This window comes from Ornithodoros turicata, unplaced genomic scaffold (genome assembly GCF_037126465.1).
Source record: "Ornithodoros turicata isolate Travis unplaced genomic scaffold, ASM3712646v1 ctg00000783.1, whole genome shotgun sequence".
NCBI classification, from domain to species: domain Eukaryota; kingdom Metazoa; phylum Arthropoda; class Arachnida; order Ixodida; family Argasidae; genus Ornithodoros; species Ornithodoros turicata.
This window is the reverse complement of record NW_026999401.1, coordinates 61,992-205,871: the sequence shown is the minus strand read 5'-3', so window position 1 is coordinate 205,871 and position 143,880 is coordinate 61,992. Positions and strand designations below refer to the sequence as shown.

At 45.4% G+C, this 143,880-nt stretch overlaps 7 protein-coding genes, 1 non-coding gene and 1 pseudogene across 8 annotated transcripts; all 9 read left to right on the top strand.

Annotated features, from left to right (window-relative positions):
* The first annotated feature begins 40,393 nt into the window (after positions 1 to 40,393).
* On the top strand, positions 40,394 to 60,877 carry LOC135374848 (zinc finger protein 585A-like). Its single transcript, XM_064607775.1, has 3 exons — positions 40,394 to 40,447; positions 40,519 to 40,889; positions 59,105 to 60,877. The coding sequence occupies exons 1-3, from the start codon at positions 40,394 to 40,396 to the stop codon at positions 59,697 to 59,699; spliced, it is 1,020 nt and encodes a 339-aa protein (XP_064463845.1). The 3' UTR covers positions 59,700 to 60,877.
* An 8,837-nt stretch (positions 60,878 to 69,714) lies between these two features.
* On the top strand, positions 69,715 to 77,435 carry LOC135374871 (oocyte zinc finger protein XlCOF6.1-like). The gene is made up of 2 exons (XM_064607794.1): positions 69,715 to 70,170; positions 74,367 to 77,435. The coding sequence occupies exons 1-2, from the start codon at positions 70,083 to 70,085 to the stop codon at positions 74,573 to 74,575; spliced, it is 297 nt and encodes a 98-aa protein (XP_064463864.1). The 5' UTR covers positions 69,715 to 70,082; the 3' UTR covers positions 74,576 to 77,435.
* A 263-nt stretch (positions 77,436 to 77,698) lies between these two features.
* LOC135374847 (zinc finger protein 596-like) lies at positions 77,699 to 89,662 on the top strand. The gene is made up of 6 exons (XM_064607774.1): positions 77,699 to 77,771; positions 79,867 to 80,117; positions 80,554 to 80,695; positions 85,157 to 85,406; positions 88,756 to 88,838; positions 89,340 to 89,662. The coding sequence occupies exons 1-6, from the start codon at positions 77,699 to 77,701 to the stop codon at positions 89,660 to 89,662; spliced, it is 1,122 nt and encodes a 373-aa protein (XP_064463844.1).
* Positions 89,663 to 92,247: 2,585 nt separating this feature from the next.
* On the top strand, positions 92,248 to 101,798 carry LOC135374846 (zinc finger protein 260-like). The gene is given in 5 exon segments (XM_064607773.1): positions 92,248 to 92,272; positions 93,224 to 93,600; positions 98,128 to 98,179; positions 98,556 to 98,792; positions 100,647 to 101,798. Coding segments are annotated over 5 exon segments (990 nt in total). The 3' UTR covers positions 100,946 to 101,798.
* A 47-nt stretch (positions 101,799 to 101,845) lies between these two features.
* On the top strand, positions 101,846 to 109,595 carry LOC135374844 (zinc finger protein 70-like). Its single transcript, XM_064607772.1, has 3 exons — positions 101,846 to 101,894; positions 102,937 to 103,173; positions 109,261 to 109,595. The coding sequence occupies exons 1-3, from the start codon at positions 101,846 to 101,848 to the stop codon at positions 109,593 to 109,595; spliced, it is 621 nt and encodes a 206-aa protein (XP_064463842.1).
* A 362-nt stretch (positions 109,596 to 109,957) lies between these two features.
* Positions 109,958 to 113,145, top strand: LOC135374843 (zinc finger protein 596-like). The gene is made up of 2 exons (XM_064607771.1): positions 109,958 to 109,961; positions 112,811 to 113,145. The coding sequence occupies exons 1-2, from the start codon at positions 109,958 to 109,960 to the stop codon at positions 113,143 to 113,145; spliced, it is 339 nt and encodes a 112-aa protein (XP_064463841.1).
* A 993-nt stretch (positions 113,146 to 114,138) lies between these two features.
* Positions 114,139 to 123,549, top strand: LOC135374842 (zinc finger protein 596-like). The gene is made up of 6 exons (XM_064607770.1): positions 114,139 to 114,418; positions 116,058 to 116,368; positions 116,877 to 116,940; positions 119,076 to 119,407; positions 121,627 to 121,866; positions 123,461 to 123,549. Exons 1-4 carry the CDS (start codon positions 114,283 to 114,285, stop codon positions 119,375 to 119,377), a joined length of 813 nt encoding a protein of 270 aa, XP_064463840.1. The 5' UTR covers positions 114,139 to 114,282; the 3' UTR covers positions 119,378 to 119,407; positions 121,627 to 121,866; positions 123,461 to 123,549.
* Positions 123,550 to 134,424: 10,875 nt separating this feature from the next.
* Positions 134,425 to 134,527, top strand: LOC135374905 (U6 spliceosomal RNA). Its single transcript, XR_010417147.1, has one exon. It is a non-coding gene; the product is annotated as a U6 spliceosomal RNA (small nuclear RNA).
* Positions 134,528 to 143,044: 8,517 nt separating this feature from the next.
* LOC135374883 (U6 spliceosomal RNA) lies at positions 143,045 to 143,155 on the top strand (annotated as a pseudogene).
* Positions 143,156 to 143,880: the final 725 nt, after the last annotated feature.

Here is a 143,880-nt window from a genome sequence, read left to right as displayed (position 1 = left end):
AAGAAAAGAAGAAAAAAAATAAATGACTTGAATTGAAAACGAGAAAAGAGCACACGCACATTGTAATGCGAGAAACACATGCAATCGCGCTGCGACAAAATGGAAATTATCTGAAAAAGTCAAAGAAAAGAAATCTCCGAAAAATGAGAAGAGATATGACACCTAAATGATGTACATGATGCTGAAAAAAATATCAAGAGATGAAGGGAGCGAATTAAACAAGGTTTGGCATCGTGTAAGGGGGTCATTAGGACAGCAGTGGTTGACACAGAGCGTTGGGGGGGGGGGGGGGGGGGGTTCCGCAGAGTATAGCACGCGGGAGACAAAAATTTAGGCGGCCTAACAGAAAAGGGGAAGCAAATACAGTCAACCCTCGATTTATGAACACCCTCAGTTCCCCGAAAAATCGTTCATAAATCAAAAATTCAGTTAACTGAGTACTATCGAGCAAATGGAACAGTATTTCCGAGTTGGGATTGTGTTTATAATGCCACATATTGTGTAATTTTGCTTTTGACCATGCCTTCTGCTGTATCAATCTCACAAAGAACAGACGTTAGCGCATTCATACTCTGTTTATTATGCAATACTAAATTGTGTAATTTTGCTTTGGACCATGCCTTCCGCCATGTCAATCTTCGAAAGAAGAGATGTCACCACATTCGCACTGGACTGGTCTCGGATTTCCTCCGGGATTTCTAACCTGCGTTTATTAATCTCCGGGTGACAGTGACCACCTTATTCATCAACTGAGGTCAGGAACACTTGGTCGTACCTTGTGCGACCCCGGAAAACCCGTTTGTTGTTCCGATTTCGAGGCGCTAAGAACCGAGGGTGCAATCCTGGAAAACGTTTTGTCCATTCAGGTGTCATTCATAAGACCACGGAATTATCCCTTTGAAGGTTTCTGTTGACCTCGGAACGATCCGTTCATAAATTGAGGGCAAAAACGCTGGGTTAACTCCTAGTTGGTTCCCAGAAATTCTGTTCATTATTCGAATGTCGAGGTACATAAAACGAGGGAAAAATTAATGGAAAAAGGTTGGTTCCCCGTGCTCGTGTTCATAAAACGAGGGAATTCATAAATCGAAAGTTCATAAATTGAGGGTTGACTGTATTGAGTGCACACATTTATGAAGAAACATCACGTCATGAATGTGGCGGTGGTTAACAAGAGGAAGCGAGTGCGGGTAATTTGAAAGCTTGTCATAGCGATACGATAAAAATGCGGGGACATTCCGCAAGAAACGTGAATGAATAATATGAAGTGCCCTCTTTTGCACAGCTTCAAGACGTTTGATATGGGTGGCACATAAAGGCATTCCGTACTACTGACCTTTTAGTTTTCCGCCCTCGAAGATCTTGAAAGGGCCCAGAGTGGCCAGACTTTTGGATCAAACGTGTGCAAAAAAAGGAACAAAAAGGCGCAGACACGCAGTAACGAAAAGCAAAAACTGCGGTACTCGGCACGAGCCTTAAAGCCGCACTTACACCTATAAACAAAAACTTACACCTACAAAAAAAAAAGGCTTTTATGGCGTCTAAAAATGTTAAAGGTACTGTAAAGCAGTAGACAAGCATATTATATGCCGGTGATGTGAGTAGAAACTTTGTTGCTTCTAAATGCCATATGCGGAACCATACGACCGACAACGCGCTATAAATATATTTTTAATTTGCCACGAAAAATGCGGCGTAGTGGAGCGGTGCGACGCCTGGTGTCAAACAACCCCCTGTACAGCGGGCAACACTGAAAATTGGTATTACACACTATTGCATCCGAACTTCGTTATTTTAGTAACCATATTATTACCGTATTTTCACGCGTATTAGCCGCGGCTTATGCGCGAATTTTTTTTTTCGCGGACGCTCTGCGGCTTATTCACGGGTGCGGCTTATCTGATGGCTATTTTTCCCTGGTATTTTCCCCATACCCCGGATTACACGAAAGGGCCGACAGTGCCTCATGTTTTTTCGGAACAGTACCGCCCTGCTAGTGCACGAACAATACCGAACAGGGGCGGGTCCACATTCGAGTGGTCTGACCTTCCGAATACATTCCCCCACGCAGCTTTAACAAAAGGGGTAACAGTGATTAATGTCTCCTGGAACACCACTAATTCATCAATCGGCAAAAAACACGCAACAAGGGCACCATCCGATCTTAGTAGAACACTATAGAACTGACCTCGTTTGTTATACATCATGCCGACTCCGGAATGTGGACCACAGGGTTTATGGCCTTCCCTACGGTCTCCTTTGTCGGCAGGAAGGGTTCAATACACCTGACATCGGGATAAAACGTGGTCAGCTAAGCGTCAGTTCTCATTTGACCTGAGCAGCAGCATTCGTGGACATGGGCACGGCAGTTAGAGGTAAGGCATGGCTCCAACGCGGAGGCACAGCTACGACAGCGGCTTCAAACTAAAAGTCGTCGACGTCGCAGGACCAGTACGGGAACAGGGCAGCTGGCAGGGAGTACGCCGTCGACGAGCGTTGAGAGTCTCTATTGATTTTGTTTGTGCATCACTGGTTTAGCGCACAAAGCAGTCGCGTCGTATTACCCGCGGTTTATCTGCGAGTGCGGCTTATCTGCAAAAACATTTTCAAAATGTATCCAAAAACGAGTCCTGCGGCTTATCTGCGGTGCGGCTAATACGCGTGAAAATACGGTAGTTTCCCTGTTTACCTAGCATTCTGAAATCCCTGTTAACAGTGTTTTTTGCGAAGTAGTGCCCAGTGTTATACGCATACAATGTGGTTGCTGCCGTATGTGGCAGGAGTACGGATTCATTTCGAATACCTAGTACAGTGTTGCCCGTAATCTTTAATTGTAATTTTCTAATTAATTGCATCGTCGATTGGAATGAAACTTGCGCACTTTTTGTCCAGGTGACTGGACTATCGAATAGCCACAGTAAATGACATTTGATCGGTGCTGCTTTGCAGTACCTTTAAAAATGACTACAATTCAACAGAGTCGATAAAAAAAGGCAGGCAACCCAGAAAATGTCGCACTTAGGCGTTTATAGGCATTCCCTAGGCAAATGCCTCAATATCCGGGCCCTCTAGTTGTCACCTTCGTCCAGTTGAGCCTGACGTAGACCGACGCGGAGTAGTAGCCGAGGACTGGCACTGTGGACGTTTAGTCGCTCGCAGGCTTCAAACGCTTTATGTAGGGATCAGAATTTTTGAGGTTTTCATTTCACAAAGCTGAGGGCAGTAACTTGCTAGAGTTCGATTTCCTGAAAATTTTGACTTTTTCACGCTCTCGATTCTTTGAAACCTCGGGGAAATGCCAAGTTCTCCAGAAATTTCGAACTCTGGTGAACAGCCCTCGAGTTTTGCCAAATCAAAAACTCTGAAATGTCAGATCCCTGTGCATGTGTAAGCTTCGATCTCTAGTGCCGCACGCGGTCTTCACGTGTGTGCTGCGGCGGAATGTCCGGGTGTAACTTAAACGACGCAGCGAATGCATGGAAACGCAAACAAATCACCTGTCCCGATAGCTCTTTGCGGATTTCTCCGCGTCTGATCAGATACCTACGTGCTGTGTTGGTATGCGCTGCCCACACCCAATCCGCATATTGCAAGAATTCGTCATATTTAGGCTTCCGACTTTTCGGATTTATCCGATAAACTCCCTCAGATGTTTTATTATTTTTTTATTTTTGAAAAATCGGATTTATCGGATAAACGTGTTGCGAATGTTGCTTACACTGCGCATACAGAACCACTTTATAATGAATTCAGAGTAGTACATGTTCGCGACCTTTATAATTTTCTTCTCACTGAAAAAAAAATCGCTTCTCGGCCGATGTATTTATTTCCTCTGTCAATAGGTTAGCAGATGTACGAGAAACATCTACAACATATAACAATGCGACAAGAATGCAGGTGGACCATCCCAACAGTCAGAACGGAATACGGGAAAACAGATGTTACTTTACAATATTCCACGCGTATTAAATACATACCTTTACGCCAGGTCAGCCACATCTGTAATGCCACAGAGAGAACTAAAGAAATACTTTGCCACAGGGATAAAGTAGGTCAGGATGTTACGCTTAAACATTTCTCTTTTTTTTTTCCCTACAGATGCAGTTCTGTTTCAATAGGACAGTGTGCAAAATGTGCATGTGCAGCGTGTGGTTGCATTGCCATTATATTTTTAATGCGTGTTGCGTAGATTGATATGTTCTTGGATTGTAGGGAGTGTTTTCTGTTGCTGTTACCGTGGTATCTGGGGGTACAGTTGCCGTCAAGCTGCCTCTGCAGCTTTTTTTTTGCTGTACCTCCCTTTTCCCTTGGAAATAAATACGAAAGTGAAAAAAAAAAACTCAGATTTTTCCAAGGCTCCGGTGGCGGCCTTACATTTTTCCCGTTTCCTTCTTCCTTTGTTCCCCTTCTTCCACACCTACTTTTCAAATTCAGACTGATCCACAACCAAAAAAAAGAAAAAAACAAACAGGAAAGATCAGAAGTGGTAGCCTCCTTCAGGGTCTCGGAACGCATGAATGGCCCAAAAAGGAGGATAGTAAACGCAGTTGTCCCATCCGGGGTCGCGGAATGGGGTCAGGCATTCCATTCCGAGGAATGGACACTTGTGATAATTCCATTCCTTTCAATTCCTCCGAATGAAAAGATGTGGTCAGTTCCCACTCCTTTAATGGCTTGGCAACCCTATTCCATTCCTTTAATTCCATTAATAAAAGAAAAAAGGACCGGTGACCGTGCTGGAGGAGACTGACATTTACCCAGCATGGAAAAAGCACGAAGACGGGGTTATTTCTGGGCAGAAGGGGGACAGAAACAACCGGGTTGCAACCAAAAACTACCACCTGGGCACCCAGACCATTCCGTCCCAATTCCGTTCCCGCTAAAAAAAAAAAAAATGCCTAATTCTATTCCCATTCCATCCCTACGACAGTTTCCCCCATTCCATTCCAGCTCCATTCCAGGATTCGATAAGTCTGGAATGATTCCGGAATCATTCCAACTCCGGAGTGGCAACCCTGGTCCCGTCTGTTCTATGTATCCTCGACCCGTGTGACTCTACTTGGCCCCGGGCACTGGGCTTAGTTTGGCACGGAAGAGTTCTGTGTGTTCGTCACAGCTGCTGCTCATTTAGCACCTGGTAAGCACGAGTAAGCGTATTTGCACAAGTTGTGAATGGTGCATTCACAATCTGTGCAAATACGCTTACTCGTACTTCAATGGCTCTGGGCAGTAAAACATCTGTGCGCTTATATCGTGTGGTCTCACTCACCTTTGCACTTCTTTCCTTGCATTGTCTCTGCGATGGCTACTCCGAAATATACTTACTCCAAAATCTGCGCCGTGCATTTTTCAGACTTTCTATTTCTCCGAGAAACTCAGAATTTCGGAAAAGCTGAAAGCTCCGATAAACAGCCTCCGAATTTTCCGAAATGAAAACTCCGAAAACTCGGAAACCTAGTCATATTCCGTCAGGATTCACAGGTACCTTTACGATAGTGCTAGGCACTATTCTAGTTTGGATTTGGTAACTCTGTGAATATGCAAGTATTCTTTGGGACACGCTTTACTGAACACTGCAGGCAGAGATGGGCATTTTTTTTTCATATTTAACTATGAATGCAAGATACTTTGTTAAAAGGGGTATTTAAGTACTCTTCATAAATACCTTTCAATATGAGTATTTAAATACAATATATAAACAGACTGTCACTACTACCATAAATACTGTGAGGAAGATGTCATCTGGAATTACTGACATACCGATGATCATAACGACAGATCAGCAATCAACAATGACATTTATTTGTTAGGTTATCATGGCGATCTTAATATTAGGAGGTTTTCGAAGAGTGCATCTTTTCGGTATCTTCTGTTAGGTCGAAACTTGCTGGTGAAAAAAAAGGTTGGGTGAAGAATTCACCATCTAAAATGGTTTGTCTTCCCGAAAGGTCAAATGCTGGGTAGGAGTATTTACAATATATTACAATTATGTTATATTATAATTATTAATATATAAATTATATTATTATATTAAATATATTTATTTATTTATTTCAGAATACCTCCAAAGGTCCCTTGGGGACATATTAAATAGCATCACGAGTATATGTAAATCACATTTAGTGCAGAAAAATAGTGAAAATACAACGCCGTGATAATGTGAGATAATAATATGACATACAAAGAAGTTTATGCATGAAGAACATGTATAACAATATACGTTAATGTAATGATAATATTTACACGAATAAATACTGGAAGTTTTGTATTTAAATATAATAATGCATTATTTATATTTCAAATAATATTTTAATTACATAGATTTAATCTTGTGACATAGACACACATATTTGTCACATATTTCAATTACTATAGATTTAAATACCACCCACCCCTGACTGCAGGTACACGAGCTATGGCCTTCGGAATTAATGAGCTGGCAGGTTAAACCAAATTGTGATCGATGTAACAGTGTGTTTCAATACGATCACCAAGGATTCGAATTGTACTCCTGAAATGTGACAATGACAAACCTAGGACTCGACATAACATTGATCACCTCGACGTAATATTGGTAACATTTATGTATACGTGGGAGCTTTGTCTTTTTGACCATTTAGTATCAGTTCGGTATCGTGTGTGTGTGTATCGGTACCGGGTGTAGTACGCAAGGCACCGTGTAGGCACTTCTTTCTTCTGAGTGTCAGTGAGTGAAATAGAGAGCCGTGGAGCAAGCTCAGGGATGCTCAGGATGAAAAATAGGAAGTACTTATATTCTTCAGTGACCTGACTGTCAGTCGGCGGAGTGGTCTAGACTGGTCCAGAGAAATGTTGTCTGCTACTCCGCTGTCGTCTGCTAGTCATCTGTTCGGGATCCTGAAAAAGCCTTGCTCCTTGCTCGGTCGTTATGGCTACAGTGGCTGTATTATGGCCTTCGTTGCTTATGCGCCATGAAAACCCGAATATATCATCATCATCATCATCATCATCATCATTGCTCGCTCGTGATTCGTCCGCTCTTTCTATCCCCAATAAACCATACCTGGGTAAAGTACTCCTAAAATGTAATTAAATTACATTACTCATTACTCCAGTTAGAATTTAATTAAATTACATTACTCATTACTGCAACTGAAATGTAATGAAATTACATTACAATTACTACGAAAAAGTAATGACATTACAAAGTCATTACTTTGCCATTATTGGCATACATGTTCGCGAGTTTTGTGGAAGGCACGAGGGACAAAAGCACAAAAATTGACGAAACTTTCCTTCCCTGAAATTCGGGGAAATGTATGCGGACAATGTAACAACAGTTAGCTTGTACTCTTCTCTTTGTCTCTTCTACATGTCAGGCTAGTGTGCCACGTATGATGTATCGTTCCACAATGTAGAGACGAAGGTGACACAAAGTATCACGACAACAGGAAGATTGTCTGGAGGATGGGGCCCGCAAACAATGATTCTTCAAGGCTACAAACCGTTGACCTGAAGAACGTTCGTTTGTGGGTGCCCTAACTAAGGCAACTGGGTCGTCAAAGGGAACTTCATAGTGGGCGTTGGAATTATTTTAACTCGCCGGTCCCCAACTCTCTGCCAAGTGCAAACACAGAACAGACACTCGATTCTTTTGTGAAAAGTAATGAGGAATGTCATTAAAATTACTGCTCAAAATGTAATTAAATTACATTACAAATTACATAATGTAAAAAGTAATGCATTACATTACAAATTACCAGGAAAAGTAATTCATTACAATAATTTCATTACTGTAATGACATTACTACCCAGGTATGCAATAAACCTCTACCCGAGAAACCAAATGGCGCACATCAAAACCTTTCGCGCTATTCGGTATAATGACACACACACTTTTATCAGACGCCTTAATCTGATTTTTCTGGATGGCCCTGTGTACTCCTTTAAAACCGCGGGGATGAAACGGGTGTCTTCTGCTGTTGTTCAACCTTTAATCTAGCTAAGCTACTTCATTATTTGTCTGCCAGTGTGAACTTTTAACTCTTTTTTTTTTTTCTTGAGCCCCCCTTAGGTCACTTGGGTCTTCCCACACAATGCAACAATCAACAGGAAAACACCTGTGGCCTGCTTACTCGGAAAAGGTTAATTGGCGGAAGCCAATGGACCTTTTCCGAGTATACTGTGGAAAGCGTTGACTTGTCGTGGAACTTATTTTCGCGTCTTTGCGGAGGCCATTTGTTGACGTGGGAACTTAAATTCCCACGCAACTTAAATTCCCAAAACGCAAGCTTATATGTTTCTCGGTGACGTCAGTGGATCTACTTCGCGGGTACTTAAATTCGCGGATGCTTGGCGCTCGCGAAAAACGCGAAAAATCGTTCCGCGCGAAAAACACTTTTACCGTGTATTCACGCGAGCGACATTTCCCGCAGAAGCGGAAGACGCGAAAAACGTCATAGCTTTCTGGGGCGGGAAGTTCACGTCTCTCCCGTGTCGTCTTTCGTCTTGGTCGTCATGACAACGGGGTGGTCACGCGGTACGCGTCGTCTCCCGCGCCGAAAGTTGGGTTTTTCGCGACTTTACGACAGTCTTTTCGTAACCGTGTGGCCGTCGCGAGGGAGAGACGCAAGAATTGTCGTCTTTCGGCTCCCGCTTGGTCACTGTCATACCTGGATTAATTACTTCTAAAATGTAATTGAATTACATTACTCGTTACTCCAGTTAAAATTTAACTAAATTATATTACATGAAAAACGGTTAGGAGCAACTAAAATTTATTTGAACAAGAACTTTCGTGCAAGAGACTGCACTTCATCAGGTTCTTCAGGCACTTCTTCCACCTGAAGAAGTGCAGTCTCTTGCACGAAAGTTCTTGTTCAAATAAATCTTAGTTGCTCCTAACCGTTTTTCATGTTACGTATGTGATTCCCTCTTCGCGGGCTCCTTGACAGTGTTTCTCTTTTTTTTTTGTTCCCTTTTCCGACGTATAAATTACATTACTCATTATTGCAATTGAAATGTAATGAAATTACATTACTCATTATTGCAATTGAAATGTAATGAAATTACATTACAATTACTGCGAAAAAGTAATGGCATTACAAAGTCATTGCCGCGAGTTTAATCGTAACGATATTGAGGATGTGGAACTTCAATGTCACTACGTTGTAAAAACAGGACATAGTTTATTCTTTGCGGATTGCGTTCGTCACCGTTCATAGCGGGCGTTGGGATTCTTTTAACTCGCCAGTCGGCAACTCTCTTTTTGCCAAGTGCTAACAGAGAACACACACTCGATTCTTTTGTAAAAAGTAACGAATAATGCCATTAAAATTACTGCCCAGATGTAATTAAATTGCGTTACAAATTACATAATGTCAAAAGCAATGCATTACATCACAGATTATCAGAAAAAGTAATTCATTACTGGAATTTCATTACAGTAATGACACGCAATGACAGTAACGCTGCGGAGCTCCGAGCCGCTGTGCCCGCGGAGGCTCTGAAAAGCGCGCGAACTTCCACAGGCTAGCAGACGACAACGGGGGAGGCGATCTGAACAACAATTATGAAACACACAACAGCCTCTGTAACTGATGATATTCATTATTTTCTATTACGCAACTTTCAGAACGCACTAATACACCAGATAAAATACGTTTTTTATCGCGATATTATGAGGAATATATGCGCGTGCACCAAGCGGCTGCTGCCGAGAATATCGTCTCAGAGTCACGGTGCGGGGAGAAGGAAAACCACCATGCGGTTAGAAAGTCGTTGTTGGTTACCCCTCGTCTTTCGTCGGACGGAACAGGCGAGGACGACGAATACTAAAGACGACACCGGAGGGGCGTGAACAACGCGCCCGTGAGCGCGAGCGCTCAACGTCCACAGTGCCAACAGCACCTAGATACAGTCAACCCTCGATTTATGAACCTTCGATTTATGAATTCCCTCGTTTTATGAACACTAGCACGAGGAACCAAACTTTTTACATGCATTTTTCCCTCGTTTTATGAACCTCGATATTCGAATAATGAATGGAATTTCTGGGAACCAACTAGGAGTTGCCCAGCGTTTTTGACCTCAATTTATGAAAGGATCGTTCCGAGGCCAACAAAAACCTTCAAAGGGATTATTCCGTGGTCTTATGAATGACGCCTGAACGGACAAAACGTTTTCGAGGTATTGCACCCTCGGTTCTTAACCCCTCGAAATCCGAACAACAAACGGGTTTTCGCAGAAGTGTTCCTGACCTCAATAGACGAGTTCAGAAAATCCCAGTGCTCTTTGCGCACGCATTGCATCCTGGGCGCTTGCTGAGCGCGGGAACGCAGAATAACCCTTCACGTTTCGCTTCCTCTGGCCTTGACACGTCGTGGACAATGGACCGGGAGGGGAGACATCGAAACAGCTAGAAGGCCACCCGTTTCTTCCGTATTAGTAAACTCCCACAATTCAAAGCGGCGCTAGGGACTCTGGGATTTTCTGAACTCGTCTATTGACACAGCGGAAGGCATGGTCCAAAGCAAAATTAAACTATTTAGTATTGCATAATAAACAGAGTGTGAATGCGCTAACATCTGTGTTTTGTGAGACTGATACAGCAGAAGGCATGGTCCAAAGCAAAATTACACAATATACTGCATTATAAACACAATATCAACTCGGAAATACTGTTCCATTTGCTCGACAGTACTCACTTAACGGAACTTTCGATTTATGAATCCCTCGATTTATGAACGATTTTTCGGGGAACCGAGGGTGTTCATAAATCGAGGGTTGACTGTATAATGAAAGCCTCCTGTCCCTCATTCGCTACGTGCACACACATAGTCAGAGTTGGTCTGCTGCTGCGGTTCACCGCTCTGCGAATAGACGAGTTCAGAAAATCCCAGTGCTCTTTGCGCGCGCATTGCATCCTGGGCGCTTGCTGAGTGGGGGAACGCAGAATGATCCTACACGTTTCGCTTTCGCTGACCTTGACGCGTGGTGGACAATGGACCGGTAGGGGAGAAATCGAAACAGTTTGGGGGCCACCCGTTCCTCCTTTCGCAATTATCGCAGAAATTGAATTTAAAATACGCCGCAAAAAGCGACCGTGCGCAACGGTGGTGAAGAGCAGTACCAGCCTGTGATCTGCCTGGAACCTCGCGCTGACGCTATAAGGAGAACGCACGCTGATTGGCCTAGAGAAATGTCGTCTGCCACTCCGCTGTCGTCTGCTACTCGGCTGTTCGGGGTTCCAAAAAAGCCTTTCTCCTTGCTCGGTAATGCTTCGGCCGCTCCTTCTCTCCCCAATTCTCCGGGAAAACTGGCAAAACAGGTTTACCGCGGCAAAGGGACAAGGCGCTGACCCCCACTGACCGGCAAACCAGAACGAGTCTCCTTATGCCGTCATCGGTGACGTGGCATCATACTTCCTCATCCTCGTTATAGCTGGAGTGGCGAGTTAAGGGTGAAGGCGCGGAGCTATGTTTATGTGAGTTTTTTTCTGGGAAACAAATTGCACACATCAAAACCTTTCGCGCTATTCGGTATAATATGACACATACACTTTCATCAGATGTCTTAATCTGAAATTTTTTTGGATGGCCCTCTGTACTCCTTTAATTCGGCGCACACTGGGATTTTCTGAACTGGTCTATTCACACGAACCGTTTGTCGTTCGCAGTCTCTTCATCGTTCCCACACTGGACCTTGAAGCCCTTGGATAACCGTGAGTTTGTAAACGCTGTTTTCAAGGCATGGAAAACCTTAAATAGACCTTTTCCGAGTAAGAATATATGCACATGCACAGCCACCTGCCATGCTTTGGGGGCACGTAATCAGTGTCGACGTTGCGCTGCGCACACGTTCGAGGTCGACACATGACGACGCTATGAAAGTAGGAGCGGGTCCCTGGCAGCCCGTGAGCACCGTAACATCGTATGTCGCTCATTGCAAAAGCACACGCCCTGCCAGGAACCCATCCTAGGTCAGCCTTTCGCAAAGTCCACACTCTAAGAAAAAAAAGGAGTAAAACGGGGAGTAATTGCAGCTTCTACTCCTCTAGTCTGCCAATTACTCCCCATTTTAGTCCCCTAACCCAACATTTAGTCCCGACGTTTACTCCTCAGGACTGCAAATTGTCACTAAACTTCGCGAATGGTCTCCTGAATGCAAAAGTCTACGTAAATATGTGCCATTGGTCAATTTGAACGACATAAGGCTGTATAACTCGCACAACGTAGCAATTTTCCAGCCACACAGAGTAAGAAACAGTTAGCGCATCTTTCTTCGCAAATTGTGCCCTATAGTATGGCGCAAGATTTTATATCACTCGATATATCACGGTTGACGGTTTGCTTCAGAGTATCTTCATGCATGCGCACCAATTATGTACCTGGGACTCTTACAACAGCGCGTGAAATGCGGTCTTCACTCTGTGACATTCATTTACTCCCGAAAGGGACTATTTTTTCTGGCAATGCAATTACTCCCCAAAACTCCTTTTTTTTTCTTCTTAGAGTGCACAGGGGTGACACAAACCCGTCATTGTTGTAACTGCCCTCAGGCGGGTGCCTTTGGCAAAACTGCCATCTTGTCCTGGTCGCACGTCATAGGAAACGTCATTTTGAGGTCATGTGACTTTGTTTACACGCCGTTTTGCCGCTTACCGAGACATTTCCGTCGTCATAAAGCCAAGAGATGAACGTATTTTGCCAGCGTAAGTTACGCGGTGCTTCTTGCGCACCGGCTCAGTGAGTCTTATCGCGCGTCGTCAGCGCATCTTTGGAAGTCGTCAACAATAAGAGGCCTTATGTGCAAAACTGCGCGTTCTACTGCGAGATTATCGGATAAAAATAATTACCGTGATCGAAAGACATCCGAAACGTCGCGCAGAAACGACAACTGCATTGTTCACAAACGGTTTGGCCGCCGATCACGGGCGCCGCCATCTTTAAGGTCACGTGTGCCCTGACGTTTCCTGTGACGTGCGCACAGGACCTGCCCAGTAACCCTTGGGGTGTCAGGAACATACATACGAAATATCGCGTTCCCAAAGTGCGCAGATTTTATTCGCACGAATTATTACGACGTGAGCGCTTCGCCTGTGTGAAGCAAGAGGGCGCTGGAAGCAACACTGCTGACGTCATCTGGCATGGAAGAATGGGCGCGTTAAGCAGGCTCCCGAGCGCCATAACCCGGGTTTTCAGAGGAACGTACCCTTGGTGTGTCTACTTAATGGTGTTTGTGAGCTTATCCGGAAGCCGAGCGTCAGAGCCGCTGAGCGCGCGCCGCCTATCGAGCTTTCATTTGTCGTCTGCTTTTAAGTAAACATAGCAGTAGACCATAGCAGTCTTCTATAATATTATAACTATTTGCCACCGACATCCAATGATTCCGGAAACACAAAGAGCATGGGCGATTGCAACGTGTTGCAACGGTTGCGCCATTTCGAAAGGTAGTACACTACACCGGAACATGCGTCACGCTCCGGAACTGGCCCCGCTCCGGAACTGGCCCCGCTCTTCTTCAGCGTTCGCCGGCTCTCCAGCTCCGAAGAAGAGTTGCGCCGGGTGCACCCGGGAACGTGCACCGGAAGTGACTTTGGAGGTGTTAAGTAATCCCCCGAAAGAGGGAATGTTCCCGGAGCACGAACCTAGCGCGCCCAATGCAAGCTTCGTAGCAGACGACAATGCTGGGTGACGTCACAGTGTCTTGTTCCGGGCGAACCGCTGTGCGCTTTGCATTTTGGTTTCGGTTTGGTATTGTTTATCGTTTACGAATTAATTACTCGCACAAAATGAACGCGAGTGTTGTATTCGGTATCAAAGGAGCGGTCCGTGTTCGGTATGATGCTCAGCAAATTTTTTTCGAATCCTTGCGAAGTCTAAGTGATCCCATGAAAGAGCTAGGGAACGTTCCCGGAGCACGAACCTAACGCACCCATTGGGTCGCTCTCAAATAATGGCGAATTCTGGTGGTCATTTTCCGGCAACACGGCTTAGCGCTCGGAAATTGCTAGGTTGCGGCCGAGCTGGATCACGTGACCGTTGTCACCCGAACACATGAGTGCTAGGAATGTAGCAGTTTCAGTTATACTTGAATCCCGCTAGGGGCATCGCGGTCGTCCGTCTTCGAGTTCTGTCGTCTGCTAAAGCACGTGACTTCAACGTGCGAGCCAATGCGGGCACTCGCCACCGTTGCAGTGCGGATGTGACGACACCGGATATAGTTGAGCAATCCGCTGCTCGATCGTCTTGAGACCGGGCAAAAAAAAAAAAAAATAAAGTGCTAGCTGGCAAATTCCGAGCGCTCGGAAAACGCCACGCGAACATGCGAGATTGCTTCGTTTTGATCAAGCGAACATGACTGTTCGGGATCTGTCAAAAAAAAGTTGCTACGAAATGACCACCCGTAAGGTACCACACCAACCCATAAGGTACCACAACAACTGCACGTGTGCTCCACATGGCTTCGTCTTTTTCACCATAGCGTCGTGGCCCGTCTACGAAAGCCCCCTTGCTGCTTTCTGAGTGGACAGACGCCCTGTCACGTGCTTTCTCCAACCTGTTCTTTCTCTCCGTGCGCAGAGACGTACTCTCGTAGCGTATACAAGGTGTCCTAGAAAACGTGCCATTGAATTTTAATTAAAAAAAAAAAGGACTACGCCACATAGAATCATGCGGTCAAACAACGGCATTTGTTCCTACTAGGTTTTTGCCACCTCCTGGTGTGCATGTCATGTAACCTAAGTTTCATTATGTAAGTTTTTGAGTTTTTTTGTGTGTTTTGTAATTTTTGAGCGTTTATGAATTATGCCCCCCCCCCCCGGGCGTTGTCCCTGCCTGTGCAGTGGAAGACAAGTTACACTGGGAGGCAGGACTGGCGAAAGGGGGGGTGGGGGCAACCAGGGATAAATCCCAGGGCTCGGGCCTCTTCAGGGGTTCAGGGGCCCGCCCGACCCAATGCCCGACAGTTGCCAATACCAGAAACGACTACGAACTCATAAGCAGGGCCGGTGCTAGGGGTGTACGGGGCCTGAGGCAAAGGCACATCGTGGGGCCTCTTTCACACCCGCAGTAATGAAAAGATAAGAAACGATAAGATTTTCGTAGTGAGCGGTTTTAGCGGTACGGGAAATGGCTGCAGCGACGAAACGCTGCAGCGTCTCTGCTTGCAAACGCGGTCAACCCGACTCAAAGTTGCCAACCCGAACAGGGCCCTGTCTCCTTTTTGAACCTCGAGGAAATTCGCGTCATCCGTGTGTTCTTTGTTGTTGCAATATGTGGTTTCTCGGTTGCTATATAACATCAACCTCCCGTTGCACCGATGACGCTCAACAGAGAATGGAGTTCACAGAGCTCGTGGTTCCGGTTTGCGAGCGTTCACCTCCATTCGGCAGAACCGTTCTTGTATAGGCAGGCTTGCAGAACGCAGAGCACTCATAATGTTGTCAGCTGTTTGTTCGGCTATTTATTGAAATAAGTCGTGCGGAGCCCATGCACACCGAATGGGTGATAGTCGTAAGAGGAAGAATGGGGTGGGCAGTTCTTCTGCGGATTTTTCTTAAAAGTGGGATTTTTCTCTCCCGGACTTCAATGCGTTGGGATTCGGCAGATTGGGAATACACGGCTATAGTGCAAATTCCACATATCCGGAGTCAGAACTATAGTTCAGAAACCCCCAAGAGTAAACACTCGTTATGATAGGGACCAGCAGCAAGAAATATCGCAGACAAAGTGACAGCTGAGGCTTAAGAGGTCTTTGAAAGACCATCGAATTTTTGTTCAAATATCACTGGCTATGCGAGTTTTCTTCTTCTGGCTTTTTTTTTTTTTTTCGCTGTCTAGGAAACACCAAACGTGAGGAAACGCAGATGCACAACTTTGTCGTGCGCGGCGCCATCCCGCGGAGTCCTTGCGCACTTCCGTGTGGTTCCGTGCTGCCGAGTGAGCTCAAGGCCGTCGACTGCTGCTTGCAAACGAAAGGAACATTAGTTAGTTAGTTCCAGTACCTAAGCCCTTTTAAGACAGGGTGGGCGCTTGTATCAAGCGCCTCAGGAGTAGCTTGGCTGTCACCGTAAAGTCAACTACACTACTGCAGGCAGGTTGTCCTTCGCTGCCTGTGTTCTTCGCTCCCATTCTCGTAGGTGGCGCTTGGTGCTTGCGCTGGGTGGGAGAGACCGCCGTTCGCATGGCCGCTCGGTTCCGGTCCGTCTGCGTGCACTTTCTGGTGGGTAGTCCTCGAAGCCCAGGACCACCTTCCTATTCTCCTCGTGCTTTACCAGTTCCTCTCGGGAGGTGAGGTCCCTAAGCGCTTCGCACCTAAACAAGATGTGGTCTAGACCTTCATCTTCCTTCCCGCAGAGCAAGCAATAGGGGTCTCCGTCTTCAAAGAGCTCATGAGTTCTTTTTTGAGTGAGGAGACACCCTGTTCTGGCCTGAAATAGAAGGGCGCTGTCTCTGTCTCTTCTATACTCTGTTACAGGTGCTGGTGTTTGCTTGTAGGCCGCGTACGTCTCTAGGCTCCTCTTTTTTGACATTGCCTCATTCCAGCGGTGTTCCTCCTTAGCTGCTATCTCTTTTCGGACTGTTCGGGCCCACTCCCTTTCCGACTTTGCCACGTGTCGTGTGGTCCCCTCGCTGTATGTTCTATCCAGGGTTGAAACTCTTCGGACCCAGTTAGTTTTTAAGCCTCGATACCTTATGTAACGATAGATCCTCCTTGCATAACATTGGTCTGGGAGGTGTACAAGCCGTCCGAGGTAGGTGAGTTTCGCTAGGGCGTCCCGTTCCAGGTACGTGGACCATCCCATTTCACCAGTCACTGCCAAGTTAGCCGTCGCGCAATTGCCCCCCAGCAGCCATCGCCCCAATTCGTACAGGTGTCTGTCCAGTATCTTTAGAGTTTGAGGGTTGTATACGATGGCATCATCTGCATGTGTAGCTGCTGGTACCGCCATGGTCTTCCACAGCGTACGACCTACTGTATATGGGTTATAGGAATTCTTCGCAAGGTTCCACATATGCCCCTTCAGACGGTTGGACTTTGTGATGACGAGCCTCTCGTGCAGACCTAGGTACTGTGCATCAGCGTTGATAGTGACGCCTAAATACTTGTATGAGCTGCACCTTGTTAGACAGCTTTCTTGTAGGACTAGTGTGGGAGGATTGTGCACATTGAATCCCATCCACTCCGACTTTTCGGTGCTAAACTTAAGGCCGTCCTCTCTGGCCACATTCCCGCAAATATCTAGGAGCTCCTGCATATTTTTTTTGCGAGTCAGAGAGGAGGACGACGTCGTCGGCGAAGGCTAGACATGTGATCTTTGTTGTCTCTAACCTAGCCTCTGTTGTGACTGTCGAGAACAGGAGTCCTGGGCCTGTATTTTCCAACGTCTGTAGTAGGTCATTTATGTATAGATTGAAAAGTGTTGGCGAGAGGGGGCAGCCCTGCCTCAGTCCTGTCGAAATCGGTATTTCTTCGGTTTGATAGTTCCCTAGCGAGTAGATACCTATGCAGTTGGAGTAGGCATTCTGAAGGAAATCAGCGATTTCGTCGTCCATCCCAATCTTCCGGAGCTTGCTCCAGAGCCTCTTGTGCGGGATACGGTCATAGGCCTTTTCTAAGTCCAGAAATACAAGATGTAGTTCGGCATTGTCCGCCATAGAAGCCTCAATCACCTGCGTCAGGGTAAAAATGTTATCGCTCCCTCGGCGCCCCCTTCGAAAGCCGTTTTGAGCTTCACTGAACATGGTCTTTTTCTCACACCAGTCCCTGATTCGATCGTTTAGGATAGACATCAGGAGTTTATAGACGTTGCTTAGTATGGTGATTGGTCTGTAGGAGTCTAGGTGCTTACTGTCTTTTCCTTTTCCTTTGTGTAATAGCTGTATCTTTGCCTTTTTCCATTCAGTGGGGAATTGCTTTGTGTGTAGGATGTTATTTAGAAGTTCCCTGAGGGCATTTCTTGCTAACGGTTTCAGGGCCTTTAGGAACTCATTGGGTACCTCGTCGATACCCATGGCCTTCCTGTTGGCCAGATTTGCCACGTGCCGTTTCCATTCCCCCTCATGAGATTAGTTTTTTCGTTCCTGTTTGTAGGTTGTGGGAGGGCTGCAACATTTACTGTTAGGCTCTTTTGGAGTTCTCGAAAGTGTTCCGTCATATACGTCTCTGTCTTTTTCGGTTTCCAATTCACCGTTGGTGCCCATTATGGTTGTTGTTCTGTTTTCGTCCTCCTCTTGCATTGATCGAATATAGTTCCAGAAATAGCTTCCTGCCTTTCTTCCTGCCTTTAGTATTTCCTCTTCCTGAGCACGGTGCGTGCTATCTATTTTATGACCAACAAGTTGGTGTACCTTCTGCTTCTGTCCTCTGTACGCCTCCCAGAGCTCCTGAACTCTTGTTGCGTCCAAGCCTCGCTTTTTTGCCCTCCTGTGTTCTCTACTGAGTTGTTTCCGCTTTCTGATTTCGTCTTTTAGTTCCGTGTCGTACCAATGATTTACGTTTCTTCTATTCCTTCCTTTACTTCTTCCAAGTGTCTCTTCTGCAGTTTCCATCATTGTTGTGTGGAAATCGTCGTACGTTAGTACTGGTTGGTCTTCAATTTTCTTCTCCAGTTCATGTGCGAAGCTTTCTATATCTTCCTCATTTCTGATCTTCCACAGTCCGACCTTTTGCTTACTGTGTGGCATTATGATTTTCTTAGGCTTTGCTTTCCATTGAAGGTTAATTTTAATACGGTTGTGGTCGCTGCCACAGCTTTTCACCCCATCTTCGTCGATGTGCATCGCCAAGGAGACGGGCACAGAGGACTTACGGTTTGTTTTGGTGAGAACGTAGTCTATGGTCGAGTTATGGGTTCCATTGTTCCATGTTATCTGCCCAGTGCAGCTATCGCTCGTATTTAATATATGCAGGTTGTGTTGCTCTACCATGTCCCTAAAATTGTCTGCTCGCTGATCTTCTCCATCCAGTTCCATGAGGTAGCAGTTAAAGTCTCCCACTATTACCACTGTGCCCTGTTTCTCCCTGACCAAGATGTCTCTGTGGAGACACCCGAAGATCTCCTCGTTCCACTCTTTGATTTCATTGCCCGTGGCCATGTATACTACTGCTATGTAGATTCGTTGTCCACCTACGTCGGTGATGGTGAGCCATAGGTGTTCTGCGCTGGCTGACGGACAATGTTCTGTGTATACGCGTTCGCACATGTCCCTATTTACAAGGAAGCCAACTCCCCCGCCTCTCTTGTTGCCTGTTTGCCTGTTGGCTCCAAACCATGCCCACTCGCGTTCTAGCAGCGGTGACCCCGCATTTCGCATGTGGGTCTCGGTGACTGCGTACACTTTAATGTCCTCTCTAGTCGCATTTTCCTGGAGCTCCTTCCACTTCAATTTGCTTCCCCCTTGCATGTTTAAGAGGCCTATGTTCAATTCCGATCCTTTTATGGGTTTTCTCCGCCTTCTTTTTCTAGTCCACTTATTCCAGTCGTGGCCTCTTTCTTCGAAAGGCTCATTTGGGGCCTCCTGGGGTGACTGGACATCGTCATCGTGATTGTCTCCATCTCTTCTTAGTGACGCCCTATCCAGGGCGTTCTCCTTCCGCTGTCCAACTTGTTGTGGACTAGCACTTCTAGGATGTTCCAGAGCTGGTCTTCTGCTCCAGGGCCTCTGTCCCCCCAGTGTCGCCTTGCCTCTCCGGAGTGCTTTCGGAGTTCGTTGCTTCGGCGATCCCCAGGGTTTTCGGTGGTCCACCTGATGTCTCGACCGCTCCCTCGCTAGCTTTTTGGCTAAAAAATGGCATACTACGCGGGCAAGGCGATACGCTGTTCGCGCAGCTGAAGCACCTTCATAGTGTATGCCGTCCCGCGTCCACCCTGGCTCTCTCGTAATGTAACTCAGATCTATAAATTCCAGTTTCATTTCCCTGCATAGTGAGCGCAGTCGTTCATTAAGTACTTTAGTTTCGGCCGCCTTAAGTCTTCCTCTGGTCGTTGCCTCAGGTATAGAACATATGGCTACCGGGTCTTCAAAGTCTTGTAGTTTTCGTCTTACGAGGTCCACCACGTCGTCTCCGCTGTTCTTTAATATGTCGTTGAGGCCAGCGTGGATTACGAATTTTCTGCGTCCAGGCTGTTGGTTCTACACGTACTCTTCTATGCTCTCCAGGGCGTCCAGCATGAAGCCGCCAGGTTTATATAACAACTCAAGTTGTTGTTCCGCACCCACAAAGTTGTGCAGTTCGTGGGCTATTCTGCCAACGTTGCTATCGCCCACTATCAGTACTTCGGCCTCTATTGATCTGGGCGATGGCACTGGGAGCGTTGCACTGACTACTTTCGGGTCGCAAAGGCCTCCTTCGCGCATCGTCTCATCCGTTCGTACCGGTGATGCTAGGGTGTCTGCTTCGAGGTTTGGCGGAGCTTCGGCCGACCTGCGCTGCGAGTCTGAGGCTGGGGTCGCAGCGTGTGTTTCGGCTGGAAAGTCTTCCTGGGTTTCATTGCCCGTGACGGTATTCATGGCACACGGGACTTGGTTCCCTGGCTCATGTTTTGTTGGGCTCCCCTGGGTTTCCAACAATCGTGCTAGTTCCCCCTTCAGTTCCTCCACTTCGCGCTGTGCCATCTCCAGACGACCCGATAGCACCTCGTTTTCAACAATTCGTGCCTCTCTCTCTTCCTTCAGCTTCAGCTCCCACATACCCCTAAGTGCGTCTATGTGAACGCAAGTTGTGCAGGTGAATGTGCCGCTGTTGGCTTCCTCTAAGTTCTCGAATGGGGTTTCATCCAAAAAGCACCATCGCTTGCACGACCCGCATTGCACCATATGCTCCTGTTCCGATCGGTTGTCGTCGGTACGTTTAAGCACCGCTACTGGATTCAACAACAACAACAACTTTATTTTGACCTTGGAGAGTGGGGAGTTTCATCGCCACAGGCGATACTCTACCCCATTGCTGGTTGGAATGGGGGGAATAAAATAACGAGCCCCTTCACAATAACGATCGAAGCAGGAGGTATGATGCCACGTCACCGACGTCACCGATGACGTTATAGGGAGAACTCGTTCTGGTTCGCCGATCAGTGGGGGGTCAGCGCTTTGTCCCTTTGCCGCCACGCACCAGTTTTGTCAGTTCTCCCGGAGAATAGATGACTTCCGAAAACCCCAGAGAGCTCGGCGCCGCTTTGAACTGTGGGAACTTGCTGGTAACAAAGGAGGAGAAGGTCTCCAAGATGTTTCGGTTTCTTCTCTCTCGGCCGATTGTTCACGAGAAGCCGAGGTCAGCAAAACAAAATGTGAAGGACAGTTAATTCCAGTAATCACACAGGATGTTATGCGTGCCCGTAAGGAGCATTGGGATTTTCTGAAGTCGTCTGTTGGGGATAGAAGCTGCCGAATCAAGACCGAGCCAGGAACAAGGATTTTTAGAGACTCCGAACAGCCAGGTAGCAGGCAACATTTCTCTGGACCAATCAACGAGCGTGATCCTTGCAGCGTCAGCGCGAGGTCCCAGGCAGATCACAGGCTGGTACCGCTCTTCACCACCGTTGCGCACTGTCGTTTTTTTGCGGCTTACTTTAAATTCAATTTCCGCGATAATTATGAGTCTGCAGTGTAAATTACTTCGCATAGTGCATCTTACTGGCAAACTTAACAGTTTTATAGGAAGAAAACTGGGTGTTAAAAATGACTTCTGTGCTACTTTAAACGTGCATTCTTCGTTTTCTGGTTAAACCCGACTTTTCACGATAGTGGCCCCCCCGAACAAATGTTCAAGAATTCGGGTAAAACGCCATATCTATACCCGAAATCGTTACGGTCCTTCAACTTGTCGTTCTGGGTAAACCGTCGGGAAAAGTGAATCATAATATCAGCAAAGTGAGCTATTTGTGACAACCTATTTGTCCACCGTTTATGATCCCCTCCTGCAGGAGTCAAAAGACGAGCTTTTGTGAATCTCGGGCAAGTGTTTGAATACTGCGGTCACTCACTATCCCAGTTCCGAGCGGAAATATAAAGTTTCTTGTTTCTCGTCCCAGTGTCACAGCTGTGCCTTGTTTCATACGCCTAGGGTTGCCACCAGGCCGGTATTATACCGGCACGGCCGGTTATTTTCTCGCTCTGCCGGTTGCCGGTAGGAAGGTGATACCGGCAGCCAGGTCCCCCAAACTCACCTCGGAAAAGCGTGCAACGAAGAAGGCCGCCACTAGATACCCCACTGTTGCCGTTCTGGATCACTTCAGCGCGCTAAGTTTAGCGGCAAAATGTTTTTGTTGTTTCTGCGAATGAATCTAGCCTTTATATGTCCAAATAAAACGCGTATAACAACTTTCTCTGTCGTGTTTCACTTTTTTGTCCCGTTTTTAAACGTGTTGAGCGATCGGAAGGATCTAGTGCACGGCTGCGTGCATCACATAGCGTACCTGTCGTACCAGGCGCCGCCACTGGCGCCGCAGGCGCAGTCGTCCATTTCTCCTTCGGTGACTTGGCCTGGCTTGGACTGTGCTTCAACTGGATCTTTAGCGCGCTACAATCAAACGCAAGCCAACGTCTGGTAACAATGGGGTATCTAAGGGCGGCCTCCGGCATTGCACGCATCGGGATAGGAACAAATACATGGGAAAATGGCGACCTTGGGGGACCTGCCGGCAGCCTTTTGCCGGTATTTGTGGCTCAAGACCTTTCATAAGGGCTTTTACGGGGCTTTTCCTTCAACATTCCACTACAGCTTGAATAAATCTGGAGCACAGACCAAACTCCGCAGTCACCGGTCGTTTTCTTAGTTATTCATTATTATTATTATTATTCATTATTATTATTATTATCATTGTTATTCATTACGTCTTGTGTTCGGAGGGTACAAGAGCAGTGGTTGTGCAAAGCTGTTGGTGGTTGTGTCGAGCCGGCTAGAACGTTCCTCACCCACTTTCCCTTTCCCGCGAGCCTTTCCTCATTTCCCTCTATTCCACCTCCTCTCCCTCAGCCGGTATTTTTCACTCCGAAAGGTGGCAACCATACATACGCCTCTCGTTCCGGTAGCACCCCGATTCGTCCAAATGTTTATTTCGTCCAATTATTCACAACGTCCAAGTACTCAACACGTCCGAAAAAAATTGGACATAGTGGGCATTGGACGAACTGAACCAAAGGGGGGGGGGGGAAACTTGCCCAACTCGTCCAAATAAGCGTACCGTCCAAACGCTTGTTTCGTCCGAAAAGGGAGGGGGATCTCCGAATGCGAGTGAACAATTGCTTCGTTTACGATTGAAGGTAGGATTTAAACATTCACACCGAAAGATGCCATACCATACACCAAGTAAAACGAAAAACAAATGCTCAGCCTGCTCTGTTTATTTATTTTTCTTTCTTTTTTTTTTCATTCCAACAACTGACTTATTAGTTGAAGGTAAGATTTAAACATTCCCACTGAAAGATGTTATACACCGAGTAAAACGAGAAACAAATGCTCAGCCTGCTCTGTTTAGTTGTTCTTTTTTTTCATTTGAACAACTAACTTATTAGTTAGCATGGCCCAGCAAGTGGGACATGCGCTGCAGGTATGCCTTGAAATGACATGAGCAAACTGCTCTGTTACGTCTGTGAAGGGTGCTTCGTTTCCCAGCATCATTTCCCCTGAGCTGTATTTTCCGCACGCCCATGAGAAGGAAGAGCGAGCCTCTTGTATCGTCTCCTGCTTGGCGAAGCACCGTTCAACAGCAGCCGAATGCGTACCTGCAAATGGCGGTAAGAGGCATGAATACAAAGAGAGCAAGCGAGGAGGTATATATGCTATATTCTATTAATTATCATGATGGTGTTCCCTGATTATGCGAATTTGTTGCTTACCTGGTTGTGCTTACATTGTGTACGGTTGACTCAAATTCAACGAGGAACTTCGAAAACGTCATGTGGGGTTGGCTCTTGAATTTCATGCGCAGCGAATTATGCCACCCTTCGGCGTGATTGTTTGCGCGGAGATCGTCCTCATCCGCAAACTAATTCCAGAGATGAACGTTGGTAAGCCACTGCCGCTCGAAGTAGTCTACGTAAAGGCAAAGGGCCGCAAGTTTCCTTTCAGATCCCTAGATGTTTCCAAGAAAGATCACTGACATTGGGAAACGCGGTACGTAGCGAGAACACAGTTATAGAAAACAACACATCGTTAACTGGACGGTCACTGTAGGTCAGCGGTTCTGTGAACGGGTTTGTGTTTTCTGTGATTCCCCGTTTGATAGATAATCCATTTGCTTTCATGAATACAGTCACCTGCCATTCACCCAGTGTCAAAATGGCCTGTGCTTTCATGACTGCAGCCAGGCAGTTGCCTGCCGAAAGGAGCAGATCCTTAGGCAGTCGTCTGCCGAAAGGAGCAGAGCCTTTGGGAATTCCCCCATTTGGACGAAACGGGCTATTGGACGGTACGGGTATTGGACGCGCTGGGCAAGTTTCTCCTCGCCTGTTCATTTCGTCCAAGTGTTCAGTACGTCCGATCTTTTTCGGACGAATTAAATATTTGGACGTTGTGAGCACTTGGACGAAATAAACGTTTGGACGAAATGGGGCGTAACCCTCGTCCCACCCGATAATTCCCCAGTAACGGGTCTAGGACATTTCGGTGCAGGACATTTCTGTGCAGGACATTTCGGTGCAGGACGTTTCGATGCAGGACGTTTCGATGCAGGACGTTTCGATGCAGGACGTTTCGATGCAGGACGTTTCGGTGCGGACGTTTCGGTGTACGGACGTTTCGGTGTACGGACGTTTCGGTGGAAAGCGTTACAGCGGCGGGGGATCACTGCAACATGGGTTCCGAGAAAAATAGTCCCGGGAATGGCTGTCCGGATGTCGACATATCGTAATAAAACAACGGGAAGCGCTTGGCATCAAGTAGTGTTGTCAAGGAATTTGGTTTACGTAGAGAAGAACGTGCTTTATGTATTTTTTTGTGCACTAATTATAGATTTAAGACATGATCTGCATGTGTTCATGGTCTGTCGGTGGCTTTTAAACTTTTGGGCAATTTTCTTTTTTAATATTTTGCGCCCCATGTTCTAGTCGGTGCTGTACAGATATGTACACACCACTTCCAGCAACGTTTTGCACCGAAATGTCCGTGCACCGAAATGTCCGGATCCCCCCGGTAACATATCAAACACAGATCGTAGCACCCGATTTCTCCCGAATTCTCGTACATAAATAACACCCGATTTTTCCTTCCCGAATTTGAATAATCATAAAACCCAAGAACGAAGAGCCCTACCTATAATCTGGCTAAGCTACTTCATTATTTGTCTGCCAGTGTGAACTTTTAACTCAATTTTTTGTTTTCTTGAGCCCCCCCCCTAAGGTCACTTGGGTCTTCCCACACAATGCAACAAACAATCAACAGGAAAACACCTGTGCCCTGCTTTCTCGGAAAAAGTTAATTGGCCGAAGCTGACAACAATGGACCTTTTCCGTTCCGAGTACTGTAAAAGTCGTTGTCTTCTCGTGTAACATATTTTCGCGTTTTTGCGGAGGCCATTTGTTGACGTGGGAACTTAAATTTGCGGAAAATGCAAGCGTATATATGTTTCTCGGTGACGTCAGTGGATCGACTTCGATCGACGGGTACTTAAAGTCGCGAATACTTTGGCGCTCGCGAAAAACGCCAAAAATCGTTCCCCGCGAAAAACACTTTTACCGTGTATTCACATGGGCAACATTCCCCGCAGAAGCGGAAGACGCGAAAAACTCCATAGCTTTCTGAGCGCGAGCGCTCAACGTCCAGTGCTCACGTACACTACTAACCGTGGGGATTATCCTGCGACACAGCCACAAGATATTCCGTAGCAGACGACAGGAAAGCACGCTGACGGTGTCGTCTGCTAAGTGTCGTCTGCTAAGCGCGCAGTCCGCCACTCCCGATATTCCGCATCGTGTGAATGCTCAGCATAACACGGGACGGAACTTGGTCTCTGCGAGCAGTGTTTTCGCCTTTCTCTTCCACTAGAATCTTCCGTGACGATGTCGCTCGTGTGAATACACAGTTAGTAAGCGTATGCGCATGCTTAGCCACGGCTGCCATGTTTAGGGTAGGTAATCGTTGTCAAGGACACGACCTACTAGATTATAACGACCACGTCATAATCAGCAACCCCTATGAGTAGCCCTTCCGCACTATCCGCTAGGGGCGCTACTCATGGGCACGCGAGATCTGCATCACGATTGGACGATGGAAATTTGAATTCTGAACGCGCAGAAGCGTATGTAGCCGTGTTTACATGAATACGACACAAGCGTATCGAATCGAGTCGAAACCGGAGAGAAGACGATACGCCACCGTTTACATGAATGCGCATCGAGCCCAGACCGGAGGTGGCGCCACGCCGTGTCATATCGGAAAGTTAGAGGCGCACTTCCGCAAATACTGCCGTTTCCGGTGTCCCGCTACCTTCGCACCGAACGCTGAAACGTCAAAAACGTATCATCTACGCCCCATTTTCAAGCGTACTTAAGAATAAAATCTGCTCTACGGCTGCAAGCCCTGCTGCTTCTGTTAGTGTAGACTAACCTACATATCCAAAACGGAGCGTGGCTGCGAACTCCCTAATATCATCATTTTGTGATCCCGACTAGGAGTAGCAGACGACGCAACTAGCCCGCAGCCGAACGCCGCTTCCCATAATTCTCTCTTCTTGCCTTGATGCGCATCGTCTGTTTACATGCACAGTCTGAATGCGCATCCACCGTCTCGATCCACCTCTGTTTAGCGAATTGAATACGATATGCTCTCCTAGCGAATTGACGCGTTTACATGGGTGGATTCGATTCGACAACTGGATACGATACGCTAGTGTCGTATTCATGTAAACGCGGCTTGTGTGACTGCCGTAGCAGACGACAGCAATAGCTCCTATGAAAACGCGTAGAATGATGATGATAATCAACCTCAGAATGAAACATCTGTGGAATATCCACCGCTTGTACAGAAATACTAAGGTAAGCTGAAGTACAAAGTATTGTAGAAGTTGAGGAAGCAATAACTGGGACGATGAGTAGCGTCACCGCTACCTTCCAAAAATGCGGCGCTGGGAAGGGGTGCCTCGAAAAAAACACGCTTACCTTATACGAACTCAAGCAGAACTTCGGACCGGAAGCGTAAAGCCATGTGACATTGCAACTTCCCTTACGTCATTTTGACAGGAAGTTACGACCCACCCATTGCAGTGCGAACCACGACCTACTAGATTATAACGACCATGTCAAACAGACCCCTTCCCAGCGCCGCATCTTTGAAAGGTAGCGGTGGCGCTACTCATCGTCCCAGTTATTGCTTCGTCAACTTCTACAATACTTTGTACTTCAGCTTACCTTAGTATTTCTGTACAAGCGGTGGATATTCCGCAGATGTTTCATTCTGAGGTTGATTATCATCATCATTCTACTCGTTTTCATAGGAGCTATTGCTGTCGTCTGCTACGGTATTCGTACATACGCTTCTGCGCGTTCAGAATTCAAATTTCCATCGTCCAATCGTGATGCAGATCTCGCGTGCCGATGAGTAGCGCCCCTAGCGGATCGTGCGGACGGTTTCCCCATAGGGGTTGCTGATTATGACATGGCCGTTATAATCTAGCAGGTCGTGGCTTTTCCACGTGTGGAAGACCATGCAGGTGCGTCCGGCGCAATAGTGTTCAATCCCATGCAAGTCGCTTCCGCTGGGCTCCGTGTGCCATGCCATGTGCGAAGTGTGTTTGTTTTGTCTGCCATCAGCTGTGCGCTTGGATTCCCTATAGGGAATGAGTATCGTACGGTTGAAACCTTGTGCTGCGCGCGACGTGAAACAACGGCGCACGGAATCGTAGCAGACACCGTTCGCAACATGCTAGGCCTACCGTATCGATCACGGCGGCTCACATGCTGAGATGCTCCTCTTCGCTGGCTTGGTTACTAGTTATTATGAGTTCTGTGGCGAAGAATACCTCCTCATTGCAGCTTTTTGAGTGGACAGACGCTCTGTCACGTGTTTTCGCCAACCTTTGCTTTCTCTCCATGCACAGAGACGTAACTGTCGTACTACGTCTTCCAGCCAGCCTCGCACCAAGAGATGCGAAGGCCCGAAAAAAAAAAGAAACGGAAATCTTTGGGAAAAAAGTTTTTTCGTTTTTTTCCCTGGTCTCCGGAAAAATTGCCCAAAATATCCAGGCGACAAAATTCAGAAATGTAAATTTTCGTGCCTTCGATGCGTTCCAACCCGCCAACAGTGCCTTAGGTGCCCCTAATCCGCCAACAAGCACCAACTTAGAGCTCCGTCTGGCTGCTCCAAGCGATCGCCATCGCGTTCACATAATGTCGGAGTTCTGCTTGGAGTGGACGGGTTGTTCTAATTACCTATAGCTGAGTAGACAGCAGTCTCAGGGAATGCTCTGCTCTGCATTTATGCCTAGAGGATGAACACTGTCTAAAGCTTTTAGCTCATTGTATGCTGTGGTTTGGCCGGCAATGCTTCGACGCAGCAGTAACCACGTTTGTTTCCATTTCTTCCAATTTTTCGAAAAAAAAAAAAAAAAAAACACGAAAGAAACCGTTTTCTTTCGGTTTTTTTTTTCGAGCGATTCAAAATTTCTGGAAATTTTGCATCTCCAATCTAGAGTCGTATCGCATTCCTTTTCCGCGCCGGAGCCGCCATTCGGTGTCCTCGATTGGGCCAATCGTGTCACGTGGTTTCTCCTCCCAAGAACGCACCGTCCATATTGAGTCCCCTCCATCCAAAAACCGGTTTCCTCGGTTGCGAGCTGGCTTGACTGCGCGCAGTTCTCCAGCGAAGAAGGGGGAGATGGGCGTCCCGTTGCTAGGCGACGCAGCCGCGCCGGACTCAAGATGGCGGCCTCGCTTGCCGGCGTTGCTCAATGTCGCTACTCTGTGGCATCAGAGTATGCGAAGAGGAGACGCCTGTAAGGTGAGTCATCGAATTCGAGCGCACTTTTACCCCTGTCAGACGGGCACATATACGGCCTTAACGGTCACGGCCGTAAATGCATACTGTCATTAACTTCCTGCCAGACGGTCAGCGATAAGGCCTTTGTGACAAAACTGAGGTAGGAGGGCAACGGCGTTCCCGCAAGACAGTCTACGGCATTCCATCGAAACTGCCCAAGCCTCGTTACCAAGCACACCATAAACAGGATTTAGTACATTTAATTCAATTCGAAATAAAATGCTTTTTACCCGACGTAATGTTGTAATTTTTTTCGTGTTTTTCTGGCGTTTTTGCACTTTGCTTCGCTTTTTATCCCATCTGTACATGTGTTACGCTTGTAGTCACACCCTCTCGAACCACTGCACGCGGCATCGCACGGTGTCGTCTGCATCCAAAAAGTCGGACGCCACTCAAAAAAATATCCAAAGCACTTAAAAGCAAATATAGTTTGCTGTTGTATTTTGTAAATACCAACAAAACGTTGTTTTCGTGTACTTTCAGTAAGGAAAAGCGTGATTTCGCTACATTACATTCAACGTTCACAGACTCGTTTATCGACGTGGACATCACCGACAAAATGCCTTCACGGATACCGTCTGGCAGCTCCCCAGAGCTTAGGGCCGTATGTGACTTAGGGCCATTTCGCAATGCCGTAACTTTAAGATCCGTATATGTGCTCGTCTGTCAGAGGTATTAATTGAACCTCCGTATGCAATAAGGAGATAAGTCGATTTAGCCCCTTTTTGCTATTTTTGCTGCAATGACATCTACACACCAGTATGTACCTGCCAAAGAAAGTTTAAGACCTTATTGCAATTCATTGGCCCGCTACAGGAAGGTAAGAAACGGGAAATGCATGTATGTCAATGGGACGGGCAATCAGATCAGGCCCCTTTTCTCGGTTTGGGATTTTTTTACTTAACCCCTTATTGCATACAGAGGTTCAATTGTTAGCAACAGGTCGTGGTATTTTACGGACAACTGTCTGGTTAGGAGCTCCTTTGAGTTTCTGATTACCGAGCCTGCAGATTTGCGAAAGAGTACAGTGGTTGTGCAAGTTGTTGTTACGAAAGCGTTAAAATCGCGGTGGATGTTGATATACAGGGTGTCCACAGTAACTATAGAAGTAATTTTCGAAAATAGAAAAATCACTTTTTCTCAGTTTTAACCAATGGCAATGTACTCTACGACATCTGTAACGATGCATTAACTTTCGTTAATTAACTTTTTTAATTATCAACGATAGAAGATTGACCCAATGAGAACATCGGATCCCTTGGGGGTCACTGGTAACGTTGCCGTTTTCAGAACAAAAATTGAGACAGTTATAGCGCGAGGAAAAGGCCTGGAAATAAGGTGCTCTGGTGGTCATTTTTCGACGCTCAAGTAAAAGCGCTCCCGTTTTCACTTCCTTCCCGGGGGTAAGAAATAACTGTCGCTCCAATCTGTCCCGATGCAATCGGTTCCCCCTGCAACAGCGTTTTCCCTCCCCCGCATACAGAGGAAAGGAATACGGGAGCGCTTCTACTTGAGCGTCGAAAAACGACCACTAGATCGCCTTATTTCCAGGCCCTTTCCTCGCGCTATAACTGTCTCTATTTTTGTTCTGAAAACGGCATTGTTACCTGTGACTCCAAGGGATTCGATGTTCTCCGATTGGGTCAATCTTCTATAATTGGTAATTAAAAAAGTTAATTGACGGAAGTTAGTTAATGCGTCGAGAGAGAAGCTTAATTGCCTGAGCCATCTTAAGGTGGGCCTTTAGGCGTAGAGTACAATGCCATTGGTTAAAACTGGGAAAAAGTGATTTTTCTATTTTTAAAAAATTACTTCCATAGTTACGGTGGACACACTGTATAAACACTGAAGTCGGTACATGAAACTTTAAAAATCGTGCAGTTGGGCTCTTGGCAGTTCGTCCTCTCTCTGTGCGTGCCGGTTTTGTCTGTAACAGCGCCCTTGTAAAACGCAAAATGCAAAAGCGTTTGTATGTTATTGGAAATGGAAGAGAAAAATATGGAGATGTTAGTCGCGACCCAGTCAGGACTGGCTACTGCAAAACGCGTTTGTGGACGGAAAAAAATAGAGCCAGAACACCGAGCATATACGTTTAAGCACCGCTACTGGATTCCACGCTATTAAAGAAGCAGGGAAAGGTAACAGAAACGGAAATGGGGGTATTATACCGGAAATATTGCAGGTAACGGTAACAGAAACGGAAATGGATATCGCACAGTTAGAATACCTGAAACAGGAGGGGAAACGACAATAATTTACGGTAATAATTCGGGTACCGCAGGACCCGAATTATTGCAATTCTTCACCGTATCATGCGGATAAATTTATGAAATAACCTCAACGAAGCAAACTAAAATGAACTATCAACTGGAGCATATAAGTAAGTAGTATACAGTAAATAGAAGCAGCATATAGTTCTTATGCGCTTATGGTGACCTGCAAGTTGCAAGCGTGAGTAACATTCCTGGAAACCATGTTCATATTAGCTGTTCACAGAAATCACGTACCTATACGTGTATTTTGAATAAACGTTGCCTCTCGTATGTATGTATCCCTGGAGTCCTCAAAATGGACTTCAGAGCGTAGAGGGATTAAGTTTTGTCACGGTCTCAATGGTCTTTTTCTTTTAAGAAAAAGGAAAGAAAAGAAAGAAGGAAAACAAAAAGCTGGAGGTGGGGGTGTTACCGAAAACGGAAACTTAACGGAAACCAAAGCAACAATGGTGGAAACCGAAACAGAAACAAATAAGGGTCAGTAACGAAGGTGGTAACGGAAACGAAAAAGATTCCGTTTCCTTTCCGTGGCAAGAAGAGCAGATACAGAGTGTGAATTACCGCGAGCGTGTAAGGGTTTATTCACATGACGTCATCCGCGGGAGACCGCCACTGTCGCTAGCACGCAGATGTGCTGCATTCGGCCGCCATATTGTAGGTCCCATACAAGCCGTTACACATATCGTTCCCACCATATATTTGCAGTTCCAAAGTTATTGTGCTGTGTGATTTGTAGCATATCCAAGTAATTTCCATGTTTCTGACGTTAATAGTCATCCAAAAAGCATATGGCAGCGAACGAAGGCGGGAACATAACTTCGAGGGACCTACAGTATGGCGGCGAGGTGACGTCAGTGAATAAACCCTATAATGTAACCGAAAGCAAGCGAATTTAACTAGGTAAGTGTGTGTGTGGAAAAATAGCAATTATAACTGCAGAAATATGGCAGCTGTCACACGATCAGGAGCAATAGACAGATATTTCTACCAGTTGCACCGAAGGCCTCTTTTTGAGAAACTCCATACTAATATAAATAAAAGCCAGTCCACAAACCCTACCCTGACCTAATCCCCACTCAGGTTTTCACTAATTTTCACTCAGGTTTAGCTATCGCTGCTGTTCTCGAGGGATTACAGCATGAGAGCCACTCAACGATACACAACCCCCACCACACCGAATATCAGCCGAAACCTAATTCAGATTAGAGTGCGACGATAACGAAACGAAGCCTGAGGGCAACTCCTCCAGATCGTGTCGGAAGCGTTCAAAACTCGCGCGCCAAAGTCACGTGACCGTCTCCCGTGGACCGACGTCAGCGAACCACGTGATCCCTTCGGCTTCTCCTCCTGAACTAGAGTTCTACTACAGTGTTCTACAGCACTGTAGTTCTACTAGGTTCTCCTATTTCACCTCCGATCGGGTATGGGTTAGTTTCCATTCCCGCCAAAGGAGGGCGCAGCCCGAGCACTTCCGCATTTAAAGATGGCGAAGTCAAGTGGAGCGGGCGTGGGTCGGCGGACATGTGAATTTCGTCTTCTGCTTCTTCTCTTACGGCTAAAATGTGCATTCCTGAGTAACCACGGACTTAGAGAACCCAACTGAATTTGTTGACTGCCCTAAAAGTCCGATGCGACTCTTTATCTTCTTCCTTGCCGCCGGCTCTTGCTTTCGGTGCCCAGTCGGGTACTTCGGGTCGCTTGTCTGTTGTTATGCCGATGTGTATGTTTCACTGCTCGCGATTTTCGCAGTTTCAGAAAAGATTTTACGGACGAAGGGATTCATCTCCAGCGATGTGTATGACACTGGGCTACGACCTACTTGATTGTAACGACCATGCCATAATCGGCAACCCCTACGAGGAGCCCGGTTCAGGTTTGCCTCGTCCCTTTTGAAACACGTCCCGTCCGCACGATCCGCTAGGGGCGCTATTCATCGGCCCGCGAGATCTACATCATGATTGGACGATGGAAATTTGAGTTTCGAACGCCCAGAAGCGGACGTATACGACTACCGTAGCAGACGACAGCAACATCTCCTATGAAAACGCGTAGAATGACGATGATAATCAATTCTAGAAAGAAGCATCTCCCGTGGGACATCCACCACTTGTACAAAAACACTAATGTAAGCTGAAGTACAAGGTATTGTAGAAATTGAGGAAGCAATAACCAAGCTGTTGAGTACGCCACCCCTATAGCTTCCAAATGCGGCGCTGGGAAAAGGTGCCTTGAACATGGTCATTATAATCTAGTTGGTCATGCTTCTGGAGTCAAAAACTTCACAATTTCACGTGCTGTTGTTGGCTCGTTGCGAAGAAAACGAGAGGAATATTCCGAGCCACAAGATGCGGCATGAGCTGCGATCTCTAGCACAATTTATTGGAAAAGATGGCCCGAAGCAATCACAAGTTGATGGTCACATGTTCCGGGTTTTTGGATTTATCCAAAAAAATCCGAGGAACGTACTCCGGTAAAATTTTAAGCAATTCGGATTGATCTGAAAAACTCCGCTTGGCAGATGTTTTCCCTGATAACCGGGTTACCGTTCTGGGCGTCCTTTCGTGTCCCGGGTTTCTTCTGAACCTCGGATACCGGCCCCACCGCAACGTAATAATGATTTCCGTGACCTAGCGTTTTCTTCGGCGGTCATCTCGACCACTTGAGGATTCACCGCCCGGGTTTTCCCCCGGTCTGTTTCCCCGATTTCCTTGCCCTATACGTTGACCTAAGCACTAAAATAAGCATCAACTACGACAGCATCATCATCATCGACTACGTCAAGGAGTACCCTGATTTCGAGGAGTTCACATCGTCCCGCGATCGCGATGTAGAGGTCGTCGTATGTAAGTACGTACTGTCGCATAAGTGTGAGCACTGCACATGGACAGGGCGCATTTGGAATTGCGGAACACGTCAGTGTGCGTCGCACGAAATTTGTTGTTAACCCTGTGTCTCTTTAGTGTTGAAGCAACGAATGTGACACAACTGCGTTTTCGCTGCACAACCTTTTTCAGTTTCAGATATTAACTGAGCTGTAAATCATACACTCCGAAAAAAACTCAGTTTAAAAAAAAAAAACAATAAACTCCGAAAAACATCTTCCGGTAACACCCAGATATGAACTCCGAAAACCAGGAACCCTAGAGATAAGGTGCTTTGACTAAGAAACATGCTCCACTTTGTAGGCTTCCCCGGTCTCTCAGATGGAATAAAACAGAACAAGCTGTACTGCACCTCAGACTTGTTTTACATTAGTTACGATCAGTCTATTTGGAGTTCCTAAGACCCCACAAATTCTGGTCGGATGAACAAATGATTCCGTTTGGAGGTCAGTGCCCCACTATAGAGCCCTGCGCGGATGAGATTTTTGGCATCCGCATCCGCGCACACGTTATCCGCATCCAATCTGCACCCGCAGCATACACAACCGTTTACATCCGCATCCGGTCCGCTGAGCAAAACGCAACATCCGCAAAATCCGCACGTGTCGAAGGACTACTAAAGACGGCAGAAAGTGCTAAATTTTCATCCGAATCAGCAAGTATCTCGTGGATATCCGCGGATATCCGCCTCCATCCGCGGATGGTGCGGGGCTCCACCCCACTCGACAATATCTCCTGACCAAACCAAACCCAGTGGAGCTGAAGAATTTCATTCTCGCAGGCCCACAAAGCCCTGTGCTACACTTCGAGATTTATGCGGGCAAGAACACTGGATGGACTGTCAAAAAGAGAACAAACTGTTTGGGGCCATTGTCACATTCCTTCCAGGTAAAAACCAGGGTTCGCTGCATCAAGTAGGACGTGTCTCTGTGTCAGTCTTGGGTAATAACTCAGTTACTTTTAACTTGTAACTGTAACTAGTTACTTTTTGGGGTAACTAGTTACGTTTCCAGAAAAGTTGCTTTTAACTGTAACTAGTTACTATTTCTGTGAATATAACTGCAAAATGTAACTAGTTACTCGAATAAATGTCGTTCCTTTTTTTCCTTCACCTTACCGTACCCTACTTCCCCCTAACAGTGCGTTGCTTCCTTCTGTACCTAATCGGTATGTGCCCCATGCCTTGGGCTCTTCCATCGCGTACACATGTCGTATTTTTCCCTGTGGAAGAGCCGCTTTATTGACTTATACAGCTTCTGGTTAAGTGCAATAATACTTTTATTGCACTTACGTAATTGTAAATAAATGTATGTTTTTAACAATTGTACCACCCTCTCATGGTCATTTTCATAAAAAGTAACTGTAATGTAACTAAGTTACTTTCTCTCAGTCACTGTAACTGTAACTAGTTGCTTGACAAAGAAAGTGAATGTAACTGTAACTTAGTTACTTGACCAAGAAAGTAACTATAACTGTAACTCAGTTACTTTTTAGAAGTAACTTACCCAAGACTGCTCTGTGTCTCCTAAATTGTGGTAGTCTTCTTGACTTTCACGGCCTCCAAGACTTGTAGTACGCAATCGGGTACCACACATTTCTTCCTTGCACTTTGATACATCATTATCTTGTTTTTTTTTATCGCGTTGTGTTCGATACTTTGAGCAAGAATAAAGTGATTTCATTGAAAATATTTCTGTAGTTTCTTCTCAGGTCTGAGGCGGCTAAAGCAGGCAAGGGTAACGGACGTATTTTCATTATCGTTTCCATTTTCGTTACTGCTATGTTTTCGTTTCCGTTATCCGTTTCTGATACCAGCCTCTCAATTTCGTTTTCGTTACGTTTCCGTTACCGTTTCCGGTAATGGAAAAGCTGTTGCAGAACTGCGGGAGGACAGCCTGTCCGGCTCTGTCAGCACCTTGTTTTGCCCAAGTGCTGTTTCAGAGTCACGCGTACACACTACACAAGTAATTTTACGTCGTTGGGATGCGCACATTTTGCAAGATTTTTTATAAAAATGTGGTAACATATGTCTTCAGTCTTCAGTCACTCTGAGTTCAGCAACTCAAGATGAGCGTAACCTTGATCCAGTGTCGCATTCATAACCGGACGCTCTCAGTAGTAAATAATACTGCCATAACCACGGTGAAATTTAAAAAAAAGGAAAAAAGAACTAAAAATTGTAGGCTGTCATCCTTGTGCTGTGGTGAAGTATAGTCATGTGTTCATGTCATGGAGTTATGAGGACTGGGACGAAGTAAGCGAGGAATGCACCCTCGAGATCCAACATTACGCTTTGTTTCCATGCTCATGTGTAATATTTAGAGCATTTCAGGGAATGGAGTAATCAAAGATAAAATGAAAAGTCACCCAAATGTCGTCGCACAACAGGAATAGCCATTACCCGAATTCAATACCGGACGATAATTTTAGTTTCCGTTTCTGTTTCCGGTAATAGAGGGCCGTGGTATACGTTTCCGTTACTGTTACCATCTCCAATTTCGATAATATAACGTCTCTGTTTCTGTTACCAATATCGTTACCTTTCCCTGAGTTAAAGTACTTTTCTGCCAGCACTTGCCGCTTGATTCCGTCCAATTGTGCACTCAACAGGAATTATGGGATGCCAAATGTTTGAGCCCCCAAGCGTGCGTCGTCTGCTTCAGTGCACCCCATTCGAGGTCTTGGTATCTGACACTCAGGGATGCGCCTATGGTGCATGTGTCACATTAGACGAGTGGAGTGTGGAGTATGAAACACTCTCCATCCAGGGCACCTAACAGAACATCGAACCGGAACCAAGAACTGAAAACAACTGTTATTTTTTTGCCCGAACCGAACCGGAAAGGCCGCCCCCAGCTTGGAGCTTGAACCGGAACCGAACCGATTTAGAAAATTTTGGTAACCGTTTAAAAACCGGTTTCAAGTGCATTGAGAGTTCGAGACTGACCGTTTTTCTTCTTACCTACCTTGAGTGCCCCAGCCTGTTCCAAAAGTGACTGGTTCATGCAGGCATTTTTTTGCAACCCACGTCTCCAATACAAGCAGAAATGCATAGCTAAAACGCCCACATCGATGGAGACAACGTCTCCATAGTTCTCTATAGTTCTATATAGTAGCTCTATAGTTTCATTTTCCAGCGGACAAGCGTTCTTGTGGCAGCTTTGTGGCCAGCTAGGACATGTCACAGCTCTCCAACCGGTTCAAGCTGATTCATTGCACAAGGTATGTCCCCTTTCGAAAAGGGGACATACCTTGTGCAATGAACTCCTCCTTCGTTGTCCTTGCTTGTCATCTTTGCTGACAGTTGAGGATGTTGGTGAAGAGTCCTTTACTTTGTTTTCCAGGTATAGCAGAAACACTGGAACTGAACAGTGGAACACTGTGGAACACAGTGGGGGACAAGAGGCACTGCAAGACCAAGAACTTTTACAGAGGACAAAAATGCAGCATTGCATCATTTATGATCCAAGAAATGACATTAGGAGGAACTGGACTTGTGCCAAACTTGAAATTGATTCAGAAGCACTTCACGAGGGAGAGGTTTTTTTTTGCCTGTGAATGCATCTGAAACATAATCTAAATTCATACTTTCATGCGCTCGTTGAGGATGGGAAGGGGTTGGCGAGGGAAGAAAGCTTTATCACTGCGCGGCAGAAAACCGTCCTCTCCACTCCTCTCACCCATGATTATGTGATGTGTGTGTATTACATGACAACCCTTCATCGGCGTTTGACGTTATCATCATCCATAACTTCTATTGTCTGTGTTGTCAGTTTTTTTGTCCCCCAGTCACGAGGGTTTTTAAGTTATGGATCTATGGCACCCTTGCAACTTGCTGTCACCATTCTGTTTGTGTCGTTCTCAGAGGTGTACAGCTTGCATCAAAGTTTAGTTGAACACCGCTTCGGCCTGCGAAGAGGGGATAAAGCCACCCTGGCAGAGCCTAGCAGACAGCAAAGCCTTCACAACGACTGTCGCTTCTTTGACCGCAGTGAGATGACCCAAACTCCCCCCGCCGCTGGGGCGGCGTCCAAGTTAAAGGGGCACTAAAATGCAAAAACAACTTGTTCTCAAATGAAAGTCCATGTTTCAGTTACCAAAAATTCAAACAAAAGTAGTTCACACAATGCTACCATTTAGTTGAAAAACGCAATGAAAACAGAGCAATCTTTGGCGGCAACGGATGGGAACCACAGGAAGCGACGATTGGCGGCATCCAATGAGACAGCAGGAGAAGCGGGCGCATAACTATCGCGGGGGCGGGAATTTGGAATCGATCGTGGTGTTCCGTATATGCGCGGCACGATGCGCGCTGCTGCATTTTTTCAGTACCGTGAAAGATGAAAGTCACTGAAAAGGTTAGCCAGCTGTATGGACTCGAACCCACATCTTCTGGATTGCCGGTCCAGGGCTCTACCAATTGAGCTAAGCTAACACGCCCTCTCAGCGACTTCCAAGGGTGCGTCATCTGAAGGGACAAACCAGCCACTCTCTCTCTCACTTATCCTCCTTTCACTCTCACATTTTTGCTCACTCACTCATACACACATTCATACGACGGGATCGACGCAGGCGGCAAGTGATGAACATGAAAGAACTGATATGTTTTGAGGCTGGAACAACATAGAAGGGACAGGTACATGCAAGGCCTCAATTGTATGTATGTCTTGTATGTATTTGTCCCTTCTATGTTGTTCCAGCCTCAGAACATCAGTTCTTTCATTTTCAATACAGATTCACGGAATCGTGGCCCTCAGCAGTTCTTGCGAACGTTCCGCCGACAACGTTTACCTTCACGTCCTTCGGACAGCGAGGCCAGTCCGCTTCACAACGCGCACTGTGTTTTTCACCGGGACTGCTCCATGGTGTAGCTAGGGTTGCCACCTTTCGGAGTGAAAAATACCGGCTGAGGGAGAGGAGGTGGAATAGAGGGAAAGGAGAAAAGGCTCGTGGGAAAGGGAAAGTGGGTGAGGAACGTTCTAGCTGGTTCGACACAACCACCAACAGCTTTGCACAACCACTGCTCTTGTCCCCTTTGAACACAAGACGTAATGAATAACAATGGTAATAATAATAACAATGAATAATCATAATAATGAATAACTAAGAAAACGTCTGGTGACTGCGGAGATAGGTCTGTGCTCCAGATTTATTCAACCTGTAGTGGAATGTTGAAGGGAAAACCCCGTAAAAGCTCTTACGAAAGGTCTTGAGCCACAAATACCGGCAAAAGGCTGCCGGTATCACCTTCTTACCCGCGACCGGCAGAGCGTGCAAATAACCGGCCGTGCCGGTATAATACCTGCCTGGTGGCAACCCTAGACGTAGAACTCACGTGCACGTGCAACATGTCTAAAAACTCCGATGGAACGAGCTGAAGCGTCATTCACTGCTTAGCGCCGAAGCCACAAAGAGTCCGGTATAATTTTAATTGTAGCTTCCTAAGGGAATCAAAGTTTCGAAATATGATAACAAGCACGAAATTAACGCGGTGTGTAACACGATTTGAAGCGGAACTTTTTTTCGCTATTTAATGCCCCTTTAGCTCTGATGCGAGCTGTACAGTTTGTGGTCTGCATCCTCTCTCGGCACGATTGTTTGAGAAACTTTCCTCGTATTTGAACGAATGAATGGTCACAGGAAATGCTCCTGTTCGTAACGTACCTTGTGCAGCTGTCTCATCTCGTGTACGCTGTCATTTCTGCAATATGTCATCGCGTGATGCATTACTTTTTCTCTTAGTCCCACCCTTTCGTAGTCCCACCTGCACTTCCTGGTATTGGCCGATTTAATGTGTGTATACTATCTACAGGGTTATTCTAGCAAACGTTACACATTTCGATCGCACTGTAAGAATAGAAGACTAGGTTTGATTCATCCTAGACTTTGCAGACTGATAGCCATTTACCTGAAGTTTCATTCGAATTTTTTGTAAGCGCTATGGTCATGTAGAAAAGACATTAAAAATAAAGCAAAATCTCGCCCCATGCATTTTCAATGGCCTATCCCACGCAAACACCGCCATTTTTTCTTGTGTCTGCTTCACATTCAGATCACTTCACACAGGTAGCGCTGCCTACAACGATGTCACAGGCCGATTCTGACGTTATGCACCAATCCTCTTGTTCCAGTCTTGTTCTGTATGCTGGTGCCACCTGTGTGTGGCGAAATGAAAATGAAGCGCACGCAGCAGATAATGGCGGCTTTTGAGCGAGATAGGCCACAGAAAATGCACAGAGTGAAATTTTGCTCGATTTTTAATTTTTCTTATACAGGACCATAATGCTCACAAAAAATTCCAACAAAACTTCAGACAAATGGCTACCAGTCTACAAAGTTTGGTGTAGGATAAACACCGTCTTCTATTTTTACGACGCGATCGAAATGTGTAACGTTTGCTAGACTAGCCCTGTAGACATTGGGTAACATTCTCGCTGCCCTCGGTTCTTCTTCTTCTTCTTCTTGCAGGTGTTAACCGGTCCCTCCGCAGTGCCGCATTTGACGCGGAGGAGCCTGCAGGAAAGCCGCGGAAGGAGGGAAGGCACCGGTGTCGATTCTGCAGTTACTCCAGCGATTACACGACCACAGTTAAGAAGCACGAGCGAGTGCACACGGGCGAGAGGCCCTACGTGTGCCCAGTGTGCTTCAAGGCATTCAGGCAAAAGGGTGCCCTGGACACCCACGCGAGGACGGTTCACGAGGGCCAGAGGAATTACCTCTGCTCCACTTGCGGTCGTGCATTTAAGCAGAGGCCACATCTATGGCGTCACCGCAGACTGCACTCGAAATGAGGGACCGCGTTTTGAGGACCGAGTCAGCGGGAAGGTGTTGGGCGGCTGTCGTCTGCACCGGCGCGACCACTTGCTCTGGAATCTACGGGAGATGGTTTCCAATAAAATCTCTCGTACATTCACCATCGTGCCCGTCTACTTGCACATTCCACGATAGGCAAGACTGACTGATGGGCAAGGACGCGTAAGCGAAAACGCGACTATCCTTGCGTCTGCTGAGCGAGAGCGAAGGAGGCTCCGCCTCCTAGATGCGGGCCAATTCGCTCAGAGATCGAATGGTGTCGGCGCGCTGCGGAGTACAGAGAACTATCGCAGTGTGGACACGTCGTCTGTTTTTACACGTTTATTCCGCGTTCAGTGCTGTAGGGGGAACCGGATAGTGTCGTACTATCGCGGCACGAGTGATCTTCCGGTGAATATGCGCGAGAATTACGAAAAAGAACCATCAAATCCGAACACCGGCCCACGTGTTATCCACACTAGAATGGTGACAGTGTCGCTCCCTATAGGTCGATCTCGCAGCGAATAGGAGGACATGTAGGGCAGCCACTTCCCAAGCCTCTGCTCTCGGCTAAGAGATGGCGCAGCATTACCGTTGTTTGGTGTGTCTCAAGGCTTCTGCCATGGCGCGCTAATCTGACCAACGGCTTCGCCGTCCATTACCCGGCAGCTGACGCTGTTTTGCCTGCCACCGGGGGTGGGCATTAATATTATTTTTTCGCATTATAATACTAATACAAGTACTTTTTGAAAATGTGTATTATAACTAGGAGTGACTTTTTCTGGTTAAATGCCTTTCTCGGATTCGGAGGGTAAAAATTGGTCGCTATTTTTAAATGTGTAATTCGGGGAGAAATCTGGTGATTATTGTGCCTTCGGGTGTTATCAGGGTGTTTTTTTTTTTCTCCTCTTGTCTATTAAGTACTTTACTAATCTCTCTTTTTTTTTTTGCGGGATTGTGACCTTCCAGCGGTAATCCCCGAACGCATAGACAGTGTTGACACACATGGGTGTATTGCTGGAAACGTAAGTGACCCATTCTTACATGTGTTACACATGGCGACCTTTGTTCCTTTTCACTGGAAACGTCACTTGAGGATTTCATAGTGACTGCAATTCGGGGAGAAATCGGGTTTAACCCGAATTGGTCGGAGGTCAGTTCGGGGGTAATAACCGGGCAGAATCGGGTTTAACCCCGAAAAAGTTACTCCCTAATTATAATACATAATACTAATATACTGTATTATAATATATTATGGTAATAAAGGAATACATAACTTTTCGAAAAGCCCAGGGCATACGCAACATTTATTTCACAGTTTACGGTGCCTCTTGCATGAAACAATAGATGCATTACTGATTATTTGGCTTTAGTAACATTTTCTAAAAATTTCAGTCTTTGAGTCCGTGGTGGACCCTGGGGGGACGGTTCAGCGATCGCCGCCTATTCGTCCCGACAAATATGGAGTTGGAAATTGTTAAAATAACGAAATTATTTTATATTAACCACGGCTGCGAATGGTGACTGCACGGCGAACTGGCTGTGACGTCAAACACCGGATGTTGCCAACTGGGAGACGGTCTTTTGTGAGCAAACTGAAAAAATTACAGAAAGTGTAATGTGACTGTTGATTGCTGGCATGGTTATCGGAGCATGTTTTCTTCTCTCAGCTGCTGTTGTGTTCATGGGCAGCTGATATATATACCTGTAAACAGGGTGTCCCAGCTAAATGTGAACATATTTTTTAAAAATATGTATATCACTCTTTTTCCGAGATAAAGTCAATTGCAATATAGCATATGCTGAAGGGCACTCCTTAGGAGGGCATTAGCAAACTCCTAAGACAATGTCTTAATTAACTTTAAATAATTAACTTTTTAATTATAAAAGCTACGAAGTTGTCCCAATGAGAACATATGTTCTTTTAGGTCACCTGATATCATAGCCATTTTCAGAACAAAAATCCGTTCAGTAGATCATCCACAAGAAAATGGTGAAAGAACACCTTTTTTTCCTTCTTTATTTTGTTCATTGCGCATCTTGGGATCCGCGTCTTTCCTTCACCACCAGTGTGAGAGGTTCGAAACAGCACACGGTCGCCTCTTGCGGCCTGGAAAACGATTAAAAGAAAACAGAAAATGCAACCCAAGATAAGGGCAGATCTGATGGAGTCACCTGATACATTTGTTTTTGTTTTGTTTCCGAAAGTTAAAGCTCATCTTCGACGCATGAGGCGGCACTGTGCTCCTTCACCCTCTCACATTGGGGGTGAAAGGAAGCCACGCCTCTGAAGATGCACAATGAACAACATAAAGAATAAAACGGCATTCCTTCACGTTTTTTTTTTTTTTTTTTCGGATGATCTACTGAACGGATTTTTTTGTTCTGGAAACGGCTATGATATCAGGTAACCGAAAAGAACAGGTGTTCTCGTTGGGACAACTTCGTAGCTTTTTTAATTAAAAAGTTAATTACTGAAAGTTAATGAAGACACTGTCTTAAGGAGATTGCTAATGCCCTCTTAAGGAGTGCCCTTCAGCATGTGCTATATTGCAATTGATTGCATCTCTGGGGGAAAAAGTGATACACATACTTAAAAAAAATATGTTCGCATTTAGCTGGAACACCCTGTATATTCCTCTGTATATCTGGTATACACCTGTATATGGGCACTTGATATATGTTCACCCGATGAAAAATAAATTATGATTATTATTATTTGTCAGAACATGTCTCCAAGTGTCATTTTGGGAGCAGCTGTGTACGGAACAATTCCTAGATGCTGTGTGTGCATCGCATACTCTCTTCCTCCATGGCAGACAGTTTGCGATGAAATATGAAAGTCACTGAGAAGGTTAGCGGGCTGTAGGGCTCGAACCCACATCTTCTGGATTGCCGGTCCAGGGCTCTACCAATTGAGCTAAGCTAACACGCCTTCTCAGCGACTTCCAAGGGTGCGTCATCTGAAGGGACAAACCAGCCACTCTTTCTCACTCATCCTCCTTTCACTCTTACATTTTTGCTCACTCATACGCACATTCATACGACAGGGAAGCGGCAGCTGTTGAACATGAGAAAACAAACATCATGAACAAACATGAACATGAAACATGAACATTCAAACATAAACAAACATCAGTTCTCTCGTGTTAGACAATTTGTGTTTTGCTATATTTCTACTGATTCCAACACTAGGTGTATGACAGCGTTGTTTGTTGACCGACCGAAACCATGCACCCACATGGTCCCACGATGTGTATGTGCTCCTTGTCATCCCGTGCTCCTAGTGTGTGCTCCTGGTATTTGGTGGTCACGCCCCTCTACACGCCTACGCCCCTACACCCCATACACCCCTGGTGTACTGAATACGGTTTGAAGTCGATGTGTTTATGATGGTGAGGGATTCTCAGAACCGTTTCCGGCAGAGTACTCTGAATGCGTGGAAACCATTTCGTAGTCCCTTTAATGATAAAGGTCATCGGCTCATTATTTCTTTTAAAGTGGCACAGAAGTCATTTTTAACACCCTGTTTTCTTCCTAGAAAACTGTTAAGTAGGCCAGTAAGATGCACCGTGTGAAGTAATTTACACCACAGAGTCATAATTATCGCGGAAATTGAATTTAACATACGCCTCAAAAAGCGGCCGTGCACAACGGTGGTGAAGAGCAGTACCAGCCTGTGATCTGCCTGGAACCTCGCGCTGACGCTATAAGGAGAACGCTCGCTGATTGGCCTAAAGAAATGTTGTCTGCTACTCCTCTGTCGGCTGCTACTCGGCTGTTCGGAGTTCCGAAAAAGCCTTTCTCCAGGCTAGGTAATGCTTCGGCCGCTCCTTCTTTCCCCAATTCTCCGGGAGAACTGGCAAAACTAGTCTACGGCGGCAAAGGGACAAGGCGCTGACCCCCACTGTCCGGCGAACCAGAACGAGTTCTCCTTATACCGTCATCGATGACGTGCCATCATACCTCCTCATCCTCGTTATAGCTGGAGTGGCGAGTTAAGGGTGAACGCCACGTTTATGTGAGTTTTTTTCTGGGAAACAAATTGCATACATCAAAACCTTTCGCGCTACTCGGTAAAATGACACACACACTTTCATCCGACGTCTTAACCTGAAATATTTTTGGATGGCCCTCTGTACTCCTTTAAAGGGGCACTAAATGGCTCGACAAACATCCTCCATGAAAGAACGTGGCTCACGATATCCGAACGCAAAATGCTTTTGCTTCCAATGAGCGTCTTTACCACAAAACAATGCCACTCAAAGAGCGTAACCCGCGTCAGTCTCTCTTTCATCCTTCAAAAAATTGATTTGATTTCTTCAGTGTTGGTTATGTCACAACGTTGCCATGTATAGCAACGCCGCATGGCGTGCACTGGAGGTGGCGGTGAGATTTCACTCTCCTAGCCAATGACAGGCCCCACTGAGACAAAAAACTGCAGTTCGCGAGGACACTGGTGGCGAGAACGTTTCGGTGACCTTGAGGAACGGTGCAGCAGTGAAGACAGTGTTTAGAATTGACCTCACTTCTTGGTATTACAACGAAATTAATGTGTAAGCATCCCGCATTATGAATGCCATCAAAATGTGACGTCAAAATGACTCGTGGCCATTGTCGCAAGGGCTTTGCAGGGCGGGACATGAGCGCGAAAGAGTGCAGTGAATATTCGGTCAGTTTTGAGTCATTATTTATCTTTTTATGACTACACCGTTGGGAAAACACTCGTAGTTGGCAACATATCGGCTACATATAAGCAACATATAGCAATGCATTAAAAAGAGTGCAGCTCGTATACCTTTTTGTTGCCCCTTTAAGCGTAACCACTCTGTAGCGGAAACAAACTTCCTGATACATGTAGTGCGAAAGTGGTCACAGTGTAGTGCCGAGAGAAGAAAAAGTTCAGTGCAGTTTTGCTTGTAACTTTGTGATTGTATGGAAATTTTTAATAACTGTTTGAGTTTACTGTTCTTGAGTAACAACACTCGCTACAAAATAACGCAGCCTTTAAATGAACTTATGGGAGCATTTTGCCCCTTTAAGGAAAATAAGTGTTCCGCATGATCATTGAAACCAATGACCATTGAAAATGCGTGTAGTGACACCAAGTGTGTAACGTGTCAACTTCCCAAAGAATATTCGATTCAATGTTCCCCGACAGGTTGACACGTTACACGCAAGGTGGCGCTACACGCATTTTCAATGACGATTGGTTTCAATGATCATTGAAGACTGCCCATGTGACAGGGGTATCACTCTGAGGAAGGAATGTGCCAGAGCGTGTTCCATAAACTTTTGTCCGGCACTGTACATACACGTCAGTACATACAGGGTGTCCCAAAAAGCGTGTCATTGCATTATCATAAAAGAACTACATCACCTAGAGCCATGCGGCCAACGGCATTTGTTCTTACTAGGTTTTTGCCACCTCCTGATGTGAGTGGCATGTAACGCAAGTTTAATTATGTAAATTTTTGTAAATTGAAGTCGGAAATTTGGCAAGTAAAGGTCACTTCTTTACCCCTGCAATTTGAAGAGCGTGTCTAATTTACTCAAATTAATGATAATTGAGAGGGGTATTCAGGAGCTATCCCATTAGAAAAATGACACGTTTTCTGGGACACCCTGAATGTGTACTTGAGATTTCAGAGGTGTGGAGACGACAGTTTCTTGAGATTCAGGGAAGACAACGGTGCACAAGAAGCAACGGGACAAGTTGTCATAGTCTCCAGATTATCAGCAGCTTGCTTACACCCTGCTTTTATGTTGAAAGGTGTGCTCCGACACATTTAAGAACACGTGTACAAAAAGCAACATGCTCACGTTTGATACGATTGGTGCCTGCCCTCATTTTGCAGTTTGTAACTTTAATACACCATGCTTTTGTCACGACATACATCAACACTGCGGCCCGCTGTACCTGCTGGTGCTTAGAAGAAATAAGGGCAGTGGGGGTTTGGGTCATCTCTTTCCAGTTAGAAGGGTGACCATCGCTATGAAGCTCTTGTTTTCTGCAAGGCACTGCCAGGGTAGCTACCTTTCTTGAGTGAAACTGCAGCAAGAGACACGGACAGGCGGGTTAAAACATAAACGACAGGACACCAGCAGACTCGCAACTAGCAGCAGTTTAATGGGAGGAGACAAATATATACAGTACACAGAGCAACCAGCTGCAGGTCTCCTGTCGTTTATGTTTTAACCCGCCTGTCCGCGTCTCTTGCTGCAGTTTTACTCAAGCATGTACTTCAACCAACTACCCCGCTTCAACCCGCTTGTTAGCTACCTTTCCACTTGGAAGGCCGGTGCAGTGTTCAAGTTCACTTTGGCACGAGCTGTACACATGTTGGCATGTCGTGGCACCATGTATGCTGTGGTCTTTTATTCCGTGTCTTTTGGGTACCAAATGGGGTGTTCTTGTAGCTGCTTCTCGTGTTCTTCTCGTAGTATTCTGTATGCATCTGAAGGGTGCCTCAGGGGTACCTCAAGAATTGTGTGTTGTATAATAGTACTTCCGAAGGTACCTCAAGAAGTACCAGGTGTTGAGTTAGCAAGTCTTTAAAGGAGTGATTAAAAATAATAATAAATAAATAATGGACGTTCAAGTTGTGTGACATGTACGTCGAAATAGATACAAGATGAACCGTGATCTACTGTATTTTCACGCGTATTAACCACGCTGTAGATAAGCAACAAGTCACTGTTTTTCCCGCACTGGGGAAGCTTTTGGCACGCCACATGCAGGTCCAACCCAGACAACTTCCTTCTAAAACTGTCTTTCTTTACTTTTTCCCTTTAAATATCTACCATAAATATAACGAATATTCATATAACATAACGAATAGTACGATAACGCAAATACGGATATGATAAAAACAAAACGTTTGTCAAAAATTAGCCTTCAGATATCATGGTACGAGACACCCTCTTCACTGGCACATCCCTCCAGAACGTACCCCATGTGACACCGCCTATCTTGTTTACCTGTGTTCTAGGAAATTCCTTACTGTTTCTGCGCCATGTACTGGTCGCTTGCTGATATTTTGATATGAAGGAACTCGCCAGTGAGTGTTCCGTAGACTTTTGTCCATTCCTGTACATGCGTTGTTCTATGAGACGCAACGCAACTGAGCCTAGTACGCCTGTTATTGTGTTGCAGATAGGAAAAGGGCAGGTCACTTGCCGTCCAGGGGTCTGTCACGATGCAGTGCAGTGCCGAGCAGCCGGGCAGAGAGGAAGAACGTACGGGTGTCGCCCCTGCGCTTACTGCAGCAAAGGCTCCACTGACGTCCAAAGACACCAAAGAATGCGTCCACGTGGGAAACATTGCTTGTGTGCAGGCAAGCAGGTTGTGACAAATATCTGTACCTAAAACTCCGAGCATGAAGGTGGAGGGTGAGCGTGACGAGAACTCGAAACACAGGCTAAAAGCTTATTGCGCAACACACAAATTGCATAATCATGGGTAAGGAGGAGATCGGGTTGAATCTGGTTCAGTTCATCCCGATTACATCCGAATTATTGAAGCAAAGTATAGCCCGATATTTATGCCTGTCTATATATGTCCCTTTCTTAAGTGACGCTGTGTCTCAAAATATATAATGTGAAAAAGTAATGTCACAAACATAATTAACCTTCGCCTGCGTGTGACACCCTCATCATGTTTGTATGCAAATGACTATCACTGGAAGATCCCATGATGACACTCTCCGGATCTCCTCCGGACATCCCATCACGGACGAGGATGCGATGACACTTTGAGGACGTCCTCAGGATCGCGATAGTTTTTGGGGTGTTTTAAGTATGGATATTTGTCACTGCCAGGTTGTTTACCATCTCTCGCCATTTTATCTGTATCATCTGCGGAAGAAGAAGGTGATAGGGCACTTTAACACTCCTTGGGGCGAACAGCTCTGGATGGTTTTCAAGTTATGATCTACCCCTACTTTTGACCTTATTCCAAAAGGGGAGAGCACAGAAGGCAGGCGGACTATGCACTAGAGCTTGCCTGTGCCGTCTGCTTCCTTTTTTGTACTCTCCCACTTTGAAATATGGACCCATACCAACACCACCTAGGTAGAGAGAGTTTGCTTACTCGTTGCCATGACGTAACAGATTAGAGTCAGCCAATGAGGATCGTGTTTTCAACGGTCATAGCCAATCGTGGACACACTTTCAGCGGTCGTGGCCATGAAGACGAACCATCATCGTCTGCGAGTTGTGATTGAACATCCCCACGTACTAAATGGGAAAACTTGGAAATAAAGCGCAAAACGGTCTCAACCATTCTCAAAATCGATTTTCTGGAAAGCGTCATGCGCTTTTCGTCTAAATATTTAGGTCTGCCAGTTCCAGGTGAGCTGCAATCATTTGTGGGTTCATGAATTCGTAGAACGGTGAATCGCAGTAGCAGACAAATAGACGAGTTCAGAAAATCCCAATGCTCTTTGCGCACGCATTGCATCCTGGACGCTTGCTGAGTGGGGGAACGGAGAATAACCCTTCACATTTCGCTTTCACTGACCTTGACACGTCGTAGACAATGGACCGGTAGGGGAGAGATCAGAACAGTTTGGAGGCCACCCATTTCTTTCGTATTAGTAAACTCCCACAGTTCAAAGCGGCGCTAAGTACTCTGGGATTTTCTGAACTCGTCTATTCTGACTATACAATTTCTTTTTTGTTTTTTTTTATACAGATTTTTCATAAAAAAAACTATAAGGGCTAGAGACAGGCTGTTTTCACTTCCATCTTCTCTGGGCCGGTGGACGTTCTTGGCAGTATGTTGCTCAACCATCGAATGACTAATTACCTAAAAATCGTTAATTAGCTTTTTAATTATAAAAGTTACAAAATAGTTCCAATGAGAACATCTGTTCCTCTCGGTGGCCTGATATCGCATCTTCGGAGACGCGTCTTTCCTTCACCCCCAATGTGAGAGGGTGAAGGAGCCTCATGCATCGAAGTTGCCGCCACAGTGCCGCCTCATGCCTCGAAGATGAGCTTTAACTTGCGGAAACAAAACAAAAACGTGATGCTATCGGGACTGCCCTTATCTTGGGTTGCATTTTCTGTTTTCTTTTAATCTTTGTCCAGGACGCAAGAGGCGACCGTGTGCTCTTTCACCTTCTCACATTGTGGAAAGCGCTCGCACTTTATGTCTAAGTCTCCAGTTCTGCAGGTTCCATGCGAGGTGCAAACATTTCCGGGTTCTTGAATTTGCAGAATGCTGAATCGCAGTAGCGGACCAATTCCGACTCTTAATCGAAGGAGGGAGAGGAGGCAATGAGCAGGTCTTCTGTACCTAGGTGGCGCTACTAACATTGCCCATTTTGGAACTCTCCGTTCTCCTCTTGACCCCATTGTTTGACAAACTTTCCTCTGTCATGTCCAGTGTTGTACGTATCGCCGTTACAGTAATCGATACCTTTACGGCATCGGAGTGCGTATCGCGATACTTTCTTGAGTCGGTATCGGAAAAGTGTTTCCGTTACAAATTTATGTTAACACGATGTCTGTATCGTTACCGATACCAATACTTTTTTAGTGCCCCACCCTTTCTTCACCGACCATATTTCACACTGTTATTCATTGTCAGCGGTCCGCCTAGCCCCCCGACAAGAAGCTTGTGGACACACGTATGTGCTCCGTAACCAGAATTATACCAAACACGTGTTCACTGTTTTTCTTTGAGACAAAGTGAAATAACCACGCTGTGTTCAACAAAAAAAGATTTGAGGTCAACGAACAGAAGTCAAGATTTTGACAGTGCGCTCTGGATTCCACTGCTAAGCTGCAGTGTCGCACTGAGTCACGCTCACATATATTGTGGCATTGTTAATTTTGGATATAGGATTCCTTGGTCATTGGACTCCATAGTATGTGTGGGCCTGACACTAACGTAAATGTCACACTGGCCCCTGTCAGCTGCCGGAGAGGCCACTGCTTGCAAGGATGGCAGAAGACGATTTCAAGAACCAGCTGTTGATAAAAGTCAAGCATAACGTTTCCGAGCTGCATACGAAACATGCCGTCTTTTCACTGCAAAACTGTTCACGTAAGCGATATTTCTATATGTTGCGACATCTCCGTATTTCAAACAAAAGTATCGCCCAAAGTATCGCGCTATTTTTTTTTTTTAGTAACAGTAGCGGTATCCATTACTTTAAAAAAGTACCGAGTATCGGTATCGCGATACCATATTTCGCTAACGGGTACAACACTGGTCATGTTTCAAGAAAAGAACAGACTGAAGAAAGAACTTTGTGGTAGTACCAACTACCCCTCTGTGCTCCACGTGGTTCCCACTAGTCTTCGAAACCCTCAAATACCCTGGAATTTGAAAATGCCATTTTCCAGGTCTGGAAAGCCTCGAAAGTTGCCTCGAAAACGGCCTTGTTTAACAATAAATTTCAATTTTTAGACAAGTTTCGAATGTAAGCTGTACTACTTATTTGTTGTGATGCGGCTTGTAACCTGTCTTGTTCATCCCTCTTTTGCACGTTGAGCTCTCAGTTGGTGGTACTCGGTCGTCCTGTACGCCTCATCTTTGTCAGTGTCTTTCCAGCACGTTTTTCAGTGTGCATCAAATGTACCAACAAGCCCACTTCTCGCCTTGGCTGCCTGGGAAGCCCCAGAACATTCCCACAGTCCTTGAAAACCCTCGATTTTACACCTTTTTTCTTATTCTCGTGGAGCTGGCAGTGCAAATTCGGCTTATCCAGGACTTAAAAATGCGAGACTGGGAGACAAAAAAAAAACAACACAGCGAAAATGCAATTTTTTTGTCCCCCAGTCTCGGGCTTTTAAGTTGTGGGTCTATACCACCAGCTCGCTTGCTACCCCCATCCATAACTTAAAAACCTGAGACTGGGCGACAAAAAAAACAACACAGCGACAACACAATTTTTTTGTCCCCCAGTCTCGGGCTTTTAAGTTGTGGATCTATACCACCAGCTCTCTTGCTACCCCCATCCATAACTTAAAAACTTGAGACTGGGCAACAAAAAAAACGACACAGCGACAACACAATTTTTTTGTCCCCCAGTCTCGGGCTTTTAAGTTGTGGGTCTATACCACCAGCTCGCTTGCTACCCCCATCCATAACTTAAAAACCTGAGACTGGACGACGAAAAAACAACACAGCGACAACGCAATTTTTTTGTCCCCCAGTCTCGGGTTTTTAAGTTGTGGATCTATACCACCAGTTCGCTTGCTACCCCCATCCATAACTTAAAAACCTGGGACTGGGCGACAAAAAAAAAAAAGACAACAGCGACAACGCAATTTTTTTGTCCCCGAGTCTCGTGTTTTTAAGTTGTGGATCTATACCACCAGCTCGCTTGCTACCCCCTACCATAACTTAAAAACCTGAGACTGGGCGACAAAAAAACAACACAGCGACAACGCAATTTTTTTGTCCCCCAGTCTCGGGTTTTTAAGTTGTGGATCTATACCACCAGCTCGCTCTATTCTCTCGTTATCGGAACTATAATTTGGAAATAATTTGGAAATTTGCTGATGGCACGCATTGCAATAGAAATTAGTAGGGGGAACAAGGGATGCATGAAATTAACTGCACCCTCCGTTACATTAATCGCTTTTCCTTTCTTTCCAAAGATCTTTACTGTTCGGGAGTCACCAATCATGTTTGTGGACGGACCACTGTTGTGCTGTCCCCATGTATTTGCTGGTGCGATGACTGTAGCCTATGAACATGAACTGCATTTTAAATCCCAGACAAAATGACGTCCGAGCCTTAAGGGGTCCCTGAAAGGCCCTTGAATTTTTGTTCGAAAATATTCACGGGCACCATGGCTTCAGCATTGCCTAATATTGACTAAGGTAGGGAAACGGGGTAGTTCGTAAGTCATACCTGAGGCTTTTTTGCAGCAGAGACACAAGGACAGAATGCAGCCTTTCTGTCTGTTTCTTCTGTGCTTGTCTCTCTGCTGCAAAAAAAACCTTGAAGTAGCACAGAAGTCATTTTTAACACCCTGTTTTCTTCCTATAAAACTGTTATGTAGGCTAGTAAGATGCAGCATGCGAAGTAATTCACACCACAGAGTCATAATTATCGCGGAAATTGAATTTAAAATATGCCGCAAAAAGCGACCGTGCGCAATGGTGGTGAAGAGCAGTACCAGCCTGTGATCTGCCTGGAACCTCGAACTGACAGTATAAGGAGAACGCTCGCTGATTGGTCTAGAGAAATGTCGTCTGCTACTCCGCTGTCGTCTGCTACTCTGCTGTTCGGGGTTTCTAATAAAGCCTTTCTCCTTGCTCGGTAATGCTTCGGCCGCTCCTTCTATCCCCAATTCTCCGGGAGATATGGCAAAACTGGTTTACGGTGGCAAAGGGTCAAGGCACTGACCCCCACTGACCGGCAAACCCGAATAAAATCTCCTTACAATGTCATCGGTAACGCGGCATCATACCTCCTCATCCTCATTGTACCTGGAGTGGCGAGTTAGGGGTGAACGTGCGGAGACATGTTTATGTGAGTTTTTTTCTGGGAAACAAATTGCACACATCAAAACCTTTAGCGCTCTTCGGTAAAATGACACACACACTTTCATCAGACGTCTTAATCTGATTTTTTTTTGACGTCTCTCTTTAAGTAATGCCTAATATCTGCTATAATTTCTGTTTCAATCTGTACAGTCATTAACTCTGATTACCGCACCCATAGAGCGCTGATCAACGGTGATTGACGGTTTTGAAGCCGTGCTACTCTGCCAAAGCAAATGTGGATAAGTGGTGATATTTGGTGAATACGATAAACTCTACAGAATGTACACACTTTTGAAGCATGTTTGGGTTCAATTTTGTTTATTGCAATGCAAATAAGAACTCTGAAGGTGTTAGATAATCAGATTTCTCTCCTGAAAGTGTGTATGTATGTATATATTACTTGCACTCTTGCTGTTCTTTCAGTCTGGAAACTAACCGGAGCAATAGAAAAGCGGTGAAATAGCAAGATGTGGTACAAGAACAGGAAGGTTGAGCATGAAAGTAATGTTGTCTGCAGAAATTGTGATGATCATTTCTGTTTTACTCCTCCAATGAACTCTGTCGCTCAGTTACATGAACAACATGGGTGTTGATGTTATTTTCCACATCTCATGAACTTCTTGATCCAGAGTGTTGATATTTGCAGATATTATTTCTGACAAAATTTGCCACATTTTGCATATTTTGGAACGTGTAGATTGATATTTTGGTTGAAGAGACAAACGTATCTTGATGAGGTTTCTGTTGTTTTCAGATATTTTTTTTTGTGTGCTCCAAAATTAATCTTTTAAATACATAGATAGCTTTGTTTCTTAAATTTGCGTCATTTGATAGGGCACTCATTTGGTTACGTTTTCTTATGTAGCAACATGTTTTGAAGTGATACTGTCAGCCGCAAGAACATGTATGTATGTCGAACCACCCAAAAATGACCATTTTTGTGGCCTTACGGAAATAGTTAATTCTTGGGTGGAGTTCCCGGTTTTCCTGTGATTATGATACGTGAGACTGCCGTAAAGCGTCACAAATGAGATGAGAGCAAATTGCAGTAGTACAGTGCTGTATAAAAGTTTAGATATCTAGGTCTGTACGGTCCCATTCGCTACTAGCATGTCACTCTGTGGAAGGAATGTGCCGGGGCGTGTTCCGTAAAATTTTGCCCAGCACTGTAAAGATTGAATTGGCTCATCATGTCATGACACGACAGGATGGCTTCTCTTTTGTCGCTTGTCTTCACCCTACTTCACCCTACTTCAGAAAATCTAATCACCGAAAACTGGAAACCCTACTTACGGATACATTATTTGCTGACATAATGCTGGTATATTATGTCAGCATAAGTTGATATATACAGGGTGGGTGCTCTAAGAGGTCGGCCACATTTTCGTGCAAGGTGTCATCCCTTCTTGATGCGATACCTCCTTGACGCATAGACTTCTGCTGCCACACAGTGAACAAGTTATGCCAGAGAAACCGACGAAAATATTGTGGTTACCAAGCACTGTGTAACAAAATAAATACGACCACGCAAACTTTCAGTATAGTGCATAGGAAAGGCTCGAAGACGAAAGTTTGCATGGCCGTATTTATTTTAGTACGCAGCAGCTGGTAACCACGATTTTTTCATACATCTCTCTAGCATAAATTATTCACTGTGGGGCAGCAAAAATCTGCGCGTCAAATAGGTATAGCGTCACGCGCGAAAATGTGACTGACCTTTTTTATAGCACCCACCCTGTACTATAATGGGTGGCCCCAGGGCACACCACTGTTGTGCATTCCCTGTGTATTCTTTCATGTGATGCTCGTACCTTCGAAGTAGCGAAGCCCTGGTCATAAATAGTGGCATGCGCAGATAGCATTGACAGTATCTGCACCTGCTTTGACCCCTAGCATTTAATATCCGCGAACACATTTGCAGCTATGCTGATACTGAGTGTATCCGCACATCCGCAGTCGTTAGACTTGTAGAAAAATATCCACGCGAGGAAAATGTTATCTCACAACTGTTTCTCACTTTTCAGCGTGCAAACCACTCAAGAATCCGGAACGAATCCGAATCCGGAAGAATCCGATAAAATGTTGTGAAAGACACAGCACTGCAAAGGATGACAAACATCGACAGCATCTTGAATTCTTTGTGGCAGTTGTACTTCCACTTACACTTTTAAGAATGAACTTCACCACATAGTAGTACACTCCTAGCCAACCATCACCTCGAGCGACATCGTTTTTTTCCCCCCTCGCATTGCTGAAAACAGGGGGGGTGTATGCCATTTTTGTGGCATTATGTGCGGTTCATAATTGCCACAAAAATGGCGTCCTCCCCTCCCTGGTTTTCGTAAAATCAAGAGAGATAACATCATTCAGGATGATGGTTGGCTAGGATAGCGTGTTGTGCGATGAAGCTCTGTTTTTTTTAGAGTGCGGGGAACGGAGACAGTGACTCTCATTTGTGGTTAAAATTTGGTTCGCATCTTACCTATCTGATTGCCTATCTGATTATGTATGTGTGTCCGGTGCCCTCTCTCACCCGTACACAAGCCAATCTGGTGTACGTACCTCAGGGCTCTGCAATGGGGACCCTGTTGTTCAGTGTTTATGCACTTGCAAAGATCTTTTACATAATGTCTTCTAATTACCTTCTCTATGCTGATGACCCGAAGCTCTTTTGACCATGTTGAATCTGCAGATGTCTGTACCAGACTTCAAGACGACATCAGTGATGTTGCTATAACTGGTGCTCTGACAACTTTCTTCGTGTAAATCCTTCAAAGATGACTGTAGTTTCCTTTTCACGTAAAACTAAACTTCTGATAGAAACTATAGTTAGAGACCTCGGTGTGCTTTTCGACAGTACTTTTCCTTTCGGAAAGCACGTCTCCCACGTTGTTTTTTGAGCACATCATATGCACGGTATTATTATCCGTTTGATGAAATGTTTTAGTTCAAGTTACTGCTTGCAGCCTCTCTTTAATGCCCTTGTTTAACCTCAAGCGGTATATCTGCAGCATCTGTGGTATGGAACAATCTCAATTCAACAATATCTGGTCCTGAGTCTGTGCGGGAAATATTTCGTACGTACCTTGTACGATCACTTGCTTTGTGCTTTTGTGTGCTATCAATATGAGACCATATGTACTCAATGAGCTGAACTTATTGCCACTATATCACGTCACTGTACTGTACAAGATTTCCTGTTCTTACACGAACTTGTGAGAAATCATGTAGACTGCAGTTACTTGTTGTTGTCTCTCGTCTCATATTGTGTTCCAGTAGGTGTTTTTTTATTAGGTCGTTTACTCCTTTTTTATGCACCTTGATACTTTGATCTTTGTGCTCTTTGCTTAATCCTAGGTAGATTCAGTGTGATGTGTGTATCTTCAGATTTGTCTTTATTTGTAGCTACCCGAAGGGTTCTCAAGTCACGTCTTCTTAAACACTTCTGAGCTCCTCAAAGGGGCACTAAAATTCAAAAACGACTTGCTCTCCAATGAAAGTCTGTGTTTCAATTAGTACGATTAATAGAAAATTAGTTCACACAACACACATCGGTTAGTCCAGTGTAAGTTTGATTACAGCTGCGTAACAGAAGCAAAGTTTTGAATTATGATAACAAGTGCTAAATTACTATAGTGTGTGACATAATTTGAAGCGAAAACCCATTTTTGCATTTTAGTGCCCCTTTGATGTTTCACACTTGTAACCAGGGATCGGAACCGGTATTTTTTTCGGTCCGGTTTGGGTTCGGGTTGAGGCATATTGGTTCGGTTCGGGTTTACCTCCGCTGACCCGAAATTATCTGCTTGAACCGGTTCAGGTATATCGGTTCGGTTCGGGTTCGGCTCAGAGAGAACCCCCCCCCCACCCCCGCACAGACAAAAAAAAATCTGTCAGCGGTCGGGGCATTTACAGGGATTGGAACAGTTACTTTTTTCGGCATCGGTTTAACCGGTCCACGGGCAGTAATTTTGCTACATGCAAGCAAGCTTACGCTCACCGTACACGATTGTAAGAGAAAGGTGTAAGATAACCGTTCAGGTGAGCAAAAAAAAAGGTCTGTCAGTAGTACAATTAATTCACCTCTGAACCGATATCCGAACCGGTAACCGTATCAATTTTTTTTGGTTCAGTTCCGGTTCGGCTCAGGACAAGCAAAAAAATTGTTCGGGTTCGGTTCGGTTCGGGTTCGTCAGAAAATAACGGTTTTTTCCGGTTTTCGGTTCGGGTTCAGTTTCGGTTCCGATCCCTGCTTGTAACTCCATTTGTTTGCTGTATTCTTTCCTTTTTTTTCTTTCTTGTTCATGGACCATTTATGTTCGCGTCATGCATGGGTACTAATAGATAAATATGAATAATATAAAAATGCGGATATGTGGGCGAACTGCAGAGGTGCTCGGTTTTATCTGCGCTTTATCCGCACAGATTTCAAATTGCTGTACACAGCCAAGCCTCGGTATGATGAAACACATTACAACGAAATTTGTGGTACAGCCAAATGATTTGTATTCTCCGCCTCAGTTTGACTGCTATATTTCTTAAGACTCGATACAACGAAATATTCGATAAAAATTTTAACGGTGTTCCTTGCGAGTTTCGTGCTATTGAGTTTTGGCATCTTTCTGTGAGCAAACCGCAATGCACACCTCTTGTCAAACTAAACCAAAAACGAAGAGAGAAAATCCTTACGACCGACTTCTTTCACCGACCGTTACAGAAAATGAACAGTCACTGTCTATTTTCTTGCCTAAATTTTTATTTTGGTGTAATTTTTTTAATACGAATTTTGGACGATACGAATGTCTTCCGCTACCCCGTGAGATTCCTATCACCGAGATTGTATTGTATTATTCACCTAAAGGACCATCTTTTAACAGATTTTGCACATTTTTCAAGTCTGCTTGTTAATGCCTCACGTAATATGCGCACCCCCCAACCTTCGCGTCATTTTTCGGCAAAAAAAGTGTGCAGATTATGCGAGTAAATACGGTATTTTCATAAACACGAGAGATCGGACGAATCCAGAATTTTGCGAATCCGAATCCAAGGAAGGTTCTGCGAATCCACGAACCTTACGAACCTCAAATCTTTCGAATCCTTTCTTTAAAAAGAGTTTGAAAAGCCAAGAAAAAAAAAAGCTTCTACTGGAGAGTGTTTTGAAACAGAATATGATACATTTGTTTAATGAAAAAAGAATAATAGTTCAGTTTCGGGAGAAAGTATACCCATATAGTTTATTTAACACATTGTTCATCGACTACAAGAAATACACATTCTTGAATCTTATTTCTATAAACCTAAAGCAGCAGTAAAAAAAAATTATTACTTTTAGACTTGTAATGTAACAGTTCCTGCCTGAACTCTTTCAGTCCAGAGCAATGTAAACAAACAAACAAAAAGAAAACACCCTTCGGTCATTGAGGCTTTCAGCGGACTACCGAGGCGCCAGTTTGAAAAAGAAACGAACAAACGTGGCCGGTGGATTCGAAAGATTAGATTCGCCGTTTTGGGCACTGGGATTCGGATACCCGAATACCCGAATCTCGAATCCCTGCTTGGGATTCGTGGATTCGTGGATTCGGTAGGCACATCCCTAATAAACACGTCTAGTTTATCTTTACTAACTAACTCTTTATGCTACGACTCGGTCTAATGCCTGCTAACATTACTGTGGTGTCGTAATACACTCAGATATACGAATAACTACATGGGGTGGAGGTTCCTAATTTTCTCTCCTCCACTTCCTGCTTGTACTTGCTGGTTATTATTACTCATTATTTTTTTAAATTTTTATGCATTTTTATGCGTTATGTTTATGTGCTTACTGGTATGTGCTTATGTGTTTATGTTTTATGTTATGTCTTTTTATGTGGTATGTTTATATGCTTATGTGTTTGTTTTATGTTATGTGTTTTTATGTGTTATGCTTATGTGCTTACTGGTATTGATTCTTCGTCTTACAGTTGCTAACCACTCCCGGTGCGACCCCACGCTTGCCGCGGGGGAGCCACCGAGAACGTACCACGGGACGGGCTCGTACCAGTGTTCCTTCTGCAGCTACTCCAGCGAGTACACGCAGAACGTGAAGAAGCACGAGAGGATCCACACGGGGGAGAGGCCCTACGTGTGCGGCACGTGTTCCAAGACGTTCGCGGAGAAGAGCAGCCTCAACAGGCATTCGAAGACGGTTCACAGGGACCAGAGGAGCTTCGTGTGCCTCATCTGCGGGAGCGGATTTAAACGGGAACAGCACCTGCAGCGTCACAAGAGGGTGCACTTCAAATGAGGGACCAGCCGGCGCCACCTGGATGTACGGAAGGCTCGCTTATTTCCTCCTCTCCCTCCTTTGCTACGTCGACATTGTAACGACCATGTCATGGGCACCCCTTCCCAGCGCCGCATTTGGGAGCCAGCGGTGGCGCTACTTGTCGACCCAATTATTGCTTCCTCCATTTCTGCTTTGTACTTCAGCTTACTTTGGTATTTTTGTACAAGCAGTGAAATGTCCCATGACAGACGCTTCTTTCTAAAGTTGATTATCATCATCATCATCCTATGCGTTTTCGTGAGAGCTGATGCTGTCGTCTGCTACGGTAGTCGTAGTAGACGTCGACATTACTGCATACTTGATCATAACGACCTTGTCATAGGCACTCCTTCCCAGCGCCGCACTTGGAAGCCAGCGGTGGCGCTACTTGTCGGCCCGATTATTGCTTCCTCAATTCCTGCTTCGTACGTCAGCTTATTTAGTATTTTGGTACAAGCGGTGAAATGTCCCATGACAGACGCTTCTTTCTAAAGTTGATTATCATCATCCTACGCGTTTTCATAAGAGCTGATGCTGTCGTCTGCTGCGGTAGTCATATGTCCGCTTCTGCGTGTTCAAAATTCAATTTTTCATTGTCTAATCATGATGCAAGTCTAGTGGATCGATGAGTAGAGCCCATAGCAGGATGTGTGGACGGGCTTCTCATAGGGGTTGCTGATTATGACATGGTCGTTATAATCTAGCAGGTCGTGGTCGACATGTCACGTCAGAATTCGTCCTAACTCTCAAATTTGATTGCATCTGACTTCCCAGATTGAAACGTGTAGACTAAAAGTGTCACACACTTTCCAGAATATCAGTCTTTAGAGAAATATGGGAGCATGTTGCGCCATCTTTTCTCTTCCCGTTTAGTACTAGGGAGGTTTACTACTGGCAGACGACAGTGGCTGCCCATGAAGCTGACAGTATCTCGACTTCGTGGTTACGACCTCTGAAAGCATGCTTGTGATTGGCTACAGCCATTGAAAATATGAGCCCGATTGGCTGACGTCGCATTGTGACTTTGTTACATCACATCGAGTAAGCAGGCTTTCTATATCTTGGAGGTGTTGGACTAGCCAACACCACCCAGATAGCGAAAGCCTGCTTTCTCGTCCAGGTGACCTCACAACTAAAAGTCAGCCAATCAGGATTGTGTCTTCAATGGATGTAGCCAATCACAAAAGTGGTTTTGGTGGCCGTAGCCACGAAGACGGATCACTGTCGTCTGCAACGAAAAACTTCAAAAATTCACTGCAAAGCTGTCCACATAATTCACACCTTTTTCAAGACCGATTTTCTGGAATGCGTGTTGCACTTTTTGCTTACAGGTTCATGTCTACAGGTTCCAAGTTAGCTGCAATCGTTCCCGAGTTCTTGAATTCGCAGAACGGCGATTTGCAGTAGCAGACGAATTCTGACTTTATATGTCCACGTAATGAAGTAGGGAGAGGGCGCAATAAGCAGGCCTTCTGTACCTAGGTGGCGCCGCTAAGGCCGTCGTCTGCATCAACATGTCCTCTTCCATTGGTACTCCAGTCCACTGAATTGTGACTTCCTTCATCGTGCAGAAGACTATTCCATGTGTTATCCAGTTAACATCATGTTGGCGTCTGAAGTGAGCTTGACAAGGCAGAAGACAAGACAAGTGTGGAAGACAGCAGTGCTTGTTTTACAATTACAGTGTATTCCAACGATAACGAAAGCAACGTTAAATGCATGCATGGCATCCAGTGGTGAAATTGTTGTTAGTACCAGTGTACTTATCAAAGTTGTTTCAGTTCGAATTTTCAGATGAAAAACATGTGCATGCATTGGATACGCAAGCATGTCTAAAGGACATTCCGCATGATGATATGGTTGTAACAATGCAATAGTTGAGGATTTTATCATTTTTTTTTCTTTTGATGAGTGCGGCTGTCATGGTACAATGGGCTTGTTTCAAAGGCCGCACATATTATGTTTATGCAACATAAAATGTGAACTTCCACATGAGTGTACTGTTATTGCTTTGAGGCAGCCCTCTCGCATGTGAAGGCTGGATGGTTTTTCTTCGTGTTGAGGGACTTCGTGAAGGGGCCTGGATCTGTCCCAGCTTCTGCTGGTGTGTGTCTGGCTGCGCCTCCACTACAAAACATGCACTCTTCTTCCTGAGTTCCAACTCTGAAAAGTGAGTGTCAAACTTTTCATTAACATGCACAGCTGATATGAGATGACTTATCAGAGCTGTGAGCATTTATGTATTTCTCGTTGCGTTGCAGATAAGGAACGGGACTACAGATCCCGTGGCATAGTGGCTAGAATGGCCACTTTCCACAACCGAGACTGGGAGTTGACGCGGGTTAGAAACCCCCGCACTGGCGGTGCCGTCCGGGACGTTTTCCCATGGTTTTCCGGCAAACTTTCCAGATGAGTGTCGGCACAGTTCTCCTTGAAGTCGGCCCAGGATGAGCACTGACCCCACAGCGAGCACAGAGTGGATCTTGTTTGGCTGCTGAAAAAAAAAAAAAGCGAAAGAAATATCCTTTTTTGTTTGTGGTTTTATCTTAGGCAGCTACCCCCTTATGCTACGGCTATCTGTCTAATGCCCGCAAGAGCACTGCAAGCACCGCATTCTTCTGCCCATTTTGCATTCTTCAGGCCCAGTACGAGCCTAGCCCTGCTTTGATTTACCCGGACAGAATTTACGAGCCCGAATAATTTCCAAGTTTCTCGGCTAGAACATGGCCCGAGCGATTTCCAGGCTGCCCGGTCCAGTGAAGTGGGCTTTGTAAAAGTTCACCGGGGCTAGTAAAATTGGGGTTACACAGACTGGAGCCCGACCTAGAATGGGCAGTGTACGGACGGGCGATGTGGATGGAACGCGAACCCGGCACAGGTCCACAAAAAGGTGTTAACCAGCTCGGGCCGGTCTTGGGACAGGTTCAAGCCCTTGGGTAAGCTCGAGCCAGTGCAGTGCTCTAATGTCTGCTGTCTCTTGTCTGATATGTAGTGGCATAGTTCATCGCTGATTTCTCTCTCTCTCTTGCACCTGCCTGTACCTCCATTTGCAGGTGTAATATATGGATATTGGTCGACACACTTGACGATACCGGTTCCTCGCCTTGCAGGTGTGAACTACTGTGACTGCAGCCCTGTACTTGCCACACAGGACCCTCCAAGGAGATAACAGACCCTGCAGAGATAACAGACCCTGCAGAGATAACAGACCCTGCAGAGATAACAGACCCTGCAGAGATAACAGACTGTGCAGTGCATGAGACTGACTTTCTAAAGAACACTCGCGATATGCTTCAAATTATGCCATTGTTGTGCAATTTATCATTTCGTTTTTTTTGCTGTGTGGATCTGCCTTTGTTGTTCTTCGTTTTGATGGGTGCTGAACCAATGACCTCTTGTTCTTCTGCTCCAACAGCTTGAAAACCTCACATATTATTAGAGCATGAAGTTTTAGGGTTTTACCCGATTCTTCCCCGAAGTTGCACCCCGAATTGAAGGTTCACCCTTTAGGGTGAAACCCGATTTTTACCCATCAAATTCCCCTCACTGGGATGTCTGTAGGAATGCATTAACTTGCTTTTCTGCAGCAAATGCAGTTGCATCACCGTTTGTACCAAACCATCACAGTTGGTTTGAGTAACTGAACCCTATTTCACCTCGAATTTAGCATACCGGCTGTTTTTTTTGCACCCGAATTCGCATGAATTTAGTGCGCACGTTCATTTACCCGATTTTTACCCCCTGAATTTTGAAAAAAATATTTCCCGAAAACTTCAGGCTCTACATATTATGTTGTACAGTGCTGTACAAAAGTTTACGGAACACGCTCCGGCACATTCCTTCCTCAGAGCGACACGCTAGCAGCAAATGGTACCGTAAGGACTTGCAAACAGGTGATTGGGTTGCCCAGACAGATGTCTTTAAGTCTGTATGGTCCCATTAGCTTCTAGCGAGACTCTGTCACTCTGAGGAAGGAGTGCATGGTGAGCGTGTTCCGTAAACTTGATGTCACACTGTAACACTGTACAACATAATTCCAACCATACTTGCAAATAAGTGCACTGTTATTGCTTTGAAGTGTACTAGCATAATGCCACATGGTATGAGGGCTGGGTATCTTGTAGGCGGATTAGCTAGAGAATACAGTCAAAGAAGTGCAGAGGCAGGAGTGTATAAAGGGTAGCTCTTTATTCACTTGTTCGCCTTGTTCACTTTTTGTGCATGACCTAGCCTATATGAGTTACCTTGTACTAACACCAAAAATTATCAGCGAAGCATAGTGGGAGTGGGCGGGTGTGTCCACATATGCCGACCTGAATTTTTACGCGCAGGAATTTTTTTGTACGCCCCTACCCCAAAACAACCCCCTAACACCCAGAAGATGTTACAATCTCTCTCCCCCCCCTCCCTGCCAAAGAAAAAAAAAAAAAGCAAAGTACCTGTCAGGAAAGCAAAAAAAAAAAAAAAAGAATATCCCCTAAAGCCTTCTTAATATTTTGTACGTAATAGTTTGACGGCTCGAAGATGGTGCCACGGCTGAAATAAGGGCCTCATGAGAAACTGTTTGGTGCAAGATACATTGTGAGATGCAATTCGCACATTTACAAGTGACCAAAGAAGCTTTCATACTTCTCGGTCACATGTGAATGTAACAGTTCATGCACCTCTGCTTTCTTCTTTCAGAAAAAAAACAACAAACAAAAAGAATGTTTGTTTGTTTAGGTCATCTTGGCTAGCTACCCCTTTAGACTACGGCTACTTATCTGGAGTCTACTGTAGCTTATTACTTTCTTTGTCTTTTCTCTCTCCCCCCTGCCCGTACTTAAAGTAGCACAGAAGTCATTTTTAACACCCAGTTTTCTTCCTATAAAACTGTTAAGTTTGCCAGTAAGATGTACCATGCGAAGTAATTTGCACCACAGAGTCATAGTTATCGCGGAAATTGAATTTAAAATACGCCGCAAAAAGCGACCGTGCGCAACGGTGGTGAAGAGCAGTACCAGCCTGTGATCTGCCTGGAACCTCGCGCTGACGCTATAAGGAGAACGCTCGCTGATTGGCCTAGAGAAATGTTGTCTGCTACTCCGCTGTCGTCTGCTACTTGGCTGTTCGGGGTTCTGATAAAGCATTTCTCCTTGCTCGGTAATGCTTCGGCCGCTCCTTCTATCCCCAATTCTCCGGGAAAACTGGCAAAACAGGTTTACGGCGGCAAAGGGACAAGGCGCTGACCCCCACTGACCGGCGAACCAGAACGAGTCTCCTTATGCCGTCATCGGTGACGTGTCATCATACCTCCTCATCCTCGTTATAGCTGGAGTGGCGAGTTAAGGGTGAAGGCGCGGAGCTATGTTTATGTGAGTTTTTGTTCTGGGAAACAAATTGCACACATGAAAACCTTTTGCGCTATTTGGTATAATAACACATACACTTTCATCAGATGTCTTAATCTGAAATTTTTTTGGATGGCCCTCTGTACTCCTTTAATGGCATTGGTTCTTCATCTCACAGGTGTCAGCGGCTCCCATTCCAGTCCCACGCTGGCCGCGGAGGATTCTCCAGGGAAGCAACAGAGGAAAGGGACCCTCCAATGTCGCTTCTGCAGTTACTTAAGTTATCACGCGCATAACGTTAAAATGCACGAAAGAATTCACACTGGTGAGAAGCCTTACGTGTGCAATGTGTGTCACAAAGGATTTTCGCAAACGAGCAACTTGTACAGGCATTCGAGAAAAGTTCATTAACGCCACCGGAAGTGCGCCTGCTTCAGCTGTGGGAGTGCATTGAAACGGGGGAGATCACCCGCAGCGTCACAAGGATAAAGTACCACTCTGTGAGACGCCGATGAGGCTGTCGTCTGCATCAGCACGTCGTCTGCATCAGCACGTCGTCTGCATCAGCACGTCGTCCTCATGCGTCAGTACTGTAGTTTGTTGGAACTGCGGTTTCCTTTGTCTTGCAGGGCTCGAAAAGGACTACTTTTTGTGCTGTCCATTTAACATCATGGTTGCATTCTGAAGCGTACTTGACACAGCTCCACCAAAGACTGAGGCATTCCACAAGTGAGGAAGTCATCAGCTGTCAATCCTGTAGCTGTTCCACTGTGAACAAAAGCAACGTTAACTCGAGGGGGGAACCACTTCTACGCAAGACAGTAGAGAAAGTTTGTTCGCACAGCGCTCAGAAACGGCGTAAATTATCGTCAAAACGGAAGTACTGGCGTGTTCTCCTTGCTTTGTCCTTGTCAACGACGCATTTTGTAGAAGTGCAGGACTGTCCGTTGATTTGTGTTGAGCCCGAATTCGCAAATATTTTAGTGCGCGACACTCTATCGAGATGGCAGCAGATGTTCGAGATGCAGCAAACTTTCATTTATTAAAAATCAACAGCTCAACCTTGTCCTTTAAAAAATACGTCATTGACTAGAGAAAAGCTAACAGGACACGGCAGTACCAACGTTATGATGACAGTTTAGAGCGTTCACGTGTCTTGTGCGAACAAGAATCACCCATAGATTTCTGAAGAAGAGATTCCCCCTTAAGGACATGTATATTTTAATAATAGAGGCCATATGTGTGTAAGGACTAAGGAGTCTAGGCAAAGGAATGTTCAGGAAGGACAAGAGGTGCTCCATGTGAATGTATGTGAATTCAGCAACAAATATGTTCTATGTAAGCATGTCTGTTTGCGTCAAAGATGTGAAAGGCGTGTTTTGAGTTACTTTGCAAGCAGAAGCAGAAAAGGAACATGCACAGGTTTGATATGAAGGGTACCTGTCACCGCTGTGCAATTTGTAGTTTAAAATGCATCAGCTTCTTTTTTTGCTTCAGCTTGCCTCAACAATTAAGTGCAGCCCTTACTTTCTAAGACACTTTTTTGTCTTCGTGATATGTTTTACATGAAACAAAATTTTTGCAATGCGTAAACTTATGTGCCCCCCCCCCCCCCCCTTTGGTCTTTTCTGCCCTTTATACTAATGTACTGGTACTGTTTAGCAGGAACATGAATGTCTTTCACTCATTGTGTACCAAACTCTTCTCTTACTCATTCTTTTACTCATTGTGTACTCATGTGCACATTGGTACCCTTTGAGTACCAAAGGGCTCTCCTTGTAGCATTGTTCTTGCATCTCAAGGGTACTTCAATTTAGCAGCTGTTAAGTGAGCAAGTCAGTAAACTATTGAATTACCAAAAAACAAGGAAAGAAGACATTCAGGTTGAATGTCATTTGCGTTGAAAGGCATTAGAGTCGACACATAATCTGTATGACTCCTGTCTCTTTTTACACTGAATGTGTGCCCAGAGTCCAAGTGTGAAATGTGAACGTGTGCTTCAGCAAACAAGCTCTGGAAAACATACGCATGCACTGCATACTTAAACATATCCGAAGTTGATGTTGTCTGAGAGTGTTTCAGCATCAGTGGGTTCTACCAATGTGATATATACGTAGTTTGCTTTTGTTGTTCTTTTGATGAGTTCTAATTTTGTGGTACAATGAGCTCTTGTTCCTCTGATGCAGCTGCTTCTATAACCACACTATTCTATATGTGTATAAAACATAAAATGTGAACCTGCAACTGAGTGCAGTGTTATTGCTTCGAAGCAGCCCGCTGCTATGTGAAAGGCAGGGTAGTCTGCATTGACTGAGACCTTCCCCTGAGTCTGGGGCATAATGAACAACAGGGCACAACCCAGTACCCCAGACTAATAAGTCTAACATCTCAGCCAATTTTCTTGTGCCATCTTGCTCACTTTATATCACTTTGTTCTACGTTTGTACATGTTGAGGGATGAAGAAAGGCCAGTTTCTTCTCATCCTCGTGAATTTCTGTGATCGTGTAGGAGAATTCTTACAGCTATGTGCACCTCTTATCAACCATTGGACGATATTAATCTCCCCTCTAACCATACAAAAAAAAAAGGTACACGTAACATTCCATCAGTACCCCAAGGGTGGCTGTTAGTGCGCTGGGAAACAAGACCGAATTTTTTCCAGTGTTGTTATTAAGGTTGACCGGAGTTGTACCAACTGAAAAGTCCAGGATAACCCTAAAAGCCCAGCAGTCTGAACTGTCACCCCCCCCAGGGTGTGAAAGGAAATTCTGCACAATTTTTTCTGGTGACAGGGCTTAAGAGTGACCTTAATGACCTTAAAGAAATGACCTTAAGTAGTGCATGTGTATAGCTTGCTGCTCAAGACTTGTAACTGCCTCTGTCCATGTCTTTCTGGCTGCGATTTGGCTTAAAGGAGTTGTGAGACCATTTCCAAACTTCAGAAGAAATAATGGTGTAAATATCGAATTGATGCATACTAAACATGCACGTCAAAACGCTATGTTTCTGGGATCCTGCGTACGAAACTGTTGCACTTAAAAGGCACTTAAAAAATTGCACTTTGCACTTAAAAAATTCATGCTCCTCTGTCCCTCTCAGCTCTTCACCACCTCACTACGTCAGCCCTTTCTTGGAGTCTCTTTATCTTGGAGAAAGGAAGTTCATTCTTTTCCGCTTCCGGTTCTAAAAGGGGCCACGGCCACCCAAAGACTTCATTCCGTATGGTGACCTTCGGGTGCGCTGGGCGAGCTTGCACGAATAAAACGTCAATTGCTGTTTGTCTTCCGGCATCTGTTGGCGCTGCTTGGCGACACCGTCGACGGCGGCTTGAAAAATGTTGCTGTTTTGAAAACACAGTAGAGCATTCACAAGAGGAATGTGTTGGACTTCGCATGTCGAATCCGTGGGCCAGAAGATATGTAGTGGAGCCATACACATTAAGAGGGTTGCGTATTGGTTCTCCACCCCTTTAAATATGCAGTGTTGTTCCAACTCGGATAAGTGGCTGTGGGCGATTTTTTTTGTTTCTGCCGATTTTTTTGTTTCTGTCGATTTTTTGTTTCTGTCAATTTTTTTTGTTTCTGCCGATTTTTTTTTGTTTCTGCCGATTTTTTTTGTTTCTGTCGATTTTTTTGTTTCTGTCGATTCTACTCTGTTCTCTGTACGATTCTCTGTTTCTATGTATTTAAGAACTGGTGCAGCAATTTTCTTTTGAAAAGAATGGACCTACTGACTATAACTGTTAGGCAATCAGGCTGTTGTTTACATCAACGTGTTCTCTTGTGTTGGTATCCTTCAATCAACTTTTGTGATGAAATTTCTGAGACCTTGGCTGTCCTGTGCATCAACTCTTGCACTAGTACTATAGTAGTAGTACTAGAACTGTATGCGCAGCTACTGTAACACGAGTTAGCGTACCTGGGTCTATTATTTATCTCTTTATTTCTATGTGTTGCAGGTAAGGAACAGCAGCGTTAAACAGAGAATGCATGATGTGTAACTGCATGGTTCATCACTGTTGCCCCCTGTCTTGTTTCCTCCTGCTTGTACTCTGTTTCACCTAAACTGATAAAAATATTACTTATTAATCGTACTCGCCGGAGGGTTGTGGGACTTTGGGCAGTTATCTTCGGGGACCTTTTGCTGCCATCTAGGAAGGCTTTGGACAGTTTTCGATTGAGGAAAACTTATTGTTGTCAGTCTAACTTTGAAAATTTCCAAGCTGAACTCACTTTTTTTTTTACAGAAACATGAAGTCCTCCACGGATACCCGCAGACCCAAAAAAAACTATGCACGGTGTTGCAACAGAAATAGTCGAGAAAAAGTTAGTAAAAGTTACGCTTTAGCCCCGCCTGCTTGATGTTTGCGTAGAAGCGTGCACCAAATGTGCATCTAGAGGAGGAAGTGTCGCCTCCTTTTACCTTTATCGTGATAAGACAGTTGTTTTTTTTTTTCTTTGGGATACGACTGTTGTCACCAGCATCAAGGTCAAAGCGGAGGAAAGAAAGGTAAAATAAGAGGCCGGAACACTTCCTCCTCTCCCCGCATCACCCGTACGCTCTTCTTTGCGACGATGGAGCAGGCCGGACTGAAGCGGAACTCTTACTAATTTTTTCGACTATTTCTGTTGCGACACCGCGCATAGTTTTTGTTCGGTCTGTGGTTTATCCGTGGAGGACTTAATATTCTCGTAAAAAAAAAAATGTGTAGTCTGCTCGGCAATTTTGAAAGTTCAATTGAAAAAAATTAATTTCCCGCAATTCTGAAACGTCCAAAGCCTTCCTCAAAAAGGTTTCCCGAAGGTAATTGTCGAAAGTCTCGCAGTCCTCCGGCAAGTAGCACGTCACCAGTTAGAATTTTTTTAATTACGTTAGGTCAAACACCCCGTATGTGGATATTGGTCGACGTACTTCATCGTATTTGTTCTCGCTCTTACAGGTGTCGACTGCTCTGACCGCAGCTGCGTGCTGGCCGCAGAGGGCCCTCCAAGGAAGCACCGGTGCAGCTTCTGCGATTATTCCAGCGATTACATGCTTCATCTCGAGGTGCACGAGAGAGTTCACACGGGAGAGAGGCCCTTTGTGTGCCGAGTGTGCCTCAAAGGATTTTCGCAGCAGGGTAACCTGAACAAGCATTCAAGGGCAGTTCATAACGGCCTGAGGAACCACGTCTGCTCCACCTGTGGGAGCGCATTTAAACGGAAAGATCACCTACAGCGCCACAAGAAGCTGCACCTCAGATGAGGTACACTACAGTTAGGGATGAAGTGGTGTGGGAAGCTGTGGAGGCTGTCGTCTGCATCAACATGTCCTCTTGCATTGATGTTCCTGGAGCAACTTTTGGGATTAAATTCCTGAGGCACTGACTGTCGTCTGCATCAACATGTCCTCTTGCATTGAAGTCTCAGGAGCAACTTTTGGGATTAAATTCCTGAGGCACAGACTGTCGTCTGCGTCAACATGTTCTCTTGCACTACTGTCCTTGGAAGAACTTTTTGGATTAAATTCCTGAGGCAGTGACTGCCGTCTGCATCAACGTGTCCTCTTGCATTGATGTCCCAAGAGCAACTATTGGGATTCGATTTCTGAGGTGTTGACTGCCGTGTGCATCAACACTAGTGTCCTCGGAAGAACTTTTCTGACAATACAATTCTTAGGCGTTCAGACTGTTGTTTCCGTCAACATGTCCTCTTGCATTGGTGTCCTTCAAGCAACTTTTGTGTTTTAATTTCTGAGGCATTGACGGTTGCCTGCATCGACGTGTCCTCCTGCACTAGTGTCCCCGTAGGACACTTTTCTCATCATATTTGAGACATGCAGCCCGTCGTCTGCATCAACGCATGTTCTCGATTGGGTTGATACTCCAGTTGACAGAACTGTCAACAAAAGGATACTAAGTCAAAAGAATACTATTTTGGGTGCCTTTCGAAGTGTCTCTGAAGGGTACCTGCTGGGGCTCTGCATGACAGAGCTCTTCCACAAGCGAGGAAGAAATGAGTGCCTATTCTGCAAGTATTCCAGTGGTTACAAAAGCAGCGTTTCATTACTTCTACATGAGGGCAGCCAAATATATGTGATGTGCCCTACGAAGACAAGGACATTCACGTTGAAAGGATTCCTGACGAGCGCTGTTCAGCATGTACTGGGTGTTTCGCGATGGGCCCCCGGCTAAATAATTTGTAAATAGGTAGCACTATTCGATTAACTTTCGCTTTGGTAAAGATCATTGCGAAAGTGGCCATGAACTGGGTAGTCAGCGATCCACTTGTGTACGCTCACTAATTAAATAAACATCCTAACCTTTAAATTTTACTTCGCACGCTTACGGAACCCTTGTTTTTGTGTATTGGGACCTTCAGCGAAAAATGTTAAGAGGAAAAAAAAAGCTTTGACACTCAGTGATTTTTTTAAAGTAACTAATCGCTCTCGGTTTACAGGTTTCTTACGTGAAGCAGTGCACCAATGCGCTTTTTGGTTCAGCCATCCGGCTGTGAATTTAGTGTTAGTCCACCTAACTCACACACGGGGGCGACGGAAGGTTAGGAACAGCTGTAAGCGATGCTCTTGTATTCCTTAATTCTGACCACGACTGGTAAACAGCGCTGGCGGTTCTGTTGTTCTGGAAATGAGACGGCTTGCTCATTGTTGCACTGCTCCGCACAAGAACTAACTCGAGAAATCAGAACCGATTAATTGCTCGAAAATACCAATAAGTGTCTGCACGTTTTTGCTTTATTAATCGGTTCTGATTTCTTGAGTTATTTCTAGGGTTTCGCGTTTTCGGTTTTTATATTTGGGCAGATTCGGCGTTTGCTTTCCGATGTTTATCGATTTTTCACGAAATCGGCATTTTTCGATGATTTTTCTGGCGTGTACGTTGTTTACCCGACAGTTACAGGCGAGTAGAAATCACAATGTAATTTCTGCACGACGCTCATTAAACGTGGCGTCGTTTGCTGCGGTGGCGTTTTACGGGTAGCGAAGAAGTAAACAGACATTTTTTCACGACCATCGTATTTCTCTGTGCTTTTCTGTTCTGCATCAACAACTTGCAGGACATGTGCTGCAATTTATCTCTGCCATGCCCTGGAATGTCCTTCAGTATGGGGTGTGTTTTTATTAAAACCGTATGTTTTTTGGTGTTTTTCTGTTAAAACCGAAAATGTGGAACCCTAGTTATTTCTTGCGCGGAGCAGTGCACCAGTGAGCGCGCTATCTCACCTACAGAGCGACAGAACTGCCAGTGCTGTTTACCAGTCGTGTTGAGAAGGGACACCAAAGCGTTCCTTGTGGCCGTTCCTAATCTTCCATCGCCCCCGTGCGTGAATTAGGCGGATGAACACTGAATTGACAGCGGGATAGCTGATGGCTTTGGATAGCTGAACCAAAGAGCATAATTGGTGCACTGCACCATGTAAGAAATACGAATATCAATGAATTATTTCTGTGAATATGTTTCGCTGAAGGTCCCAATACGTAAAACTGGGGTTACGCAAGCGTGCAAAGTAAAATTTAAAGGTTAGGATGTTCATTTAATTAGTGAGCGTACGCAAACGAGCCGCTCGCTACTCAGTTCGTAGCCGTTGTCCCGATGATGTCCCGATGATGTCCCGGAGCCGTTGATCTTGACCAAAGTTCTTCGATGGCGCCACCTGTTCACGAATTATTCGGCTGGGGGACCTTCGTGAAACACCCGGAGTATCCCGTCACATGTAGTGCAACGGACTTGACCAAGTTTGGTTCTGCTCGCGATTGTACACACCTCTGTACGTGGGCCAAAGTAGACGTTTAATGTGAAAATACGTTGGATTTATTTGGCATGCACATGCAGAAAACAAACGTGCGCATGTTTGGTATGAAGTGTACCTGCCACTGTTTTACAATTTGCAATATTATGCGCCATGTTTTTGCCCAGGCACGTGACACCATGTACGTGCTGCCCTTGTACTTTCTAGGGCCCTCTTTGTTTTGATGTGTACTTGTTGGATATGAAACGCATGTGCCACAGTTTCTGCAGTGTTTAACCTTGCGTGTTTAACCCTTTTGTCCTTTTCTTCCCTTTACGCTCTCGTACCGGTACTGTTCAACACGAATGTGAACTTTTTGTGACTTATTGGGTACGGAACAGAAGTGTGTAGCCCATTGTTTCTGGTGTTGTCCTTGTAACTTTTTCTTTTTTCACTTGGAGGGTACCTCAGGGGGTATCAAGTGTTGGGTAAGCAAGTCGGTAAAAAGACTGCAAAGAAAAGGCATTGAGTGTTATACGTGCATTGAAAGGAATTGAAGCATAATTAGAGCCTGAAGTTTTCAGGAATTTTTCTCTTTCTCGAGATGCAAGGGGTACAAATTGGGACAATAGACATTTGCACTTGATGCTTAATGTGGGGAGAAATCTGGCTCAGTTACTCAAGCTATCAATATTGGTTTCGTACAAACTGTGATGTAACTAAATTTGCTGCCAAGCAAGTTAGTGTGCATGTAAAAATGTTGCCAGGTAAAAATCCGGTTTCACCCCAAAGACGCAACCTTCAATTTGTGGTGCAAATTTGGGGAATAATTGGGTTTAGCCTTGAAACTTCTGTAACTGCATTTTCTGCCAGACAAGTTAGCGCATATTCCTACAGACGTCTCCGTGAGGGCAATTTGCCGGGTAAAGATCGGGTTTCACCCTAAAGAGGCGACCTGCAAATTGGGGATGCAAATTTGGGGAAGAATCAGGTTAAACCCTAAAACTTGAGGCTCTAATCGTATTCAGTCTGCTAAGGGTGGATTCACACATGGGACCAGAGCAGGGAGACATCCTAAGGATGACGAGTGATGTCACACGGAACTTTTGTACGGCTGACGCAAGTGGTCCGCTGTCCCTGGTGTGATCCCTTGCGGACCGGAGTGCGGACATTTCCAGGATGTAACTGGGATGTCTTCGCAGTCCACGGGTCGATCCTGAGCACCCATCCGCTGTGTGGATATACCCTAAGCGGAGGAAAGTCGAGATGGTGGATGCGCATTCAGATTGTTCGTGTAAGCATATGGTGCGCATCGACGGAAGAAGAGAGGACTATGGGTTGGGGCACTCGGCTGCAGGCTAGTCATGTCGTCTGTTACTCCTAATCGAGATGACGAAGTGGCTAGTCATGGAGTTGCTAGTTACTTGGTCGATGTGCTCACTTGCATTGCTTTTTCATCTTGCAGGTGCTAACTACTCCCACTGCAACCCCGTGCTTGCCAATGAGGTGTCAGCGTTAAAGCACCAGGAGCTCAGGGAGGAGGGGAGGTACCTGTGTCGTTTCTGCCACTACTCCAGCGACTGTGCAGCCAATGTTGCCAAGCACCAGATGATTCACACCGGAGAGAAGCCCTATGTGTGCAGTGTGTGTTCCAAGGGATTCACATTAAAGAGGAGCTTGTACAGGCACTCAAAGACGGTTCATAAGGACGGGAGGAGTCATGTCTGCTCCGTCTGTGGGAGTGCATTTAAAAGGGATGATCATCTACAGCGCCACAAGGAGCTGCACTTCAGATAAGGTACAACATTTAGGGATGAAGTGTGTGGGAAGCCGTTGAGTCTGTTGTCTGCATCAACATGTCCTCTTGCATTGATGTCCCTGGAGCAACTTTTGGGATTAAATTCCTGAGGCACTGATTGTCATCTGCATCAACATGTCCTCTTGCATTGATGTCCCTGGAGCAACTTTTGGGATTAAATACCTGAATCACTGATTGTCATCTGCATCAACATGTCCTCTTGCACTACTGTCCTTAGAAGAACTTTTGCGATTAAATTCCTGAGGCACTGACTGTCGTCTGCATCAACATGTCCTCTTGCATTGATGTCCCTGGAGCAACTTTTGGGATTAAAGTTCTGAGCCACTGCTTGTCGTCTGCATGAACATGTCCTCTTGCATTGATGTCCCTGGAGCAACTTTTGGGATTAAATTCCTGAGGCACTGATTGTCGTCTGTATCAACATGTCCTCTTGCATTGATGTCCCTGGAAGAACTTTTGGGATTAAATTCCTGAGGCACTGACTGTCGTCTGCATCAACATGTCCTCTTGCATTGATGTCCCTGGAGCAACTTATGGGATTAAATTCCTGAGGCACTGACTGTCGTCTGCATCATGTTTTCTTGCTCTAGTGTCCTTGGAAGAACTTTTGGGATTAAATTCCTAAGGCACTGACTGTCGTCTGCATCAACATGTCCTCACGCATTGATGTCCCTGGAGCAACTTATGGGATTAAATTCCTGAGGCACTGACAGTCGTCTGCATCAACATGTCTTCTTGCACTACTGTCCTTAGAAGAACTTTTGGGATTAAATTCCTGAGGCACTGACTGTCATCTGCATCAACATGTCCTCTTGCATTGATGTCCCTGGAGCAACTTTTGGGATTAAATTCCCGAGGCACTGATTGTCATCTGCATCAACATGTCCTCTTGCATTGATGTCCCTGGAGCAACTTTTGGGATTAAATTCCCGAGGCACTGATTGTCATCTGCATCAACATGTCCTCTTGCACTACTGTCCTTAGAAGAACTTTTGCGATTAAATTCCTGAGGCACTAACTGTCGTCTGCATCAACATGTCCTCTTGCATTGATGTCCCTGGAGCAACTTTTGGAATTAAATTTCTGAGGCACTGACTGTCGTCTGCATCAACATGTCCTCTTGCATTGATGTCCCTGGAGCAACTTTTGGGATTAAATTCCTGAGGCACTGACTGTCGTCTGCATCAACATGTTCACATGCACTAGTGTCCTTGGAAGAACATTTCTGACCATTCTTCTCAGGCATTGAGACTGTTGTTTTCATCACCGTGTCCTCTTGCTTTAATACTCCAGTTGACAGAACTGTGACTTACATTGCCTTTGAGGGCTCGCAGAAGACTATTTCATGTGTTGTCATGTCATGCTTGCGACAACGCTTCATAAGATGAAGTGACCGCGCAAGTGAGGAAGACAGCAGTGTTTGTTCTGTAACTGTTCCAATAGACAGTAGTCCAAAGTCATGTTTATTGCTATGGCATAGTTAATTGGTATTTGGTATGGTGACATTGGTATTGGTATGGTGGTAGTTTACGGTATAGTTTATTGGTATTGATGGGACCAGTACTGTTCCTGTAAAGTCAAGCTTTGAGTTGTTTTTAATGTTGTGGTACCGGTGTGCATTTTTTACCAATAAAGTATTCTAATAACGAAAGCAATGTTAAATTAAGGACCTCTTCATAGCAGAAACCACATGTGCTTACGAAGTCCACACAAAAAAAATCCGTAAGGACAAGAAGGAAGACAAGTGCTCCGCACACAAATGTGAATTTAATGACAACTGTGTTCTATGAAGATGGGAGTGACTTTGCTGAAAAGGACACTCACATTGAAGAGGTTGCTCGCAGATGCTGCATATTTAGTGTGAACAACCTTACCTGGTCAAGCTTCCCCGTGATTATGCACATGCCCGTTCATGGCAAGGATGTATTGTTAAACGTGGGTGGCGTGCTTTGATTTACATAGCAAGTGTAAGCAGAAAACGAACATGCGCATGTTTGATATGCAGTTTGTAACTTTATGCATCATTTTTATATCTATTTTTTGTCTCTGTTTGCCTCAAGGTTGACATGCTGCCCTTATCATCTAGGGCCCCTTTTTTTGTCTTTGTATAATGTTTGGCATGAAACACCCACACCACAATTTTTACAGTGTGTAACATTATGTGTGTAACATTTGTCTTTTCTTCCCTTTATGTTCTCGTACTGGTACTGTTTAACAGGAATATGAACTTTTTTTTTACTCACTTAGTACCAAAGTGTAGGCTACTCTTTCGTGCGCTATCCCTGTAACATAGTGCTTGCATCCGAAGGGTACCTCAAGAATTACTAACTGCAGAGTGAGCAAGTTAGTAAAATATCGCATTGCAAACAATGAAAAGGGGCAAAAAGGACATTCACGCTGAATGTCATTTACAATGAAAGGCATTAGAAGCCGTGCATAGTCTGCATGAAGACCGAGTCTTTTGACCCTCTGAATGTGTTCACAGTGTCCAAGCTTGAGATGTGAACATTGTGGTTAGCAATGTAACTATCGAAGTTGCTTCAGCTGGCGAGCTCTGAAAAACACGTGCGTTCATTGGATACATTAGTATATTAAGGCAGGCGCTTCCAATCGTTGACAGACTATTTTAGAGGACTTTCAGCATGATAGCTGTGACTGTTCATTAGTTGATAGCTTTGCCGTGGTGCTGATTTCGTTATTTTTTTTTCTATATGAGTGTTGCCGTCATGGTGCAATGACATTCTGTTCCTCTAACTCAACTGCTTGAAGAACCAGCATAAAATGTGAACTTGCAAAATGAGCACCTTGTTAATTTCTCCTCGATCATGTACAGGGATTTTGCAGCCTCCCCTCCCCCCCCCCCCCCCCCCCCACACACACACACCTCTGAACACCTGCAGGTGATGTTGGTCTCTAACCTTTATCACACACACAGACACACAGACACACACAAAAGTACGTGTCAGAAAGGCCAATAAAGCCCCGGTACCTTTTAAGGCTTTCAGTTTGAATTGGCTCAACGCACCTCCCCCCCCCCCCCCCCAAAAAAAAAAATTCAGAGGTGAAATTATGCACAAGTCCGTGATTGCAGACTGTTTCAAATGACCTTAGGTTGCGTAAACAGCGTGCTGTCCAACTACGTGGATGTGCCCCCGATTGTGTCCGTGTCTTTCGGTGAGGGTGGCTTGAAAAGATTTGCAGTTCTGAAAACTCAACAGTTGAAAGAAGTGCTCAAAAACAGATGCATAGATCTTTGCAGGTTGAATCCACGGACCGCAACGTATGAAACGGAGACATACATTTAGTGGGTTGCACCCAGTTTCTCGACGAGTTTAAATATGCACGCAGTTGTTCCCAAGTCCCAAATCTTATAAGCTTGCTCTCCAGTGGTTTATCCAGAATCCCAAGCACGGAGGGGTGTTGGAAAAAATGGGGGGGGGGGGGGTCATTATTATAAGTTACGTCATTACAGCTTAACATGTCACTACCGACGTGTGTCTAAAGCTGAAATCGCAAGGGTGGCCCCTGTAGGGGGTACACTGGTGAAAAAGTTAGGGGAGTGTCACTGAACATTTGGGGGTGTTACGGTGGTGTAGGGGGGATCTGGATACACCACTGCGTGTCTCAGTCTTTCTCATCTTGATGCACCGCCCACATGATGTCACTTACATCACCTGGTTTGTTTATTTATTTATTTATTTATTTTCTTGTGTATGTATGTGTATGTGTAGCAGGTAAGGAACAGGAGAATTACACAGGAACAGAGAATGCATGATGTGTAACCGCATAGTTCATCACTGTCGCCCCTGCCTTGTTTTACCCTGCTCGAATTCATTGGCATAATATGCGGACATGGGTCCATAATAATAATAATAATAATAATATTCGCTCTTCTTGCAGGTATGAACCGCTCTGACCACGGCACTGCACTTGCCACAGAGGACGCCAGTGTAACATTATCCAAAGCTGCATAATCCAGACTGTGCTGTGCATGGGACTGGCTTTCGAAGGGACTTGCATGGTCAAAGAATGATGTGCTTTGAACGACGCAGTTGTTGTGAAGCTTATCAGTTTTGTTTGTTTGTTTGTTTTTTTGGGTGTGGATCTGCCCTCGTTCCTTGTTTTGATGAGTGCTGATGTCATGGTCCAGTGGACTCTTGTGCCTCTGCCTCAGCGGCTTGAATGCCTCCCACATTATGCGTACAACTTCAAACGAAGTGAACTTCAAAATGAGTGTATAGTGTTATTGCTTTGAACCAGCATAATACCACATGTTGCGTAGGCTGGGTACCTTGTTGGAGGGTTAGCTGGAGAATGGAGTCAAAGGAGTGCAGCGGCAGAAATGTACAAAGGGTACTTTGCTGCTTTGCTACAAAGGGCACTGCAACTTTGCAAGCGTACGAAGGCGGGGTAGTTCATATGAATTCACGGTGTGTACATGTTCTTCTGTCCGCGTCTTTTCGCTGCCTGCACACCATGGGTAGCACTGTGTTCACTTGTTCTCCGCTTCCGTGCCTGACCTGGCCTGAGATTTCTCTCATGACGTGATGCCTAAAATTACCAGTGTGGTGGAGTGGGCTGGTGTGTCCACATATCCCGACTTCTGCTAATTTCATGCGCAGGAATTTCTTTGAGCTCCCTCGACTCCTCCGAGGTTTCACGATCTCCCCCCCCCCCCCGCAAAAAAAAAAAGAATAAAAGACTGCGAGAAAGGCCAACAAAGGCCCAGTAACATTCTCTGTGTATCGGTTTCCACATTGTTGGATGAAACACTAGACTCGGCGGGAGTGAGTGTTGTTCTGCTAGAATAAGGGATCCGGGAGAACCTGCTGGATGCGAGACACATTGCGAGATGCAGTGGACGCATTGACGAGTGACCAAAGAAGCTTAGGGGGCTACTTGATCACTTGTGAATGTAACGATTTGTGCATCTCGGCTTCCTTCCCCCTGAAGAAAAGAAACATAACGAGAGGATAGAGAGGTAGCAGAGGCAGCGAGCTGGTAATATATATATAGAATATAATATATATATATTATAGAACCATAACTTTAAAACCCGGGACTAGGGGACAAAAAACGACAACACAGACAAGGTCCTTGTCTATATTGTCGTTTTTTGTCCCCTAGTCTCGGGTTTTTAAGTCGTGAAAAGAAACACATTTGCTGCCGCTCGTCAGTGCTGCGGTTACTTGCCTTGATGTCTGCCGTAGCTCATTGCCTTACTTAGCCCGTGCTTACTACTCACTGGTGTTGGTTCTTCGTCTGACAGGTGCTGACGTCTCCCACGTCGGCCCACGTCGGCTTGCCACGGACTTGTCTGCGAGAGAGCAACACAGGACAGGGAGGCACCGGTGTCGCTACTGCGATTACTCCCGCGACCACGCAGCCAATGTTAGGAGGCACGAGAGGACCCACACGGGAGAGAAGCCTTACGTGTGCCGAGTGTGCTCCAAGGGCTTTTCGCAAAAGTGTAGCCTGGACGGCCACTTCAGGTCCCACCACGAGTGCCAGCGGGCCTACGTCTGCTCCATCTGTGGGCTCTCGTTTAGACGGGGAGATCAGCTACGCAATCACAAGAGATGGCACTAGAAATAACGGAGTAGGAGGAGGAGGAGGAGTGTCGTTGGGAGGAACCCGAGAGGTCTGCCTGCCTGATTAGGCGGCATGTTTCTCGGGAAGGGAAAGGTGGTGGAGAGGAGGAGAGGAAAGGGTGAAGTGGAAGACCGAGCGGAATCCGCTCGGGGGGAGGATAGCTGCGTCCATGGGCCGACTTCAAGGGAACTGTGCCGGCATACGCCTATTACACATCTGAGGGAAACCCAGGAAAAACCCCAGACGGCACAGCCGGCCCGCAGATTCGAACCACGGACCTCCCAGTCTCCAAGCGCACGAGTTACCGCTGCGCCACCGGAGCTGGTGCACTAGAAATAAGGTGGAACATTTTGGGGATTTTTAGGGTCTGAGGAAGTGCAAGGATGCACTCTTCGGCAACGAGGTGTCTCCCGGCATCGGTGTCGTCTTGGAAGGACCTTTCTCGTCAAACTTGCCGTTCCCGACCAGGTATATCCGCGTGAGCGACTTTGTCCGGCGAGATGTCGGCAAGGGAGAGCGAGGAGGAAAGCGCGCGCCAACGAGATGTCGCGGAAGAAATACCGAGCGCATCCGAACAACGTCTGAAGTGACGGTGGAGGAGTTGTTCAAAAACGCGACGGAGGACGACGCTGAACGCAGCGCAGCTAGCAGACGCAGTTTCTCGTCGGAGAAGTTCTGTGGGGCGCGCACAGAATCTCTCGGTGGCAGACGAGTGCATGGGAAGATGTGACGTTGCTCGCGTGCGCCCAAGAAACTATGACGCCGCTTCTGTCGCCCTGTGCATCCGCCGAGATCTCGCCCAAAAAAGTTGCTGGTGCGGATACCCCGTCGTTAGAACTTTTGTCACCAAACTTGCTGTTCCTAATACCCCTGCCACATGGGCTGTCTTCAATCATCATTGAAACCAATCATCATTGAGCATGCATGCAGCGCCACCAAGCACGTGACGTTTTCACTTCCCGTAAGAGTATTAGATCCAGTGCTCTCTGTGAGGCTGACACGTTAGACGCTTGGTGGCGCCACGTGCATGTTCCACGGCCCTCGTCAATCATCATTGAAGGCTGCTCGTGTAACAGGAGTATCAGGGATTCAGACTGTCGTCTGCATCAGTGTGACCTCTTGCGTTGATGGCCCCAGGAGATCCTCTCTGTTTACACTTGACAGTCGAGCGTGAGATACATCCGCTGCAATTTTTGCAATGTCCGATGTTTCTTACTTTTCTGCTTCTCACGTGAGCTTACCAGTACTGTTTAGCAGGAATGTGAACATTCCTGTGGCCAATCAGGTACAGAACAGGACATGGCAATGCATTTTTTCGTCGGCTCTAAGTGTAATGTGGCATTTGCGTCTAAAGTATACCTCCAGGGTGCCTCAGCAAGTGCTAAGTTTCAAGTGAATGAGCCAGTAAAGGTACTGAATCAAAGCATTGTGTTCAAGTTGAATGTCATTTGCATTCAAAGGCACTTGAGATGAAGCAGAATGTGCATGAGAACTACTGTGGATGTGCATACAGTGTTCAGGGGTGAAATATTTAACATGAACTTTGTTGTTTTCCATGTATTTGTCAACATTGCCTCAGATCTTAAGAAGAGAAAAACTCATGCCCACATTACATGTGTATCATTATTCAAAACTGCATACTATACGCTGCATACTTAGGGCCTGACTTTTTAGGGTTAAACCCGTATCCGCCCGATATTTACCCCCCAAACGAAATCTGTAAAGTTCGGGTTTAACCCGAATGTACCCGAAAACATCCGGGTCGCGTGGCACACTCATAAGCGTGCATTCAAATAAAGTTTGATAACATTGCAAAACATTAGTTCCATGTTAAGACAAATTTTTGTTTAAAAAAATCACCCGAATACACCCGAATTCCTGACGACAGAATATGCCATAACGGGATTTAACCCGAATACACCCGGATTTTCAAATCAAAAATATCACCTGATATTTACCCCCCGAATTTGGCCGAAAATAAAACCCGAAAAAGTCAGGCCCTATGCATACTATACATACTATACGTAGGGCCTGACTTTTTAGGGTTAAACCCGTATCCGCCCGATATTTACCCCCCGAATTTGGCCAAAAATAAAACCCGAAAAAGTCAGGCTCTAACTATACGATACAAAGCTGCATACATACTACAACTTGTGCTGTGCATGAAACTGACTTTCTAAAGAACATACGTGATCCAAGATAGATATGCTTCAAAAGATGCAATGACAACAACAACAACCTTATTTTACGAAGATATAACTGGGCAGTCTCATTGTCAGGAGCAATTGTTGTGAAGCTTATTATGTTTGTTTTCTGTTGGCTGAGAATCTGTCTTTTGTTGTGCCTCATTTTGACGCCAATTAAACCCCTGTATGCAATAAGGGCATAAAATCCCAAACCGAGAAAAAGTGGCCTGGTCATTGACATACATGCATTTCCCGTTTCTTACCCTCCTGTAGCGGGCCAATAAATTGCAATACGGTCCTAAATTTGCTTCGGTTTGTAGATGTCATTGCCGCAAAACTAGTAAAGAGGGGATAAGTCGACTTATCCCCTTATTGCATACCGAGGTTCTGTTATCCCTTCTGTCTCTTGACCTCACCAGCTTGAAGACCTCCCATATTATGTGTACAGCGTGAAATAAGATGAATTTTGCAATCGAGTGCAGTGTTATTGCTTTGAAGCAGCATTGTGTCACATGGTATATGAAGGCTGGGTATCTTGAAGGATGATTAGCTAGATAATGTAGTCGAAGGAGGGCAGAGACAAAAGTGTGCAAAGGGTTGTAGTTCACCTTGTTCACACGTTTGTTCACTTGTGTGCTTTACCTTGTCTGACAGTTGTCTCTCGACACAATGATTCCTGCACCTCTGCTTTCTTCTCTCTGTAGAGAAGGAACGGTTGTTTGGTTTGCCTTTGTCTGACGCTGCGGCCACTTGTCTGCTGTAGCCTCTTTGTCTGTTTCTTGCCCCTGCCTGTACTTACTACTTAAAGGAGCACTAAAATGCAAACACAAGTTCACTTCAAATTATGTTGCACACTACGTTAATTTCGACCTTGTTATCGTAATTCAAAACTTTGACTGCCATTACAGAGCTACAATGGACATTACACTGGACTCTTTCTTGCTTTGGCGCTCAGCAGTGAACGTCATTTCCGCTCGTGCATCAGTGTTTTTTTAGTTCATGCCGCACGTGCACATACGTGCCACGCTATGGTGCAGTCCCGGTGAAAAACATAGTGCACGTTGCGAAGCAGACTGGCGCTGCTGTCCGAAGGACGTGAATATAAATGATGTCAGTCGAACGTTCAGGGGAATTGTTGCGGGCTACTATTCAGTGAATCGTCATTGAAGAATGCAGCAGTGTGCATCATGCCGCGATATACGGAAAACGCTACGATCGGACCCGTTCCGAATCCGCACGGCCATGACAATTATGCGCGCGCGCTTCTCCCTGCTGTCTCATTGGACGCTGCCAATCTTTGCCTTCTTGGGATCCCATTCGTTGCCACCAAAGATGGCGCTGTTTTAATTGTGTTTTTCTTCGGAGCGGTAGCGTTGTGTGAACTAATTTTACTTGCGTTATAATAATGGATACACGCACTTTCATTTGAGAGCAAGTTGTTTTTGCATTTTACTACCTCTTTATAGGAGTGCAGAGGGTCATTCGGAAAAAATTTCAGATTAAGACGTCTGATGAAAGTGTGTGTCTCGAGAATTGGGGATAGAAGGAGCGGCCGAATCATGGCAGAGCCAATAGCAACGCTTTTTCAGAACACTGAACAGACGACGCAGACGACAGCTGAATAGCACACATTTCTCTGGACCAATCAACGAGCGTGGCCTCTGTAGCGTCCGCTAGAGGTCCCAGGCAGGTCACAGGGTGGTACTGCTCTCCACCGCCATTTTGCACAGCGGCTTTTTGCGGCATAGTTTAAATTCGGTTTCTGAGATAATTATGACTATGGGGTGAATTAATCCTTATGGAGCATCTTACTGACCTGCTTAGCAGTTTTATACAAGAAAACGGTGTTAAAAATGACTTCAGTGCTACTTTAAAGGCGCACACAGAAAAGATCTTCAGTCACGACCACATTTACATACCAAGCCGTTAACCTGACTGCTGAAATGCACCGTGTGAAGTTATCTACTCGACAGAGTATCGTATCGCGGAATTCAATTTTGAAAATCGCGAATGTGCGCGCGGGGGTGGCAATGCCGGCAACTAGCCGCCAGAGTCTCTTTCACGTCATCGCGGTGCAACCCGCTAACTGGTTTCCTTATTTGGTGAAGCGTCGTCTGCTACAGCGTCGCACATACCGTATTTTCACGCGTATTAGCCGCGGCTTATGCGCGATTTTACTTTCTCACGGGCGCCCTGCGGCTTATCCACCGGTGCGGCTTATCTGATGACTATTTTTTCCTGGTATTTTCCCCATACGCCGATTTTAACGAAATGGCCGACAGTGTCTCTGGAAGAGCACTGCCCTGCCGATGCACGAACAGTGCGTAACAGGGACGGGTCCACATTCGAGTAGATTGATCTTCCTGGTGCATTCCCCCAAGCAGCTTTAAGGAAAGTGGTGACAGTGATTCACGTCTTCTGGAAGATCACTGACCCATCAGTCCACGAAAAACACCGACAAGGGCACAATCCGATCTTGGTAGAACTCCAGAACTGACCTCCTCTGTTGTACACTGTGCCGATCCCGGAGTATGGACCACAGGGTTTACGGCCTTCTCTATAGTCTCCTTTGTCGTACAAATCAGTCGTCTCGTACTGCCCGCGGCTTATCTGCGGGTGCGGCTTATCTGCCAGAAAATTTTCAAACCGTCCCAAAAAACGCGTCCTGCGGCTTATCTGCGGTGCGGCTTATATGCGTGAAATTACGGTACATACCCGTGTGTGCTGGCGTTAACGGATATTGGTCGGTATACTCAGTCGTACTTGTTCTTCCTCTCGCAGATATCAACCGCTCTGACCGCAGCAGCAGCAGCCCCGCGCTCGCCGCAGCTCCGAAGAGGCACTGGTGTGGCTTCTGCGGCTACTCCAGTTATTACAAGGCTCGCCTCAAGACCCACGAGAGAACCCACACGGGGGAGAGGCCCTACGTGTGTCACGTGTGCTTCAGGGCATTTTCGCAAAACGACGCCCTCCACAGACACTCGAAAGCGGTTCACGAGGGCCAGAGAAACTACTTGTGCTCCGTCTGCGGGTGCGCGTTTCAGCGGAAGGATCATCTACAGCGTCACCTGCGAGTGCACTTCAAATAAGGCTGCAACGCTTGGGGATTAAGTCGGATTAGGGATTAAGTCCGTGCAAGTGTGCCGAGGCTCTCGTCTGCATCGAGACGTCTTGTAGCGTTGGGGGTCGTTAAGTGGCGACCGTTGTACTCCAAAGGGAGTGGCTCTGTTTAACCCCGCAGGGGGACTCTGCTTAACGCTCCAAATCCTCGCCTGCTTTGCGGGGATGCACGCTTCCGCTCGCACCTGTTTCCGCTTCCGGGGTTTTGACAGATACTGCACCGAATAAATTGATTCTGGGAAAGGCTGAGTCGTTGGGTTCTCACACCAGTGGAAACGCAGGTCATCAGCGGCGGTTAGTTTCCCAACGTGGACAGATTCGATCACTGCTACTTGTGGCACAGCCCAAAAGACTCAGTTCAATTCAATTCATTTTATTTCACTCAGAAAAGTGAGGGAGCGCAGGACAAAAAGCTGGGACACTGACAAAGACAAGTATGCAAGAAAAATGTGAGGGCTATTAACGTAATTAATGCGACGACAACGCATTAGCTTTAGACGTTCGTGTTCCTTCTAATGGCATCCCTTAGGCGCCTTATATTTCTATATCTACTTTAAATACTAGAGGGTCCGGGATCCATTGGAGAACGTTGATGACACGAGACACAAACTCGGCTGCTCTCGAAACGCGCTGAGAATGCAGGAGACACGTTTGAACACGTTCAGAGACTAGGCACAACTGACGACGGCTCCACCTGACGAGCTCCATGATGGCTGCACTGCCGCTCCGCGTTTCCGTGTGACGGAGGGGAGCAAATCAAGCTGCGCTCCTCAAGCTGCCGTACAGGTTGACACGTCTGCGTATAAGGCAGACGTGTTACATGTGCAACTGTGAAATGTAATCAGAGAAGTTTTAGCGAGGCCGTTAACGCAAGAGAACATATTCGTGCAGACGACAGTCTTGAGTGCGTAATAGCCCTATCAGGTCTCAATCATCATTGAAGCCAATGATCATGCATGTAGCTCCACCAAGCGTGTGATGTCTCAGCTTGTTGGGGAGCATTGGGCCTAATAGTGTTTGAGAAGTTGAAACATCACACATTTGATGGCTCTACGTTCACTGTCCATTCGTTTCAATCATCATTGAAGACTGATTATGTGACAGGGGTACTAGGAACAAGAAGTTTAATCAGGAAAGTTGTTCCTTTGACATCAATGCCAGAAGACATCTTGTTGCAGATGACGGTCTCAATGCCTAATACCCCTGTCACATGGACACACTACTATGATGATTGAGGCCAATGCTGATTGAGCATGCATGTAGTACCACCAAGCGCAAGATGTGTCAACTTCTCAAAGTGGATTAGATCCAGTGCTTCCTCACAGGTTGACAAATTACACACTTGATGGCGCTACATGATGTTCTATTATCATTGAATTCGATGATCATTGACGAGTGCCCATGTGGCAGGCATCTCAGGGATTCAGATTGTCATCTGCATCAAGATATCCTTGTGTTGGCAGCTGCGGGAAAACTTTTCTAATTATATTCGACAGCTGTTCACGGAACGCTTCTGCTGTATTTTGTGCAATGTGCAATATTTTGCGAATAGTTTTGAAAATATTTTGCAGTGATATTTTGCAAGTTCTTTGTTACATCTCTGCTTGTCATGTACGCTTCCCCATGCTGTTCAGCAGGAATGTGAACGTCCCTGTGACCCGTCAGGTGTACAAGAGGAGGTTGCAATGCATCTTTCGTCCATTCTCAGTGTAATCATTTTGTTTGCATCTGAAGTGTACCTCCAGGGTACCTCAGGAAGTACTTAGTTTCAAGTGAACAAGCCAGTACAAAATTGCATTGAAATTAATGTGATTTGCATTTAAGGACACTTGTGATGGAGCAGAATGTGCATGAGAACTGCTAAGTGCTGCAGGGCATGTAGTGTCCAGGGGTAAAATATGTAGTATGTATGAAATGTGTAATATGAATAGTGTTGTCACCCATGTATTTGTCAAGATTGCTTCAGCCCTCAAGCAGAGAAAACTCATTCACACATTAGATGTGTATCATTATCCAAAGCTGCATACGTCGGACTACGCTGTGCATGAAACTTGACTGTCTAAAGACCGTACATTACCCCAGAACGATATGCTTGAAAAGATGAAGTTTGAAACAACAACTTTATTTCATGAACATGATTTGGGAGTTGAATTGCCACGTGCAATTGTTGTGAAGCTTACGATTTTTCTTCTTCTTTTGGCTGAGGATTTGCCTTTGTTGTCCTTCCTTTCGATAACTGCTGATGTCGTGATCAGATTATATCTTGTGTCTCTGACCTCGCCAGCTTGAAGACCTCCCATGTTATGTGTACAGCATGAAATAAGATGAATTTGCAATTGAGTGCAGCGTTATTGTTTTGAAGCACCATGTATTGTTTGAAGCATGTGCCGCATGTTAAGAAGTTTGAAATCCCCACACACGTTTTCATGATTTTAAGTGCACATATTTATCATCAGCAGTTTGAAGTTGTATTATATAGATAATATATATAATATTATATATGTGTATGGATAGCTTAGTAGAGATGGATGCGAAAAAGGTAGATAATAAATAAATAAAGATATATAATATAATAATGACGACATATCTATAATATATATATATATATATATATATATATATATAGATTTTAGGGAAGTTAAAAACACTAGTTTACTACATGGGGAGACGTTAAAAAGTAAAATGGGCAAGGGGTCGACGTTTCGACAGTGGCACTGTCTTCGTCAGGACAAAAGACGTCAGACAGTGCCACTGTCGAAACGTAGACCCCTTGCCCATTTTACTTTTTAACGTCTCCCCATGTAATAAACTAGTGTTTTTAACTTCCCTAAAATCTGTTTCCGCGTCTTTTTTTGAACTTCTGTAAAACTTCGTGGCCGTTTGATAATCCTTTTACCTCACCCTATCTATATATATATGTATATATATATATATATATATATAAATAAATAAGGGGTTTCAAAAGAAACTGCTGGATGCAAGTTACAGTGGGTACATTCACAAATGCGGACGTAATGATTCCTGCACTAATGCTTTCTTCTTTCTCAAGAAAAGAAACGTTTGTCTGCTTGTGTAGACGGATAGAAATGCAGCAAACCGGTAAGGAAGAACCTCAGGACGAGAGCCACCGTTATTTCAAACAGTGACAGTGAACAGTCCCTGTTCGAAACATCGGCGGCTCTCGTCCTCGGACACTGTCCTTCATATTATCTGTTTATTTTATCTGCCTTGGCTAGCAACCCCCTTGTCTCATGTTACAGCTACTTGTCTGATATCTGCTGTAGCTTCTTCCTATTTTTCGTGCCCTTACCCGTACTTACTACTCAGTGCATGATTCCCGCTGGTACTTGAAACCCTTGAATACCCTGGAATTTGAAAATGCCTTTTTCGAGGTCTGGAAAACCTGGAATTTTTTTTAAAGTCCTCGAAAACCCTCGATTTTGTATCTTTTTGTTGTTCTCATGGAGCTGCTTGTGCAAATTATGCTTTTCCGGAGTCAGAACTGTAACTTCGAAACCACTCTTTATTGCAGTAGGAATCAGCTGCACGAAATGAGTGGCACCCTCTATTCTATTAATAAATTTTTCTTTCTGTACTACGATCTTTAAAAATTCAGTAGTTGTCAGTCTCATCTGTGAACTGATACTGTATACAGTCCCCATGTATTCTCTCATGTGATACATGTAGCCTATAAATATATTTCTGTATAATATTGAAGCCTGTGTTTTACATCCCAGACAAAAAATGATGTCTGAATCTCAAAGGGTCCTTGTAGAACCCTCGAATTTTTGTTCCAAAAATTCAGTGGGAACCACGTTAATGGCGTCGTTTCTGCGTCTTACAGGTGTCAACGGCTCCCATTGCGGCCCCGCATTCGCCGCAGAGAAGTCTCCAGGAAAGCGACAGAGGAAAGAGACTCACCGGTGTCGCTTCTGCAGTTACTCGAGTTACCACAAGCCCAACGTTAAGAAGCACGAGAGGATTCACACCGGGGAGAGGCCATACGTGTGCCAAGCGTGCTTCAGGGGATTTTCGGAACAGAGCAACTTGTACAGGCATTTAAGAAGAGTTCGTCAATGCCAGAGGAATCGCACCTACTCAGTGTGCGGGAACGCACTGGTACGGGAAGATCAGCTGCAGCACCACAAAGGGATGCACCTCAGATAAGGTACCGCGGTTAGGGTTGGAAGTCTGCAGTTGTGTGTTTGTTTTTTGGACTCTCGCAACTTGAGAGTCAACACTGAAGGTGCTCAAGAGTCGACTCCTAGTGACACTCTCCTCGATGCAGGACACTGGAATCGATCGAGTACGACGGTTCCCATAAGTCTGTTCCCATATGTCAGTTCCCGTATGTTACTTCTCGTATATCTGCTCCCATATGTCAGTTCCTGTATGTTATTTCTCGTATATCTGTTCCCATATGTCTGTTCCCATATGTCTGTTCCCGTATGTTTGTTCCCGTATGTTTGTTCCCGTATGTCTGTTCCCGTATGTCTGTTCCCATATGTCAGTTCCCGTATGTCACGACTCCGATGCGTACGTCGCACAAGTTGAATAAATTAGCGCAACATGTGGGAAGTTGTTGAGGCTGTCGTCTGCATCCACATGCCCTTTGTTGATGTCCTGAGGGCAAACTTTTCCACTATTTCTCAGCCGTTCATACTGCTGTTTGTACCAGTATGTCCTTTACATTGTTGTCCTTGGAGCAACTTTTGTGATTAAATTTGGGAGGCATTGACTGTCGTCTGCACCTACACGTCCTCTTGAATTGGTACTCCAGTTGACAGAGTTGCGAATTTCTTTGTTTGTAAGCGCTCAAAAAAGACTATAATGTGCTCTCTATTACATCCATTACATCTCCATTTGCATCTTAAGTGTACAGCTCGGGACAAAAGTTTACGGAACACGGTACTGGCGTATCTCGTCATCGAAGTGGCCCTATGCTAGCTATTAGGAAGAGATCGAATAAAGAAAGAAGATATCGAAGAAACGGGTGATCGGCTATTCTATCCATCCCCTTGTATGTGTTTCCAGCTAGTGTGTCACCCCAATGGAGAAATGGGGCACCCCAGTGTTCCGTAAACTTTTGTCCCAAGCTGTGCCTGGCAAAGCTTCACGGGACAGAAGCTAGGAAGGCAGCACTGCTTGTTTGGCAGTATTTGACAACTTTTCCAATGATAACGAAAAGGAAAGTTAAATTACCCTAGGGCAATCTTCATACAAGAATCAGATGTGTGTAATATGAGTTCAGGAAAAAAGCATTTCTGGGAGGACAAGGAAAATAAGTGCTCCATATACAGATGCAGAACTAATGACGAATGTGTTTTACAAGTATGTGAGAGACTTCGCTGAAAAGGACAGTCGCTTTGAAAGGATTGCTCAGAAATGCTTTAACACACAAATATCCATATTCCTACATATTTAGTGTGAGCAACATCACCAGGTCAGGCTTGCTCATGAGTATGCACATGTCTTTTTCATGGCAAGAATGTCTTAAATGTGTAAATGTTAAGTGTGTGCTTTGATTTACTTAGCAAGCGTAAGCAGAAAACCAACGTGCACATGTTTGATATGAAGTGTACCTGCCTCACTGTGCAATTCGTAACTGTATGCATACAGGGTGTTTCACCTAAGGTGATAAAAAATTCTAACTGGCTGCTGCCAATCTGGCTAAAGCCGAATTTTTACTAATTTTTTACACTATTTTTGTTGCGATACTGTACGTAGTTTTGGTTGGGTCTGTGGTTATCCGTGGAGGACTTCATGTTTCTGTAAAAAAAGAAGTGAGGTTCCCTTGGCAATTTTCAAAGTTCAGTTGAAAAAAAAAATTTCCCACAATTAAAAATTGTCCAAAGCTTTCCTCAGTAGTGGCAAAAGTTTCCAGAAGGTCATCGCCGAAAGTCCGGCGAGTACGTGGCTAGTTAGAATTTTTTAATCACCATAGGTGAAACACCCTGTATATGTTTTTGTCCCTGTTTGCCTCAACATTTACGTGCCTCCCTTATTTGCTAGAACATTTTTTTCTCTTTGTATCGTGCTTGACGTGCCACGCACGTGCCACAAATTTTACAGTGCGTAAAAATACGTGCCCCAGTTTTTACTTTTCTTCCCTTTACGCTTTCGTACTGGTTGTGTTTAACAGGGATATGAGATCCTTTTTTTTACTCATTGGTACTAAAGTGTAGTCCATTCTTTCGTGCACTCTTCTAGTAACATTGTGCTTGCATTCGAAGGGTAACTCAAGGATTACCAACTGTAGAGTGAGCAAGTTAGTAAAACATTGCATTGCAAACAATGAAAAGGGACAAAAAGGACATTTAGGTTGAATGTCATTTACACTGAAAGGCATTAGAAGTGACACCTCAAATGCATGCTAACTGTCTCTTTTGACCCTGCAAATGTGTGCAAAGTGTCCATAGTTGAGACGTGAATGACATTGTTACAGTGTATACAGTGTTTATCAGAATTGCTTTCTGAGAAACATGTGCATGCGTGGGATACATCAGTACATTTATCTAAAGCAAGTGTTTCCAATTTTACTATTTTACTGCTGTTTTAAAGGACTTTCAGCATGATATAGTTGTGACAGTTCTGTAGTTGTAGCGTAGTTCTGATTCGTGTTTTGGTGCTCCTTTCACTGTTTGTTTGATGAGTGTTGATGTCATGGTGCAATGTGTTCTTGTCCCTCCAACTCTGCTGTTTCAATAACCACACATGCTATGGAAATGCAGCATAAAATGTGAACTTGCAAAATGGGTGCACTGTTATTGCTTCAAGGTATCCTGCTGCATTGGGAAGGCTGGACAGTAGGGATGAAGGCCCTGATCATGTACCGCAACTTTTCCAGCGCCACCCCCAACCTCTTAGCACAACCCAGGGTCTGCTACACTCACCACATGAAAAAAATTAACGAAAATAAAGCACGTGCTGGAGAGCCCAAAAATGCATTAAAAGCACAGAAATTGAACCCTCTTTCCTCCATTTTCGAGATGAAATTCTGCGCAAATCCCTGGTCACACAATCAAGTTGCCTCAGATAGCGTATACTGCATGTGGTCAAAGACTTGGGCCTTTCCCTGCTTTTGTCTGTGTCTTTTAATATCACCTTTGATGGCTGTTTGAAAAAAAAAATCAGTTTTGAAAGCCCAGTAGTTAAAAAAAAAGCGTTCAAAAGAGGAACGTGAGACTTTGCGTGTGGAACCTGTGCATGGTTTCTCAACCTCTTTGAAGCAAGAGTGACTTTATTTGATGATGAAGGTTGGGCTGGGGAGTTTCATCACCTGGGGCGACTGCATTGTTGCTGCACTGTTGTTCCAACGTTGCAGCCCTGATTCGTGGTTGCCAGGTTTTTCCAGCTATCAAGCGCGGCTCATGCGATGCGACTTAGCGGACCTGGGTTCTTTTGCTTCTTTCCTTTTGCATAGTTCATCACTGTCGCCCCTGCCTTGTTGCCCCTACTTGTATTCATAGGCATAAAGGATCTTGGTTGACATACTTGGGGTGTTTTACTTCTTTCTTTTCGCATAGTTCATCACTGTCGCCCCTGCCTTGTCGCCCCTACTTGTATTCATTGGCATAAAGGATGTTGGTCGACATACTTGGGTTGTTTTACTTCTTTCTTTTCGCATAGTTCATCGCTGTCACCCCTGCCTTGTCGCCCCTACTTGTATTCATTGGCATAATGAATGTTGGTCGACATACTTAGTCGTATTTGTCCTTCCTCTTACAGATGTGAGCCACCGTGCCCGCAGTCCTGCTCCTGCAGCCGAGGAGCCTTCAAGGAGGCACAAATGTAGCTTCTGCGGCTACTCCAGTTACTACAAGGGTCGCACTAGGGCCCACGAGAGAACGCACACCGGGGAGAAGCCCTACGTGTGCCCAGTGTGCTCGCAGGGATTTTCACAAAAGGTCTCCCTGGACAAACATTTGGTAGCGATTCACGAGGGCCAGAGGAACTTCACGTGCTCTGTCTGCGGGTGCGCGTTTTCGTTCAAGGACACCCTGGAGAGACACTCCAAGGCAGTGCATGAGGGCCAGAGGAACTTCACGTGCTCCGTCTGTGGGTGTGCGTTCCAACGGAAGGATCACCTACAGCGTCACTAGAGGGTGCACCTTAAATGAGGTGGAACACGTACGGGTTAACACGTACGGGTTAACACTTACGGGTTAACACTTACGGGTTAACACTTACGGGTTAACACTTACGGGATAACACTTACGGGTTAGCACTTACGGGTTAGCACTTACGGGTTAGCACTTACGGGTTAGCACTTACAGGTTAGCACTTACGGGTTAGCACTTACGGGTTAGCACTTACGGGTTAGCACATACGGGTTAACACTTACGGGTTAGCACTTACGGGTTAACACGTACGGGTTACATTTAAGGTCACAGGTGTTAAGGCCGTGAGAGTGTACTGAGGCTCTCCTCTGCATCGTGACTAGGGCCCGGAAATTCAGGCACTAAAAGCGATGGAAATAGGCAGGCGATTAGGCCCCCCAAAACAGCGAAATAAAATACAAAAATAGGCCTGTTAATCTAGTACACGCTTTGACGTTGTTGGTGCTTAGGAATGGTCCACCCAGGAAAAAAAAAGGCACCATACAAGCTTTGTCTATTTCTATACGAATGCTGAGGCGACCGTATTCTCAAACGGTCCTCGACTAGGCATCCCGCCTCCATTCCAGTGAGTGTAGTAAACGAGAGCTCCTTCACTTGAGGGACCATTGGGTTTCAAGGAAGCACCGGCGCTACCACGTGGTGGCCGAGGAAAGCGTGCGGGACTTCTTCCGCTCGGATCGATTTATGGAACGGAAACGTGTCTCGAGGAGCGGTTCGAGTGGGAGGTCGGGTCGAGGATCGTTTAAGAATATGGCTATTATTAGTTTTCTGCCCTCATCGCTCTGGAAAGTCCCAAGAGAGGCTAAATATTTAGATGAAATATACATGAGCCTCATCTAGGAAACCGAAATACCGAAGAAGACCACACGAAAAAACAACAGCAACGAAAGGTGCAAACACGCAGAAACGAAAATCAGAATGCAGCATGAGCCTTAAAGGTGCCCACTCACCCTTGAACTTCTAAAGAAAGGCTGTTTTGGCATTTAAAAATGTTCAGAAAGGGCTACCATTCGATAGAGCCGATAAAAAGGCGAGCAACCCTGAAAATGTCTCATTTAGGCGTTTATAGGCATTTTTAAGCAAATGCCTAGAATTCCGGGCCCAGATCATGACGTCTTCTGGCATTGATGTCATTTGAACAACTTTTCTGATTAAGCTTCCTGTTCCTAGTATACCCCTTTCACGTGGGCACGATCTGTCGCATGATCATGGAAGAGTGCCCATGTCACTTTTTCTGATTATATATTCAACAGTGGTTTATGGAACAGGTCGGTGCGATGTTCAATATTTAGTGTCACCTTTTTTTAATTACTGTCTGTCGCATGTGCTCAATCGAACTCATTCCCGCTTTGTGCAGTATTGTGTCAACATCTGAAATGTACGTTTGGATACCCCAGGAACTACTAAGCTTCGAGTGAACAAGGCAGTAAAATACTGAATTAAAAATATTGCATTCAAATTGAATGTCATTTGCATTTAAATTAGGGAAAAAAAATAGCCGGAGCTCTTCGGCTGCACGCATAGCATGAGATGAAGCAGAATATGCATGAGAACTGCTATGGAACACCACTGTCCATGCTATGGATGTGCATGCATTGTTGAGGGAATGAAATATGTAACGCAAACAATGTCGTTACCCATGTATTTTCCAAGGTCGCTTCAGACCTTCAGCAAAGAGAAGCTCATGCACAGATTAGATACGTGACGCTATCGAAAGCTGTGTAATCCAGACTGTGCTGTGCATGAGACTGTCAACATGCATGATCCAAGAATATGTTACAAAAGATGCCATAAGAACAACTTTATTCCATTAAGATGACTCGGGAATTTAATTGGCAGGAGCAGTTTTTGTGGATTTTTGCTTTGTTTTGTTTTTTTGGATGAGAATCTGCTTTTGTTGTCCTTCATTTTGACGAGTGCTGGTGTCATGGTCTAATGATCCACTGTGCCTCTGACTTCAGCAGCTTGAAGACTTCCCATGTTATGTGTAGAGCATGAAATAAGATGAATTTGTAATTGGGTGTACTGTTATTGCGTTGAAGGAGATAACTGCCGCACGGTATGATGGCTCATTATTAGGGCCTGACTTTTTCAGGTTTTATTTTTGGCCAAATTCGGGGGGTAAATATCGGGTGATATTTTTCATTCGAAAATTCGGGTGTATTCGGGTTAAATCCCGTGACAGCATATCCTGTCGTCAGGAATTCGGGTGTATTCGGGTGATTTTTTTTTGTTTAATAAAAATTTGTCTTAACATGGAACTAATGTTTAGCGATGTTATCAAACTTTATCTTAATGCACACTTATGAGTGTGCCACGCGACCCGGATGTTTTCGGGTAGGTTCGGGTTAAACCCGAATTTTACAGATTTCGTTTGGGGGGTAAATATCGGGCGGATACGGGTTTAACCCTAAAAAGTCAGGCCCTACTCATTATGTATAGGAGGACTAGGTGGATAAAGCAGTCAAAGGAAGGCAGAGACAAAAAGTGTGCAAAGGGCTGCAGTTTTTTTCACCTTGTTCACTCCTATGTTCAGTTCTCTGCATGGTCTTATCTGACAGACTGACCTATCAGTGCGGAGGTGTGGGTAGTCTGAATGTTCAATTCATTTTATTTTCACCGTGGAGGCACGGACAAAAAGCTGTAAAATCAGTATAACATAAAAATAAACGCTCTCCAGAATTAAGAATGCACGTCCAAATGACAGATACTATTGAGCGCATATGCTAAATAAAATAATGCATTAAATCAAACTGACGTATGCGAGTACTGCATAAACTAAACTTGGACACAAATGCAAAAAATTAAAACACAAAAATACACACGTATAGTCACAATAGCATACATTGTAGCAAGAATAAGTGAGAAATAGTAAAACTGCTATCCACTACATGAAATGTTGCTTGAGTGCGCAAGGGTGTGTGGTCTCGGGGTTGATATTTCTGTACGAAAGAGGTTGATATGCCGTGTATAATCCTGACTCCTGCGCATTCCAGGCGAAATTTTTGTTGGGTATACATGCCCCCCTAATGCGTCGAAGTTTTGTGGCTGTGCTACGAGGAAGGTGCTACAGTTCAAGAGAAGCCCCAGAGAAGCACCTGCCAAAAAAAGGCCCGAACAGCCCAAAACTTTGACCTCCCTCCCTCACACACACACACACACACACACACACACACACACTCTCAGGATTTTAAGCACGGCTATTCAACATCACCAGCTTGAAACTGAAATGCAATACAGTCAACCCTCGATTTATGAACCTTCGATTTATGAATTCCCTCGTTTTATGAACACGAGCACGAGGAAATCCGAGACCAGTCCAGTGCGAATGTGGTGACAATTCTTATTTCCAAGATTGACACAGCGGAAGGCATGGCCCAAAGCAAAATTAAACAATTTAGTATTGCATAGTAAACAGAGTGTGAATATGATAACGTCTGTTCTTTGTGAGATTGATACAGCAAAAGGCATGGTCAAAAGCAAAATTACACAATATATGTAGGGCCTGACTTTTTAGGGTTAAACCTGTATCCGCCCGATATTTACCCCCCGAACGAAATCTGTAAAATTCGGGTTTAACCCGAAAATACCCGAAAACATCCGGGTCGCGTGGCAAACTCATAAGCGTGCATTAAAATAAAGTTTGATAACATTCCTAAACATTAGTTCCATGTTAAGACAAATTTTTATTAAACAAAAAAAATTACCCGAATACACCCGAATTCCAGACGACAGAATATGCCGTAACGGGATTTAACCCGAATACACCCGAATTTTCGTATGAAAAATATCACCCGATTTTTGCCCCCCGAATTTGGCCAAAAATAAAACCCGAAAAAGTCAGGCCCTAAATATATGGCATTATAAACACAATCCCAACTCGGAAATACTGTTGCATTTGCTCGATAGTACTCAGTTAACTGAATTTTCGATTTATGAATCCCTCGATTTATGAACGATTTTTCGGGGAACCGAGGGTGTTCATAAATCGAGGGTTGACTGTAAAGGGTTTCACAAGAAACTGACTGACGCAAGAATGCACTTCTGCTTTCTCCTCTCTGAAGAAAAGGAACGTATTTATTTGTTTGTTTGTGGTTTCCCTTGGCCAGCTACCCTTTGTCTGATGCTGCGGTTACTTGTCTGATGTTTGCTGTAGCTCAGTACCTTCTTTTCTTTTTCTGACCCCCCGGAAGAGGGACGGGAATGTGGAGCAGAGATTGCGCAGTTCGTCGCCGTCGCCCCATGCCAACGCCACCCAGACGCAGAAGGCCTTCTCTCCCTCATTCGCTTCGTGGACACATATAGTCGGAATTCGTCTGCTAGCGCAAGCGCAATTCGCCATTCTGCGAATTCGAGTGCTTGCAAGTGACTGCAGCCAACTCCGCAAATTTGAACTTATCGACTAAAAATGAAACATGCTTTCTAGAAAATCAGCCTCGAGAAAAATGAGGGACCGCTTTGCGCATTATTTTGTTTTCCCGTTTAGTACGTGGGGACGTTCATTACTCGCAGACGACAGTGGCTGCCCATGCGGCTGACGTCGGCTCATCTCCATGGTTCGTTGGTTGGCTGGGGCCGTTGAAAACACGATCCTGATTGGCTGACCCTTAGTTCATGTCGCTACAATGCAGCACTGAGACGGGACGGAGGGCGGTTAAAACAAGGAGTTGATCAAAGGGAGGAAGAGGGGGAGTTGGTGATCCCGTATACCCTGTTACCCTTCGTCCCGTCTCAGTGCTGCATTGTAGCGACATGAACTATCACCAACTCCCCCTCTTACCTCCCTTTGACTCTTAGTTGTTACGTCACGTCGATGAGTAAGCAGGCTTGCACTGTCTAGGTGGCGTTGTCCCTGCCTTTTTTCCCCCTACTCGTATTTGTTGACATAATACACGAATATCGGTCGCTATACTTCATCGTATTCCTTCTCACTGTCGCAGGTGTGGACCGCCCTGAGCACAGCCCCGTACTTGGCAAAGCTCCAAAGAGGCTCCGGTGCAGTTTCTGTCGCTACTCCTGCGATTACGTGTCTTATCTTGAGAAGCACATGAGAACTCACACTGGAGAAAGGCCTTATCTGTGCAAAGTGTGCTTCAAGAGATTTTCGCAGAGGGCCACCCTGGACAGACATTCGAAAGCAGTTCACGAGGGCCAGAGGAACTTCACGTGCTCCGCCTGTGGGTGTGCATTCCAACAGAAGCATCATCTACAGCGTCACCTGAGAGTGCACTTTAAATAAGGGTGGAACACTTACAGATTATGTCTGCGTGAGCGTAGTGAGACTCTTCTCTGTGTCAAATGTCTTCTGGTGTTGATGTCATTGGAAGAACCCTTTTTTTTTAAGCTTCCTGTTCCTAATATTCCTGTCACATGATAATCGAAGAGAGCCCATGTTGCTTTTTTGATTACCCGTATTAGCCGCGTTACCCGTATACCCTATTACACGTATAAGCCGTATTAGCCACGGCTTATGCGCTATTTTTTTTTCTCACAGGCGCTCTGCAGCTTATCTACCGATGCGGCTTATCTGATGACTATTTTTCCCTGGTATTTTCCCCATACGCCGGTTTTATCGAAAGACTAACAGTATCTCTGTAACAGCACCGCCCTGCCAATGCACGAGCAATTTCTTAGCATGGTCGCATCCACATTCGCGTAGACTGACCTTCATAGTGTCTTCCCCCAAGCAGCTTTAACGAAAGTGGTGACAGTGATTCACGTGTTCCGGAAGGCCACTGTCCCGTCGAACCATGAAAAACATGCAGCAAGGGCACAACCCGATCTTGGTAGAACACTTGAACTGTGACCCCCTTTGTTATAGTACACCATGCCGACCCCGGAGCATGAAACACTGGGTAAGGGTTTATGGCCTCCTGTATGGTCTCCTTTGCCACGCAAATCAGTCGTCTCGTGTTGCCCGCGCCTTATCTGCGAGTGCGGCTTATCTGCCAGAAAAGTTTCAAAACGTTCCTAAAAACATGTCCTGCGGCTTATCTGCGGTGCGGCTTATATGCGTGAAATTACGGTATACCTGCCCCCTTAGAAGTTATGTGGCTGTGCTACAAGGAAGGTGCTGCAGTTACAAGAAAAGCACCTACTAGAAAGGCCCGAAAAGCCCAACAATTTGACCTCCTCCCACCAGGGGTGGATCCAGGGAAGATCCTCGGGGGGGGGGGGGGGGGGGGGGCACAAAAAAAAGGAGAGAAGAAGGGGGGGGTCGCCATGTAAGACGGTGAGCTGCTGCGCTTTCATTTCACACCAGAACTTTATTTATGATGTACATGTTGCGAAGCTTAGCAAGCTGTAGAGGAACGCCACCGTGCGGCGTGTGCGGAAAACGGAGTGTGCGGCAGGAAAATCTGCCGGAATGGGGGGTAGAGGTATGTCTGGGGGGGGCAGGGGACCCCCCCGCCACCCCCCCGGATCCACTCCTGCCTCCCCCTCACACACACACACACACACACTCTCTCCCTTTCAGGATTTTAAGCACAGCTATTCATAGACCCTGAAGTTTTCGGGTTTTATTTTTTTCCAAATTCGGGGGGTAAAATTCAGGTCAATCACTTGATGTCGAAAATTCATGCAAATTCGGGCGGAAAAACTACCATCAGACTGAATTTGGGGATAAATCGGGCTCTATTGTCGAACAAACGTTCATTGTACAGCCTATCCAGAGTATCGACGTTGAGGTCAACCGTGTATTTTGTGAAAAATTAGTATGTCATTGCCGTGAGGTGCAGTTTTGCGGGTAGAAATTGGGTTTAACCCTAAACCTATGAACCTCGATTCGGGGTGCAAATTCGGGGAAAAATCGTGTTTAACCCTAAAACTTCAGGGTCTAGCTATTCATCATCACCAGCTTGAAACTGAATTGCAATGAGGGGTTTCACAAGAGACTGACGGACGCAAGATACAATGGATACATCCTCGTTTTCGGGTTTTATGGTTTTTCAAATTCGTTAGGGGAAGAATCGGGTGCATATGTGGGCATTGGTCGCCGTACTTCATCGTATTCGTTCTTATTGCCGCAGGTGTGACCTGCTCTGACCGCAGCCCCGTACTTGGCGAAGCTCCAAAGAGGCACCGGTGCAGCTTCTGTCCCTACTCCAGCGATTACATGGCTCATGTGAAGATGCACATGAGAATTCACACTGGAGAGAAGCCTTATGTGTGCCAAGTGTGCAACATGAGATTTTCGCAGAAGGCCACCCTGGACAGACATTTGGAAGCAGTTCACGTGGGCCAGAGGAACTACCCGTGTTCCGTCTGTCGGTGTGCATTTAAACGCAAGCATCATCTACAGCGCCACCTGAGAGTGCACCTTAAATAAGGGTGGAACACTTACGGATTATACGTATCTGCGTGAGCGTACTGAGACTCTGCTCTGCGTCAAGATGTCTTCTGGTGTTGATGTCATTGGAAGAACCTTTCTTTTTTTTTTTTATTAAGCTTCCTGTTCCTAATATTCCTGTCGCATGATCATTGAACAGTGCCCATGTAGCGTTTCTGACTATATTGGACAGCAGTTCACGGAACAAGCTTGCACGACGTTCAATATTTTGTGTTTTCATTCTAACGTTACTCGAACTCATCCTCGCTTTGTGCAATATTGTGTCAGCATCTGAAGTGTACCCCCAGGTACCCCTGGAAGTACTAAGTGTCGACTAGACGAGGCAGTAAAATACTGAATTAAACGTATTGCATTTGAGTCGAATGTCATTTGCATCTAAAGGCACTTGAGATGAAGCAGAATGTTCATGAGAACTGCCATAGACTCCCCACTGACCATTCTGTGAATGTGCATGCAGTGCCATGTAACTTAAACAGCGTTGTTACCCATGTACTTGTCAGGGTTGCTTCCAGGGTTGCTAAGTAACTAAGTAGAAGTATCTGAGTACGTGCACTTAGATACTTTTTGTGTATCTGGAGGAAATATTAGATGCATTTTCAAACACTCGCTTCTAACTGTAACTTAATTACTTTTTTCAGTAACTCGTAACTTGTCTTTTTGAGTATTTTTTGAGTAAAGACGACGAAACACCGTCGCCGAGCAGGAGGTGGCGCGAAGGGCGCGTGCCGACACCGGGGATCCTCCATGCGCGTGAGAAGCTGCAGCAACCCGTCGTGGCTCCCAAGCCGACACAAAGGCACGAGCTCCACTCCTCCTCACCCTTGCTGCACGTGCTCACGCCCTCGCCCCCATCCTCGCCCTCGCACAGTAGTGAAGAGAATGGCCGAGTGTGAAGGCGTCGACGCCACCTCACCTCCATATTTCAGTGGTCTGTTGTGTTTGCAGAGCGTAGATAGTGCTGTGCTGCACTTTTTTTTTTTTCCTGTGTGATATACTGTATTCATTGTATGCATTTCATGTAATTGACAAACCATAATTGCAGTCTGGCAGAGAAATAGTCGGGGCATAAGATATTCACTCCATGGATGTGATGGCCGTGCGAAACTCGGTGAGATTTTTTTTTGGCAATTAAAATGTTTATTTGTTGCTCAGTGAGCCATCTTTTTGTCCCTGTCTCGGTTACCCCCCAGTGTAGGCATTCCTTACAATGTTTTGCCCGCAATTACGTACGATTACCCAAGAAGGGGTGTCTCTGTGACTCTAGAGTGACACCTATTATGAGCCAAAGGCGAAAGATATGGTCTGCGTACGGAATCGCGAAAAGTAACTCCACCCGTACTCGGATACTTTTCTAAGGTATTTGTAACTCTATCTCAGTATTTTTTCCTGTCAGTAACTCTAACTGTAACTTAATTACTTTTGAAGCTCAGTATCTGTAACTGTAGCTTAGTTACTTTTGAAAAGTAACTTTATCAACCCTGGTTGCCTCAGACCTCAAGCAGACGAAGGCTTAGCTTTAAATGTAACATTATTGGAAGCTGCACAATCCAGACTGTCATTCTAAAGAACGTACGCTACATACACTCAGCTTGAAATTGAGTCGAAATAACGGGTTTCACGAGAAACCAACAGACGCAAGATACAACGGATACATTCACAAGTGTGAACGTAATGATTTCTGCGCTTCTGCTCTCTTCTTTCTGAATTAAGGGAACATATTTGTTTGTTTGTGGCTTCTCTTGGCCAGCTACCCTTTGTCTGATGCAATGGTTACTTGTCTGATGTTTGCTCAGTACCTTCCTTTCAATTTTATGACCTCAGGAACAGGAATGTGGAGCAGAGACTTCACTATATCTAACCACATAGTTCATCACTGCCGCCCCAGCCTTGTTTCCCCCTACCTGTATTTGTTGGCATAATATGTGAGTATTGGTCCCCATACTTCATCACATTCGTTCTCATTGTCGCAGGTGCGAACCGCTCTGACCACGGCCCCGTACTTGGCAAGGCCCCAAAGAGGCACCGGTGCAGCTTCTGTCACTACTCCAGCGATTACATGGCTCATGTGAAAATGCACATGAGAATTCACACTGGAGAGAAGCCTTATGTGTGCCAAGTGTGCTTCAGGAGATTTTCGCAGAAGGCCGCCCTCGGCAGACATTCGAAGGCGATCCACGAGGGCCAGAGGAACTACCTGTGCTCCGTCTGTGGGTGTGCATTTAAACGGAGAGAACATCTGCTGTGTCACCAGAGAGTGCACCCTAAATAAGCTGGAACATTGAGGGATTAAGTCTGAGGAAGTGAACTGAGGGAGTGAACATTGATGTGATTTGAAGAACTTTTCTGATTAAACTTCCCGTTTCTAATAAAGCTGTCCCATGGGCAGCTTTCAATGATCATTGAAAACAATGACAATTGAGCGTGTGATGTGTCAAGTTTTCGAAGAGCTTCAGGTCGAATGCTAACTGTTAACTTAGGTTGACGCGGCACATACATCTGACAGATGTGTTTCATGTAGGAGTGTCAGATTTAATCAGAGAAGTTCCACGAGGCCCTCAGCGCAAGAGGGCACACAATGCCTAATATATCCGTCTCATACTTCAATCCTCATTCAAATCAATGCATAATTATTGAGCATGTGTGTATCTTCAAGTGTGTAATATGTCAGTCTTTCAGGGAATATCAGATCTGATGCTCTTGGAGAAGTTGACACATAAACGCGTTTGGTGGCACTATGCTCGCGTTCAATGGGCATTCCTCTCAATAATCATTGAAGACTTCCCATGTGACAGGGGTATTGGGAACAGGAAGGTCAATCAGAAACATTGTCCCATTGACATCAATGTCGGAAGAAATCTTGACACAAACGTGGGCAGCCTACAATGACCGTTGAAACCAATGGCCATTGGACATGCACGTGGCGCCACCAAGCATGTAACGTGTCAACCCGGCGGGGTGATGGGTGTAATGCACTTTGAGGGGTTGACAGATCACGTGTTTTGTGGTGCATGGTCAGTGAAGTCTCAATGGGCATTGGCATCAATTACCATTGTAGGCTGCCCATGTCGCAGGGGTATTAGGCATTCAGACTGTCGTCTGCATCGACATGTGCTCTTGTGTTGACAGCGTCGCGATAACTCTTCTGATTATGTATATTCGACAGTTATTCACGTAACACATCCGCTGTATTTTGTGCCGCCTTTCGTGCCCTTTCTTTTTTACTTTTCCGCGCGTCATGTACGCCCACTGGTACTGTTCAGCAGGAATGTGAACGTCTGTGACTTATACAAGACAGGAGTTAGTAGTGCGTTTCTTCATTGTCTCTCTGTGTAGTAATGTGTTTGCACCTGAAGTGTACCTTCAGGGTACCTTAGGAAGTACCAAATTTCGAGTGAGCAAGCCAGTAAAATACAGAATTAAAAAAAAAAGTTGCGTTCAAGTTGAATGTCGTTTACACTCAAAGGCACTTGAGACGAAGCGTAATCTGCACGAGAACTGCTAAGGACTCTTCTGTCCCTGCTGTGGATGTGCATGCAGTGTCCAGGGGATGCAGTTATGTAACACCAACATTGTTCTTACTGATGTATTGGTCAAAACAGCCTCAGAGCCGAAGCACAGAAAAAGTCGCGTGTATACATTGGATACGCAGTACGTGAGACTTACTTTTGAAAGAACATTCACTGTCGTAGAATGACGTGCTTCAAATGATGCAATTGCTGCGAAGTTCTTTTATTTCTTTTATTTTGGGAAGGGTGGTGTCTGGATCCGCCTTTGTTCTGTTTTTATGAGTGCTGACTTCATGGTCCAATCATCTACTGCACCGTGTGCACAACATCGAGCTAACTGAACATGAATATGAGCTCACTGTCCTGAATGTAAAACTCTGAATCTGGGCACACACAGGAATGACACAGGCTCAGGCTTTTACATTATGCAGTTCATCCGCCAGGTGCAGGGCGTAGATGCAGGCCATCTACGCCCTTTTGTCAGTTGCACTGTTATTACTTTTGAGGCATCATAATAGTGCCACATGGTGTGAAGGTCGGGTATGTGGTAGGAAGAGTAGCTAGAGAACGAAGTTACAGTAGCATTGCGAGGGCAGCACTTTCCTCACTTGTTCACTTGTCTGTGCATGACAAAGTCTGTGAGGTGTCTGATAAGATAACGCCAAAAATTATCGATGCGCAGGACTGGATGGGTGTGTCCAGCATCTAGACCCCTTGCAAACTTTATGCGCAGCAATTTTTTTTTTCATTACTATTTCGTAACATGTCCATAACACTTCTGAGATGTTACAAATCTGCCCACCAGAAAAAAGGAAAGTACCTGCCAGAAAGGCCAAAAAGCCCACTGCAGGACTGCACAAATGCCCAAGGCCAAAATGCAGGACCGGAAAAAAAGAAGTATAGTACCTGCGAGAAAGGCCAAAAAGCGCAGTAACATTCTATATGTAATGGCTTCCAGGCTGTTGGATCAGACACTCGACACAGTGGGACGGAGCTTTTTCAGATGGAATAGGGGTTTCTTGACAAAGTACAGGGTGCAAGACGCATTACGAGATGGTGCAATGGATACATTGACATTCCTACACGATCCCTGTACCGATTCCTGCACGTCGACTTTCTTCCCTCTGAAGAAATGAAAAAAAAAGAGAAAAGCTTGTCCTTATGGTTTATCTCGGCTGGCTTCCCCTTTATGTTACTGCTACTTTTATATTATTCTTATTTATTTGTTTGCAAGTACCACTCGGGGCAGAGCACTACAGAGGGGAGTGGGATAACACATCGAGCAAAGCAAAGAAGCAACAATAACACAACAAAACCGGCAGATGATGAATGATGACGTCCAAGAGGCAATAACACTGATATAATGACACACAGTACGATACAATAATGATTGCTCTTAAATAATGATGATGGCATTAAGGTGTCAAAACAGGCAACAAGATAACTAAGTGCTGAAGTACAGCACGTGTGTACAGAGTCGATCGACAACCAATTAGTACTGTCGGTAATAAATGAAGAAGAAACATTGGAGGTTGCTATGGGAAACTGTTCATTCCATGAATCAACTCATTTCATTCACAAACCATTCAAATCATTCATTACAATCATCACCAATCACATCATCACGTTTATCGCGAGTTATTCATCAAAATATTTCATTTACTGGTCATTATTTACAGTACTGCAGCCGTCGTGTTCCTGTGTGACATTACACACGGCTGAGTGATGTGCTGAAAAATTGTGAGATGTGATAAGTGACGTGGTTCCAGTACCTTGATGTCTGCTGTAGCTCATTACCCCTTTTCCCTCTTTTTCTTTCCCACGCCTGTACTTACTACTTACCGGTGTCGGTTACTTGCCTTACAGATATCAACGGCTCCCGCCGCAGACCGACACCTGCCACGGAGGAGTCAGCCGGAAAGCACAGGAAGGTCCGGAAGAGAGCGATGCATCGGTGTAGCTTCTGCAATTACTCCACCGATAATGCGGCTCACGTTAAGAAGCACGAGAGGACTCACACGGGAGAGAAGCCCTACGTGTGCCCAGTGTGCTCCAGGAGATTCAGTGCAAAGAGCCCCCTGTACAGACACGCTAGATCAGTCCACGAAGGCCAGAGGAATCACGTCTGCTCCACCTGTGGGAATGCGTTTAAACTGAGACAACACCTACAGCGTCACCAGAGCGTGCACCTTAAATAAGGAACCAGGTGGTTTAGGGGAGTGTTGTGGCCGTCGTCTGCATCGGCGTGTCCTCCCGTCTTGATGTCCCCTGGGGGAACTTTTCTCGACTGTGTTTCTCGGGCATTCGAGCTGTTTTCTGCATCAACATTTCATCTTTTCATTGATGTCCTTTGGAGCAACTTTCGTGATTAAATTTCTGAGGCGTTTACTGTCGTCTGCATCGGCCATGTCCTCTTGCACTACTAGCGTCCATGGAAGAATTTTTCTGACTGTATCCGTGTATTCACACCAGCGACATTCCCAAGGAATATTCTAGTGGAAGTATAAGAAAAAGTGCTTAGGGGCGGAAGTTCCGCCTTGTCTTACGTTGAGCATTTGCGTCGAGAATGGCGCACTATGTACGTAGCAGACGACACCATCGACACTGTCGCCTGCTACGAAATCTCTTCTGCTTCCGACTGGCGTATTCTCAGGAATGTCGCTCGTGTGAATACACGGTATTTCTCGGGCATCCAAACTGTTGTTTGCATCAACGTGGTTCCTTGAATTGATGTCCTTGGAGGAGCTTTTCTGATTATATTTCTGAGGCATTCAGCATGTCATCTGTATAAACCCTGCTTAATGGAACTGTGACTTCTTTATCTTGGTTATGGCCTGAACAACTGATGCACCGTTAAACCCTGAATCGTGATCACAATCTTTATCTTGCAGGACCACCAGCTATGGTGGCATAGTGGTTAGGATGATCGCTTTCCACACCCAGACTGGGAGGTGACACAGGTTCGAATCCTGGTGCCAGATGTGCTGTCTGAGGTTTTCCCGGGTTTTCCAAAGATGAATGTCAGCACTGTTTTCCCTGAAGTCGGCCCAGGACGCATACTAACCCCTCCCCTCCCTGTCCCCCACTCTTTCCTGCTGTCCTCTCCGTCCGTTCACATCTGTACTCCGCTCATAGCCAGAGTTGCTTTGCGGCGACTACACAGAATGAAAAAAAAAATGCTCACAGGACTCAAAAATAGACTATATTTTGGGTGCTGTTCATGTAACATAATGGGTGCACTAAGTGTTTGCTCAAGACAGCGCCACCTAGATACAGAAGCAGGCACGATACAGTCTAGATACCGAAGGCCTGCTTAATGCCCCCTCTCCCTCCTTCGCTATAAGGACACATGTAGTCAGCATTCGTCTGCCCACAGCGATTCGTCGCCCTGCACTCTCAAACGATTGCAGCCCCGACAACACAGAAAATCCTCTGGATGTCCGAATAATGTCCTAACGAGTTCATACGTCCGATGGACATCCCTCTGATATCCGTCGGACGCACGAATCCGAGTCGTACATCCGGAGGACATTCGGTGTTCTCAGGGAGCTAACTTGGCAAATTTAAACCTATATAGACTAAAAGTGAAACACTCTTTCCCGAAAATCTGTCTTGAAAAAAAAAAAAGGGACCGATTAGAGCTTTATTTTGGGTTGTCATTCAGTAGGTGGGGACGTCTATTACTCACAGGCGACGGTGGCTGCTCATGCGGCTGATGGTGGCTCGTCTCCGTGGCCACGGCCGCTGAAAGCACGTTCGCGATTGGGTATGACAGTTGAAAACACAATCCTCATTGGCTGACTTCACCAGGGCCTGTATCGCTCTTGTGGCTCTGACAGAACACTTAGTAGACGCACTGCATTACGAGGGGCTGAGTAGACTGAGCCCGTTGATTAGAGCCGTTACTTGTTGCGCCCAGTGTTTGTATCTGAAGTTTGCTGGACAAAGACCCAAAAGGGCAGTGGTTGTACACGTGGGGCAGGACATTAGTGCCAAGTCTGCAACTATTCTAGTGATAACAAAAGCAATGTTAGATTTAGTGTTTAGTGTAGACAGTGTTAGGTTTCTGGGTGTTCAAACTGGCCTTCCCAAAGTGGTTCCTTTGGAAGAGTGCATTTGGGAGAGTGAAACAAGGGGGAAATCCTCCTCTCCTATGTAAAGTCCCCATAGGACCCCTCCCCTTGATATTTTTCTGGCTGCGCCAGTGACTGCGCCTTCTGTTATATTCATCAGTTTTCCTTTATGCCTTATGATTCATTATGATCTCTTATGATCCAGGAGTCGTTAACCGTGTTTGTGAATGGATCACGATGGTGCAGTCCCCGTGAATTCTGTCGTGTGACATCTGTAGCTTATAAATATTTTGGGGGAATATTAAAGCCCGGTGGTCATGAAGTGTGTTTTCCATACCAGACAAAATGATGGCTGTGTCTTAAGAGGTCCTTGAAAGGTCCTCGAGAGATCCTCTAGAGATCCTTGAGAGATCCTCGAATTCTCGTTCCAGAGGGAACCATGTTTTCCTGAAAAAAAAGAAAAGAAAAGAGAGAACAGAGACACAGCTTTCTGGTTTCGGGTTTGTTTTGACTAACTACCCCTCCATGTTAACACTTGGTCTGACGTCAGCTGGCATTTCTGTGCTATGTATTATATGCGAATATATGAATAATTCAGTGATATGTAAGTTCATTAACCAGTTCTCCACCCATGTTCGTATTTACTGGTATCGGTTTGTACTTTTTATTTATTTGGTTGATGCGCTTATACTGCTATTGGTTTTTCGTCTTGCAGGTGCTAACCACTCCCACCGCAACCCAGCACTTGCCACAAACGAGTCTCCAGGAAAGCATCAGAGGGTCAAGAAGGAGGAGGGGGGGCACCACTGTCGTTTCTGCAACTACTCCAGCGATCACGCGGCCGATGTTAAAATTCACGAGAAACTTCACACCGGAAAGAAGTCCTATGTGTGCCAGGTGTGCTTCATGGGATTCACAAAAAAGAGCAACTTGAGCAGGCATTCACAAGCGGTTCACGAGGACCAGAGGAGTCACGTGTGCCTCATTTGCGGGAGCGGATTTAAACGGGAACAGCATCTGCAGCGTCACAAGAGGTTGCACTTCAAATAGGAAGTCCATGTTCAGGGACCGACCCCGTGGGACGCTGTTGAAGCTGTCGTCTGCATCAACATGTGCTCTTGCATTGATGTCCTTCTAGCAACTTTTGTGGTCAGATTTCTGAGACATTGACTGTTGGCTAGCATCAACATGTCCTCCTGCATCGATGCATTGGTCGGTCTTGCTCATAATTGTACACACCTCCGCACGTGGGACAAAAAAAAAATTGACGTTTAGATTTATTTGGCATGCACATCCAGAAAATAAACATGCACGTGTTTGGTACTAAGTGTGTGTTCCACCATCTTGCAGTTTGTAATTTTATACAGATTTGTTGTCTCCAACATCAACATGTAGATGTCATCCTTATAGTGATGGGTGAGCAAAGTCAGTGAAAGAGAGCACGTCAGATAAAGGACATTTAAGTTCAATGTCATGTACACTGAAAGGGATTGAAGCATAGTCTGCAATAAAACTGACTCTCTAGACCCTGTTCTGGACATGTGCCCAGCATCCAGGAGTGAAACATAATACGTGAACATTTTTCTTAGCAAGGCATTTACCAAGATTGCTTCATGTGGCAGGCACTGAAAAATGTGTGCATACATTGCATACATAAGATTATCTAGAGTCACAGTTTCCAATTTATAGCATACTGGCTATAGGGCTTGCAAAATGATTACAGGCTGCTTCAAATTATGCAATAATTACGGACTTCATCATTTGCTTTGGCTGTGGGGCAGCTGACCTTGTCGTTCTTTTCATGAGAGTACTGATGACGTGGTTGAACGAGTTCTTGCTCGTCTTTGCCGTGCTACGTGGACAACATAAAACGTGAACTACATAACTCGGACTTTAAAATGAATGTGCTGTTATTGCTTCTATTGTCATTGTAACAATTGCTGCACCTCAGCTTTACTCTCCCATGGTTGCCACTTGTCCTTGAGACCGCTTTCGAGGTCTGGAAAACCCTGGAATTTTCCTGCAGTCCTTGATTGCAAAAGCCTCGATTTTGCATCTTTTTCTGGTTCTCACGGAGCTGCTAATCCAGATTACGCTTATCCAGCTTAGTCATAACTATAGTTTCGAAACCACAGGAGTCAGCTGTCCTTGCACTTGGCATCTGCAACATGAAATTAACTGCACCGTCCGTTATATTGATAAATTTTCCTTTCTGTTCTATGATCTTTAACGTTAAAGAGCCATCAATCATCATGGATCACTTTTGTGCAATCTGAGTGATACTTGTGCAGTGTGACATGTACTTGTGGGTTTTAATATTTTTGTGGAGTATTGGAGCTGTGGTCATAAACTGTATTTTACATCCAGGACAACAATACGGCTGAGCCTTAAAGGGTCCTTGAGAGACCCTAGAATTTTTCTTCCAAAATTCCATGGGAACCATCTGTCGCTGAAGAAAATAACAAAATCCACACCGCTGTTTTTTCTTCTCTTGTTTGTCTTGGCTAACCACCTCTTGGTCTAGCATGTGCTAGGATTTCTGTGATGTGTAATATATGCAAATATATGAATAATTATGTGGCACGTCGTTGATTAACCTTTTTGCTCCCTGCCCTTGCGTGTTTACTGGTATTATTGGTTTATACAGGGTGTCGTTACAGAATTTTTGTGAAAAACTAGCAGAGCAAAACAGGCGCCTCTTTAGCAGGTGTGTTATATGACTAGGCGTATATCCTTTAAAACAGCGTTTTCAACTACTGGACGACTAATTAGCTAAAATTAATTAACTAACTTATTAATTAGTTGTTTTCTGGGAAATGCGAGATGGCAGAATTGGAGCCAGTTATTTTATCAAATCCACCGTCCTTATTAAACGCCCAATGAACCAAACGTACTATGATATATAAAATGTCAAATTTCGCTATGCAGTTAAATGAGCCAAAACCATAACTACGCACATTTTGAGCGCAGCAAGGACGCGGCCGTTATCTTATGTGGGATGGAGAGCGGTCTCAGATTATCAAGATTATCAGGTTATCAAGATTATCAGACAATCAAGATTATCAGAGGTGTCAAGGACGCCGCTGTTACCTTATCTGGAACGGAGAGCGGTCTCAGATTAGTGCCTACTCCAATCAGCCCCATCGCTCCAAAGCACGTGCCCTCTCACTGGGATTGCCTGTCACTCTTTCTGCGCTCGAGTACTCCGTAGTTCTGGTTTCGGCTCATTTGCATCGCAAAATTTGGCAATTTATATATCTCTAACTACGGTCGTTTCATGGGGTGTTTAATAAGGACGGTGGATTTGAATAGTGTCTGGCTCCAACTCTGCTCTCCCGCATTTCCCAGAAAACGTGTAATTAATTAAGTTAATTAATGACTTTTAGATAATTAGTCGTCCAGCAGCTGCATACGCTGTCGTACAGTGTGTCCGCCTGGCCGTATAACGCACCTGCTGAAACGGCATCTATTTTGCTCTGCTAGTTTTTTTAAAATAAAAACTCTGCTATCCTGCATTTCCCAGAAAACATGTAATTGATTAGCTAATTAATGAATTTTAGATAATTAGTCGTCCAGCAGTTGCATACGCTGTCGTACAGTGTGTCCGCATGGCCATATAACGCACCTGCTGAAACGGCATCTATTTTGCTCTGCTAATTATTTTTAAAAATAAAAACTCTGCTATCCTGCATTTCCCAGAAAACATGTGATTAGTTAATTAAGGAATTTTAGATAATTAGTCGTCCAGCAGTTGCATACGCTGTCGTACAGTGTGTCCGCATGGCCATATAACACACCTGCTGAAACGGCATCTGTTTTGCTCTGCTAGTTATTTTTAAAAATAAAAACTGCTATCCTGCATTTCCCAGCAAACATGTAATTAATTAGTTAATTAATGAATTTTACATAATTAGTCGCCCAGCAGTTGCATACGCTGTCGTGCAGTATGTCTGCCTGTCCGTATAATGCATCTGCTGAAAAGGCATCTATTTTGCTCTGCTGTTTTTTTAAAATAAAAACTCTGCTATCCTGCATTTCCCAGAAAACATTTAATTAATTAATTTTAGATAATTAGTCGCCCAGCACTTGCATATGCTGTCGTACAGTGTGTCTGCCTGGCCTTATAACGCACCTGCTGAAACGGCATCCCTTTTGCTCTGCTAGTTTTCTTAAATAAAAATTCTGTAGCGAGTAAAAAAAACACCCTGTGTGTTACGTGGTTACTTGGTTGATGCGCTTAATGGTATTGATTCCTCGTCTTACAGGTGCTGGCTACTCCCACTGCAACCTCATACTTGCCATAGAAGAAGAGCCTCCAGGAAGGCATGAGAAGGTCAAGAGGAAGGGGAAGCACCAGTGCCACTTCTGCAACTACTCCAACGATCACGCAGCCAATGTTGAAACTCACGAGAGAAGTCACGCTGGAAAGAAGCCCTATGTGTGTAGTGTGTGCTGCAAGGGGTTCACAGAAAAGCGGAGCTTGGACAGACACTGCAAGGCAGTTCACGAGGACTTGAGGAAGTACACGTGTTCACTCTGCGGGAGTGCTTTTAAGCGGAGGCAACATCTACAGTATCACGAGAGGGTGCACCTCAAATAGCTGGGTTCCGCGCTTTGGGATGTACGTAGTCCGTGGAAGGCTGCTTGAGGCTGTCGTCTGCATCGCTGTGTCCACTGTCATTGATGTCCTTGTTTCAATTTCCAAGTCATTCAGATTGTAGTTCATATGCAGCAACATGTCCTCTTACAGTGATGTCCTCCGAATAAATGTTTTGATTGGATTTATCAAACATCCAGAGCATCGGTGCTTCCACTTGATGTCCTCGAATAACTTTCCTGCTGATAGTTCTCATGTTTCCAGACAGTTGTTTTCATCAACGCTCTTTTAAGCGGAGGCATACATCTAGAGTATCACGGAGAGTGCACCGTACCGTAAATAGTGTTCTGCGTTTTTGCGATGTAGTCCGTGGAAAGCTGTTGAGGCTGTCGTCTGCATCGCTGCGTCCTCCGGCATTGATGCCCTCGAGGGACTTTTATGGTTAAATTCCTAAGACATTGAGACTGTCATCCGCATCAAAATGTCCTCTTGCATTGATGTCCTTGGAAGAACTCTGCCGATTAAATCTCTCACGTGTCTCCTTGCATTCATGTCCTCTGCGAATAAATTTTTTAAAATTAAGTTTCTCTGACATTCAGACTGTCGTCTGCATCAATGCTTGCATTTGATGTCCTCGAAGAACTTTCTTGGTTATAGTTTGTATGTATTCAGGTCCTTGTTTTCATCATCGACGGTGTCCTCCTACGCTAATGTCCTTGGAGAAACTTTTCTGATTTTCTGTCTGCATCAATCTGTTCTCTTGCATAGATCTCCTCGGGAGAAATTTTCTGGTTATGTGGCTGCGATTATTTTCTAGAAAGTTATTTGTACTGTTTGTGCGTGATTTACTGATTGCTTGCTAATGCTCAGTTTTTCTTCTTTGTGTATTATCCCTCCTTTTCCTCTACCCCGATATAGAGAGTTTGTGTTTAGATTACACTTTATGTAGTAGAGCGTGCTTATCAGTGCAGTTTTAGAGCCTGTACCAAAGGGCACAAATTTTAATGTTGCACGAAATGTGACTCAGCCGAGCTGGGTTTATTTGTTTGGTGTGTCGCAGGTGCAATAGAGGAATGTGGGGCGGCGGCCTTGGACAGCGCCCTGTACGACAGCGTGCTTGCCGTCAAGGAGTCTCTCAGGATGCACTGCAGTGCTGAACACTTGGGCAAAGGAGGAATGTACCGGTGTCACTTTTGTCCTTACTGCAGCGAGAGCATCACTGACGTCCAGAGTCACGAAAGAACACATACAGGGGGGCAACCTCATACCCGTGCAGGTGAGCTGGTGGCGAAGGACAGTCGGGATTCAAAACTCTGAAAATTGGGAAAAAAATTAAGAATGTGAAAAAGTATTACACGATAGAGCTGCTAAATAGAGGTACAGAATGACCTATTTTAAAAAGGCCTTGGGGTTCCGTTGTCTACTGTAAACACAGACTGAAAAAAAAATAAAAAAAACGGTTGAACTCATTCGCTATCGGAAACGATAGACGATAAAGCGAACTGTCAAATTAAAGATCTACAGCATGATGTAAGCCATTTCAAAGGAATCAGGTGATTACTCCATCTCAAAATAAAGTTGTTGTTTGCTGCATCAATTTTCCGCGCCGGAACCGCCGTTTGGTGTCCGCGATTGGACCGATCGTGTCACGTGGTTTCTTCTTCCCAAGAACGTGCTGTCCATGTTGAGACCCCTCATCCAAAACTTGCTTCCTGGATTGCAAGCTAGCTCGACTGCGTGCTGTTCTCCGGCGGAGAAGGAGAGTGGCTACCCATATGCTACGCAGCGCAGCTGCGCCGGACCCAACATGGCGGCTTCGCTTGCCGGCATGGCTCAGTATCGCTACTCTCCTCCCTATGTAGTGACTCTATTACACAACAGGCAAATTACAACTTAAGCTCCAATGATCATTGAAACCAAAGGTAATTAACAAATGCTTGTGTCGCCACCTGGAGTGTCAGGGAGCAGTGGGTCTAATTCCCCCTGAGAAGTTGACACGTTCCACGCTTGGTGGCAATATGAGCATGCTTAATGGCCATTGATTTCAATGATCATTGAAATCAAAGGGCATTGAACATGCTTGTATGAATGCTGCGCAGAGTTATTGTGACCGATCCACTCCACCCGATCTGGTCCACTCTCTCGAGCTTCTTGAGTCCAATAAATGGACACAACCCATGTGGGAGGGTCACATGCTTTGGAGCGATGGAGCTCACTGGAGTTGGCACTAATCTGTTGGCCAGATGGACTGCTCTCTGACCTGGATAATACCCCTGTCACACGGGCAGTCTTCGATGATCATTGAAACCAATGACCATTAAAAATGCGTGTAGTGACACCAAGCGTGTGACGTGTCAACTTTCCAAAGGGTATTGGATTCAATGTTCCCCGACAGGTTGACACGTTACACGCAAGGTGGCGCTACACGCATTTTCAATGACGATTGGTTTCAATGATCATTGAAGACTGCCCGTGTGACAGGGGTATTAGACGAAGGACGCATCGCCCCTGTGCTCGAGTAGTGCATAGTTTTGACCCATTTGCATCGCAAAATTCAGGAATTTATATCTCAAGGTACATTTGCTTCTCAGTATAGTGCTTAATATGATGATGGATTAGAAAAAATGACTGGCTCCAATTCTACTGTCTCGCTTTTCCCAGAAAACATCGAATGAGTATATAAGTAAATTAATTTTAGCTAACTTTTTAGCTAATCTTAGCTGGTCGTCTAGTAGTACTCGCATTTCTATCAACAGGACGTCCATCTGGCTGTATAACCCACCGGCGAAAACAATATTTCCGAAGCTCGAATAACTGTTCAAGAAAAGAAATTGTGTCGATAAAAAAAAAATTCACTCCGTTGTACGTGGTTATTTGGTTGATACACTCATTAGCGTTGGTCGTTTCCCTTACAGGCATCAACTGCTCCCATTGCAGCCCCGCCATATTGGCCACTGAGGAGCCCGCGAGGAAGCAACAGAAGAGGGGGAGGCATCGCTGTCGCTTCTGTCACTACTCGAGTGATTACACGAATAATGTGAAGAAACACGAGAGAATTCACACGGGAGAGAAGCCCTACGTGTGCCAAGTGTGCTTCAAAGGATTCACGGAAAAGGGAGCCCTGGACAGACATTCGAAAGGAGTTCACGAGGGCCAGAGGAACTACATCTGCGCCATCTGCGGGCGAGCTTTTAAGCGGAATCACCAGCTACAGTTTCACGAGAAAGTGCACTTTAAGTAGAGCACCGCGCGTGCAGGGGGTCGAAGTCCGCGGGAAGGTGTTGTGGCTGTCGTCTGCATCGGCGTGTCCACTTGCGCGGGAGTCTACGGGAGAAGAACTTTTGCGGCTGAATCTCTTAGGCGTTCCGCTGATGTCTCCACCAATATGTCTTCTTTCACTGACGTCCTCGGTAGAATTTTGCTGATTAAAATTCTTAGCCGTTGAGACTGTCGTCTGCATCAACACATTGTCTTGCACTGATCTCCTTGGAAGAACTTTTCTGATTGAAAAGACTATAATATTTTACTGACCTGCTCAAGTAACTAACAAACAAAACAATTAAGACAAAAGGAATGACACTCAACTTCAACATATAGTTTTCATTGAAGTTGAATCGTGGTGAAGCGTGATTTCCATGAGTACCTCGGACAACTTTTTTTTTGTCCCTACTGTGGATATTGGCCAGTGTCCAAGTGTTAAACATGAACGGTCTTATTACCCATGTCTTTGTCAGTATAGTACTTCAGAGGGACAACACCAAGGAATGCGTGCACGCATAACATTACCTGCAGATTCAGGTTTGAAACTATGCAATGCGTGAGACTTTCTAAAGAACATTATTCTATTATTGACATTGAACATTGACATTATGACACGATTATTATGATTATGATTATTATTGCCATTATGATCGTTATTGTCATGAACCTTTTGCTTTTTTGGCTGTCCCTTCTTTGCCATACTTCATTTTGATGGGTGCTGACGTCAGTTTGAAAACAGTTTGAAAGCATAGCCTAATACATGTATAACACTGTTACTGCTTCGAAGCAGCGTAATTGCTCATGGTATGAAAGTTTATAAAAGCGATCAAAATACACGCGTCGTACACAACGAATTAAAATGTAACAACAGACATTGACGTTTCGGAGACCATTGCAGACTCCCTCATCGGAATGCAGTAGAATGCAGAATTTTTATCGCTTTTATAAACATGTGTGTTCCCATCGTTTGGTCAGTCTTCAGGTATGAAGGTTGTGTTTGTTCGTCTAGAGGGACCAGATAAAGAAAGCAGTCAAAGAGGGGCAGGGACGGAAGTGTGCCGGAGTAGCAGTTTGTTCACTTGCGTTAACGTCATTGTCTGACATTTGTCGTGAACCCACTTTTCGTTTTTTTTAAGTTTTGTCTATGCCTGGATCCAGGGGATCCATGGGTTCCAGGTGTCTTGACCTTCCTCGATTTCTGTTGTCACATGCAGGGACACACCCTTGAACCTGCTTGTCACACACACACACAAAGAAAGAAAAGCCGTTACGAGCCCCCCACCAAAAAATATGCGCCAAGCAAGCTGATGCATACGAGTGTCACAGCATCCGGCAGAATTGGAACCTCTCCCACAGCGGCAATCCTGCACAAACCCATGCTTTAACTGACGTTAGACGGTGTTGTCCAGTTTCAATATCTGTCAGGTCCTTTTTCACCCGAGCCTCCTGGTCAGCAAAGACAAGGCAGGCCAAGAGGCCCGCACCAAACGCCACCTATAGATAGAGAGGGCCCGCTTAACGCCTCCTCTCCCTCGTTCGTTACGTACACAGATAAGTTAAGAGCTCGTCTGCTATCGAGATTAGCCGTTCTGCGAACGCAAGAGCTAGCAGATGATCGCATCTAACTTAGCAAATTTCAAACCGTAGATTAAAAGTACAACATATGCTTTTCAGAAAATTAGTCTTGCTGAAAGTATAGGAGCGTTTTACACTTTATTTATTTTTTTCGTTCAGTACCCAGGGATACTATCCCTGGGTACTGAACGAAAAAAATAAAGTGTAAAACGCTCCTCGCAGACTACTCGCAGACGACAGTGGTTAGCTGGGTTAATTCCACTATCTCTGGCACACTGTTATTCCTATATGGTTCCTATATGGTTCCTATATGGACAAGGTGCTCGAATAAGAAAATAGTTTCTTTTCCACACCAGGCGACCAGGAACGTAGGAATCAGTAACGCGTTTTGCAAGAAAGGCTTTTTTGTTGTTGCTGCCCATACGGCTGACGGCGGTTCTTCCACATGGCTGTGACCGCCGAAAGAGCTTTCGTGATTGGCTATATGGCCGTTAAAAAGCACAGTCCTGATTGGCTGGCTCTTAGTTGTTACGTCACGTCAACGTCTAAGCAAGCTTTCTTTATATAACACGTGTTTCCTGAGCCAAGCCAAGCCTAGGCAAGCCCTATCCCCCACCCCCCTTTGGAAAAATCTTATCACCAGCCCCTGCTTCTGTCTCTGTCTATTAAGCTGCTGTTCTTTGGCTGAATTATGGAATAGGTGACAAACGAGGAGAGACGAGAAGAACGTCACTCCCTATCAGAACCAATGAGGGCGCGACCTTGAGAAAAGGAACGCCACCGCCCCACGTCTCGACGGCGTCTTTGTCTCATAAACGCCGCCCTCTCACTGCTCCTCTTAGAGAATGACGTCACGCCGCTGGATCCCCTGCAGCCGCGGAAGCGGGGCTCACCTTTAAAATTCGTCCATTTACTATATTAAGCACTTTTCGGATGAAAAAAACAAACAAAAGAACTGACAAAGCAGATTGTCGGGCGGTGCCGAACTGTTTCCTGGATGGGTTTCCGCAGGCGACCATCCCTTTTTAGAGTGAATGATTCAGCAGAGCGGGGCTTACTCTTCTTTAAAATTTATATGCTTACTTATTTTGGCGCAGGTACGAGAGAGGAATGTGGAGCGGCCGCCCCGAAGAGTTCCCTCGGCGGCAGTGTGGTTGCCCTGGAAGAGCGCCCCCCGAGGAAGCACCGCAGGGTCGAGTACCTCGGCAAAGGAACGACGCACCATTGCCGTTTCTGTCCTTATTGGAGCAAGAGCACTACTGACGTCCTGAGGCACGAGAGGACACACACGGGCGAGAGACCGTACGTGTGTGCAGCGTGTTCCAAGGCTTTCACGCAGAAGGCTTCTCTCGAGAGACATTTGGGTGCGGTGCACGAGGGGAAACGGCGCCGCAACTGAACACCGGGAGAGACAATGGCGCTCCCAAAGGTCAGTGGTGAGGATGTATTTCGAGCGCAAAGTGGCAACAAAATCACCACAAAGGTTGTAGCATATCCGTATAATCTTTGGGATGTCAGGAACACGTGTGTGTACGAGAAGCTTCTCGGTCCAAAAGTGCGAAGATTTTACTCAAACGATGTATTACGAAGTGAGGCGAGGGGGCGCTGAAAGCAACACGCTGTTGACATAATTTTTCATTTAATATTTTTTTCATTTTCATTTATTGTATCACAAGCGGTACAGGGGGCGGCCAAAAAGCACAGCATCATATGTGCTGCTGGACGAGGGCACAGCCTCAGTGAACACTCAAAAAAAAAAAAAAGAAAATAATTAGCGACACTATCAAATCATAAATTACGTACAACTATTGGATGTACTAACAAAGTATCAATTTAAACTGAGATCAACTAACAAAAAGGTCCCTCAGGTGTGACCCGGGACAACTGTACTAAATCAATACCTTTTCCCAAAGACTCATTCAAAATTACGGCAATGTTAACTGGTAACGATTGGTCGCCGTATCGCGTTCGTGACCTATAGGAACAATCCAGTATAGGCTGTAGCGCGTGTGTTCAAATTCAGCTGAGGCTGTAGACCAAATAATGGTAGTAATGTAATGTTTTGTTTTGTTTATTATACATTGAAGGTCCTCACTTGAGCGCATTACAGAACGGAGTGAGTATTTACAAAATACACGCGTAAATAGTGGCAACGACACAGACAACAGCCCGCCAAGATAACGCAACATGAAAAAAAAATATTGCTGATGCACAGACTGTGTTGTTATGTCTGACTGCAGAGATGTACGTCCTCGAAAGAATATAGCGATAGAAATTATCTATCCTTATAATCTATAATTTATAGTCATTTGTGTAAAGTTTTACGGATATTTTTTTTCAAATGATATTGTGAAGAAAATCACGGATCACAATCATTCCCATCGCTATGACCATCGCGCGACACCGCGCCCAATTCATTCTGGTCTCGGCCTCCATACTTTCACGCTGCCATTAAATACCCCCTCCTCCATTGGCTACACCAGTCTCAGCTTTCTGCCTAACCATATCACTTTGTAGAGAAAAAGTTAGAAACTAAGCAAATTCTCACCCCATGCATTTCCTATGGCCTGTATACCGCCCGAAGCCGCCATGTTTTCCTCTGGTTCAGACGTAATGGACTTTGTCAGAGATGGGAACAACGATTTACACGGCGGATTGAGCCGCATTGCCAAACAAATTCGAAACCGAAACTAAACTAAACAAAACTGCAACCCAAGGGCGCGCGAGGTATTTCGTATTTCCACGTCGCAGCTATCACGTTCATTCGGTTGTGTTGGTTTTGAGGTCCGGCCGTGTATGATCTTACCAGCTGAAGTAACACCGGTCATTCATTGCGTGGACACCGAATGTAAGTTGAATTGTGTTGGAGTTGATGCGTGGTGAGTGAAATTCCTTGCTTCAAAGGGACAAAAAATGGAGTCTGTCTGCGCGTTCGAGAAGGCGCCGTTTGGTCCAAGGGATCTGGACAAACACTGAGCGTGACACGCTGTGTAACCCTGGATGGTATACACAGTTGAATATATGTATATATGTGCTCAGAAAGGACAAGAAGCACCATTATGATCGTGTTTTATTTTTTGTTCTTACTTTTGACGGTTGTAGGCTTCCTTGTACGCGATTTTCGTCGTCGCCCTTTGTTTTTATTTTCGGCTGTGAAAATAACGTCCAGTCCCTAAGCTGGACGTAACATTGTGTACACAATGAATGAACAATAGAGAGTATAGTTAGGGCCTGACTTTTTAGGGTTAAACCCGTATCCGCCCGATATTTACCCCCCGAACGAAATCTGTAAAATTTTGGTTTAACCCGAATCTACCCGAAAACATCGGGGTCGCGTGGCACACTCATAAGCGTGCATTAAAATAAAGTTTGATAACATTGCTAAACATTAGTTCCATGTTAAGACAAACTTTTATTAAACAAAAAAAAAATCACTCGAATTCCTGACGACAGAATATGCCGTAACGGGATTTAACCCGAATACACCCGAATTTTCAAATGAAAAATATCACCCGATATTTACCCCCAGAATTTGCCCAAAAATAAAACCCGAAAAAGTCAGGCCCTAAGTATAGTATGCTCCTTTTTGGGACCTTTTTGGGACTGCCAACTGCTGATGAAAATGAACATGTCCTTTCTGTCTTCCAGGTCCTAAAGGAGCACATGCAGCAGTGCCCTTCCACGGTGCCTGGTGTGGCCCTCGCTTTTCACGCTGTGGTCGGCGCCCTGTGGTGCCTAAGTTACTCGTGCAACCAATCACTGCTCAGTCACAATTTTCGCGAGCTAGCTGTAACCTACCTTCTTATTCCTATGTGCGACATCCCCATGGAACACTCTAGTGGAAGAAGAAACAAAAACAGCTCTCGGGTGCATACGTTTTTCCCCGTGGTAAGTTGAGAATTCGCACACGTCGCTGCTGTGCAATGTCGTCTGCTTCAGCAAATCACCGCAGATTATCACAGCCATTCTTTGGCTACATGTGGCTGTCCATGCGGCATATGGCGACTCGTCTCGCAGATACCGCCACCGAAAGCTCGTCGTGACCGGTGCACTCTCGATGACTACGCCACGTAGCTTAAAGGGGCAATGGGGTGAGATTTAACGAAGCTCGATACCCAGTTTCGTTTGTCAAGCTGTCCGTCAGGGTTCACCATGCAAAATACTTGCGCTGTCCGATATATCCTCACTGCCCAATGAAGTCTACAAAAGCAGTAGGAGGAAGCGCAGGAGTTCATCTCATCCGTTGCGGAACACGCCGCCGTCACACAAAAAATTAGGGTCATCTTGAGGTGGCATTGAGGTGAGGCCTACTTTTCCTGTTTGTTTTTCTTTGCGGCATGTTGTGCAACGAATAAAATGAGAACCTACAAAGGAACAACGAGCGCAGGTGCGTGGCCTGTGTTCCACGCACCTCTAAAGAAATCGTCCACCCGCGAAAAGAGCGTGCGAGGGAACGTCGTGACGTAACGTTGTCACGTGACAGGTATGAGCAGCTCGTGAGCTGAGAAGAAACAGACTTTTAAAAAAGATGACACGGGGAGTTCTCTAGGTCACACGAGGATCATGTCGGGCGTTCGCGACTGCTTTCTGCGACTTTTTTTTTAAGGATCTGGTCGCATAGTTTTAATACATGGCAGAGCGAAAATACTTTGGCCTGACTTTTTAGGGTTAAACCCGTATCCGCCCGATATTTACCCCCCGAACGAAATCTGTAAAATTCGGGTTTAACCCGAATCAACCCGAAAACATCCGGGTCGCGTGGCACACTCATAAGCGCGCATTAAAATAAAGTTTGATAACATTGCTAAACATTGGTTCCATGTTAAGACAAATTTTTATTAAACAAAAAAAAATCACCCAATACACCCGAATTCCTGACGACAGAATATGCCGTAACGGGATTTAACCCGAATACACCCGAATTTTCAAATGAAAAGTATCACCCGATATTTACCCCCCGAATTTGGCCAAAAATAAAACCCGAAAAAGTCAGGCCCTATTTATATGGCGTCCCCTGATAGACTGCTTGCGAGGAAACACTTGCTTATCTGTTGCTCCTTTAAGCCAACGAGGTATTCGAGTGCTGCACACTTAGCAGACGACAACGCCTGCTCTTTTTTCCCTGCCGTCTGCTACAGAGTATCTCGTGGCTTTTACCAGTGCTCGTAAAGACACGACGTTCAGCGCTCACGCTTAAGTGGCAGCAGAGTGCTGTGACGTTTCTCGCATCTTCCGCTAGAGTGTTCTAGGGAATGTTGCTCGTGTGAAATGCACGGTCAGTTGCCCTCTTTGGAGTAACACGTACGTGTCTGCCTTGCCCATAGGAATTCGGCAGTGCTTTTTGCCTGTTTGTTGTTGTTTGTTTAACTGTTGTTTTTTGAGAGCGTCTCTTGCGGAGTTCGATCGTATATATAGACTGCTATGCTCGCTCGAGACGTCCGCGACTCCCACTGATGGCTATGCCATCTTCTTTATCTTACAGTTATCAAAGAAGAAGTGAAAGAAAGAGTAGAGGACGAAGAAATCATCAACGTGAAAGAAGAGAAACCTGATGTCGAACCTGAAACAGTTACCTTTTCATGTTCCTTGTGTGACAGCACATTCCCCTCGGAGGTGTACCTAAAAAGGCATCGTACAAGCATCCACAAAGGAGGAGGAAGACATAAGTGTCGATTCTGCAACTACTCCAGCGATAAAACGTACCACGTTAAGGAGCACGAGCGCACCCACACGGGAGAGAGACCTCACACCTGTCAGGTGTGTTCCAAGGGTTTCACGCAGAAGAGCAACCTGGTGACACATATAAAAAACGTTCACGCGGGGAAAATAATTCGCAAGTGATTAATAGAGAGATCTATCTTAAAAAATAAAAAAATCGGTCCGAATCACTTTCTAGAGGAAAAGGATTCAATTCAAGACAAAATCGTTCTGCTAAAACATTCAATCCGACTATTAATTGGCCAATAATCAAATCACCGAAACCAAATCCGCATGCCTTTAATCTGGATTTCAATCCAAATTTAAATAGAATTCAGGATTTCAGATTCAAAGCAGTGATTCTAAAACAATTGATTTGATGCGTGGTACCAACGGTCCACGCCCTGCTGCGCCGCGCATAGGCTGCTCCCGTGCGGTGTCCGCGGCACGATCTATGCCACCGTTCAGCGCATCTCACAGGAAGATCTGGTGGAATGTCTGTTGATTAAAATTCGTGTGTACTCCTAGACAACATTACAGCTACACAGTTATACGATGTAGTTCGCACAAAGACACAGTGGACTATGTATTCGAGACGACGGTGGATGGAAGCAAGACAGTGTCTGCAAAGTCCCTGGGAAGCCATTCAAGCCGAAGACTACTGTGAAACTATACAAGTGCACTGTTCCAACTACACTTATTTGTACTCGCCCTATTTATTCGCGTAATTAACGCGCGTTAACATTATTTATTGTCAGTAACCTTTCATATCTTCATTCCATACGCGTCAATTCTCACGCGACTGTCAAGTGGTCTGCGATTGTGGAATGCTCAAGGCCCCTGCCGATCTGATCGACGAAGCGGCACTTTTATTTCCACGTACGATTCACTTCAATTAAATTATGTGACAGTAGCAGCTCACCTTATTTTCTTTCTCGTTTTAATTTATCGTGTCTGCCATATGTCATCTCGTGTTTTCTTTTGAGCACGATATGAAAAGGCGCGGACAGCACAAAAGAAACTTGTCACCTCTGCGAACTTGTGTTACCTATTACTCGAAATAAATACTTCCGCGAAAATAAACTGCAGTTTCATTTTGGCTCCTTCCAGTGAAACTGCAATTGTCCTGAAGCATACATTATGTCCATCAGTATTTCGCTAAATGCCTGCCTTAGGCCCTCTTGACGCAGGTCATCGAGTGTATGAAGCAAAAAGAAACTGCACGCAACATTTGAGTTTACAGTTTATAATTGAAAGCCTCGTCATTCTTCCTTTCCTATTGGCTGGTTACTGATTCCTGGTGACCACACTGATTCCCGTGCCCTTGCGCGACATGTGACAGGACCTGGTTGTTCTATGTGTATGAATCACATCCATTGCTAATCTCTCAGCTCATAGTTCTCAGACTCATATGACTCATACGTGAACATAAAGCTATCCAAATGGGAACCTGTGTCCCCCGTCAGTATTTATCTCTCTCTGAAAGGATAGAGCGTTATTTAGTAGAGATATCGCGCACCTTTTTCGAACCGAGAACTTCGAAGTCGAAGCTTTGGTGATCGACGAACCATCAAACTTCGCGAACTGGCTCGCGGACATTTCCTTTAGGCTAAGGCATATGCCACAAGTAACCTTTGAGTGTTCAACGTTATCGGTGTGCTCAAACCAAACAATCTAACGTAGTTAACCGTGTACTGCGCATGCGCAACACTCCCTGTCCAATTGCTTGTCTGTGGAAAGTACACCTGTACAGCCTGCGTGACAGTGCGTGATACATAGAACTTGATCAACAACATGATGGTGTAGCGTCGACCTCCCATATAGTGAGGAAAAGAGAACGCGCGAAGCGTTCCAAATAAGTGCATAGAGCTCCGGACGCCCCACGTACTTTTTCCTGTTGTAATGAGGGTATTGAAATTATATGGTGTTGTTCTGTTCAGCGCCGCAGCGTAACCACATGAAAACGTCGGGTTTATCTTCACTATTGGTGTTGTTGCGAGGGGGAGGTTTTGTCGGTATTGAACGCCCCCAGACAACACAGATGCGTACCAGGGACGTCCCAAGTATGCCTCCATGCGGATGTTGCAGACATCCCAGAGATGACCGCAGTTGGTTCCATAGACGTCACTGGGAGATCTGAATGAAACTCCAAAGTACGTAACAGTGACGGTCCCATAGACGTCCCTCGAGATCTCAAGGATTTCTGAGGGACTTCTCCGGTACCTCAAGCCCACGCTGGTAGGAGGCTTCACGGCATAGCATATTTGCTCTGCAGAGGTGCTAGCCTCATCTGCTGACTGTTCTGTAGGGTCGGCGGTCATCGGTATCCAGTGCGCGTATTTGCGACCTCCATACAGTTAGTGTATACGCAATAAGGAAACCAGATTCGCTTTTATACAGGGAAAAACTGTCAGTTTATTGTTTTCAAATATATTTGAGCTTCAAAGGAACAAAATATCACACTGCACAGTTCCTATAGCAATCCAAAATCCTACAAATCACATTTACTTGGAACATTGCACAGACGAAAATGACATGTGCAACACCGTAAGCATGACACCATATCTGCGTAAAGAGAACAGTTTGGCTTGTCACAGCGAGTGATTCGTTCCCCAGTCAGCCTCATTACGGCACAGTGAATCACTAGACAGAAACGGGACACCGGTTATATTAAAAGGCAAGTCGAATTGAATTCAGAAGTTGAAGCCAAAAGGTAAGGTGTGGCACTGGTATGCCCAAATAAGAGCACTTGTAGCAAACTATGCATATATCAACATACAGATACAAGCAAATTAATATAATGCCGTTTCTGAGATTGCCCCGAAGATCCATAGAGAATTTTTGTACGCACAAGTGCTGTCAGCTTCCACACTAAAAAAAGATAAAAACGATAGCTTGCACATCCACAGCACATTTTCGCTTGAAATGTTAAGTTTTATCTATAACTTTTGTTACAAATTACAAGCAATTTAATAATTTTCTCATGATGAGAAATTAAATTTTCGAAATTACAGTTCAAAATTTGCCGTATTATATCAGATTTTTACACCATGAATCCAGAGCTGATGTCTGATATAGCGTGTCCCTATAAAAATACACAGCTTACTACAAAGGCAATTTTAATACATTTTTCTAACGCGCAAGGCAGCATATGCTTGTAACTACTAACTAAGTAACCGAAACAAAGCTATGTATCTGAGTACACACAGTTTAAATGTCCTCTTTGTTGCTTCCAAATGCTGCTCTTGATTTGTGACGTTCCTGAGTTCGCGATGCGTGGTACAGTCACGACATAGTTGTCTATTTCATTTCCCTCCCAAGAAGGTAGCGACGCTTGAGGCACGCGGATCTTCGTGAGGTAACCTGACAACAAACAAAACCGAGACGTCATTAAATATTTAGATAATTCTTTCGTTTCAGGGCGGTATACAAATGTTTTGTTATTGAGAATACAATTAAAAAAAAGAAAGAAAGAGATACTTAGATACCGCTTGGGGAGAAAACCTGTATGTACAGCTTGGGACAAAAGTTCACGGAACAACAGGGTGTCGTATTTCTCCAATGGAGCGACAACCTAGCAGCAAAAAGGAGTGGACATACATACTGAGGGATGGATAGAATAGCTTGCCACCTGTTCCCTATTGAGCCGCTTCGTGATAGCTAGCAGGGAAGCGCTCCGATGAAGAAATACGCAGGTGCCGTGTTCCGTAAACTTTTGTCCCAAGCAGTACTTATACTGTCCACATAGTATGCATATACACACAGAAAATAAATAGATTGCATTATTTAGCTGATACTGATTGCTCTGAAACAGTACAGGAGGTAACATACCGAGTTCGCAAGCCTCACGTGGTAATACAGGTCAGTGGCATGCCAAATATAGCCCCTGCAAGCAGGGACACACTTGGAATCCTATCACAAATTTAATAACCTTGGCATTGTTGATCTGCTCATCAAAAAAAATTCCCATACGGGTCGTACAGTAGTTGTTCATTGGGATGCTGCAGGACAGGCCGCTGTGAAAGAACTGTTGTGGTTACCTATATAGATAGGAAAATGTTAAGAATTGCATCACTGGGTGCTCTGCTTGGGATAGAAATGAAATAGCGGGGCACCTTGCAAATGACGCTGACTTGTTCCTCTGAACTGAGAAGATGGAAGTGAGTAATCTTCTGCTGAGAGCAATCTTAATGTGCATAGGATAGAGACAGTTAGTTACCCCTGGCACAGCATCCTTTTTGTCGTACTGGAAGCTAGCTTACGCTATCCATGTGTACAAGCTGATTCCCACGCAATGAATGCACTGGCCCTGGTTTACGTGAAATTAGAGAAATAGTACTGCAGCTTACCATGTCTGCGTTCAGGCCAAAAGCTTGTGATGGATAGAAGGCTGCTGTAACTTGGCAAATCCTTCATTGACTGATCCCCTGTAATGACATTCAACGTGTTACGGTGCAAGATACATGTTTGTCACAGGCCAGTGTTTTCATACTATTTGTATTTGATAATAAAACTCACTGTCACTCTAACTTACAGTGTTGTTCTGGACTTGGTAGCGAGTTCTCAAACAACTTCTCAACTTGTCAAACGTCTTCATAACGAACCCTGAAACTGGGGAAAAACACAATAAACGCTCTCTACGTTGTCAAACGTGTTCTCTCTGAACTGCCAGAAAATTATGTCCGTACGCTGCAAAGCTTCACTGCATTATGAAAAACAGAATCCGTGACAAACTATCGTTACCTAAAAAAGAGCAAACATACCTATACTGCCGTCCATGTCTCTCACTTGTACATCAAACTGCGGCAATACGCACGGACGCGCGCCGCCATCATGGAAGCCATAAATACAAAGAACGGACAACCGTCCTGCTCCCGCCACTTTTAGCGTTCAGTTTCACTCAGCCGCAGTACCGTATGACCGTTTCCTTGTTACCAACTTCAAAACCATGACATGCAATTATCCGCGGCACGTTATTCTCTATCGTCTACGTAAGCAGCTTTGCGTTACTCAAACAATGCTGTGAGCAACATTACAAAGCTAGTGAGAAATTAAAATGATTAGCGCCATCTGGTTGCTAACGGACGCCATAATTCGGCCTCGCAGTTTGCGAGTGTTTGCGAGAGAGTAGAAGAAGGAAAGTGGGAGAGCGGGAGGAAAGTCCACATTACGACCGCCGAAGTACTCATGATGGACTTCATGGTGGTTGCCCTCCGCAGCTGTTTCTGGGACGTCTAAGGGATTGCCCACGCGGGACGTGGGATGTGGGGATCTTTTTCGGACGTCCCAGTGAGGTTTCGTGTTGTCTGGGCCGCTTGTTACCAACCGGGTCGGCGTCTACTTTTCGGCTCCCGGGGGGAGGGGAGGGGCAGGTGGGAAATGTGCACCCCCCTTGTATTCTTGCTGTCCGAAAGGTGCACTTTTGACGCCCCCTTTAGGCGAGATCCGGGGATGCAGTTGCCGCCTGCAACCTGCGCAGACGCCGGCACTGGTTGTCGCACATACAGGGTGTTGCAAGAGAGAGTTACCCGTGATTATTAAAAAAAAGTATATACATACGTGAGATAAAACTGGGAAACCTTCAGCATGACACCTGTGAATGTTTTTGCCGTCCAACCAGGCGGTTTGCACGAGTGTACCTCAGTAATTAGGCTAATTATCTTAATTGAACTAAACATTTTGCCAAGGAAAGGTAACTTTTTTTGCGTTTACTACAAAGTCAAGTCCGTGGCCACATGCTGTTCCAATCGTAATTGAAAGTCTCGAAGTAGTCTCCCCAAATATTTGACACCCGAGAACTTGCGATATCTCTAAGCGCGCTTTGGGATTTCGCAGCGCCGGCACTATCGGCAAGACCCTAAGACCCTCCCACTGCGCATGGAAACAGCATGAGAAAAACGGGGGGGGGGGGGGGTGAAGGAGGGGGAACCAGGCATAATCGCGTATTTTTGCCTTTGCAGGCTTTTCTGTTCCCAGCCATCAGGTACTGGTAATCTCCAACATGGGATATTCTGTGCTGTTTTCTGTGTTGTACTTTCCTCCTCCCCATACTTTTGGGCGGGACAACTTGGACGAATGCCCGTCTTGACGAGCAACGGTTTCTTCTGGCGGTTGTTACAGGTTTCTGGGCGTCAAAAGTTTTGTGGAAATGTTGTGAAAGATCCCGCGGTATGGCGATGGACTTTCTAATTAACGCTACAAATGTTTACTTTCCTTTTGGCAAATTCTTTAGTTCAATTAAGCTAATTAGACTTATTAATGAAGTACACTCGTAGAAAACACCTGTTTGGGTAGCAAAAACTATCACAAGTGTCGTGCAGAAGGTTTCCAATGTTTATCTCGCGTAGACTTTTTTTTAATAATTAGGGGTCACTGAAATGTACACCATACAGCAGAGAAGTACAGAACGTCGTACGGTTATCAAGATTGAGGACAGAAGCCCAGCATTTGACGTTCATGTCAATTGCGAACAGTAAGCGTTACGTATATACGGCATGTATGATGTTTACACTGGAAACTCGTTAATATGATGATATGATTTTGGTAATAAAACGAATTAGCATATTAACGATAATAACACACATAACACGATTATAGTTTCACCCGGAAACTCCCGACAACACAAAACACGTGACAGAGCACGGCCGAATCTTCCCGGAATACCCTTTCTAAAGGATCACCCGATTTTTACCCCCGAATTAAAAAAAACATATATTAGAACCCGAAAACGAAGAACACTACGCGGTACGATACCGGCAGTTGTCGGTCTCGGCTCATTTGCATATAGTAGCAAAATTCGACGATGGATATTTAAACGCACGCACGCGTTTCAAGATTATTTAAAGGTACTGTAAAGCAGCAGGCAAGCTGCTAATATTGGTAGCGGCATTTGAAAGCTTATGTCGAACGAAACCCACACTGCAAATTTTATGTGCGACATAAAATTCTAAATATTTTTTAATCACTTCCGAAATTGCGATGAAAAGACGCGGTGCGACGCCTGGTGGGAAACAATCGCCTATTCGTCGAGCAACAGTGTTACATGTCCCCAACCCTCTATCGGCTAAGTCATAGGCTAAGTAGCCGGCTTCATGAGCTTTCTTTTAAAAGTTTGTTCAAAAGAGGTAGTGCCTGACAAATATTCTCTCAAAATGCAAGAACATTGGTACATCGTTGAAACTGCCAGCAGAATCACCATGAAAGCCACCTACGAAAAATGCACACCACGTCGTCCGGCAAGCTGGTGTAGTGATATTAGCAGTCCACAGATGTCGCTGTACGCTCCATTGTTATTGGCATGTTTATGTCCGTCGCCCTACATGGAAGGAACTGCGGAGTTCGTGTCGGGTCTTAGGCACAGAGTTGCCCGTAATATTGAAACTTACTTTTCCAAAAAACTACGAGGTGGATTCGAACGAAATTTGTGGCGTTTGTTTACTGAGCACCCAGACTGTATAATGAGCCAGCAATATAAAATTCTATGCCTGCTGCTTTACAGCACCTTTAAATGGAATGACTTTCAACGAGGATTGTCTCTCATTCCGTGATCTCGCTTTTTGCCCGAAATGCCCCTCTTTAAAGAGTTCATCGATTAATTTTAGGTAATCAGTTATTGCTAGACCCCGAATTCCTAGGCAAACACCTTTTTTTCTCTCTCTCCCTTTTTCGCCTCTCGCGTGGTGTGCTGGGGAACCTCCTGTATCGATTTGATAGTGCCTATAAATGCGTATTCCGGCGTCAGTGCCTATTTTGGAGTAGATGCCTAAAGCTGCGATTAAATATCGAAAATTGCGCAACTATTGCATGTCCTGCACAAATTGCATATTGGGAGGTTACAGCTCACATTTACGGTATTTTTATTGCGGGCGGAACTGAATTTTGGCACTCTCGGAGCTAGCGACAAAAAGAAAAAAGAAAAAATCAACAACAACAGCTTTCATATATATATAACGACATTTGCCTATATATAACGACATTTTTAGTGTCTATATCAGGATTTTTTAGCGGTTTTTATAGCCGTCTAAAAATAGGCTTTTTGGTGTCCAAAATTCCGGGGTCTAATTATTACGTACTCACTTCGAGAGTAGGCCCGCCTTACAGTATATAACTCAAATGCAAAAAAGACATCTATACGAACGAAGGAAGTCACTGAAAACGTTAGCAAGCTGTAGGACTCAATATCCTCTGGATTGCCTCAGAACATCCTCAGAAGATCACCTTCTATAGGCCTGTTGCGCTCAAGTTTGCCCGGCGACGCGAGCGCCAATCGGGACCCTAGCGGGAGCGGGAGCAGTCACTGGTCCGCACAGCCAGGCTGCCAAGCATGTATCGTGGTTAAATATGCCGCCTTTCAGATTGCCAAAAACGCACGGCAAACTACAACACAAATCGGGAACAACTGTTGCGTCGTTGGCTACCATAACACATTCCAAAAACGTCAAAAAATCAGATTTTTATCGCTTGCTCGGAGAACCTTGGGAGACAAAGGCGGAAAGCGTTAATTGCGTCTGTACACCGTAGAAGCGCCGCGAAGTTTCCGCTCTGCATTCCTCCTGGAGATAATGTAGAGTTATACCCAAACAACTTGCGGTACAAATTTACTTGGATATAAAACACACATTCTGCCAAACAGTTATTACTTTCTAACATAACGTATGCAGATTAGAGGGAAATATGAAAGGCTTACTGTGGGCATCGCCTCGCGCCGGTTCTTCCTAATGGAGGTACGCCGATTCGAGGGTCTTCGTGCAGGGTGATGTTTACTCCGAAAAAAGCGATGACCTTATACTTACTTATCACTTACTTACTGATGTTCTCCAGGAGACCCGCTACGAGACCCTGGCATTTTTGTTGGAATGCCATAATGGAACACCGTGCGTGTCTCTCTCATGACCGTTAGGAGATCAATATAGCTTCTCCGTTTGCTCTCCCGTCACTACATTGTCAGAAATGCCGTTCAGAACCTCTTTACAGTCGCACTGTAAGGCCCCCTTCTGTACAGACTCAAGGAACTCAGCGAGTGGACAAAGTATTCCTGGGTACGTGTGAATGATATCACCAGGCGGTTTTCTTTTTGCAGCGGGGAGGCATGTGGTTGATATACCTGTACAGGTAAACATTACGCAAACAAGGAGAAATTGACCATATGCAAGCTGTTTATTACCAAGAGCAATAAAGCATCGTTTTCAGGCACCGTACTCGGTACACGGTACAATACTGGTTTACGAAACACATAAAATGCTGAAGAATTACCATTAACACAATAGCGAACGATCAACGATGCAGCAGAGTACAGCAGCAGCATTCAGTAGAGAAAGATGATTGGCAAAAAATCAACGACGCAGCAGAGATGACTGTAGCCTCAGCAGCTTTAAAAATACAATATGAAAGGTCTCCACCCGAGCTCCTTTCTAAAGGAAAGCACACTGTCCACATTATGCATACGTACTTGGAAATAAGTGGGCGATACCCATTTGTCATGTCACGCTGCGGCTTTGAGCTTGGCGTGCCCCTCTTTTGTGGCTGCCCCGTACATGTCGCCTCTTCTTCCTTGTTCAGGTAGCAGCAGACTGCTGCCGCGTACTTGCATTTCCCCGCAATTCCCGCTTTACAGGTACACAACGCAACACAAACTGTTCACGGGCACTTGGACGCCTGTGATGGAGAGGCATCGAAATCGAGTTAAATCAACTTTCAGTGCGGGTAAAATGTGCATTCAAAGTTTTTCTGGCCAGGTATATCATTTTGATGTACAGTTTACATTTATTACGTAAGATCACGCCGACTCACTTCGAACCGAACGTTATAAACCACCCTGTCCTTCACTTATTCCGAGATGCACTTCGCTTTAACGACGATTTCGTTACAGTCCGATGCTTCGTCGCCGCCGAAAACATGTCTGACTAGTAACTGGCCCTTCGAAAGGTGTGAATCTGTGAAGAAAAAAAAAAAAAAACGTCAATGCTTCCAGCTTTTCCAACCCACACAGGATGCGATACATTGGTTGCTTGCTCCAGAGCGAAACCCGCGAAACCGAAACACTCTTGATAGCGGACCAATGCTTCGATTTGTTTCCACATGCGGCGCTGTCGTCCGCTGATCGCAACGCCGCCTGGCCGAGCGCTACAGGCCTTCCATATGCTGCCCTCTCATAGCATCCGTCCACCCGTATGTAAGTCTATGATCGTCCTCGACACTGGAGAACAACTGGCGAGTCATAATCGGGTAATCTTATGATGTATCTTATATCTCAGGCAATCTCCCGGCAACACACAAACGATTATATCGACACGGTATGAAAATCATTATCGAGTTCGTCAAAGCATGAAGCAGTAAACCGTGCATTAGTCGCAGCTCCCTGGCGTCTCCTAAGATAAGCGCCGATTTCGGTGCGAGATAAGCAGTTGTCTTTTGTGTAAGCCTCCTGTTCGTCCACGTATGGACAAGAAGCGACCAAGTGCAAGGCGTGTCCTCTGCATTACGGAGCTGCTTCGTGGGGAAGTCCGCTTTACGGCACACTGGTATTCATTATTGCCTGAAAGACAACTTTTCCCACACTAAACTTGTCGAATGTGTAGCACTTAAGTAGAAAACGAGGATATGACATTCAAGTAAATCTAACGTGTTTACTGCAGGACAGTTTATCTGAAGTGAAAGCACAATAATGGTCAATCTAATCTTACGACACCACCGCGTTGGAATCACGTGCCTTATCACAGTATAAAAAACGATTCGGGGTGCACGTTAACTGTACTTCCAAAGTACATATACTAAAATTGGAACGATACAGAGAAGATTAGCATGGCCCCTGCGCAAGGATGACACGCAAAATCGTGAAGCGTTCCACATTTTTTTCTAAATGCTGCGGCCGAAACTATGAGTTATCGGAGTTAGCACTATGATTGCAAGAATTGCCCCAGATAGAATAAGGGTACGTGTACGGTTCCCCGCTTTGTGTTTTTATATTAGGGCGGATTCGCCGTATGTTTTCTGGTTTTTATTTATTTTCGTGAAATCGGCGTTTTCCCATGACTTTTCTGGCACATACGTACATGGTTTGTCCTGCAGTTATCGGTTAATATAAATCGCAAGGTAGTTTCAAAGCTGCGTGTTAACGCAGCCTTAAAACGAAAAAAAAAAAAACTGTATAAGATTAGCCCGTGTGAGACATCACAAAAGGAACCTTTTTTTTTTTTTGCCAATAACCCCCCCCCCCCCCCCCCCAGCGAAGCGGTGTTACCCAAATCATCTGAATCCGAGCTTTGTGCGTGTGTGTTAAACATAACGGTGTAGCGATTACTTCCCGTAATCGTTCTTGGGGCATTCGTTTGCATGCGATGTTTTTCGGAGAAAACGGAATGACGAAAAAATAGCAGAGGGGCCGTATTCCTGCACGGCTTGTGAAAAAAGTTTTGCCGACTAAAGTACCCTGAGGCAGCACATATGCCGTACGTGCACACCAGGAACTTTCTGCACAAGTATGTTTGCTGTGCGAGGGGCTTTGTTAAACGGCGCGAGCTCGAGAGGCACCTCTTACGCTACCGTGATCACGGTAGGGTGCAGACACTGTGTGAACATTACTAAACGGTGAAGGCACAATTAGGGAATTTGGAACAAGGTACCTGGAAAGAGGTATTGAGCTCTCGGCCGCCTGTTTGCTAACTCTGTCGGAACGAGTTTTTGGTGAAGCAGCCTCCTGACCCATCACCCACATTGGTGAGAAGCCATATTCCCGTACGTCTTCTGGGAACAATTTTGCCGACGAGAGTACCCCGTGACTCGGTAAACTGTTGAAGTGGGGTAGTGGGCAACGTAAGCTTATCTTGAAGCAGCAACGAGGACAAGCGAAGACAAATGAAGAGGAGTACTGCTTTAAAAGCTGTCCTTTTGTCTGTCTGTCTGCCTTCGTTGCTGCTTCAAGATGAGAGTACTCTGTGACAGCATGTATCGTACGTGTATGGACAAAGAACCTTACTAATGCGTTAGCATTGGAGGAGTCATGCCTAGAGCCCGGATTTTTAGGTACGAAACACAGTTTTAGGTGCCTATAAAACGCTCTAAAACCCCGATTTCGGCACCAAAAATAGCATTTATGCACTATAAATTGTCGTGTTTTTTTTTTAAATTTCATCTGTAGCATTGAAAGTACAAAAATAAAGTGAACAAGACTCTTGTCGTGGCCAGCATGCTGGTGATATCAGAGATGGGCTCTGAGCATTGAATGTTTATTTATTTATTTTTAACGCACAAGTTTCTTAGCCCTCGAAGTCCCGCTTTCTAGATGTTTTCGGCATTACCACAAGGCACTCAACAGTACGAGTGCCGGGCGAAGTAGGCGACAAAGAAAACCAGAATGCAATCGACGGCGACGGGCTGCCGAGACTGAAGAGCAACGTAAGTCCCGGTTCCCATAGCTTGATGCGAGCAGCAGCGGTGCGGGAGCATTAGCACGACAACATCTGGCATCTTTTGCCACGTCTCACAGCATTGTGTTACAGCATTGAGATATTTCTGCCACGAAAAATTCACTTAATGAATAGCCATCCTCAACAAGTCGTATATTAACAGGCTTTACTTACCACCATTTTTACGCATTAGTGAAAAAACAGTAATGGTCCTACTGCTGACCCTTGGTAAACACGTATAACAAGGGGAAAAGATTTAGTTACGTTCCATAGACCGTAACCTATTATTTCAACACGAATGGTAACAATAGTAACTGCAAGCTGCCCCTCAATTTTTTTTTTTTTTTGTATGAGTGATCGCTCTGCATTTACAGGGACTTCCGGGCCCGGTCACTGGAACGCGAGCATAACCAGTCCAGGTACGTGCGCAATAGTACTTTACTACGCGCGAAGAACATACAATCGCACATCCAATATTCATCGTATAAAACACATCAGCAACAGCGGCCACCACAGTTCACGAATCTGGCCGCCATTAGCTTCTTCCGGCTGCTTCATCTCAGCTTCTGTATCATTTCCGGCCTCTCGCAAAGGCTCCTTGGTCTTCCTACGTTTCAAAATTTCTTCCCGCCTTCTCTTCCTCTTCCTATCTTCACTGTGGTTTATCAACATCGCCCGGACGTCATCCCGCACGGCGTCCGTCAAGAAATAATTGATCGCGATTGGTTCGCCCAGATTCCACTGTTGCGCAAACACTCTGGGGTCCCTGGTGGCCAGGTCGTAGCCAGTTTTCGCGTTGAAGTTTGCAATGTCGATGACTCGAGTCTCCTGAGAGTAAAGAAGGAAGACCAGAGTGTGTGGATGTCCAGAGGTTGGAAAGGGACCGCTGTAGAGGATGAGTTCATCGCCAGAGTACACGTCCTCAGTGACGATGTTCACCACCAGCCAATACTGCCAGAACATGAAGGTGATGTCCGTAAGGAGGAGTGTGTACAGGTTCCCTTCTTCCCTGTGGAAGGAAACGTTCAAGGGTTCCAGCCAGAGTCGCTGAGCCACGAAAAAATTGCCCATCCGGATTTCGCGACCGTAGCCGTAGTCGACGTTGATCAGTTGGTTCGGTGCGTCGGTCAAGAAGTGAGGTATGACGCCGTCTCTTGTTAGGTTCCCTCTGTAAGCGTCGAAGGTACCTTTGGGTGGTCCGCCGCCATCCGCGAGTAGGCCATGTGCTTGGGAGTGGCTCTGCGGAAGACAGTGAAGGGTCAGAACGTTTCGAAATGTCGCAAACCATTGCTTGCCACTGTGTGGCGCTTTTTCATTGACGACACCAGAGCCGTTTAGAGAGAGAGTTTGGCCATTAGGCGGAGCCTAACTTGAGCCGCGTCATGCGACGTCACGACTAAACGACCTCCCTCGATGCGCTCCATTGTCGTCCAGTCGTCAACCGGCCCCCGACGCCATGTTGATGCAAAGCGTTGTTCACGATGCAAGGGGGAGACACGTGCGTATCGCGTCCTTCAAGAACCCTTCGTTCTTGAGTCCTTTCAGTTTGGTAACAAAGCCCCCCTCACCACAGGCGCCTGTGGGTCATAAGCCGGCGATTGTGCTACAATACATTGAGCGCGACAAAAGAAGCTCTCGACTAGCCGGTGGACTGCGTCAAAATGGCGCATATCTGCTGGCTGATAAGCGGATTTCGGTTGGATTCAGGCTTTTTAGGCGGTGCAACGGCGACTCTGACGTCAAAACAGGCTCCGCCCGTGAAGCGGCAAAAAATGGCCAAACTCTCTATATACGGCTCTGCACGACACGAAATAGGGCCTAAAACGCTGTGTAACTGAGTGAAGCTCTCTGGCGGTACTACAAAGGTCATATGAAATACCGAGAGCTGGTAGGCTCAAATTCTACCACAGCCTTATAGAAGAACCGGGTTTCCGAGCTGAATCTGGAGTCGTGTGTTGTGGTCCTCAGCCCAGGACACGTGGAGGCCACAGGGCTGAGAGGCGTACAAAGTCTCCCTGCCAGGTGTGGAGCCATCGGACCGGGCGGTAATATCAAAAGAAGATCGTGTTCGGGATTCGGAAACATCTATGAGAACGATACGGTAATGTTTTGCACAGTCTACTTCACCATATTTCTCTTGAAAGCAGCGCACATATTAAATAAACGAGTTTTAAAGATTCGTGCTGCCTCTGCAGCCATGGAAGCCCCAGCGATGGTGACATCATTATGACGTAAGCACACCAATGGGGCGCAGCGCAGGCGATTGACTCCTAGCTCTTCTGCATCACGTTCGCACCGCGATAAATACACCCACTTTCGCGTTATGGGTGTGTGAATCCTGACGCGACCATGTTGCGTGGAACATGCTGTTACGTTCCCGGATGTATGTACCCGGATGTACCTTTGAACCTTGGTATTCCATGACATGTCCACAGACCCTCGGCGATCTGCAGACGCCCGCCCTCACACCGGTCGCCAAAGGGCGTTCCCTCATTGGATTTGTCCGTGTGACGTTTTCTCCGTGTTCCAGAGACGAAGCCTCAACATGCCTCTGCTATACGTAACATCAAATTGCACAAAAAACTACCTCACTAACTCGCGTCGGACTTTCCAGGTTGTTTTCGCAGATGAACGAGAAGTAAAATGGTGCATCAGTTTCGGAATCGGCGGTGACGGACCCAATGGTCCTTTTGGGGATGCGGTGCTCAACCCCAACACCGAATATCCTCTGGATGTGCGACTAATGTCGCCAACGAATTCGAACGTCCGGTGGATGTCCCTCAGATGACCATCGGACATACGAATCCGTGAGGGCATTATTCGTATATCCAGAGGATATTCGGTGTTGTTGGGGAACTGTACAATTCTTCATCGCCCAGGCAATACAGACTCAAGTTACCAGGAAGCGTGCCTCAAATTGTGACGTCATTTACTTACGTCATAGTCCGCAAAGCTTCGTTTGTGCCGTTTCACCCTTCTGTGTACTGCCGTAGGGGAATCTGCAGATAATACTCTCGTCACCATAGGTTCTTGAAAGCCAAGACTTCTCCGTAACGCCTTCAACTTCATTCCAACTCTTTTGAAGACACGCGGGAGTGGAGCAACAGTCCAACCAGAGGACTTGACGTCGCCCTGATCGAAGACGTATTGTCGACGGTTCGCAAGAGGAGAATACTTGGCGACGACGTCACGTTTGGCTATCTTTTCCTCGTGCGCGTTGACGATGGCCCATCGGAGGTCTTCAGGTCCTTCAAGGAGAAGTACCATGTACAGACGTCCCTGCTTGATGTCCAACTGCACGGTGGTTAACAGCGTTCCTTGATGTTGGTTCATGCTAGTCCCAGTAATGACTTGGCTATGGTTCGACGTGTGGATGAGGTCGTCTTGAAGCAGATCAGTCATCGCCACAGAGATGAGAAGGTCCGGATTAAGGATGACGAATGCGAGCAGAGGGGCAAGCATTGCTTCCGTCAGAACGCAGGCGCGAACACGAGCAATAGACCACGAGGGTCGACATTCTTCTTCTTTTTCTTGAGTTTGAGTTTGAATTAGAAAAAAAAAACAATATGGAGATGGTTGCTCTTACAAACACAGCAGCCGGCTACTCCTAAACACTTGAAAATAAAAATCAGTCTTTTTCTCGGTGCGACACATATCCGTAGGAAAACTGACCATAATTGTATAACGAAGGAGCAGTAGGACGGATGTTGATGTTGACTTTGACAAAAAACATATAAAAGGGGGATATTGAATTCATAAACAGACCTCCCCCCCACACAAAATAAAAACAGAAAAGGAAAGAAGGGCTACGGAACACCCTACGTGTCTGTATGGGATTTCCCGTGCATTTTGAAAATGACGTACCGCCGTGGAATGGACCTAGCTCTACCCTAGAAACGTCATCATGACGCTGGTAGACAGACTAAAACCGAAACAAATCGGAAAGGGAGGGCTGGGTTCCACGAATGGGCACTTGTTCGCTGCCTCCTACTGAAAGAAAAGTAGGACCGAAGGTCGCGTCCCTTTCAGGGACCATCCTAATGCCCCTCAAGACAGTGGCTCTCGAGCGCGACCTTGATCGCCTCTAGCTTCGAGCGTTGTTCAACTCTACCAGATTGGTGGCGCTGTCAAACACTATGACGTCATTTGTTTACAACCAGGGAGAGGTCTATTCGATGAGTGTTTATTATTTCATTCACCAGTATGTCGAGGATAGAAGTGGGGGCCAGTGGGGACGAAAACCGATCCGTGGTGGGACTGACGAGATCGCGGTGTTTGTGCGGGTTCCCCGCTGGTCCCCACTTCTGTCATCTCCGTACTGCGCCATCTAGTGGTGGCGAAGATCCCTCTCCGGCGCCTCGAGGCCATGCGCATGCGCGTAGACCGTTGTGAAAAATGTCCATTAGTGTTATATTTTTTTAGTATTTGTGTGTTCATAATTGCTGTGTTACCGTCGCCTTCGCGTCACTTCCGTTCCCCTGGTGGCGGCGGGGTTGCGAGCGCCACCACACGGGAGAGATGGCGATCAGATAACCACGTGTCGTCTGCTAGCGCCGAATTCGCATTCCACTCCGCATTCCGAGGAAAGCGCTGCCCCATGTCATAGTAGGAACCTGTGAACACCCACACAGTCCTCCAGGTCCGCCTCCTGGATGGCCTCCGCCTCGTCATAATTCCTTTTAGGTAAAGGGATCCCAAATAACAAACAGCCGAGGCCACACAAAATATTTATACAAACTGAGTATCGTTTCACATGTTAGAAACCTTAAATTTCGTCTTAAATACCTGCTCTGCGCTCTTCAAAATTATTATTCTTATATTGCTTATGATATCGTTATTATATTGCTCTTATAAATTTGCTCTGCGCTTTCCGATATATCTCTCCCACTGTAGAACTGCTGACAAAAACTATGTGACGCCGAGCTGCTATCAACAGCTGATAAATGATAATCCTTTCAATCTCGTTCACCTCCCAAGTCACAATATGTTTCATGTACGAATGTCCAACGTATAATACGATGCGAAGTGAATGCGGAGAGCTCGAGACAGTGCAAGGCATCTTCTCCGTATTACGGGGCTGTTTCGGGAGAAAGTCCGCTTTACGGCACTCTCGTGTTAAATAGTGCCTGGAAACAAGCTTTTCTTGCGCTGAACCTTAAAAAAAACATTGTGTTATGCTTGAACAAAAAACACGAAGAGTACATCGAAGTAACTCAAAGATGTGGATCACTTAATAGTTTATTTTAAAATTGAAGCAGATACTTACCAATGCAATCTTACAACACCACCGCGAAGGAATCACGTGCCTCATCCCAGTATAAATAACGGTTCGGGGTGCATTTCCTTAGAAAGCTGCATACATTCATGCGATGAATACTAAATACATACATTCATGCGATGAAAGATGAAAGTCACTGAAAAGGTTAGCCAGCTGTAGGGATCGAACCCACATCTTCTGGATTACCAGTCCAGGGCTCTACCAATTGAGATAAGCTAACACGCCTTTCGGGGTGCGTCATCTGAAGGGACTTGACAAACCAGCCACTCACTCACCCTCCTTTCACTCTTACATTTTTTTGCTCACTCATACACACATTCATACGACGGAAATCGACGCAAGCGGCACCTGTTGAACAAGAGAGACACTGATGTTCTGAGGCTGGAACAACATAGAAGGGACAGATACAAACAAAGCCTCAAATGCCTAAGAAATCAACGATGAAAGATGAAAGTCACTGAAAAGGTTAGCCAGCTGTAGGGATCGAACCCACATCTTCTGGATTACCGGTCCAGGGCTCTACCAATTGATCTATGCTAAACGCCTCTCCAGCGACTTTCGGGGTGCGTCATCTGAAGGGACTTGACAAACCAGCCACTCACTCTCACTCACCCTCCTTTCACTCTTACATTTTTTTGCTCACTCATACACACATTCATACGACGGAAATCGACGCAAGCGGCACCTGTTGAACAAGAGAGACACTGATGTTCTGAGGCTGGAACAACATAGAAGGGACAGATACAAACAAAGCCTCAAATGCCTAAGAAATCAACGATGAAAGATGAAAGTCACTGAAAAGGTTAGCCAGCTGTAGGGATCGAACCCACATCTTCTGGATTACCGGTCCAGGGCTCTACCAATTGATCTATGCTAAACGCCTCTCCAGCGACTTTCGGGGCGCGTCATCTGAAGGGACGACAAACCAGCCACTCACTCTCCCTCACCCTCCTTTCACTCTTACATTTTTTTGCTCACTCATACACACATTCATACGACGGAAATCGACGCAAGCGGCACCTGTTGAACAAGAGAGACACTGATGTTCTGAGGCTGGAACAACATAGAAGGGACAGATACAAACAAAGCCTCAAATGCCTAAGAAATCAACGATGAAAGATGAAAGTCACTGAAAAGGTTAGCCAGCTGTAGGGATCGAACCCACATCTTCTGGATTACCGGTCCAGGGCTCTACCAATTGATCTATGCTAAACGTCTCTCCAGCGACTTTCGGGGTGCGTCATCTGAAGGGACGACAAACCAGCCACTCACTCTCACTCACCCTCCTTTCACTCTTACATTTTTTTGGTCACTCATACACACATTCATACGACGGAAATCGACGCAAGCGGCACCTGTTGAACAAGAGAGAAACTGATGTTCTGAGGCTGGAACAACATAGAAGGGACAGATACAAACAAAGCCTCAAATGCCTAAGAAATCAACGATGAAAGATGAAAGTCGCTGAAAAGGTTAGCCAGCTGTAGGGATCGAACCGGGATTGAGCAAAAAAAAATGTAAGAGTGAAAGGAGGGTGAGTGAGAGTGAGTGGCTGGTTTGTCGTCCCTTCAGATGACGCACCCCGAAAGGCCCTGGGGAGGCGTGTTAGCTTAGCTCAATTGGTAGAGCCCTGGACCGGTAATCCAGAAGATGTGGGTTCGAACCCTACAGCTGGCTAACCTTTTCAGTGACTTTCATCTTTCATCGTACATATACTAAAATTGGAACGATACAGAGAAGATTAGCATGGCCCCTGCGCAAGGATGACACGCAAAATCGTGAAGCGTTCCACATTTTTTTTTCTAAACGTTGCGGCCTACAGTATGAGTTATCGGTTTTAGCATTTTCAATGCAACAATTGCCGCAGATACAATAAGGTTATGTGTACGATTCCCCGCTTTGGGTTTTTATTTTAGGGCGGATTCGCCGTATGTTTTTGGTTTGTATTTATTTCGGTGAAATCGGCGTTTTTCCGTGACATTTCTGGCATATATACGTACATGGTTTTCCTTGCAGTTATCGGCTAATATAAATCGCAACGTAGTTTCAAAACTGCGTGTCAACGCAGCCTTAAAGCGAAAAACCATGCGAAATTAGCCCCTGTGAAACATCACAACAGGAACACTGTTGTGTTTTTCCTTTTCTTTTTTTTTTTTGCCAACCCCCCCCCCCCTCTCCTACAGCGAAGTGGTGGTAGTCAAATCGTCAAAGCAGAGCTTTGTGTGTGTGTGTCTGTGTTTAATTTAACGTGTGCAGCGATTACTTCCCATAATCTTTCCTGGGGCATTCATTTGTATTCGGTGTTTTCCCGTGAAAACTGAATGACGAAAAAAAAATTACCAGCGTATGTTTTTCGACGTTCTTCGGCATTAAAACTGAAAACGCAGAACCCTAGGGATACAGAAATCCCAAACCCAGAAAACTTACATTTGTTAAAGTAATTTCGATTGGGTTTCCTCGAATAACGCAAATACGAAATGTGTAACAAGTGTGTATGTGTCTATTCTACATGTGTGTCCTGTT

What these genes read in the sequence shown, in the direction of transcription:
- LOC135374848 (XM_064607775.1), top strand. Translation starts at nt 40,394, where the DNA reads ATGCTCACAAAAAATTCCAACAAAACTTCAGACAAATGGCTACCAGTC. An exon ending in AATGGCTACCAGTCTACAAA is followed by an intron (nt 40,448 to 40,518) that starts GTTTGGTGTAGG and finishes TTGCTAGACTAG; the next exon opens with CCCTGTAGACATTGGGTAAC. An exon ending in CTATGGCGTCACCGCAGACT is followed by an intron (nt 40,890 to 59,104) that starts GCACTCGAAATG and finishes TAATACACTCAG; the next exon opens with ATATACGAATAACTACATGG.
- LOC135374871 (XM_064607794.1), top strand. Translation starts at nt 70,083, where the DNA reads ATGCTTCATCTCGAGGTGCACGAGAGAGTTCACACGGGAGAGAGGCCC. An exon ending in CAAAGGATTTTCGCAGCAGG is followed by an intron (nt 70,171 to 74,366) that starts GTAACCTGAACA and finishes GCGACTGTGCAG; the next exon opens with CCAATGTTGCCAAGCACCAG.
- LOC135374847 (XM_064607774.1), top strand. Translation starts at nt 77,699, where the DNA reads ATGACCTTAGGTTGCGTAAACAGCGTGCTGTCCAACTACGTGGATGTG. An exon ending in GATTGTGTCCGTGTCTTTCG is followed by an intron (nt 77,772 to 79,866) that starts GTGAGGGTGGCT and finishes TTCGTCTGACAG; the next exon opens with GTGCTGACGTCTCCCACGTC. An exon ending in CTTTGTCCGGCGAGATGTCG is followed by an intron (nt 80,696 to 85,156) that starts GCAAGGGAGAGC and finishes TTCCTCTCGCAG; the next exon opens with ATATCAACCGCTCTGACCGC.
- LOC135374844 (XM_064607772.1), top strand. Translation starts at nt 101,846, where the DNA reads ATGGCCGAGTGTGAAGGCGTCGACGCCACCTCACCTCCATATTTCAGT. An exon ending in CTCACCTCCATATTTCAGTG is followed by an intron (nt 101,895 to 102,936) that starts GTCTGTTGTGTT and finishes TCATTGTCGCAG; the next exon opens with GTGCGAACCGCTCTGACCAC. An exon ending in GAACTACCTGTGCTCCGTCT is followed by an intron (nt 103,174 to 109,260) that starts GTGGGTGTGCAT and finishes TTCGTCTTGCAG; the next exon opens with GTGCTAACCACTCCCACCGC.
- LOC135374842 (XM_064607770.1), top strand. Translation starts at nt 114,283, where the DNA reads ATGCACTGCAGTGCTGAACACTTGGGCAAAGGAGGAATGTACCGGTGT. An exon ending in GCAACCTCATACCCGTGCAG is followed by an intron (nt 114,419 to 116,057) that starts GTGAGCTGGTGG and finishes TTTCCCTTACAG; the next exon opens with GCATCAACTGCTCCCATTGC. An exon ending in AGCTACAGTTTCACGAGAAA is followed by an intron (nt 116,369 to 116,876) that starts GTGCACTTTAAG and finishes TGTCTTTGTCAG; the next exon opens with TATAGTACTTCAGAGGGACA.